Source organism: Balaenoptera physalus (assembly GCF_965194825.1).
Source record: "Balaenoptera physalus genome assembly, chromosome: 4".
NCBI classification, from domain to species: Eukaryota; Metazoa; Chordata; class Mammalia; order Artiodactyla; family Balaenopteridae; genus Balaenoptera; species Balaenoptera physalus.
In genome coordinates, this window is record NC_138891.1 from 144,764,939 (window position 1) to 144,903,632 (window position 138,694).

Here is a 138,694-nt window from a genome sequence, read left to right on the forward strand (position 1 = left end):
AGTGAGTGCTGAGCACAGCTGAGGCTGAGCACTTACACTGACCCCACGCGGACTTCTGGCTCCCATCCTTACCTCCTTCTTCTCCGCTGCCCTGCCTCACCGGCTCCAGCTGTCCTAGACCCCGACCTCTGCCTGCTCACCCAGCCTCAAAGCACAGCGCTGCCCTGTGCACGCACATTTAGCAGCTGTGTTCACACTCAAACTGTTTCACATACATTTACCTTATTTCATTTGCAAAAGTTACCCCAAACCTATTTTCCTTGCATAAGAAATGTACATGCAGTTAAAGTAAGGTTTTATTTTGTGGCATTCCCAGAAGGTGCCTACTCCGTGGAAGGCCCTGTGTGGCTGGGTATTGGGGGTGGGGACACAAGTAAAAGGCAGCCCCTAGTTCAAGAATTTTACAGTGTCACGGAGACAGGAAACTAGTGGGAATGCAGAGAAAGGTGGCTGCTTCCAACCGCGGGGCAGAGTCTGTGGGAGTCGGCCTCCCAGGGGCGCCTTGAGGAGGACCGGGGTGCTGGAGAGTCTAGGTTGTACTGAGAAGGTATATAATGTTGTTCTACTTCATGGCAGCAATATTACTTCATAAAACCAATGTAACGAGAAACACAAGACCAAGAGTGTTGCAAGGGGTAACTGCCATTCGGCTCAGTGGTGGGAATTAACCCGGTGTCCTGATTCCCCCGAGGCATCAGGCCTCTGGTAGAAATAACAATGCTCGGCTATGGGCGGCAGTCCCACACAGGTGAGAAATGGACACGCTCGTGTCCACTTGCTGATGTCGGTGACTCCCGGGGTCCATGTGTCGGTGTCAGCGACCCCCAGGTGGTCCCCGTGTCCGGGTGTCTGAGACCCCCCGGGTGATCCCCGTGTCCGCACGCGGCTGTCTGCGACCCCCAGGTGGTTCCACGGACCCCGGGTCAGCGACCCCCGGGGCCGTCCTCGACGTCGGGCACTCCTGCGGGAGATGCTTGTGGGCGCCCCGCGGCGAGTCCCGGCTGCCCTCCCCACGCCAGCCCCGTCCGCCCGAGGGCGCCGGCTTGGGGGGCGGCTCCCGGCCGTCCAGTCCCTACGGTACGGGTCCCACGCGGCACCCACAGCCGCCCACGTCCGGCCCGCGCGGACTTCGGGCCCGAGGCGTGGAGGATACCTCCGCCGACACTCGCGCAGCCCGGACCGCCTTTCAGTCGGAGGACCGCGTCCGCGCGGCGGAAAGGCCTCCCCTTTAAGGCGCGCGCCCCGGAAGCGGTACCACCGCGCGCCGGCACCGGAAGCGGATGCGGCCGGCGGGCGGCGACGGCGGGCGGCCGGTTCGGGAGCTACCTCGCGCGGCCGGGCGGGCGTCGCTGTCGCGGTTGCGGCGCCGCTTAGGCTCGGGCTGGCCCGGCGCGGCCTCGGGCTGCCCATGGGGCGCAGGAGGCCGGGCCGGTGACGCCGGACGCCCATGGACGCCCCTGAGGAGCCGGTGCCGCCGGTGATCTACACCATGGAGAACAAGCCCATCGTCACCTGTAAGTGCCCGGCGGCGCGGGAGGGGGCGGCAGCCGCGGCTTGCAGCCCGGCCCCGGTCGCCGGCCCCTCGGCCCCCGCGGCCCGGCCCCCGCCCTCTCGGCCGGGCCGCTTCCTGGAATGGAGGTGTGGCCGGGGCGGCGGCTGCGGCGGGGCACTGACCCCGCGGGCGACCTCCGACCTCCCCGGGGCCGACCTCATATCTCTCACTCCTGGAGGCGACCTCTGACCTCCTCGGGGACGCTCTTCCGGTTGTCCGGCTGCAGTTGGACAGCGCTCGGGGCGCGGGGCGCCCAGGACGGAGGGCGCGCCCCGAGGGGGCCCCGCTGTGCGCCCCGTCCGGCCGCAGGCTCGGCAGCTCGCCCCGCGCGGGCCGGTCCTTCCCGGCGGGGACGGTCTCCTCCAGGCGCACTGTTCCCTCCGATCCCGCAGAGGGTCTCCCGGCTCTCGGTTGCGAGCGTGGACGAAGTTTGCGTGCGGTTGTCGTGTTTGTTAGGAGATGGGGGTTTGTACTTAAGTAACGTGTTAAGTAGTGTAAGACGCAGGGGACCCGTCGGCCGTGCCCAGCTGCACTTGCCTGGGCACAGCGGCTCTGCCGGGCCGGGACCGCGACCCAGGGCTCTTCCCCGCAGGCCGCTCAGGCACTTCCGAGACGCTGGCACAGAGCAGAAACCCATTTCTCAGATGAAGCTGCAAAGGTTCGGTGAGCTCATCCACGCTCTGGACCACTGGACTGGTGCCTCTTCATTTTGAGTGTCGGGTTGTTTTTTTTTTTGACGCCACATTTACGCATCCACAAAGGAATTGTTTTTCTGTTACAGAAAATTTTCCTCTGATTTTTACAGCCATAACTTAGTAATTAAATACTTTGAAAAACACTGAGCTTATGGAAAGTGTTGAAATGTTGGCTGACATTTTGATGACTTGCAGACAGTTGTTTCAGACTGTTAGGATTTTTGACCTTTGACAGTGTTCTTACCTTCAGTTAATTTTTTCAGATGGTCTTCCACACTTTGAAAAGAAGCACTCTTTCTACAGCAACATCCGGGCAGGCACTTAAGCCTTAGTAGATGGTTCTGTAGGTCTTGAGCCCTCTCTTGTTTCTTTCTCTCTCTTTCTTTTTCTTTTTTTTTTGATTAATGGATATTCTCTTTGTATGCTTTCTCTTGTCGGATCCCTGAGAAATTGTATGTTTAAAGTTGAAGTCTGTTGCTTTATCTTTAGCTGATAAATTTTCTCCGGGAAATGGACGGTGTCACATCTAAATTTGGACACTTGCATAGTTCGAAGCTGTTTTCTCTTTTCACCAGGACAGCTGCAAGTCTTGCTCAAGACTACACCTTTAGTCGAGAGAACAGGTGTGTGTAGAGCTGATCGGGAGGCCCTGCAGTTAATTCCCAGGTGCTTTCTGTACCCTCAGGGAAGAGGAGCAGGGCTCGGGGTGGTCCTCCTGTTAGGTGTCCGTGTCTTCCAGAGCCTGGCGACTCCTCCCCACGTGCCCTGCACACTGTGAGTGCTGGGTCACTATTGCCCGGAGAGACATTAGCAAGTCTAATTATGTCTTATACATACCCCTTAGCTCTCATCTCATAGCAGTGCTTCTGTGGGCGTTATGTAAATACATATCTGAAGAGAAAGTTCAACCTTGGGTTGGGTTCAACCTTGACTAAACAGGTAAATCGTTATCCTAGTAGTGTTTGAGATATGAGTCTAGTGTTTAGTTTCATACCCGCATGCATGACAGACAGCTAAAGGATAGTTTCCTTTCCTACAGATTTATTGTAAAAGCTATGTTGGTGGAGGTTTTTCCGGTGTTTAAAACTGTTGTCTGTACTGATGGTATCTCTGTTTTAAAAGGCACAAGCATTCATTCATTGGAGTCTCAGAAAAGAAAGTGGCTTCAGTAAACTTTCAGAGAAAGTTACCTTGAAAAATAAAGATCCCTTTAAAAGTTAAAGATTTTTTAAGTTTTAGGAAGGCTGACTTCATTTTGGTGTGTCTGGGACTGAAGCTGCGGTAAAAGCACTTGCTGTCCTGGTTTCACGTTATACTTTCTTTATCTTGTTCCATTCTTTCAGCTGTACATGTGTTGAAGGGAGCTGCTAGTGTAAGCAATGTAGACAAAGGTAGTAGGAAAATTGCTTTAAAAAAATCCATCTGGGGCTTCCCTGGTGGCGCAGTGGTTGAGAATCTGCCTGCCAATGCAGGGGACACGGGTTCGAGCCCTGGTCTGGGAGGATCCCACATGCCGCGGAGCAGCTGGGCCTGTGAGCCACAACTACTGAGCCTGCGCGCCTGGAGCCTGTGCTCCGCAACAAGAGAGGCCGCGATAGTGAGAGGTCCGCGCACCGCGATGAAGAGTGGCTCTCGCTTGCCGCAACTAGAGAAAAGCCCTCGCACAGAAACGAAGACCTAACACAGCCAAAAATAAAAAAAAAAATAAAAAAAAGGAATTCCTTAAAAAAAAAAAATCCATCTGGAGGCTTTGCTGTTGTGTACATAGCTCCCTTAGTATGCAGCATTTTAGTTTTCTGTCTGTTTAATACTTTTCCAGCCATTGCACCTGAGGAGGTCTGTGTTTGTTCATTGTAAAATGATAGCAGAGTTTGTGCTCGTTTTCAGTTTTTTTCATAGGATTTAGAACGTTTTACTTTGAGTGAAAGCTAATTGTGTATCAGCCTTTCTGAGAAGAATGTAGAATGTTACCAGTTCAGGTAAATTTAGGAACTGTTCATTTGTGGCCATGAGAAGAGTGGAAAGTCTCCAGAGATTAGGGGTAAACAGAATACATCATTCCTTGAAAACCTTGCTAAATTTTTTTAATAATATTCTGAAGCTACCTAAAAGTATTAATGGCCTTTAGTCTGTAATTAAAATTTCCCGAAGCTGCTGCCTGACTGCCTCTGGTGCAGAGTGACTGCCTCTGTGGAGGGTCTGCTTAGGCTCCCAGGCCTGGTGAAGCTTCTGAATACTGGAGGATGTGTCTGAAATGCACAGGGATGTCCGCCGAGCAGTCTGCGGTACTAGTGGTGTGATGACGTTGGGCGATAAATCACCTGGTCATAGCAATGTGAATACCTGTAGTATAACTGACTAATCATGGAAGATGCACAGTGAAACTGAAACAAATCCAGCAGATCCATTTGATCTAAATTTAAGTTAGAGCTTAGATTTTTTTTTTTTCAACCACTGGATCAGTTCTCTGCTTTGGAATAAAGACTGAGGTTTCTGATCCAAGGGTATGTTAGGAAAGAGATGTTCCTTTTCCAGCTATCTCATTTAGTAGACAAAGCTATTGTAATTCCACTGATTTGTGGCTTTTCTTTATTGGCTGTTGGCATCCTACCTAAGATAGCACATAACTATCAACGTGGAATTGTGTCGTATCTGAAAAACAACAGTGTTCATTCGAATGATCTGTTCTCACCCAGTCACATCGGATGGTGCTGCTTTAATTTTTCTCAATCTCTATATTTAGGGTTCCGGATCCGACATTATGAATTTTCAAAGGGGGAAAAAGGCAGCATAACTGAGCAGATCCGTAATGCTTTTTACCTGGTTGGGTTTTGTTTTTTTCCCCCCTGTAGGTTAAAGTTTTTAAATTTGCCCATTGCAATTTTCTATCAAGCGTGAAAGTCTGGTGCTTGTGATTTAACCACTCTCAGTTTCATTGCCGGAAAAGTAACTTAAAATGTCCTCTTTTTAAACTGATACATATAAGTGCAGGTCTTGGTCCATATTGAATCCTTAAGCCAGTAGGGAATCAGCTATTGAGAAGTGGGAGAAACATTTCTCCTTAGGAAACCTCGGTTCCATGGGGTGTATTTGGAGGGCAGGGACTGAGGCATTAGTACCTGTACTTGCCTTCATTTAGAAATCACTTCAGACTTCCCTGGTGGTCCAGTGGTTAAGAATCCGTCTGCCAGTTCAGGGGACACGGTTTCGAGCCCTGGTCTGGGAAGAGCCCACGTGGTGCAGAGCAACTAAGGCCATGCGCCACAACTACTGAGCCTGTGCTCTAGAGCCCGCAAGCCACAACTACTGAGCCCGCATGCCACAACTACTGAAGCCCGTGTGCTTAGAGCCCATGCTCCGCAACAAGAGAAGCCACCACAGTGAGAAGCCCGCGCACCGCAACAAAGAGTAGCCCCCGCTCGCCGCAACTAGAGAAAGCCTGCGTGTAGCAACAAAGACCCAACACAGCCAAAAATTAAAAAAAAAAAAAAATTAAAAAAAAAAAAGAAGAAGAAGAAATCACTTCTACCTGTGCGTGGTTAGAAACAGGCAAGGCTTACTGTGTGACTACTTCCTCATCTGTGAAATAGGGACAGGGATGGTACCAGTCTCAGAGGGTTGATATGGGGATTGAATGAATATGTGTAAAGCACTCAGAAGAGTGATGAATGTGCAAAAAGAATGTTAGCTACTCAGGAGAGACTTCTCGGTTTTCTCTGTTCATGGTGGCCTTAGTGTCTTCAGTAATTTTTTCATGGCACCTCTAGGCTAAAAAGAATATTTAGTAATTCTATTTATTAAGTAGTTAGGTTCAAATAATTTTATTAAGTATTATATCCTAACAGTTACTTGAAAAAAAATACACATAAATTGGAAGAAAATTTTTATTTCATTCTTAGATAACCACAATAACATATTAGGGATGGTTGCACCTGTTGGGCACTGCACAACTTCTCTAACCTGGGAATCAGATTGGACACTGCTGCTTTGCTTATTTGACGGGGGGTGGGGTGGGGGGGTGGGGGGTGATTCTTGGCCTTTCATTACAGCAGTTACCCTGTTTTGTGATGATAATGATGTCATTGAAAGAACTGTAGCACGATGTAGTATTGAGACTGATTAACTCAGCTGGGGCCTGGGACATCTTCAGTATTGCTCTTTCCCCTCAGAAATTTGGAACATCCTTTGGGCCCTCTCTGGGTTTGCTGCGGTACCCTGAGGCACCTGGGTACACATTTGGGAACCCATGTTACTAGTATGTCAGCCCAACTCTAGGGTGGATTCAGTTGAACCAATAATTCAGAAGTGAAAAGCTTCCTTTTCCACTTGAACGTCAGCTCATGTGCCTGATTTACAAGATGTGTTTCTGAAGAGTTTCTAGTAAAGTTTGGTTTATGCAGATGAGACTCAGGGGTCTGATTTTTTTTTTTTTATTTAAGCACTGATGAATCTCTGAAGTAATCAAGCATGGCAGACATAACCCATGAGCCGGTCTTTCCCTAGAAAGGAACTGACAGCATGGTGGTTGGTCCACACAACAAGAGGTAGGAAAGGCCACCTTGGTTACCTTTTATTGAAAAGGCCAGTGACTTACGAAAGAATTTTTTGTCTAAAAAAACTTTTTTGCCAGTTGACGGAGTGGAGTGTCTTTTCACATGGATTGCACAACTTGGTGTGTGGTCTCCCAGGGGCTCCCTGTTGATCTCCAGGCCCTCTGCTCTGGCCTGGGGGCTTCGGATCTAGATGACAGACCACGGGATGGGGACCGCGCAGCCTCAGATTCTCCCGATCACCCCTCCCTCTCCCAGCCTCCTGGGCTTTCTCTCCTCCCTTTGTATCACCTTTCCTTCTGTCTTTCCTCCCTTCTGTCTCCGCCTTCAGTCAAATCGTTCCTTTGGAACTGCTCTTAACGTGAATTTTAAATGTATTCACAGTATTTTGCACTTAGAGAATATTTGGTTTTTAAATTTAAAATTGATGACCTTGTAGTCATTCCCAACTTCTTTTTTTTCTCTCACAACCGACATTCAGTCTACCAGCAAATAGCATTCTGTCTTTGAATTGATCTAGAATTCAGCCCCTTCTCCCCACCTTCACTGCTGCTCCCCCAAACCCCGGCCCCCTTCATCTCTCCCTGGGACCCCAGCAGCCTCCCAGCTGGCCACCCCATTTCCAGCCTGGCCCTTGAAGCTCGTTCTCTCTGGGGTTGAAGGCAGTCTCTCTAAGAGAGAAGTACAGCATGTAATTCCTCTGCTCAGGCCCCTCCAGGGGCCACCCACCTTCTCAGCGTAATATTCCCAGACCTTCCCATGGGCTCTGAGACCCTCTGCGGCCTACCGCCCCCTGGCCCCAACACTGGCCTCCTGCTGTGCCTTTAACCACTCGGTCCCCGCAGCCCCTGTTCCCGTGGTGCCCGCATTGCTTTCCTGACCCCCTGGGTGCTTCCCTCCCGCTCCCGGGGCTGCTCATGTGCCACTTCCCAGGCCTGCTTAGGGTTTGGCATCGCTTTGACTTCATTCAGTCTTATTGGCTCAGCACCGCCACGGCTCGGCACCCCCACGGCTCAGCACCGCCACGGCTCAGCACCCCACGGCTCAGCACCGCCACGGCTCAGCACCGCCACGGCTCAGCACCGCCACGGCTCAGCACCCCCACGGCTCAGCACCCCCATGGCTCAGCACCCCCATGGCTGATAGAACATTTGTTTTTTCACGGTTGATTGTTTCTCTTCACCCCTAACCCGGGCTGCCCGCTCACTAGAATGTGAGGTTCAGAATTGCAGGAACTTTATCTGTTACGATCACTGCTGTGTTTCTGGCACCTGGATGGTGCAGAGCACGTACTTGGTGCTCAGGACGTATTTGTTGAAGAAATCAAATCAATAAATGAGTAAACATTACTGTAAAGGAAAAACCGTGTTGTATGTCATTGAATGCTTCCATAAGGTAGGCGCTTCTGATGGTGTAAAGTTACTTTCTTTAAATACACGTCTTCATCGAGATCGTTTTGTAGAGTTTGAATCCTGATCGCTCAGACTTGTTTTTAGGTAAACTGCCGTGCCCTTAGTTTGTTTTTTTCTTTTTGATAATGGGACATTCTCTGTTTGGAGTTTTTGAATTGAGGAAATACATGTTAATCCAGTAAAAGAAAAGCTCAGTGGTATGGTAGGGACCATAATCTTTGACATGGTCCTTCTGAGTTGTGTTCAGATATGTTTTCTTTACTACAAGTCAGTAGAAATTTAACTATGACCAAAACAAAGCTTTCTCGGGTTGATGATTCAGCTTCTGCTGTGGAACATTTAGGATTGAGGGACTGTCAACCTGGCATTTGGATGAAGCCTTGAAAGAAGATACAGCTGTAACTTTTCGAAATGAAACTTTAACCTTAAATGTGTATAAATAAAAGCAGGAATACATTTTCATTATAAAGAATGGAATCTGGAAGTGTAATTGCTGGGTCAGAAGGGGGGAGCAGTTTAAATTTTGAAACCTGCTCCTGAATCACCCTGTGAAAAAGCTGTCCTCTGCCCCACTGGATGGGAGTCATCTTTTTAATTTTTGCCAGTCTGATGGATGACTTTTTCTGAACAGCTTTATTGAGCTCTAATCTACATACTATAAAATTAATATCCATTGTACATGTACAATCCTCTGACTGCTAGTAAATATTCAGAGTTGTGCAGCCATCACCGTAATTCAGTTCTAGAACATTTCCATCACCCCAGGAACTTGTTAGTAGTCAATCTCTGCTCCTATCCCCAGACATAGGCAGCCACTAATTTGCTTTCTGTCCCTATAAATTTGCATTTTCTAGACATTCCAAAGAAGTGAATCGCGTAATATGCCGTCTTCTGTCCGGCTTCTTTCACTCTGCAGTGTCTCTGAGGTTCATCCGTGTTGCACCAACTATAATTTGCTCCTTTTTTTATTGCTGACTAGTATTCCACTGTGTGGATGGACCACATCTGGTTTATCCATTCGCCAGTTGATGGACATTAGGATCGTTTCCAACTTTTTGTCATGAGTAATGCTGCTCTGTACATTTGCACGAGTTGTAAGGTTTCGCTATATTTTCTTGATATATGTCCTTTATCAGATATATGATTTGCAAATATTTGGTCCTGATCTTTGGTTGTCTTTCAGTTAATGTGTTTTGAAGTACAAACATTTTAAATTTCGATGAAGTCCAGTTACCTTTTTTTTTTTTTTTCTATGGATTGTACCTTCGATATCATACCTGAGAACTCTTTGCCCAGCCCAAGGCCATCAGAGTTGTTTTGGTGTTATATACCTGACAATTAATGAGGTTCTTTTTATGTGTTTATTTGTGCTTGGACCTCTTCTGAATTGCTTGTTCATCTGGGTTTACTTTGACATATGAGAAGTATGGCCAAAAACATACCTAAAAGATGAATTGGTATAGCACTAGGAAAGATGTACATTCTATTTTTGTATTTTATACCATATGTATTAGTTTTCTAGGGCTGCTGTAACAAGTTACCAGAAACTGGATGGCTTAAAACAACAGAAATTTGTTCTCTCACAGTTCTGGAGACCAGAAGTTGAAAATCAGGGTATCAGCAAGGCTGTACTCCCTCCCAAGGCTTTGGCGGGGGGGGGGGGGGGGGAGGCAGGGTGGGAATCCTTTCTTGCCTCTTTCCAGCTCCCAGAAATCCTTGGCATTCCTTGGCTTGTAGCCACATCACTCCAGTCTCTGCCTTGTCTTCACACGGCTTTCTCTCTCCCTGTGTTTTCCCTTCTGTTTCTTATCTGACCTGACAAGTGACCTCTTGTCATTGGATTTAGGTCCCATCTGTATATGATCTGGAATGATCTTATTTGAGAGCCTGAGCTTAATCACATCTGTAAAGACGCTTTTTCCAAATAAGGTTCATTCTCAGGTTCTGGGGGGGTCAAGACGTGGACAGATCTTTTGGGCGCCCCGTTCAGCTCCTTCGTTACAGTGTCTGCATTGGCATTCAGGTGCACATCGGCGGCATCCATCGTGTGTCTTTGGTTTTATATCACTTCCTCTGTCCTTGGAGGCTTGTCCTCATTGTGCTCCGGACCAAGGAGCAGTTCCCTGGTATCTGGAATTTTGGGCTTGAGATGTTGATACAAGGTGGGATGATCTCTTAGGAAAAGATGAACCTTTTCTGCAATCTCTCTTTCCCCCTTTTTTCCCCTACGGAAATAAATGCTTTTGTCTTCCTGCACAAGTGTTACATGATGTTTCATTCCTCAATATTATTTTAGGCCTTTGTTTGCAAAATTTTTTAAAAAGTGAGCAGAGAAATTATGAAGAAACTGACAATAGGCTTAGACGTTGGTTTCACCAGGGAGTGGGATATGTTTGGAAGTTTTCTTATTTTTAACAGATCTGTTTAGTGTTCGGAAGTTGTTGCATTAAGTTTCAGAGCTGAAATTTTAGGTAGAACCTTGGAACTAACAATAACCCCTGTGGTAACAATTTTTACTACATCTGTAGCTCACCGTTTGTAGGCACTCTTAGTCTGGCTGGGTCAGCTCAGAAGTTTCTAGGCATTGAGGTGCACAGTGGAAAGGGCTGTCAGGTCATTTTGAGGTTGAAGACCTGAGGGCCAATTTCGCTGTGCCTGACCAGGACCCCTCAGTGCTTGGTGGCGCGGCGAGGACCAGCAGCCAGGTGGCGACTCCTCCTCCACCACGACCTTTCTTCGTGGTCGGGGTGTCAGACACTGTCTGCCCACACGGAAGGGGGGATTGTCCCTAAAGTCACCCGTGGGAGAAAGCCTTTGCCATAGAGTTAAGTAAAATAAAAATATCACTTCCTTTAGTTTAGCAGTCGAAGAACTGAGTAGGGCAGCCGTACTGGAAATTTTTAGTGTAATCTTACTCATTCTAAAATTAAATTCATACTCTGAGAACTTGACAGCCAGCACCGTCACTGCATCTGCTGTAGGATATCCTGTCCTTTGGAGGCCCTGAATTGTCTAGCGTAGAACATGAGGGAGTTGGGCTAGATTCGCCATCCGCGAAGGTGTACTCAGCATCTATTCTGTGCCAGGCGCTGTTGCAGGTGCTTGGGTTACACCTGTGAGCAAAGACCCCAGCCCTCTTAGAGCTTACGTTCCAGCAAGAGGAGATAGACAGTGTACATACATAGTAAATTATGTAATGTAATAGGTGCTACGTGCTAGGCAAAAAAGGAGAAAGAGAAAAGGGTAAGAGAAATGGCAGAATTGTTAGCATTTCAAACTTTTTATTACAGAAACTTGCAAATATGTAAAAAGAAATAGATTTGTGTGAAGAAACCCTACAAACCTATCACTCAACTTCAACAATTGAATGAATGTCAATCTTGCTTCTTTATGCCCCCCATTCCTTCCAGTCCTGTGTTATTTTGAAGCAAATCTCAGGCATCACACATTTATCGGTAAATGTATGTGTTATGGACTGAATATTTGTGTGTCCCGCCCAAATTCATATAGTGAAGCCCAAGCCCCTAATGTGGTGGTATTTGGAGATGCGACCTTCTGGGAGGTCGTCAGGTTTGGCTTGGGTCATGAGAGTGGAACCTTATGGTGGGGTCACTGGCCTCATAAAAAGAGGAGGAGAGAGTGGGAGGGCACTTGCACTCTGCAAGTCAGGAAGGAGAGCCCGCCCCAGGGGCCCAGGCAGGCGCCTTGCACTGCAGCCTCCAGAACGAGGAAGACAATTGTGTTGTTTAAGCCGCTCCATCTGGGGTGTTTTGTCACGGCAGCCTCAGCTAAGACAGTATGGATCTCTGAAAGATAAGGACTTCTAAAAAACATAACTGCAAAACTTTTGTGGCATCTAAATAAAACAATTCCTTAGTATCAAATATTCAGCGTTTACATTTCCAACGTCTGAAATGTCTTTTTTAAAAAAATTCTTTGAATTATGTTTTTAGATAAATGTCTTCAGTCTCTCTTGAAATCTTGATTTCCCCCCCATCCCTCTTTTGTTCCTTGCAGCTTCTTGAAGAGCCCAGGGGGTGTGTCTTGTGGTCCCCTCCCTGGACTGTGCCAGCTGTGTCCTGTGGTGTCCTTGAACACCATCCTCTGTCCTCTGTTTCCTGTAGGGTGTCAGAGCCTGAGTTTGGGTCAGAATGCAGTTTGGGTTTTTCTGGCAAGACTTGCACAGGTGGTGGTGTGTTCTTCCGTCAGCAGGCGCAATAATGTATGGTGGTCTCTTTGTGATGTTAGCAGATATTTATTCTCACATCATTAATTCCCTAAGGGTTGCAAAACCGTGCTATTTATTCTAATTTTACCGTTTATTATCTGAAAGATTTCTGTAAAGAGTGTGTATTTGTACACACACATTTGTTTATGTTACTCGGTTACCCAGTGGTATAGTTTGTATAGGAAAGGCAGACCAAATGCTTGATTCTTCTCCTTTACATAACTTCTCAAAATGAGTTAGTTCACTGGTATTCTTCATCGGTGATCAATTAGCTTTTACTTATTTTTACTTTATTTTATTTTTGTAGTATCATTATGAACTTAAGGATTTAAACGTGCTTGGTTTGTTTCAGTCCATCGCACTTGTTACCCTTACTGATGGGCAAGTGCCCTCTTTGCCAGCGGGCTTGTGAGTGTAGGAATCTTTGTTAGTTTCCTTGCTCTCTGGTATGACGCAATGTTCCAGACTCATTTTATGCATTTCCTGCCCTGGACCTGGAGTTGCCATTCTCCAGGGAGCCCTGATTCCTTCTAGTGGGAGATGGTATTTGGAGACCCCAGTCTGTGTGCTTGGGCTTCAAGTTGCTGCTGGGCTTTTTCAGGGGGCAGAGCTAGGAATTTAAAGGTGGAAGCACCTCCTGAGTTCACTTTGATCTTTTCATTTCAAATTCAGGACTTCAAGGTTTTATTTAACCGCTCTGTCCTCTGTATTTGCTTTCTTCCTGCTCTTTTATGTTTTCTTTCTTCCAGTTTTCAAGGATGCTTGGGGATGATAGTGTTAGAGCGAGGTTCTCAGACTGGAGCGCTCGTTGGAACCTGAGGCCAGGCCCCACCCCAGAGTTTCTGACTGAGCAGGTACGGGGTGGGGCCTGGGAGCCAGCACTCTCAACAAACACCCGGACCGTGCTGGTGCTGCGGGTCCGGGGAACTGCTTACTCCACCTTCCACAGCCTCTGAATAACACTTTAACTCTGCCATCAACAGTGTGACTAGTGAAGACAGACTTAAAACCTTTTCAGTAGTTCTTTGTGGAATTTGGATATGTTACCCCACTAGGAATGAATAGTCAAAATTCTGCCAACTGCACATACATTTAATAACCTCATTTGTTTTATTTTTTCCTGATATTTTTAGGGAAAGCTTTTTTAAAATTTGTTTTATAAGTATATAAAATACATGCTTCCAAAGGCAAGTCTACCAACACGATACATTTAAAACAATCTAGCGTATACCCCTGTCCTCTCTACCCTATCCCTGCTCTTACCTAAATAGTCTCCTTCTATAGGAGACGTTCATACATATTTGTATTTCCCTTTCTTACATAAGAGATTACAAACTACACACACATTTTCCCACTTCGCTTTTTTCCCTCAACGTTTCCTGGTGGACATAGTGTGTGGAGCTCTTTCCCATTGCTTTTTATAGTCCCCTAGAACTCTGTCGTGTCCGTGTTGCCGTGGTTTATTCCACCGGTCTCCCATGGAATTTGAATGGTTTCGTCTCTTGCTGTTTGACATAGTCTTGCATTGAATAGCCTTGCGTGTGCGTCTGTCTTCTCATTTTCCCTGTGTACCTGGCGGGGTAGAGCGCTGCAAGGATTGCTGGGACTGTGGTAAACACTTAAGTCTTGCTAGATGTTTTCAAACCCCCTTCATAATGGCGCACCTTTTGAAAACTGCAGTTAGACCACATTGAGAAAGAGAAACAGACTTTAAGGAGGTAAAGGGGAAATCCAGGGAAAGAGCGGTTTGGGAACCCTTCTATCCAAAGCCTCGGGTCAGGGGCGTGCCTGGAGTGAGCAAGAGCTCTTCCTGAACTTGCAAATGCTGTGATTCAAACTGCTACAATCTTACTGTATTTCCTTTATTTTAAAAATATGTAAACCTTCAAAGGCTGATTCTTCAGTCTTCTCATATTTAGGTGCATTTATCCGATCTTTTTTTTTCTGTTGGAACTCTTCAGTTTTAAGTCTAGTGTGGTGTCTGAGTGCTAGAGAAGGTGACTGCTGTCCCCCTGGTTAGAAGTGTGTACTCAGACCTCCTTAACGCTTGGCATGTGTGCTAACTTGTTTCATGTCAAGAAAGAAAGACATCGGGACTTTCTATCTTGTGAGTGGTCTCTGTGTATTGGTTGTGGTTCCTTTTCTGCAAACTCCCACAGTATGAAACTTGATTAACACTCACACATTGTACTTTGTCCCTTTGGTCACACCTGCGGGGTGGTGACTGTTGCGTAGACTGGGTACCAGGAGTGAGGGACACAGGGTGGGGGAGGGGAGCACGTGTGTCTGTCACAGTCAGGCTCGGGGGAAAGCTGGATGGAACAGCCTAACATGAAAGCTAGTGATGACATGGCAGGGCGTGCTGAGTTGTGATTTAAAATCACCGTCATTTTGGAAGGCCTGACGCAGGGGATCTGTGACAACTGACGACCAAGTGTAGGCGATTCCCATCATGTCGACTGGAGGAATTACTGTTCTTTAAGCTTGGCCTCTGCGGCGCAGAGCTGTGGGAGGGTTCATTTGCTTTTCTTCTCAGTATGCACCTTCCAGTAAAGGCAGCGCAGTGTTTATGCATAGAAATGGGCCATCAGTTGCCTGGTTGTTTTCGGGCACAGGCTAAACCTTACTTTCTATCAGTACTTGCAGAATCTGGATACCATCTGGGTCTTTTTTGTTCTTTCTCATTAGCCTTCACTCCCTGCCCCCACCCCCAAATGTGAAAGCCTTTCATGTACAGATACGCTGGGAAGACCCCTGGGGAGGGCTTCCATGTTCCAGGAGTACACATTTGATATTAGTTTTCCCCATGAAAGAGCTACCAATTTGAGGCATTAATTCAATTTTATTACTACATTGACACTACACATAAATTACGGCAAATACGTTTTACATATTATTGAATAGGCTGCAATGACTTCCCAGTTTGTGACTTTGGACATTTTTTTGTCCATTTGAAGGTGTGTTGTACTAGAAGCTGCTGAGGAGAAATTAAGGCACGTACGGTCTGAGGGTGAGCGCACGTGTGCTTCGGGTTAAAGACAGTGCCCTCCTTAACACTTCTTGTTTTCAACTAGGAGTCAGCTGCCTAACTGTGAAGCGTAGCTTTATTTTGTTAACAGCATATTTAAAGAATGGCTGTTTTATAAACTTTTATATAAAGCAAATGTTAGATAAATTATATATTTCCTCTGATTTTTTTTGAAGTAAAATCATAGCATCTCTTGCTTGGAAGGGCCTGAGGTAGGTTACCTAGTCCGAGTCCGGCCACTCCACAGCGGCCTAGTCTCCAGAGACCCAGCTAGGAGATCGTCAGGTGCGGATGAGCCAAAGGCAGATCCTCTGTCTACACCACACACTTCTTCACGTGGAGCCGCAATCCACCCACTAGTGCTGTGGAGCCTGTGGAGCCCTAAGGGGTAAATCTGACCCTTTGTTTTTAAGTTAAGACGTTGCCCGCTAGATAGTTGAAGACAGCCATCGTACTAACAGACTAAGTAATCTGGATGTCTTCAACAATTTAAGATAAAACGCGAGATGCATTTTATTAGAAAAGTTACTCTTTCCTTTTACTGAGATTACTTACACTAAAGAATTTGAAGAAGAATTGTACTGTATGAGAGTATCAACAAATATTTAAAATCTTTATTTAAGATCTTTTATCCAACATAAGTCTCCGAATAAAGATACTGATATTGAAAATATGTGGTAGCAGCTGTTTAGGAAAGCTGTACCTCAGCGGCAGATTGGCTGAACACTGGGTTTTATTTACCACTTTCTCATGGTTGTAATTTCCTGATCCTTTCATACTTCTGTGTTAGGACCTTCACAGTTTGCATGTTTAAGCACTGGTAACAGTGGGATGCCAGTGACAGAAAGGTGCACTCTTGTTGGTGGAAGGTCTTCTGGAACCTGTGTTTTCAGCCAAGCGGTGTCAACACAGTCACTGCAGATTCCTTAGGAAACAATAAAATGAGGAGGCAGAGAAGCAGCTCGAAGCGGCAGCCAAGAACGTTGAGTTCAGAGTGGGCTGCCCGGTGCGGCTCGGCCCAGCTCTGGTGCTCAGGAGCCGCTTGACTCAGCCGGGTGGGCAGATGCTGGGTGCCTGGGCCCCCACGTGTGGGGTGGCCCTCGGTCCCGGGGCTGCTGGGAGGGCTCGGGGCGCCTGTGCAGAGTGCTGTCCGCGAATGCACGGTAAACAGACGGGCCCTCTCTTGACTTTCGTTAGCTAGTTCTCACCTGGGGCCAAACCCTCTATAGTTAGCACATCCTCCCGGATCATCAGATCAGATTACATAGTTTTTTTTGCGGGGATGCAGGGGGGCGGCAGCGCAAATCAAATGCTTTTATTTTTCCCTTTTAAGTCTGTTATACTCTTTTCATAGTTGTGTCAGTTTTTTGCGGCTACTGTAACAAATTACGTAGACTTTGTGCCTTAAAGTAACACAGAGATATTCTCTCAGAGCTCTGGAGACCAGAAGTCTGATGTGGGTCTAGTTAGGTTAAAATCAAGATGTGGGCAGGGCTGATCCTTCCCGAGGCTCCAGGGGAGAATCCGTTTCCTGCCTTTTCTGGCTTCTAGAGGTGCCCGCGTCCTTGGCTCTCTGGGCCCCTCCGTCTTCAAAGCCAGTGACACCAGTTCAGTCTTTCTCGTGATGCCATCTCTTTGGTTGTGGCTCTTCCGCCTCCCTCTTCCCTACTTAAGGACCCTTGTGAGTCCAGTGGGCCTGTCCAGATAATCCAGGATCATCTCTTTAAGGTCAGCTGACTAGCAGCCTTAATTCACCTGCAGCCTCAATTCTCCCTCGCCATGTAATGTAATATGTTCCCAGGCCCCAGGGAGTAGACCAGTTACGTAGATTTCCGACTGCCCGTAACATGCGTCTGGGAGAGAACCATTGGAAGTAATGATTCTATAAGTATGAAAACCCTGTGTCCTTCCCAAATGAGAGGTGACTTTTTTCAGTTTCCCCCGAGGCATAATTGGTAGCTCTGGAGCATTCAAACCACGTTTGGTAACTTACGCTACTTTTTCTGCAGACTGTTTAGTGCCAAATTCAATCTTATGTCATAACCGAGTCCTAAAATCTTTAAAAAATTATTACATAAACATTATAGGAACATTAGCAACAACGAATTTATGGCTTTTTGAATATAGATGCAAACATTTTTCTTCTAGATTAAGAGAATATGTGCCTTTATTTTAGTCTGGTTTGGACATCCCGCATTCCTGAGATGCAGACTGTGAGCCCCTCTGAAATCTCCTCCCCCTGATGGAACCACTTTGCGCGGTTTGGTTTGGATGTAGACTTTCAGGAGGATGAAGCACTCACTGCTTGCTTGTCTGCGGGAGGCGTTTTCACACCGAGCAGGGCTGTGGACTCAGTCCTCTGCTCTTTACGTATCAACGTAAGACTGATTCTGTTCTGGTTGCAATTGACTGTTAAGAATTGAAAATCTGAATTTTAAAAATGCTTTGACACTAAGTAACTTTGTGGATTTGCAGTTCTAGTGGACCCTAAAATAAAAGTTTTGTGCGTAAAATGATTGAAAGTTTTCATTGCTCTTAAGGTTGGTGAAGGGTGCAACAGATGATGTGTGACTGACAGTTTGTGCCTGGCCCTGGCCACGGCCGGCCGAGCTGGGTCTGCCGCATCCTCATGCGTCTGTCTGGGCCTGTTACTTAGCTTTGCTTAGACTCTCATCTTAATGATAGCATCTCGGGTCTAAAAGACTGTCTAGCCTACACATTTCTATTTTTAGGTATAATGGACTTCTTTGAAAATTAGCGTTGTTTCAAAAATAACCAGCTTTTTACTGTCTTAGTGTTGGTCATCTAAAATCCAAATAAGGAAATTCCCTGGTGGTTCAGTGGTTAGGACTCGGCGCTTTCACTGCTGTGGCCCGGGTTCAATCCCTGGTTGGGGAACTAAGAACCCACAAGCCGCACAGCGTGGCCAGAAATAAACAAACAAATAAATAAAATCTGAATGATACATCTTTATCTGTAGTTATTTATGTTTTGTTGGACATGTGTTAGTGTCTTTTTACGTTGGTAAAAGTTAACTACTTTATAATTGTCCTTCTGTTTTAAAAATTTTAAGAAAATGTTAAGCTGAGTTTGTTGAAATATGACCCATTTATGCTTAAGTCCCTGAAATCATCTTTCTGAATTCTTCCCCCCACCCCGTGTTTAATTAGTTCTTATCTGCTTTTAACATAGAAAGTTTAAAATTACATGATTAATACATGAATGTATGCTTCTAAAAATCTCAGAGCATGCAGTCATAATTCAGGAAATAGTGAAGGTCTGCATCAGTCATCTGATTGCATGGAACAGCAAATCTAATCACAACTGGCGTAAATAAGAAAACAGGTTCAGATAATCAGAAACCCAGGGCTCTGCCCCCCTCTCTTGGGGAGCGTCTGAGCTGGGCTTTCCTTAGCCTTTGGGCTTAGGCCCAGCCTGGGGTCAGGTGCCAGCAAGCCTGGGCACCATCCAGACGGAGTGCCTGCGTCCCTTTGCAGAGCAAGGCCACTGTCCCTTGATGGTTCCCCTTACATTTGAGTGGCCCCTCTGCCTGTCGTCAGTCATTGCTCCTGCCCGGGTGCTGCCACGCGCCGATGCTGACGGTCCGCAGACGCCCCTGGAGCTGCCTGTGGGTGCCCTGACTTGCCCCAGCCTCATATCCACGTCTCCCCAAGTGAGTGACAAGACACACACACACACAGCGAGAGAGAGATTTATATTGGGTTGACCAAAAGGTTCGTTCCGTTTTTTCCGTAAGATGGCTCTGGTAGCGCCTAGTTGTCTTTAACTTCATTTGAAACAATTTGGTAGATTGTATTGTGACAGCTGTCATATCAGCGTGCGTTTAAAAAAAAAAATTACCAAAATTGGTGAATTTTTGTGTAGCCATTTTAATATTGAAGGTGGAAGAAAACCAACATTTTCGGCATATTATGCTAGATTATTTCAAGAAAGGTAAAAACGCAACTGAAAACACAAAAAAAGATTTGTGCAGTGTATGGCGAAGGTGCTGTGACTGATCGAATGTGCCAAAAGTGGTTTGCGAAGTTTCGTGCTGGAGATTTCTCACTGACCGATGCTCCACGGTTGGGTAGACCAGTTGAAGTTGATAGTGACCAAATCGAAACAATAATTGAGAAACAATCAACATTATAACATGCAGGAGATAGCCGACATACTCAAAATATCCAAATCAAGCGCTGAAAATCATTTGCACCAGCTTGGTTATGTGAATCGCTTTGGTGTTTGGGTTCCACATAGGCCAGAAAAACCTGCACCATATTTCTGCATGCGATTCTCTACCGAAACATAACGAAAACATTCCGTTTTTAAAACAAGTTGTCATGGGCTGTGAAAAGTAGATACTGTACAATAACATGGAATGGAAGAGATCGTGAGGCAAGAGAAATGAACCACCGCCAACCACACCAAAGGCCGGTCTTCATCCAAAGAAGGTGATGTGTATATGGTGGGGTGGAAGGGAGTCCTCTATTAAGAGCTCCTTCCGGAAAACCAAACGATTAAGTCCAACAAGTACTGCTCCCAGTTAGACCAGCTAAAAGCAGCACTCGACGAAAAGCGTCCGGAATTAGTCAACAGAAAACACATAATCTTCCATCAGGACAACACAAGACTGCATGTTTCTTTCATGACCAGGCAAAAACGGTTACAGCTTGGCTGGGAAGTTCTGATTCATCCGCCATATTCACCAGACATTGCACCTTCAGATTTCCATTTATTTCGGTCTTTACAAAATTCTCTTAATGGAAAAAATTTCCATTCCCTGGAAGACTGTAAAAGGCACCTGGAACAGTTCTTTGCTCAAAAAGATTAAAAGTTTTGGAAAGATGGAATTATGAAGTTGCCTGAAAAATGGCAGAAGGTAGTGGGACAAAATAGTGAATACATTGTTCAGTAAGTTCTTGGTGAAAATGAAAAATGTCTTTTATTTTTACTTAAAAACTGAAGGAACTTTTTGGCCAACCCAGTATTAATGGGATTGTGCTTTGAATTACTTTTACAAATTATTTTGATAGGTCTCCCCTCTATCACCAAAAAAAAAAAAAAAAAAGAAAGAAAGAAATCTTAGTTGTTGAAATAAATAGTCTGAGTTGACTCTTTTAATAGGCCTCTTGAGTAAGAAAAATAAACACATCAGTTTTCTGAACAGGGTTCTCTGAACACATCAATCTTAAGCCTCATTTTTGCTTCTAGTAGCTGTTTTCTAACAGCTGAATCCTTATTGGGTTTTCTCGTGCCCCTGTTGCCCATGGGATCAAAACGAAGTGGCTCTTACAATTCAGACCTCAGAACTCCAATGGCTTTTCTGCTAGGTGGTTGGGCTATTTTGGGGAGCTACAAAGTATACACTGTTAATTTAATTACCTATCACATAAGCCTAGATTTAATTCTTCTGGGGTTTTACACCTAAGCTCTTTCCTGTCCCTCTCTTTTAGAGCTCTGGCTCTCTATAGCTCATTTTCAAAGACATCTCTATTTTTCATAATACTCAATATAAAGACTTAGGAGTATTATCATTAATAATAGCTATATATTCTGAGAAAATCATGGAGGCTTTTCTTCATGTTCAGTCAATGTAGAATTTCAATGGGTGAGAAGAATTTGACCTTCAAATGTAAATCAGGGGTGGTGTATCAGTTGGCTAGGGCTGCCATAACAAAATACCACAGACTGGGTGGCTTAAACAACAGAAACTTGTTTTCTCACAGTTCTGGTGGCTGGAAGTCCAGATCAAAGTGTCGACAGGGTTGGCTTCTGAGGCCTCCCTCCTTGGCTTGGAGGTGGCCAGCCTTCTTCTTGCTGTGTCCTCATGTGGTCTTTTCCCACCCCAGAGTCTGTGTGTCCACATTTTCTTTTATAAGGATGCCAATCAGATTGGATCAGGGCCCATTCTAAAGCCCTCATTCTAACTTAATCAGCTTTTCAAGACCTTATCTGCAAATACAGGCACATTCAGAGGTACTGGGGGTTAGGATTTCAACATATGAATTTTGCAGGGACACAGTTTAGCTCCTAACAGGCGCTGAGATCAAATGGTCACTTGTTAAGTCCCCAGTTATTGTCAGATGACGTCTTTGCCCTTGACAGATGTGCTAATTGGCCTATAATCTTTTAAAATTAAATTTAGGACACAGATTAAAGATTTATTTCATGATTGAATATAGGAAAAATTGTTACTTTATAGTCTCCACTTAGACAAGTTTTATATCGTATAACAGGATTTCCTGTGGGGGACACTTGGGAGGGGGCGTGTAAGAGGCACTTAATTTGTTTACTCTGTACATAGTTTTTTCTTTTCTTTTCTTTTTTCCCTTAACATCTTTATCGGAGTATAATTGCTTTACAACGTTGTGTTAGTTTCTACTGTATAACAAAGTGAATCAACTATATGTATACATATATCCCCATATCCCCTCCCTCTTGCGTCTCCCTCCCACCCTCCCTATCCCACCCCTCTAGGTGGTCACAGAGCACCGAGCTGATCTCCCTGTGTGATGCAGCTGCTTCCCCCTAGCTATCTGTTTTACATTTGGTAGTGTATATATGTCAATGCTGCTGTCTCACTTTGTCCCAGCTTACCCTTCCCCCTCCCCGTGTCCTCAAGTCCATTCTCTACGTCTGCATCTTTATTCCTGTCCTGCCCCTAGGTTCATCAGGACCATTTTTTTTTTTTTTAGATTCCATATATATGTGTTAGCATACGGTATTTGTTTTTCTCTTTCTGACTTACTTCACTCTGTAGGACAGACTCTAGGTCCATCCACCTCACTACAAATAACTCAATTTCGTTTCTTTTTATGGCTGAGTGATATTCCATTGTATATATGTGCCACATCTTCTTTATCCATTCATCTGTCGATGGACACTTAGGTTGCTTCCATGTCCTGGCTGTTGTAAATAGAGCTGCAATGAACATTGTGGTACATGACTGTTTTTGAATTATGGTTTTCTCAGGGTATATGCCCAGTAGTGAGATTGCTGGGTGGTATGGTAGTTCTATTTTTAGTTTTTTAAGGAACCTCCATAGTGTTCTCCATAGTGGCTGTATGAATTTACATTCCCACCAACAGTGCAAGAGGGTTCCCTTTTCTCCACACCCTCTCCAGCATTTATTGTTTGTAGATTTTTTGATGATGGTCATTCTGACCGGTGTGAGCTGATACCTCATTGTAGTTTCATTTTGCATTTCTCTAATGATTAGTGATGTTGAGCATCCTTTCATGTGCTTCTTGGCCATCTGTATGTCTTCTTTGGAGAAATGTCTATTTAGGTCTTCTGCCCATTTTTGGATTGGGTTGTTTGTTTTTTGGATGTTGAGCTGCATGAGCTGCTTGTATATTTTGGAAATTAATCCTTTGTCAGTTGCTTCGTTTGCAAATATTTTTTGCCATTCTGAGGGTTGTCTTTTCGTCTCGTTTATGGTTTCCTTTGCTGTGCAAGAGCTTTTAAGTTTCATTAGGTCCCATCTGTTTATTTTTGTTTTGATTTCCATTTCTCGAGGAGGTGGGTCAAAAAGGATCTTGCTGTGATTTATGTCGTAGAGTATTCTGCCTATGTTTTCCTCTAAGAGTTTGATAGTGTCTGGGCTTACATTTAGGTCTTTAATCCATTTTGAGTTTATTTTTGTGTACGGTGTTTGGAAGTGTTCTAATTTCATTCTTTTACATGTAGCTGTCCAGTTTTCCCAGCACCACTTATTGAAGAGGCTGTCTTTTCTCCATTGTATGTTCTTGCCTTCTTTGTCATAAATTAGGTGCCCATATGTGTGTGGGTTTATCTCTGGGCTTTCAGTCCTTTTCCATTGATCTGTATTTCTGTTTTTGTGCCAGTACCATACTGTCTTGATTACTGTAGCTTTGTAGTATAGTCTGAAGTCTGGGAGCCTGATTCCTCCAGCTCCGTTTTTCTTTCTCGAGATTGCTTTGGGTCTTCGGGATCTTTTGTGTTTCCATACAAGTTGTGAAATTTTTTGTTCTAGTTTTGTGAAAAATGCCATTGGTAGTTTGATAGGGATTGCATTGAATCTGTAGATTGCTTTGGGTAGTATAGTCATTTTCACAATGTTGATTCTTCCAATCTAAGAACATGGTATACTTCTCCATCTGTTTGTATCATCTTTAATTTCTTTCATCAGTGTCTTATAGTTTTCTGCATACAGGTATTTTGTCTCCTTAGGCAGGTTTATTCCTAGGTATTTTATTCTTTTTGTTGCAGTGGTAAATGGGAGTGTTTCCTTAATTTCTCTTTCAGATTTTTCGTCATTAGTGTATAGGAATGCAAGAGATTTCTGTGCATTAATTTTGTATCCTGCTACTTTACCGAATTCATTGATTAGCTCTAGTAGTTTTCTGGTAGCATCTTTAGGATTCTCTGTGTATAGTATCACATTATCTGCAAAGAGTGACAGCTTTACTTTATCTTCTCCGATTTGGATTCCCTTTATTTCTTTTTCTTCTCTGATTGCTGTGGCTAAAACTTGCAAAACTACGTTGAATAATAGTGGTGAGAGTGGACAACCTTGTCTTGTTCCTGATATTAGAGGAAATGGTTTCAGTTTTTTACCATTGAGAACGATGTTGGCTGTGGGTGTGTCATATATGGCCTTTATTATGTTGAGGTGAGTTCCCCCTATGCCTACTTTTTGGAGGGTTTTTATCATAAATGGGTGTTGAATTTTGTCAAAAGCTTTTTCTGTATCGAGATTTTCATATGATTTTTTATCCTTCAATTTGTTAATATGGTGTATCACATGGATTGGTTTGTGTATATTGAAGAATCCTTGCATTCCTGGGATAAACCCCACTTGATCATGGTGTATGATCCTTTTACTGTGCTGTTGGATTCTGTTTGCTAGTATTTTGTTGAGGATTTTTGCATCTGTTTTCATCAGAGATATCTTTTTTTGTGACATCTTTGTCTGCTTTTGGTATCAGGGTGATGGTGGCCTCGTAGAATGAGCTTAGGAGTGTTCCTCCCTGTGCTGTATTTTGGAAGAGTTTGAGAAGGATAGGTGTTAGCTCTTTTCTAAATGTTTGATAGAATTCGCCTGTGAAGCCATCTGGTCCTGGGCTTTTGTTTCTTGGAAGATTTTTAAATCACAGATTCAATTTCAGTGCTTGTGATTGGTCTGTTTATATTTTCTATTTCTTCCTGGTTCAGCCTCGGAAGGTTGTGCTTTTCTAAGAATTTGTCCATTTCTTCCAGGTTGTCCATTTTATTGGCATATTGTTGCTTGAAGTAATCTTTCATGATCCTTTGTATTTCTGCAGTGTCAGTTGTTATTTCTTTTTCATTTCTAATTCTGTTGATGAGTCTTCTTCCTTTTTTTTCTTGATGCATCTGGCTAATGGTTTATCAATTTTGTTTATCTTCTCAAAGAACCAGATTTTAGTTTTATTGATCTTTGCTATTGTTTTCTTTATTTCTTTTTCATTTATTTCTGATCTGATCTTTATGATTTCTTTCCTTCTGCTAACTTTGGGTTTTTTTTGTTCTTCTTTCTCTAATTGCTTTAGGTGTAAGGTTAGGTTGTTTATTTGAGATTTTTCTTGTTTCTTGAGGTAGGATTGTATTGCTATAACCTTCCCTCTTAGAACTGCTTTTGCTGCATCCCATAGGTTTTGGGTCATCGTGTTTTTTTATTGTCATTTGTTTCTAGGTATTTTTTGATTTCCTCTTTGATTTCTTCAGTGATCTCTTGGTTATTTAGTAAGGTATTGTTTAGCCTCCATGTGTTTGTATTTTTTACAGTTTTTTTTCCTGTAATTGGTATCTAGTCTCATAGTGTTGTGGTCGGAAAAGATACCTGATACGATTTCAATTTTCTTAAATTTACCAAGGGTTGATGTGTGACCCAAGATATGATCTATCCTGGAGAATGTTCCATGAGCACTTGAGAAGAAAGTGTATTCTGTTGTTTTTGGATGGAATGTCCTGTAAATATCAGTTAAGTCCATCTTGTTTAATGTGTCATTTAAAGCTTGTGTTTCCTTATTTATTTTCATTTTGCATGATCTGTCCATTGGTGAAAGTGTTATGTTAAAGTCCCCTACTATTATTGTGTTACTGTCGATTTCCCCTTTTATGGCTGTTAGCATTGCCTTATGTGTTGAGGTGCTCTTGTGTTGGGTGCATAAATATTTAAAATTGTTATATCTTCTTCTTGGATTGATCCCTTGATCATTATGTAGTGTCCTTCTTTGTCTCTTGTAATAGTCTTTATTTTAAAGTTTATTTTGTCTGATATGAGAATTGCTACTCCAGCTTTCTTTTGATTTCCATTTGTGTGGAATATGTTTTTCCATTTCCTCACTTTCAGTCTGTATGTGTCCCGAGGTCTGAAGTCGGTCTCTTGTAGACAACATATATACGGGTCTTGTTTTTGTATCCATTCAGCCAGTCTATGTCTTTTTGTTGGAGCATTTAATCCATTTACATTCAAGGTAATTATCGATATGTATGTTCCTATTACGATTTTCTTAGTTGTTTTGGGTTTGTTTTTGTGGGTCTTTTCCTTCTCTTGTGTTTCCTGCCTAGAGAAGTTCCTTTAGCATTTGTTGTAAAGCTGATTTGGTGGTGGTGAATTCCCTTATCTTTTGCTTGTCTGTAAAGGTTTTAATTTCTACATCGAATCTGAATGAGATCCTTGCTGGGTAGAGTAATCTTGGCTGTAGGTTTTTCCCTTTCATCACTTTAATTAAATATGTCCTGCCACTCCCTTCTGGCTTGCAGAGTTTCTGCTGAAAGATCAGCTGTTAACCTTATAGGGATTCCCTTGTATGTTATTTGTTGCTTTTCCCTTGCTGCTTTTAATATGTTTTCTTTGTATTTAATTTTTGATAGTTTGATCAATATGTGTCTCGGTGTGTTTCTCTTTGGGTTTATCCTGTATGGTACTCTCTGCGCTTCCTGGACTTGATTGACTGTTTCCTTTCCCATGTTAGGGAAGTTTTCGACTATAATCTCTTCAAATATTTTCTCAGTCCCTTTCTTTTTCTCTTCTTCTGGGACCCCTATAATTTGAATGTTGGTGCGTTTAATGTTGTCCCAGAGGTCTCTGAGACTGTCCTCAGTTCCTTTCATTCTTTTTTCTTTATTCTGCTCTCTGGCAGTTATTTCTACTATTTTATCTTCCATCTCACTTATCCGTTCTTCCACCTCAGTTATTCTGTTTTTGATTCCTTCTAGAGTATTTTTAATTTCATTAATTGTGTTGTTCATCACTGTTTGTTTGCTCTAGTTCTTCTAGGTCCTTGTTAAATGTTTCTTGTATTTTCTCCATTCTGTTTCAAGATTTTGGATCATCTTTACTATCATTACTTTGAATTCATTTTTAGGTAGGTTGCCTGTTTTGTCTTCATTTATTTGGTCTTGAGGTTTTTACCTTGCACCTTCATCTGTAACATTTTTTTGTCGTTTCTTTTTTTTTTTTTGATGGGTGGTGCTGTATTCCTGTCTTACTGGTTGTTTGGACTGAGACGTCAAGCACTGGAGTTTGTAGGCAGTTGGATAGAGCTGGGACTTGGTGCTGAGATGAGGACCTCCAGGAGGCCTCATTCCAGTTAATATTCCTTGGGGTCTGAGGTTCTCTGTCAGTCCAGTGGTTTGGACTCAGAGCTCTCACCACAGGAGCTCAGGCCTGATCTCTGGCCTGGGAACCAAGATCTCGCAAGCTTTGTGACACAGTGAAAAAAAAGAAAGAAAGAAAGAAAGAAAAGGTGCAATACAATATCAAAGAATAAAAAAATAAAATTGGAAAGATAAAAGATATATTAGGGAAAATAAAACTATAATTGAAACAACTGCCACAAGGTAAAATAAAGCCACAACAGAAAAAAGAAAAAAAAAAAAAAAAGAAAGAAAAGGGGGGTTGAACAAGCCAAAAGGAGAGATCACTAACAAAGTATAAAGAATAAAATAAAATTAGAAAAATAAAAGATTTATTAGGAAAAATAAAATTCTAAGAGAATTAACAACAGTGAATCAACAAGGTGAAACAGAACCCCAGTCTAAAAGAGGGAAAAACAACAACAACAAAAAGAAGCCTTGGCTATGAGGGTGGAGTTCAGGTGGGGGTGGAACTTAGGCAGGGGTGGGGTTTAGGGTGGGGCGGGACCTAGGCGGGTGGGGGGGTGACGTTTGAGTGTGGGGCGGGACCTCTGCTTAGGGCGGAAGGGCAGAGGCAGCAGGTGGAAGGAGGGCCTCTGGAGTGTGGAGCTCCGGAGTCTGGAGGTAGGGCCCTGAGTGGGGGTGTGTGGGCGGGGCTTGGTCCCAGTGCCTTGGAGGGGGTTTCAGAGGGGTTCTCCGAGTGTAGGGGCGGGGCTTGGGCTCTGCGCAGCAGGAGGGAGGCTGGGAGGGCAGAGGATTAGGCCCGGGAGCCCAACAGGCTCCCTGGTGCCTAAGTGGACAGGGCAAGTACTGGCCCCGTTCCCGTCCGTTCCTTCGCACCCCTCCCCACCATCTCCCCCAGGATCTCCCCTGTCGCTGCTGGACCCCTAACCGTGGGTGGGTCCCGCTGGGTGTAGGAACTCCTCCCCTCCCCCAGCCGCCCCTCAGGGGTGCAGGTCCCGGAGGTCCGGCCTTTACTTTTGCTCCCCCTTCCCTCCCTCCCATTCCCTCAGGACCCTCACGGCTGAAGGAGGCCTCGGTGGGCACAGGATTGGGCCTGGGATCTCAGCAGGCTCCCGGGCAGGGGCAACCTGGCCACGCTCCCTTTTGATCCTCTGCCCTCCCAGTGGTCCCCCAATTTCCCCCTTCAGGCGTGGGATCCCTTCCCCTCCCCCAGCCGCCCCTCAGGGACGCCAGTCCCCTCCCGCCTCCACTTCTCCTCCCCTTCACTCCCCCCACGCCCCACGTCCTACCTGGTTGTTGGGGGTTCCTCCCGTCCCCTTAGGTGTCTGTGGTCCCCCACTGGTGCCTGGTAGCTGCCCTAGTTGTGTGGAGACGCAAATTCCGCGTCCTCCTGGTACGCCATCTTGACTCCGCCCTCTGTACCTTTATGTGAGACTTTATTGCAAGGACCATATATATATATATATATATATATATATATATATAAAACCAAGTGAAAGAGGAGAAAGCTTCTATGTGTTTGCCCTAATTTCTATTTAGCAAAGTGTAGTGATTTTTATATGTTAATCTTAGAACCTTTAAAAGAGACAGCAGGGGTTGGCACTCAAAGATAAGAAATCTGAAGCTAACTGAAGGTTTTCTTACTTTGATTTCTAAGACAACTACCAAATAAATGAACATGATGAAAAATGATGAGTTAAAACATAAAAGTTGTTTTTATGTCAACAATAAATTATTAATAGGAACCCTTATTAAGGATTTACTTTGTCAGGCCTTGTTCAAGGATTTTTGTGTTGACTCACTCAGTCTCACCACAGCCCTGTTGGAGACTGTTCTTATTATCCCATTTCACAGATGGTCCCCGAGGCACAGAAAGGCTCGGTGGTCTCCCCGTGCGTACTCAGCTGGTAGGTGGTGGAGCTCAGGTGGGAGCCAGGCCATCAGCCTTTCAGCATCTGGGTCCAGTCACCGTGCCCCACTGCCTCTCGGATAAGCAGCTCAGCTGCCCAGAAACACCGTTCCTCTCAGCAGTCACTTGACAGTGTTATGTGGTTTGGGGAAGGTTTCGTTTTGTTTTGGTTTGGTTTTTTTGGGGGGCTCATGGTAGCAAAATAAGCAAATGTGTTAATGGCCCACATCAATTCCCAATGATTTCTTTAAGATCAATACAAAAGCAAATGGAAAATGGTTTTGCTTAAAGTTAGAGGATCCTCTGAGTATAAGAATTTGAGTCATCTACTGAAAGGTTCTTTTTTTTTTTTTTTTTAATTATTTATTTATTTATTTATGGCTGTGTTGGGTCTTCGTTTCTGTGTGAGGGCTTTCTCTAGTTGCAGCAAGTGGGGGCCACTCTCCATGGCGGTGCGTGGGCCTCTCACTATCGCGGCCTCTCTTGTTGCGGAGCACAGGCTCTAGAGTGCAGGCTCAGTAGTTGTGGCTCACGGGCTTAGATGCTCCGCGGCATGTGGGATCCTCCCAGACCAGGGCTCGAACCCGTGTCCCTTGCATTGGCAGGCAGATTCTCAACCACTGCGCCACCAGGGAAGCCCTGAAAGGTTCTTTTTAAGCCTAAGTACGATATGGTTATGCTATCATTTTATGAGAGCTAAGTGGATCTTTCAGTTCCGTCAAAGCTAGGATGAAAGAGCTGAATTCACAGCTTAGCATGCGAAGTCAGGCACTCCTGGGTTCCTCACTGGTCTCCGCAGCCAGCCAGCTTCGTGCTCCCCCTCCTCGGCCGTGAGGTCGGGTCTGCCTCCAGGACTTCCCATGTAGACTGGACGAGAGCAGGCGTGTCCGGTGTCCTGGGTGGCATGGGCACAGAGAGCGTATTGTACGTCTCGGCTCCTAGTGGCATTTGGATGCGTATCGAGCTTATTTTGGTGAAGAAACTCATGTTCACTTGTCCGGGTTTCCTACTCTGCCTGGAGTTTCATGGCTGTTTTGTCCAAGTTGAAGAGAGCAGCGGCTGTGTGAGCTGACACAGAGGCGAGGCTGGCTGGAGCTGGGCCCGCTCCGCCTCTCCTTAGCTTTCAGACCCCAGGCAGGTGACTCCACTTTCCTGATACTCCTCCTCCTCCTCCTCCTCCTTGTGGGGAGAATCATACCCACCTCAGAGAGGCCAGGCGAGGGTTAGTTAGATCACATGTCAAGTGCTGGTTTTCTTGAGACCACTTATTTAAGGATATGAAAAAATCTTGTTTTGTGATGTCATTCTGCTAAATTATTAAGTTGCCTAAAAATACCAATTCATAAATTTTAGAACCATTTTTCCTATATTTACCTAAAAATGCCATTTTTATTCCTGTTGTAGGTGCTGGAGATCAGAATTTATTTACCTCTATTTATCCGACGCTCTCCCAGCAGCTTCCAAGAGAACCGATGGAATGGAGAAGGTATGGCCCCTCTGGTTTTTGCTGCGTCTCCCTCGTTTTGTAGGCATTTGTGTGAGCAAGTGAAGTAGTAAGAGTTAAAGGCTAAGTTCTCAGGAAACTGAGCGGAGCCACGTAATCGTGGGCCTTCTTCTCTAAGGAATGTGTTGATTTTCTTGACAAGTCATAGGACGGTAGAAATGGGACACTTCTTCTGAGCTGAAGGCCCACTTTTATAGGAATGGCTTCTGATCCCTCATGGCATTTTGGAAAGGAGACGCACACTCCGATTCCACATTAGAGCAGGTGCCTCTGTCTGCTGTCTTATGAGGCCTTCTCTCTGCCCTGAGCTCCTGGCTCTTCTCTTAAGGATGAGAAAGTGTACAGAAAGATGTTACTTAAAAATTAGGAAGGAGGGGCTTCCCTGGTGGCACAGTGGTTAAGAATCCGCCTGCCAATGTAGGGGACATGGGCTCGAGCCCCGGCCCGGGAAGATCCCACATGCTGCAGAGCAGCTAAGCCCGTGCGCCACAACTACTGAGCCTGCACTCTAGAGCTCGTGTGCCACAACTACTGAGCCTGCGTGCCACAACTACTGAAGTCCGCACACCTAGAGCCCTTGCTCTGCAACAAGAGAAGCCACTGCAATGAGAAGCCCGCACACTGCAACGAAGAGTAGCCCCTGCTCGCCGCAACTAGAGAAAGCCCGCGCACAGCAATGAAGACTCAACACAGCCAAAAATAAAAATTAAAAATAAATAAATTTATTAAAAAAAATTAGGAGGGAAACCAGATCAATCCTCCCGTTTGCCCTATTGTTTGTAATTGTTCCTCTAATGACTTGTTCTGAGGAAATAATTGACTTTGAATTATCTTACTGGAAGACTAATTTCTGGTAAGATTAGATATTATTTGTAGAAAATGTTTGGATTGTGACTTGTTAATACCGGTAATCTGATTTCAGCCAAGGTGTATGAAGAATTTCTTGTTGTTACTTATGTTCGTGTAATTCTGATTCTTGCTGTGTTATTCCTTTCTGATCACCAGTTTGTAATCTACTAACGTGAAGAGTTAACATTCTAGGTGACTTATCCAGGCTCTCTAATGAATCTAGTCTAATTTTTGTGCCCGATTATAGTGTTACAAGGAATGTATTTAATTACCTACATGTAATATGAAGAATGTACAGAATGTGGGAGAATTCTCTTACAGAAAAATTATTCAACATCTCAAGAGGCACAGTGCTGTGAATGAGAGAAAACAGTCCAGCAAACGGAAGAGTTTTAATACCTGAAGAAATGGAGTAATCTGTAGAGGGTTTCCAATAGTATACGTTATTTAAACATTCAGAAAGATAGAAGAAACAGGAAAGGGGGTTATGAGGAAAAAAATGAAATAGAGACACTGCATAGATTTAATACGTATTTTCATCTCTTCACCTTCTTGAAAACTAAATGAGAAAAAAGAACGAGAGATGTTCAAGGGCAGAGAAGGGCAGAAGTGGCGGCAGCAGAGACGTGGACGCCTCTTTGGGAGAAGGAGGATGGACAGAGGAATAGGAGGGAAAGCTGAGCCCATGTGTCTGCAGAGGTGGCTCCCTGAGAAGCAGGCGAGTCCCTGACAGGTGACAGGGCCCAGGGCCCAGGACCTTGGTAGGCGAGGGGTAGAAAGGGGTGATAGAAGGACTGGGCAGGGTTCCTTCTGCCGTGGGGTGTGTGTGTGTGTGTGTGTGTGTGTGTGTGTGTGTGTGTGTGTATAAAGCTCTAGTACTATTTGACATGTTAAAGTGTATATATATTACTTTGATGAAATTTTAAATTAATTGATTAGATCTTCGGGGAAAAAAATTGAAGCAGAAACTTTACTTGATGCAGTGAACTGCTGTGTAGCTGAAAAGCAAAGTAGTGAGTTGGGAGATTGCGCTCGGAAACTCTGGAGTTGAATGCTGAGAGCTGGAGTTGGAGGTGTGAAAGGAAAGCTGAGCCGTGAAGGCCAAGTCCAGAGGTTTCAGTGTCCCTGTAGAAGCTGTTTCAGAAGGAGAGTATAGAGAGGGTGGAGGACAGGCGATACTTGAAGAACTGGCATCAAGATTTTCCCAGCGGTGAGTTCGGAGATTGCAGGGGCCGCTGAATGTCAAGCAGAATGGAAACAAAACAAAGCAAACAAAAAGCCGTGCCAAGCAACAAGGAGAAAAGAAAAACCAAATTTGCAGTCTCTAACAGCATTTAAAATGTAGCATAAAATATAGCATTTAAGAAGAGTCTTGAGGGCAAGTACCTCTGAATCTAGAGTTCTGTATTATTCACACTCATACAAGCGGGAAGACTGCCTCAGCCTCCCCCGGGCCTTGGGAGAGACAGGATGCCAGCTGGGCCCAGGATGGCTGGGGGCCCTGATCCGCCACTCTGGCCGCACGGCACCACACACGTTCTCTCCAGAGTGCTGTTCACATCTTATATTTGCTGCTTGCCACTGGATGGAGAGCGTTGGGAAACATTTTCAGATGTGTATGATCAGAAACTGTACTACTCTCTGTGAAATAATTAAGGAATGTATCTCAAGAAAAAGGGAAATGAACCATGAATTCACAGGATAAAGGAAGCAGCTGCCAGCAAGCAAGTCATAAATACTGTGCTATATTATGGTGTCAATGCTTTTAAGAATTAAAAAATCTAAAATTTCAGATTGTGGAGGAAAGCAGAGAGAAGACAGTGTACTATCTTTGTCTTGTTCAAGGAGAGGTAGACATTTACTGCAGTCTTTGAGAGGGAAATTTAAGTTTATGCATATTAAAAACTAAAATGTCACCAACAGCAGAAAAGAAATAGATGGTTAAGCTTTCAAACTAACAGAAAAAGGATGGAAAAAGAAAACTTGATCAATCTCTCAAAGGACAGAAAAAAATAGAGAGCCTGAAATAGAAAATCCACAAGTTCAAGCATAATCATATTAAATTTGGTTGGTTTCAGCTTATTAATCACCGAGACTCCTTAGATTGGATAAAAAGTACAAAATCCAGCTATAGATATTTAAAAGAGATACAGCTACTAGAGGTGGAAAATAGAGGTATGGAAAAAAGACGTATGTAGCATAATTTATTTTTATAAGTGTAATAAAACAGCATCCATACCCTCTGATAGCCATAGATGAGATGAGGCAGCTTGTGGGATTTCTCTGTGTGTCCTTTGTTCTTGGGTTGAGAAGAAATGGAGGAGGGTGGTTACCGCTATTTTATTTATGCTATGTGAACGAAACCTGTCCTTTTTCACCAGACCGGTCTCTTTTTTGGATAATACGGGTTGTCACAAAAGTATTAGAGCAGTTTAAAGCTTTGATAGCTTCACACAGCACTTTTGACAATTGGGAAACTCTTTTCTTCTTTAAAAGTGACTGTAGGTTAACATCCGTTTTTCTTAGAAGTCTGTGTTGCAAGCAAAGTAAAGCCGACAGATTTATGGGGAGCCTTGACATGTCCATGTGGGCTGTGTTTAAACTAAGTTACAGCGTCTTTTCGGATAGCATATGTAATCGCTACAGTTCAGGCTTAGTGCCCTATGTGTACTTCTGAACTCATAGATATGATTAAATTGTTGTTGTCGTTTTCTCCTTTTCTTTCTGCTAAACATTCTCATTTTTCTCAGTGACTTGTTAAAAATTGCTTATAGGTCCTATGGCCGAGCTCCAAAGATGATTCACCTAGAATCTAACTTTGTTCAATTCAAAGAGGAGCTGCTGCCCAAAGAAGGAAACAAAGCTCTGCTCACGTTCCCCTTTCTTCATATTTATTGGACGGAATGCTGTGTAAGTATTCATTTAAAGGGAAAAGTTACAAGAACGTGTCTTGGAATGGGGTTAAGATTCAGAGGTCTGGGTTTTGCTAAGACAGCTATACTTTTTGAAATTTACTTTTTAATTTTAATTTTTTGGTAGTCTTCTCTTTTCTCCATCCTTCAGCCAAGCGTGTGGCTTTGCCGTGGCCTATTTTCTGCTCTGGCCCAGCGCGGGGCACTCGTGGTGATCACCAAATATAGTCTTACTTCTGTTTCCAGTTCTTGTGAGCCATCTCACTGTGGCCTAGTGGGCACTAGGTATTTTTAATATTTACTTTGAGCTTTGTTTTCATAACACCCTGTACTCACCATCATGACAGTTACTGTACTTGCGAATCCTTGTTTGTCTCTGGTTCTGGTTTGCGGGCTCTCTGCGGGCAGGGGACTGTGTCTCCTAACTCACGATCTGTGTCTGGTGCAGGAGGCGCTCTGGGATGCCCATTGAGGGAGGGGACGCTGCAGCTGCGGGCACTGTGGCCTTTACTCGTACTTGGCAGTTCTGTGTTCGTGAACCCATTCTTGACGGAATTCTTCTTTCATGAACGAATAGAAAATTCTGCGGGTCATTTCTTCCTGTCTGTTTGACTCTAATAAAACAAGCATTTAGCAGTATACAAAATATATAAATCGTTACATATTGTGACATTTTAACCTGAAACTGAGGATGCAGAAGTAGTTTTTGTAGTTTTAATGAGAAAGGACTTGAAGCTCATGCCTGTTCTCCCCTTCACACCGTGCATCTGTTGCCCTTGCTGACTTTGCTTTGTAGCCTTTCCCAGTGGAGTCACGTGGGATGTGCTTCCTCCCGAGAACAAGTGTGATAGCACATGTGAGATGCTGTCCACCAGGGGAGCTCATTGGGGACTTGGCGCCCAGGGTTTTTATTGGGCCAGGCACATAGGCAGCCTCCGCCTGGCACACAGCAAAACTCCAGGGGTGGCTAGACTCCCGGGGGAATGCAGATGTTCAGCATAAGCCATGTTGTTTGCACAGTTTACGCCCAGGGAGGCACCCCTATCGCACAGTGACGGGAACCCCTCCAAAATCCAGACTAGATTTAGCCCCCAGTGATGATTCTTCCTGCACCAGTCATTACCAAAGCTTGCACATACCACTTCCCCAAATTTATCAGTCAGCGCTCTACTCTAGGGAAGAGCCTGTGTGGGCTTCTGTTTTATTTAGTGCTTTATAGTCAATTACCCTTACTTATTTTGATGTTCAAGTTGTCCCAGATTTGGCCAGTGAGAGTCACTTCAGTCTGGCTCCTGTGTCCTTTTGAGCACTTTCTAGCTCTCCGGCACAACAAGGTATTCTGGGTTCTTGTCCCTTTGCTACCCTTGTGCTGGCATCAGCCATTTTTTCGCAGAGCCCTGGTTCCCTTGGCACTGTGGGAGTGTCCCCGCTTCTATGCCTTTTGACTACACAGGGCTAGGGAAGCATGTGTCTTAGAAATCACGAGTTGATACTGATGCCTCTGATTTTAGCCTAACCCCACAGGGCTCTTTCTTGCCTTACCCTGTTCCGTGTTTGTATCTACCCTGGCTCTGACGCGTCAACACGTTCACTCACCTGCTCAGTCCTGCAATGTGCATAGGATAGTTTCAGAATGGCTACACCTGTACTACACCCGGAAACAAACCTGCTGTGAAGAGTTCAGAGTTTGTTTGCAGTGCTTTCCCTAGACTGACAGTCCACATTCATACCTGCTCGGGCTGGTCCTCTCTCAGGGGTCATGCTCTTCAGTGTTTGCCTAGTTGCTCTGGCATGTTTATTTTTCCACATGGATTTTAGTATCAAATTACTTTTCTAAGTATTTTACTTTTTAGTTGCTATTGTCAACGGGGTTTTCTCTCCCATTATATCTTCTAGTTGGTTATTTTTTTTGTATATGAAGACATTGATTTTTTTCATGTTAACCTTGCTGAATTCTTTTATTGCTTGAGTTAGTTTTATCATTGGTTCTCTAGGCCCCAAAGTCTAGGGTTTTCCAGATATCCTATCCTGTCACCTGCAGAGAGTCTTATTTCTTCCTTTTCAGTTCTTATGCCTCAAATTGCTTTTCCTGTTGTAAGACATTGTGTAGTAGCAGTGGAGACAGTGGGTATCTTTTCCTTGTTCCTGACTTCAGTGGGAATGCCTGTGGTGTCTCCCCACAGTAGGGCGCTGGCTATGGGAATAAGGTAAATTTGAGCGAGTGTGTGAAGGAACTTCCATCCGTTCCTATTTTCTCGAGGGTTTTTATTAGGAATACACTGTTGAATCCTATTAAAGGCTTTCTCATACCTGGTGGAGATAATCATATGATTTTTCCCACTTATGTCTACTAATTTGTTGAATTACATTAATGGGTTTCTTATTATTGAACCATACTTGCATTCCTGGTATATTCCACTTGGTCAGAGTATTATTTTCTTAATGTGGTATTGGTTCACATTATTTAGGATTTTTTGCATCTATCAATATATTCACAAGTGATTGGTCTATAACTTTTTTTTCTGCTGTGTTTATCAGGTTTAGGTATCAATGTTATACTTGATTCATAAAAATAACTTGGAAGTTTTTGTTTGTTTTCTATATCTGAAACATTTATGTAGCACTAGTACTGTCTGGTCTCTAGGGTTTGATGGAGTTCTCCTGAGAAACCATCTGGGCCTGGTACTTTCTTGTGGGATAGTTCCTTGATCACTTTCTGTATCCCTTCCATGGAAATTGGTCTGTTTCAGCCATTTGTCAATTTTGATAAACTGTATTTTTCTTAGAAATTATACATTTCAGTTTTAAAATTTCTTTTCATTGAGGTGTATGAAGTGGTCTTTTTTCAACTTTTAAAATATGCTCTGTGTCAATAGATATTTCCCCGTCATTATTTCTTTGTATATTTGTGTTTTCTTCCTTTCTTCCTTGATTAAATTAGCTAGTTGTTTCTTTCCCCCCCAGAGAAACAGGAGTTTTATTTATTAATCTGATATACTAGTAGCATGTTTTCTATCTCATTAATTTCTGCTTCCATTTTTAGTATTTCCTTCCTTTTGTTTTCTTATAGTTTACTTTGTTCTTTTCCTAGTTTTTTTAAGTTGGGAGTGCATTTATTTTCATTCTTAAATTTTTAGTGATATAGGTCTTTAAAGATGTGAATTTAAATATATCCCCATGTTCTGTTATTATTTTTCAGAAGTTCTCTATTTTCTGTTTGTATCGCCCCTTACACTCAATAGTTTAACAGAAAGTTTTTTAATCTCCAGAAGGAAGTTTAAAAATAACATTTCTAATTTTATTGCATTGTGATTAGAGTGGTGTTTTTAATATTTTCTGCGATTAGGAAAATTTTTTTTCCTTGTGACCTAATAAAGTGTTTGTGGATGTTCCATGTGTACTTGAGAATGTATTTGCTTTGTTTTTAGATTGCAGTATTAAATATGTACCCATAAGAGCTATTGTACTGATTATGTTGTTGAGGTCGTTTATATTTTGTTTTGTTCACTTGATCTATCTTTAACTGACAGTGGTATGTTAAAGTCTTCTATTATTAGAATGTTTCTATTTCTCCTGCATCTTCTGTAGTTTCTGTTTCATATAGGTAGTTGATGTATTATTTAGTGCATGGATATTAGTAACTATTATAATCTTTATGGAATGAAATATGTCATTAAAAACATGGTTTCTGAGTAGTGTTTCATGTTTAGGAAGGCCTTGTCTATCTGAAGATAATAACTGATTTTCTCCTATATTTTCTTTTAATATTTTTATAATTTGTGTTTTATATTTGGATCTGTATAGCTTCAAGTTATTTTTGTATATGGTAGGAGCAATGTGGGTTCAGTGTCTAATTTGTAGTCTAAATGGGGAGCAACTTGACCCAATATCATTTCATAATCTACCTTTTCCCCACTTATTGAAAATGTCACCTTTATTTTATTTATTTATTTATTTATTTATTTTTATTTATTTATATTTTTTGGCTGCATTGGGTCTTCATTGCTGCGCGCGGGCTTTCTCTAGTCGCGGTGAGCAGGGGCTACTCTTCGTTGCGGTACACTGGCTTCTCATTGTGGTGGCTTCTCTTGTTGCGGAGCACGGGCTTTAGGCACGCTGGCTCAGTAGTTGTGGCACACGGGCTTAATTGCTCCGCTGCAATGTGAGATCTTCCCGGACCAGGGATCAAACCCATGTTCCCTGCATGGGGGATGGCAGGAGGATTCTTAACCACTGCGCCACCAGGGAAGTCCCGTCACCTTTATTTTAAAGCAGTATCCTTTATGCACAATATTCTGGACACATCAGTTCTATTAATCATTGTCTGTTCTATGCCTGGACCAGACTTTTAATTACATTTAATTACATTTTTATAATATGTATTGATATCTGTTCTTTTAAAATAAATCTCTTGGCTAGCATGCATTTTCTCTTTCATATGAATTTTAGAATCCGATTGTTAGGTGTACAGATTTTATTTTCCAAAAATGTCTGTACGAGTATCTCCCATCCCACGTGTTCTTCTCTGCACGGCAGTGACATTCCTGCCATGAGAGCCTGGCTCTGTGTTTCCTCCAGTTGAATCTGGGTGGGTCTGACTGGCAGAAGGGAAGCTGTGACTCTTGAGACTGTCCTAAAAGGGACTGTATCTTCTGCTGCATCCCCTTGGGATGCTTGCTGTCAGATACCGGCCACCATTCTCAGAGGAAGTCAGCGCCCCTGTGGGAAGGCCATCTGGAGGTGTGCACTGCCAGCCCCGGCAGATCCTGTCAACAAGCTAGCGTCCACCAGCAGACGTCATTGCCTTCGCGCTCCCAGCCTTCCAGTGCCACAGCTGACACCATGTGGGGCACGCGAGCTGTCCACCAGATCTCCAGGGTGCAGGTCTGTGAGCAAATCTTCTGGACCACTGCGTATTGTAGTGGTTCGTTACAAAGCCATAGGTAACTGGAACAGTGACTGAAAAGAAAACAACAAAAGACTGAGGTGTTTTGATTGGGATTGTCTTGAAAGAGTTACACGTTCATCTGAGAAGAATTTTAATGATCATGAATCTTCTCCTCTGGGAACCTGGTTTGTTTCTCCATTCTTTATGGCTTTTATATGTTTTCATAACATGTCATAATGTTTTTCATAAAAGTCTTGCATTTTTTTGCTAGGTGTAGTTTTTGTGGGCATTATGGATGATTTTTTTTTTTTTTTCCTTAAACTTGTTTTCTAGTAGGGAGCCTGTGGGGTTTTTTTGTTTTGTTTTAGTTTTTTTGTTTTGTTTTATTGATAGTCTTTTAAAATTTTAATTTAATTTTAATTACTTAATTAATTTTTTTGGCCGGGTTGGGTATTTGTTACTGCGCGCAAACTTTCTCTAGTTGCGGGAGTGAGGGCTACTCTTCGTTGCGGTGTGCGGGCTTCAGTAGTTGTGGCACGCGGGCTCAGTAGTTGTGGCTCGAGAGCTCTAGAGTGCAGGCTCAGTAGTTGTGGCACACGGGCTTAGTTGCTCCGTGGCACGTGGGATCTTCCCGGACCAGGGCTCGAACGTGTGTCCCCTGCATTGGCAGGTGGATTCTTAACCACTGCACCACCTGGGAAGTTCCTATTGATAGTTTTGATTACCATCTGTTAAGAAAATTTTTTGGAGCAAGTTGACAATGTTTAGGAGTTTAGATTTAAAAGTAAAACTCTTTGTTATGTTATTTCACTAGGTGCTTTAGGGTTTATAGCAGCGGTCCCCAACCTTTTTGGCACCAGGGACCGGTTTCATTGAAGACAGTTTTTCCAAGGACGGGGGGTGGGGTGGGGGGATGGTCCAGGTGGTGATGCCAGTGATGGGGAGCGATGGAGAGCAACAGACGAAGCTTCGCTCGCTCGCCCGCCGCTCACCTCCTGCTGTGTGGCCCGGTTCTTAATAGGCGCAGACCGGTACCAGTCCTTGGCCCGGGGGGTTGGGGAACTCTGGTTTACAGTATGCACTGGAAGTTACACCTCTTTCCTCCAAGTCATATTATACTACTTGAGACATAGTTCCTTCCCTTTCCATCCTTGTGACTCCCCCTTCTCCGGCTTGGAGAAGCCAGGCACTCATTATCCTCTGTAGGTTTGCTTATTGGAATCATCGCTGCCTGTGAACCTTCTCCCGTCACTGCCGTCCTGCTGCCCTGTGGCGTGGGGGCCCCCCCCCACCCCCGGCTCTGGGGCTGACGCTCTGCTGGATCACCCCCTCCCCACCTCATGTGACCCATGACCCCCCTCGGAGGCCCTGTTTGCCCTACTTGGCCTGGGACACCCCAAGCCAGCCCCCAGTCCTTCGTCATCTGCTCTGTGATGCCCTCCTCACCCGGCTTGGCTCTGGCACCGGGGCGGCTGCTCCCCACTAGGACCCCCTCGTCCCCCTTCCTTCCCTGTGATGGCGTCTTCCTCTCTTCGCTGTGGTTTCCTGAGAGACCCTTAACCTCAGTGGCTCAGCTGGGGTTCCTCTTCTGCAGAGTCAGCGAGTCTTTTTAGGAACGTTCGCTGTTTGCTCACCGTCGTGAGTGATGGACTGGGTTCTGTCCTCCCGATTCCGCCAGAGCTTTGGGGGACTCTGTCCAGCCGGCTGCTCAGCGAGGCCTCTTCCCGAGAGTCCCCGCAAGCTGCCACAGGATGTCCCCAGGAGAGGGGCTGGCGTCCCCTTGGGGTGCGGCCACCTCTCCTCTGTGGATTCCGGCGAAGGGCGCCCTGAACTGGCCCCGGGACGGCCTTGGAGCTTGTCAGGCCTCCTCACCGCCCCTTGTCGCCCTGTGATTTGTGTCTGCGCCTTGATTTTACCGCTGCCGGGGTCTGTGGCTGCAGCCCCCTGGCCTTTTGGAGTCACTTTCCAGGCGTCATGCATCTGGGTTCCGACAGAACACCAGCATTGTAAAATCTAAGCTTCCAGTCCTAAGCACTGCCATTGTATGGAAAATATGCAGTATATGTGTATGTTACTGTTGGATATTAATTCACAGAAAGTAGATTTTTGCAGGATGGTTTTCCTTTTAATTTTTAACCAAAAGATCTTTTTCAGATTGTACTTATTTCAAATTTAAACTGAGGACATAGCAGTTTTTAAAATTTTTAAGTACTGCCTTTTGGAACTTTTCACTTATTAATTAAACGAAAGGAGGGACTTGATACAGAATTTGAGATTTAACTCATTCATGGATCAATCACATGAGTGTTACTTGAGAGAGACTAAAAAATCTGGAGAAAATATAGGCAGGATAGTAAGGAATCTTTCTATTAAAAGAGGGGAAAGCATATATTTAGACAGTAGCTATTAATTATAGTTTCCAAAGGTTTTTAAGTGCCTGATATTGAAATGAGTTAAGCATCTTGGTTTTTTCACTCTGAATCTGCTAAGTGGATTGATGGAGCATAACGTCAGTTGTAAACAGTTACAAAGCAAGGAAGACTTCTGTTTCCCTGCTTCTCCCTGGAAGAGAACCGAGGCTCGCCTCGTTGGCGTTCGTGCAGGCGGGGGGCGCTCTTTAGCAGGCTGGAGTGTGGTGCTCTGAGTCAGGAGCAGCTGTGACTTTTAGGCCCAGGCCGGCTCCCCTATCGATCCTCGTGAATGAGAACAACTTTCAAAGGCCCTAGAGTGTCCTCTTTACTCGGGTTCGCCTCTGAAGCTGCCTTGCCCCTGACGTGGCCTGCACGTGGCCTTGAGGTTAGAGTGGTTCTGGGGGCTCCCAGAGTGCTGAGGGGCTGCGGAGGAACCGTGGGGAGGCCGCCCCCCCGGGATGGCAGCTGGCCTGCAGTGGGACGAGCCACTCGCCTCTCCCATCAAGGCGGGGCTGTGACTGTGTTGGGACCCTGTTGTGCTTGGGCCCAGGGCCCCTGGCCCTGCAGACCTGGGGGGCCTTTTAAAGTCCCAACTTACTTAGCAGACTGTGTTGCTGTGGGCAGCTTGCTCGGCCCTCTGCCTCTCCACCTCTTCCTCTGTAACGCTGGAAGACCTCCCCTCGGCGTCCTGGTCTGGGGGACGAAGCACACGTGGGGCGTGGTGCTGAGCCTGCCCAGAGCGCCAGCAGCCGGGACCAGCGCCGGGCTTTCCGTGCAGTCGCCCCGTCCCGGAGCAGAAAAGCACGCTGTCTTCTGTTATTAGACACATTGGCATGTAACTAAAGGATATTAATTAACCTGCTTTCACAGTGAATTATTTATTTTCAGGATACTGAAGTGTATAAAGCTACAGTAAAAGACGACCTCACCAAGTGGCAGAATGTTCTGAAAGCTCATAGCTCCGTGGACTGGTTAATAGTGGTAGTTGAAAATGATGCCAAGAAAAAAAACAAAACCAACATCCTTCCCCGAACTTCTATTGTGGACAAAATAAGAAACGATTTTTGTAATAAACAGAGTGACAGGTAAGTGTATGTTTCATTTTACCTCTTTGGGCTGATGTCTGGATGATATAGCTTACTGGCTTCCAGGTAGTAGTAAATATTTGCTCTGTGAGCACGTGTCCTATGCCTGACACTTGAGCATATGATGGGTGCTGAAGAGAAGACCAGGTCCCTCTCCTCGTGGAGTTCCTGGCTGGCTGGCGAGAAACTCTGAACAGTCATCTGCAGCGGGTTGCCTGGCAGGGGAAGCCCCGAGGCCTGGTGACCGTGGGAGAGACCACAGTGGGTCCCCTTGGAAGGCCGGTGATGGGTTTTAGCACAGGAAGGGCTCTGAGAAGTCTGCAGCCTGTGTACAGCAGGGCTCCTTGGGCGTTCCTTGGTGCTGGGACCCTGTGTTTTGTTTACCTTAACAACTAGTAAGAGTTCCTTAAGACAGAAGTTACAAAATGCTGGTTTAATCTTCTTCAGAAACTTTAAAAGGGAACCTGAGACGTTGGTGACTGCTTCAGTGCCTGGACTGACTTTCCCCTCTTGCTCAGCCGTGTCTGGGCCCTGTTCTCTCCTGCTGGTAGCTCACTTCCCGCCTCTCCAGTGAGTCCACGCCTAGCCGTGCCGGCCAGTGCCTCTCTTAACACCCGGCCAGTTTAGCGCTTGAGGTGCTGGGGCTGCAGTGGTGAGCCTCGTCCCTGCTCTGGTACTGCGTGGTCTAGTGGCAGAGGCGGGCATTACTTCACACCCAAGTCATCACACTTGTGGTCACCACAGTGGCAAATGCTCAGACAGAAGGTTCCAGAGTGCGGCAAGAGCTGGGAGTAGGGGAGCTGGCCTGCTCTGGGGGCTAAGAAATGAAGGACGTGCGAGGAGTTAAGGGAAGAGATCCTGGGTGTGTGCGGCCAGGAGTCCCAACCAGACCCTGCCACGTGGCTGCCATGTGACCGCATCCTGTGTCAGGGCCACCTGATGAGCTGACAGTTCTTCGGGGAGGGAGCCATGTGTGGGCTTCCTTTCTATGTTCCACACAATACTGGGTACACAGTAATGTTCACACTTGCTTTATTTAAAGTTTGAATTAGGGCTTCCCTGGTGGCGCAGTGGTTGAGAATCTGCCTGCCAGTGCAGGGGACGCGGGTTCGAGCCCTGGTCTGGGAAGATCCCACATGCCACGGAGCGGCTAGGCCCGTGAGCCACAATTACTGAGCCTGCGCGTCTGGAGCCTGTGCTCCGCAATGAGAGGCCGCGATAATGAGAGGCCCGCACACCGCGATGAAGAGCGGCCCCCGCTTGCCGCAACTAGAGAAAGCCCTCGCACAGAAACGAAGACCCAACACAGCCATAAATAAAATAAATAAACAAACAAAAAAAGTAAAAAAAAAAAAATAAAGTTTGAATTAGATGGTTGAGCTTACAGTTTATCTTAGGGAAATCTCACTCAATCTGGACTTCTGGGGATTTTTTTTCTGAGGTCTGTTATTCATACATTAGTTATCTCAAAGGAATCAGTTTAACATTCTGCTAGATGCTCCATTACTGAGTGTCCTTTTCCTCTCTGTGGTTAGGTGTACTAACATTTTTGTTCTGAAAGAAGAGTGGACGGCCGTAAGGCCTGGAGGGAAGAGAGCAGCTTTACCATCTGAGGGGAAGTGGGCCGCAGGGAATGCTGAGATGGGGGGAGCCCAAAGTCAAACCTGAATGGCCTCTGAGTGGTGTTTTTTGTTTTGTTTTGTTTTGTTTTTTAATTAATTAACTTATTTATTTTTTGGCTGCATTGGGTCTGCGTAGCTGCATGCAGGCTTTCTCTAGTTGTGGCGAGCAGGGGCTACTCTTTGTTGCATTGCGCGGGCTTCTCATTGCGGTGGCTTCTCTTGTTGCGGAGCACGGGCTCTAGGCACGCGGGCTTCAGTAGTTGTGGCACAGGGGCTTAGTTGCTCCGTGGCATGTGGGATCTTCCCAGACCATGGCTCGAACCCATGTCCCCTGCATTGGCAGGAGGATTCTTAACCATTGCACCACCAGGGAAGTCCTTGAGTGGTTTTTAATATAACAAAAGAAATCATATTTGTTTGGGATTTTGTTAAGTAACTAAATTGGTACTAATGGGGTGTGTTAGTCTAAACTTATGAAGAGTTCAAATTGTGTAATAATTTTTCTGAAGTGCTTATTGATTACTTTTGTCTACGTTATAATTTTATCTAATTTCCAAAAGTATGTTTCTGCTAGGCCCATTTAAAACTAACTTGCTTTTAATGACTATTCTTTATACGAAAAATTTAACTTACTAAAATTTTTAACATTTCATCTCCAGTATTTAGAGATGCCTTCTAACATTTTGATTTTCATGAATTTGCAAAGCCACCTTTGACAAATCTGTACTCTTAAAGTATAGATTTCACTTAATACAAAATGTTTTCTCTGAACAGTAACTGTGTTTCTACGCTATTATTGTTAGTTAGTATAGAGTAGTCCATAGTATTAATGCACTATAAGTTATTTATACAGTCCTCTGCTGGACTTATAAGTTATTGCTTACTTATTATTATAAAATTATAAACATCATTCTAGCTCAGATGTTATCTACATCCTTAATTGTTCCCTTAGGATAACTCCCTAAAAGGAAAATTGCTTGGTGAAAGTTTTTGTGCATTTTCAGGCTTTTGGTAAGTGATGCTGAAACAGAGGGTCGTGTGTTAATTGTCTGTCCCAGCAGCGTCCCCGTGACTGGCGGAGACCCCGGCCTGGAGCTCCTTGCCGTGCAGCCGCGTGCCCTGTGGACGCTGCTCTACTCCAGATCGGACTCCACCAGCCCTGACTTGAGGGGCTGTTTTGGGTTCTCCCTTTCTCAGTTAATGACGCTGGATGTGGATTTCTGAAGCATAGTTTGTTGTATTAATTGATAAGAGAAGAAGAAGATGTAGTAGAAACAGTAAATGTTGAAGGGCATAATAAGGGATGGAGAGTGTAATGAATATATTTTCTGATGGATAAGCTCCAGGTCACTGCAGGAAAATATCGTTTTGGTGATTGGTGTTTGCGTCAGTTTCCTTTTTCATCCACCCCTTGTAGGTGTAGAGAACTCTGTGTCTGGTCAGGAATAAACATGGATTACAATCCTCGAGAATGCCTTAAGGAGAAGCTACTGAGCTGATGACCCTCGCAGCTCATATAGTGAATAAACACACGTTAGTCCTTTGAGGGAGGGGGCTTAGGAGTGAGCTCACTGGACCCCTGTATCTTTCAGGGGAAGAAACAGAATCTAGTGGGGATGGAATGACTGGATTAAAGCCGGCCACCGACTTAACAATTTTCTTCTTGGTACTGATTACGCACCCGGTGGACCGCCTAGACTCTGGCTGTTTCACCCTTTGTCCGCTGGTTTATAATCCATAGCTTTAGTCCTCCCTCCAAGAGGTATGATGGGGCCCAGAGAAAATGAAACTTAGAATCTGTTCGTTTTGCTACTTGCTGGTAGTTCAGGTAAAATACTTACGGAGGAGGAATGTTGAGACTCATAGCATCAATATTTAAAAGTTATTTCTGTGTTCAGATGTATTCATCTTTCTGAATTATTGTTAGCAAGGATAAAGAAAGTTACCTCTTCCAGTCTCTCGGATGAATGTGTTGCCTTTTCCAAATCCATTGGAAACACTTGTAATTTTATGCCTTTGATATTTTTACACCATGCATACCAAGTCTTTTTGTAGTGAAATTGTATTATACCTACAAGTTAAGCAATGTCTTTCTAAGCCTTTATTTATCAAGTATTTATTAACGCTGCTCTCGAGGAGCTCACAGTCTGGTGGGAGAAACAGACCAGCAAAGAGAGAAGGTGTTTCCGGGGCACACTGACTGCTGTGGTCGTGGAATCGTGGAATCGCAGTGGGGCCAAGCGCAGAGCCGCGGGGGCGGGGCTGGGGGAGAGGTTCAGTGAGGGTGTGTCGGCTGAGCAGGGCTGTGCGGGGAAGGTGCTGGGTAAAAAGACGGGAGAGCATGAGAAGCTGAGTGGGCTTGAGCTGGAGATAGTAGGAACCAAAGCTGGACAGCTGGGTTAGTCCGTGTTGTCATGGGCCTCGTGTGCCATGTTAAAACATCTAAAGTTTAGTCTGTCAGTTACAAGGAACCAAAAGGTTTTTGAAGGGGGCAGGGCAAATGGGGTTTGGGAACTGAGTGAGATACTATCACCTTATTTTACAGAGAGCCCTGGAGACAGGATCTAAGACTCAAGACTCATCATAAATCCCTCTCCCCCTTTCCAGTCCATTCTACAGCAACACTCTTAGGAACAGCACCAACTGCTCATGTGGCATTAGACCAGTTCACGATGAAGCCTTTTCCTAATCTGATTTCTCACCACCTGCCTAATGTTTTTTACCCGTTAAAGAAGGAAGAAAGGAAGGGGAGGGAGGAAGTCAACCTGCACCCCAGGAAAGTGGTAGCCGTGGGGCAGCGGGTTCTGTGCTTGCGGTGGTTTCTCCACAGTCCGTTCATCTCTCCACAGGTGTGTCGTGCTCTCCGACCCCTTGAAGGACTCCTCCCGAACTCAGGAATCCTGGAATGCTTTCCTGACCAAACTCAGGACGTTGCTTCTTATGTCTTTTACCAAAAACCTAGGCAAGTTTGAGGATGACATGAGAACCTTGAGGGAGAAGAGGACTGAGCCAGGCTGGAGCTTCTGTGACTATTTCATGGTGCAGGTACTTGGCTGATTATATAGAACTAGGCTGTTTCCTTCTTCTCTCGTTCCCTCTTTCATTCTTTATGAATAAGGCAGCTCTCTTTTGGTAATTCATATTCACATAGTTTTTAAAACCAAAAGACAATACAGTAGGTAACAAATGATGCTTCATTCTCTTGGCTTCTTAAGCAGAGGATCAGAGATGGTCTGTCAGCTGCCCTGCTGCTTCACAGCTTGGCATCTAGCCTTTTATGAAGTGGCCTTGTCCTCAGAGTAATTGTGGTTTTGTTAGTGTCTCGGGCCTCCTGGGGTGTCTACCGTGGACATGGCCTAGGCAGAGGAGCCCCAGCAGCGGTGATGATCCTGATGGTAAAGACGTCCACTCCCTGCCCGGCGCTGTGATTAAATTGTGGCTTCCCAAGAACGTTTCCTCTGTAGTTCTGTTTTATAACCTTGGGTCCAATAAAAGATTGTCTTAAGCTGGTTTCTTTACTCTAGTTTACAGAAGTATGGTCTGTAATCAACTCTTTCTCTCTTTTTTAAAAAAAATTATTTATTTATTTATTATTATTATTATTTTTGGCTGCGTTGGGTGTTCATTGCTGTGTGCGGGCTTTCTCTAGTTGTGTCGAGCAGGGGCTATTCTTAGTTGCGGTGCACGGGCTTCTCATTGCGGTGGCTTCTCTTGTTGCAGAGCACGGGCCCTAGGTGCGCGGGCTTCAGTAGTTGTGGCTCGTGGGCTCAGTAGTTGTGGCGCACGGGCTCTAGAGCACGGGCTCAGTAGTTGTGGCGCACAGGCTTAGTTGCTCCACGGCATGTGGGATCTTCCTGGACCAGGGATCGAACCCGTGTCCCCTGCATTGGCAGGCGGATTCTTAACCACTGTGCCACCAGGGAAGTCCCAACTCTTTCTCTTTTAAGAAGAAAAGTCTTAAGAGAACAAAGGGATGTGTAATAGAGTAGTTTGGGGGAGGAGACCTTCTTAATACTGCAGAGTGATAAGAATGTTGCTCTTAGGGTTCCTTGTTCTTGTTCACTGTGTTTTGACTGAAAAAGTGTAATTTTCATATTTAAACATCACTTGTATATTAATCATTGAAGAAATAATGCACTTTGAATAAGTAAAAGACCAATTCTCATTAGAAATTTTGAAGTTTATCTCTTATTCTGATGCTTCTGTCTTAGTGGTATTTAGATGATTTTGGTCACATAAGGGAATTTGAATGTGTTCATAATTCCCTGTATGATTGACCAATGACAGATCTTTCAGATTTCCCTGTCTCTTTACCCTTCAAGCTTATTAAGCTTATTTTTTAAGAGTAACAAACCAGGAAAGAGGGAGTCTAAATGAACCCGGTGGTGCTGGTTTAGAATCAGTGTGAACCCATGGTTGGCTGGCTGCTGGCTAGGTAGATTCACAAACACAGAGGTATGTGTAGGTGAGGGTTAATGCATATACATATGTCTCCTTGCTCTCTCCTCTGATGGGGCCTAGAAAAAAACGACACCTCAGTAGCAATGAACACACTCAGCGCCAAGTTCTTGGTTTCTAAACTGCATTCTCCAATAAAAGGTGCCAGGGCTCCTGTGGAAGTGGTTGATTGCAGGGCTGGTGTAGGGAAAATACAGTATCGTGTAGAACCAGAAAGTTAAGAGGTGCACAAGAAAGGTGGAGGTCTGTCAAAAGAAGATATGCACCACCTCCAGGAGCCCCTCAATGGCCAAAGCGGGAACAGTTTGTGCAACAAAATAAGTACTAACAGACTTCGGTTTTAACCCGTGGGGTAAAATTCATATCCATGAGTCTATATAGATGTAAATAAATAGGTAAATGGAGGAGAAAATTCTGCTCTTCCATATGGCAGAATTCTAATGAAAAAGTGTGTGTCTGGGGGCCAGGGAAATAACGAGGACGAGAGGCTGACCAGTCAGGCCCCGTCTGCTGGTAGGTCACGCAGAGACTCGGGGGATCATGTTGGCCGTTCCCTGCTTCTTTCTGGTCTTCTCTCTGTGTGTGCATAAATGTTGACACGTGTGGTCATTAAATTGATCTTTTCTTGGTATAGCACAAGCGTTATTCATTATGCTGCATGCTTTTCTCTGTTGTAATCTTTCATAGCTGCTTGTTTCAAAACACTGATTTATATTTTTGCTTTTTTTTTTTAAACTTTTTTTGGGTAAATAGGAGGAACTTGCCTTTGTTTTTGAGATGCTGCAGCAGTTTGAAGATGCCCTGGTGCAGTACGATGAGCTGGACGCTCTGTTTTCTCAGTATGTTGTCAACTTTGGTGCTGGGGGTGAGTAATGGAATTTTAGAAACAAATTCTTTTTTTCAATATAGCTTTCCCCACTTTTGAATAGTATGGAAGCTGCTGTTTATTTACCTAATGATTAAATCATCTTTTGTTGTTGTTTTTTAAAAAACATTATATACAATATATTTGCATGGTTCCTATAGGAAATGAAATGAGAATTAAGAATTAGTCACTTACACTTGTAGAAGACTCTTGAGTAATGAAAGTGTTTAAGAAGTTGTTTTTTAGATATAAAGTGTCATTTCTACAACCTACAGCTGGCTAGTGAGGCTTCTGATTCTGTGTCTCCTTGCTAGCATAAGAGTGGGAATCTTTTTCTTCTGTTGAGAGGTTGTCTTTGTAATATTTGAGAGTTCATTACCGTGAGTCCTACATGACACCATTGTAAAGGGTGTTCATCTTTCTTTTAAACTTTTAAATGATGTCTTAAAGTCTTCTAAAAATACAGAACTAGCACAGTGACCCATATACAAAGAAAAAGTTTATAATTGTGCTCACTTTTCTTTGCTTGATGTTTATTTTGAAGGAAATGGCATCATATTATCATGACCTTTGTCTGTAGCTTGTTGTTCTTACTAACAGTCCATCACAGGCATCTCTTCAAGCTAACAGATCAGGTTCTAAGCTATTTCTGATAATAGCTGCAGAGTGCTTCACGGTGTGGATTCGTTAGACTTTATTCAGCCCACTGGTGTTGGACATTTGGGTTGTTTCCGCTCTTGCTACCACAAGCAGTGCTGTGATAGACATCTTTGTTGGGGGTTCTTTTGAGAAGCCTTGTCACAGTGTCTGAAGAAAGGCATGGTTCCAAGGAGCCACCGTAGTGTCTGCTAGGAGACCTGTAGGGAGTGAGGCGCTGGGACCGTCAGCGTGGGCTGTGGGCACTGCCCTTGTTCTGGAGTGATGAAATGTCACCCATTGAGTCCCACTCCAAAACAGTTTTTATGCAGTGCAGGTTTGGATCTCCTTACTTTGCTGAGACACAGACATAAGCATATAACCAAAGCAAAGTATTTACCAATTAAGTTTTAAAAATTTAGAAGAGGTAAAATTCCATTTCTTATATCTTACATATCCATATTAAACATATGTATCTCAAATAGCTCACATGTTTCTTACATTATATTTCACATAATTTCTTTGTCCTCTCAGTTTTAAAATAAACCTGGAGCAATTTAAAATCCAAAAGTAAGCCTGGACCAACTTTAGCAGCTAAATAATACTGTTCATTTTTGTTCATTCATACAACAGATACTTCCTGAGAACCCACTCTGTGCCAGGCCCTGTTCTAAATACAGTAGGGAACAAAACAAAATTCCTTCTTTTATGGAGTTTACGTGAAGGGGAAACAGAAACAGAAAAACAAAAGTGTGACTTAAAGTCAGGTAGTGAGACTAGTAAGTGTGGCCTGCAGAAGAGGACACAGGTGCAGAGGTAGGGTGACGGTAGGTGCTGTTCAGTGTTAGACAGATGGCCTGGGAGGCTCTCCGAGGAGAGGCCTGACTGAAATGTGGGGGGAGCCAGGAGAGTGCTGGGGATGGGGGCCCCGGCAGAGGGACCTGCTGGGGAGGGGACCCTGATGGGTGGGGGACACCTCACTTAGTGGGCACTGAATCAGCTGAGTCTAAGTTCAGATCAGTAAAGGATGCTCTGCTGTATTTGGCACTTCAGACATATAGTAACGTCAGTGTGCCAGTGTTGAGTCACTTCCTGAAGAGAACGTAGAATTAGATGGCCGTGACACCTCTCTTTTGGAGTGAGGAGGGTAGATTAAAAAAATTTTCATGAAGATCGAGTGACTTGTTATTGTAGATTCTTATATTTATTTTAAGATCACATTTGAGTCTTAGGGCTGTAAGTTAAAATCGAGGAGTCTTATTGGAAATTTTTGACAGTTAAAGAATTTTTCTCCTCTGCTTCCTGCTACTACGTCTTCCTTGTGCCTGCCGTCCCTTCCTCTAGGAGCCGTGACTCAGGTATTGACATGGTTGAGCTGAGGCAGGCACGAGGCTTAAATAAGTCAGGCAAAGTGTGGAAATGAAGGAAGATGAGCCCCACAGCACGCTCAGCCTGCTCCCGTCCGGGCCTCGCCCCGCCTCCTGGGGCCGACCGACCGCGGAGCCTGAGGTGTCCCTGACCCTCGGCCTGGCAGCCTCTGGTTGCATCCTGACCTGCTCAGGACCTTCTGGGCCTGGTACAGCGTTGTGCCCCGTGGCCGACGTCCTGTCCCCCAGTGCTCGTCGCCAGGTGCCAGGTACCCAGTGGGTGTCCTTGCGGTCACCACCCTGTCCCACATCCCTAGACGGGGTCCCCGCAGACAGAGGGGTGGGCCGGCGCTTTGGGCCTATCCAGTAGCTGAGCCGCCTGTCCGTCCACGAGGGCTCACGGTCCTGCGCAGTGAGGTGGAGGAATCTGCAGTCAGCGCCTTTCACGATGTGTGTTTGTTTAGATGGTGCCAACTGGCTGACTTTTTTCTGCCAGCCGGTGAAGAGCTGGAATGGATTGATCCTCCGAAAGCCCATAGATATGGAGAAGCGCGGATTGATACAGAGGCAAGAAGCCACCCTGTTAGATCTGCGCAGTTACCTGTTCTCTCGCCAGTGCACCCTGCTCCTCTTCCTGCAGAGGCCGTGGGAGGTGGCTCAGCGCGCCCTAGAGCTGCTGCACAGCTGTGTGCAGGAGCTGAAGCTCTTGGAAGTGAGTGGTCTCTTTTCCCCATTTACCCGCTTCCCGACTGTTGGCGTAGAAAACGCGGAACCTTCGATCCCAGGCATTGAACTGTATGTGCTTAGGAAAGAGTTTTCTTTTTGTCAATGTCCTTAATTTTTACTATATTATTTGCATACTTACTCTTTACACTGATTAACTAATTGCTCGAAAATGTAATTTCTGCTCTCAACACGGTGGAGCTCACTCACGTTGGCCCAAAGCGAGCCTCTTAGATCACTTTCTTTTTAAGGTAACTTTGGCTTATTCTGTGGAAGCTGGTCTTCACCGATAAAGCTTACTTACCTGGTGGACACACAGAATTAGGTTTTGTAGGTAGACGTTTGTTTTATTTCAGAACTGTGTTTTCAGATAAATGATTTTGCACATGAACATGCCAGTAACAATGTGAGTGATACACAGCAAGCTGTGCCATGTTAATTAGTAGCACGAAGTTTAATGGAGGTACGTTATGAGTACGTGTGTGCATGTCTGTATGAAGGAAACCAGTTAGCGAGGGCTTAAGTTGTTTATTGATAGTGAAATATTTGTCTTTATAGACTAATATCCCCCAGGGCTACTGAACTCTTTTCTTGCCCATAGCATCATAAACATTTTAGTGAGGTAAGGGAACTTTAATGACTGTCCAGTCTGAGGATTCTCACCTTTTTTGTTTCAGTGACCTCTTTACACGGAAAAATGCACACGTGCACATACAAAATGTTACACATAATTTCAGAGGATTCATAGGCACCCCCATTCCCTGGTTAAGAACTAAGTGGATGGTCTAATTCCATCTTGTAAATGAGGAAGGTGGGTCTGGAAGTGGTTAGATGACCTGTAGGTAACACAGCTAGGCACAGAATCAAACCCTCCCAGCCAGGCCGCCGTCCTTTCTGTCGTGCTCCACACCAGGGCTCGCAGGGGCTCAGTTACGGAAGACCCAGGGTAGCCGGCGGTAGGGGTAGTTTTCATGTTATAGTAATTTCTGTTTTGTGTCCCCTAGGAAACTAAATAGCTGGCTCAACACTTAGTTTGAAATGACCTTAAGAGGTCTACACATTTTTTTTAAAACCCAAATGAAGAGACACTGTTTTAGTTAATTTCTAAGGAAGAGATGCCTAGCGTAGCTGAGTCACAAACTTGAGAATTTAAGACTTTTTATCAAATTATTTTTTTTCCTTGGACATCTAATCAAGCGTATGAGGAAAAATAACATTTTCAACCTTGAGATGATATTCTTGTGGCTGCCTGTCACCGAGTGGATTTCGATAATCTGCTTTGGCTACTCCGGTGTAGCTGTACAGACTGGGGTGGGCGGGGGCTTTGCTTCATTTAATGGGGCAGGGCCGCCTGTGCTCACGGGTGCCTAGAGAGCTTACTGACGTAGAGATCTCGCCTTGTTACTGGATTGGGGAAAGCATGGGGTGTGTATTGGAGTCCAAGCAGGTCAGCCGTGGTGCTTTCAAAGTGGGGTCACCCCAGGAGGGACTCTCAGGACGAGCACGGATGTGGGCAGGTGTGGGAAGCCACGGACGGTGGTCGGAGCCAGCCTGTTCAGTGCTGGGCCCAGCCGGTCACAAACTCTCTTTTTCAAATTCTTTTTCTTGCCTGAGACAGTTGACTAGTCAGTCAACTGCCAGGCTGCAGAGAGGAGAGGGAGCGTCGGGGGGGCCTCTGGCCCTGCAGGAAGGAGCAGGGTGCCGCCCACACTTCTTTCTCCTCCCCTCCAGGCCTTCTGGAAGCTGGAAGGCAGGGCGCCCGGGGACGGGGTACACTCAGCTCCCAGGCAGGCGGCCGGAACAGCCAGTGTGGAGCGGATACTAGCACCTTTGCCCGCCGCGTGTGGGGACGGTGTCCTACTCACTTGCTGTGCGGTGACACAGGCCCTGGCTGGGCCTGTGTCCCGAGTTCTGTAGAAGTCGCTGGAACGGCTCAGTTTTTACCCTCTTGGCTGGAAAGAGAACCGAGTGAGTGGTGGCGGGCGGCGTGAGCCGGGGCGGGGGCAGCGGCCGGGACGCCTGTCCTCCAGGGCGGCTGCTGCCGGGCCAGGTGCTCCCTGCAGCTCCCGCCCCGGCTGGCGCTCTTCCCTTTCCCCAGCGAGCGGGTGGTCGCTCCCTGCGTGAAGGCGCTCCCCCCGCTCTTGGCGCTTGTCTGCTGCTGCTGCAGAGCGAGCTGGGTGCTGAAGTCGGGGAGGGAGCCGCACTGTGGTCCCCTCCTCCCCGAGGACACGGCTTCCCGTTCCCTGTCCCCCTCGTGCTGTGTGACCGTGCCCCGCTTGGTGTCCCCTGGTGTCAGGGCAGCAGACGGGGCGGCCGGGCCCGTTGAGGTGCCTCCTCAGCCACCGTCGCTGGTCCCGGCGGGCGCCTGGCATGCCCCGGGCGCGGCGCTCCTGTGGGGCCGCCTGTCCTGTCTGCTGTGCTTCAGAGGTGCCTTCCGCTCTCGCGCCAAGCGTGGCTCCTCTCCCAAGTCAGGCACCCTTCGTGAGGGGCAAGCTGCAGGGCGACAGTGCAGCTCGGAGGCCAGCAGCGTGGGCCCCGAGCAGCCCGCCTGCACGGGACGCCCCCCGCCTTCCCGCTCGGCCCTGCGGATGGGCGCCCAGCAGTGGCTGCCTGTGGGTCGGGGACCCACGGGGTGACGCGAGTTCAGGGCGGTCAGCCCGTTGTCATCCTTCAGGCAGGTGAGGACACTCCTTCCTGGCGTCTTCCTGGCTCTTCCTTTCAAAAGGTGACACTGCAGAGGGCGCGCAGGGCTTCACACACACAGTTCTTCGCTCAGCTTTCTCAACTGAGATTCTTTCTCTAGGTAGTTTGGGGGCGGGGGGTTGTTACAGCTTAAGCTTTGCAGTTGGCAGTTAACCCGGAAAGTTTATTCTTAGAGTTTCTTTAAATTTTTACGGAAACAATGAAAATTCAAGACTCAGAATTGTTTACTTTTTCTGTACATTTGATTGTACCTTCCAAACTAGACTCATTTCCTGTGTCTGGCTGGCTTTCTGGTGACTATTGTTTACAGTCACGTCCACGGCCAGAGGCCGGCATGGAGCCTTGGGTTCTGCTGCACAGGGCCCGGCGGAGCCGCGCGGGCACAGAGGCCAGGGCATCAGGCAACGCGCAGGCTGAGCCGGTACGTGGTTCTTCTAGGGTTAGGCCACGCTTGTTCATCCTCTTAAAGCCAAAAGCCTAAGTATTGCAGCCGTCTTGTGCGTTTCTCATTGTAGCATTTCTTCTGCAGAAAATGCTGTGTGTGTTTGCTCTTGTGGCTTGTAAAGCATGCCCTGGTAACTTCCTGGTTGGCTTATCAGTTGATTTAAAGTATCTTCTCTGAGTAGGAGGCACTGTGGTGGCCAGATGCCAGCTCCGGGGTGGGGCCTGGAGTCACACCCCAGGGGTGCTACCTAAGGCCTGGGGCCAGCTCCACGATTGCAAATGTATGAACATGGAAATTGTACCTACCCCGTACAGCTGCTGGGGTCAAGGAGTAACACCTGGAAAGTTATGTCAGTTCTGTGTGAGCTTCAGTGACTCCATTACAGAGTATTTCTTTTTTGTCTACAACATTTAAAAGATTTCCTCCCCTTTACCAAAAGTTGAGTATATTTTCTGTATAAATTTGGAAAATACAGACAAATATACAGAAGAAAATGTCATTGCTTATTCTAAAGCAAGAGGTTCCCTTTTTGGTCTGTGGCCTTTCTCTCTGGAGAAGAGCTGCTGTTTGTTTAATTGGTCCTGTTTCGGACGTTTGGATTGTTCAGCAGTGTCTGCAGTTGCAGGAGTGTGTATCCTTGTACGTCATCTTTATGCAGTGCATTCATACAGGTAGAATGGGCAGTTCAAGGATGCATGTCTTTAACGCTTTTAGTGTACATCGCCAAATTGCCTTCCAGAAAGATCTTCCCATTTTTAGTTACACTAGCAGAGCTATTTTCCTGCATCTATGGTAAGAAAGAAAGTAATGTGTGTGTACATTTTAATCTGTACCAGATTGGTAAACGAGAACAATATAAGGGAGATATTTTCTAGAAGGCCGTTTTATTTTTGTCACAATGACTGCCCAGAGGATTTCTGTTTTAATGCGTCCGACTCAGTACTGACTTGTCTGTTATCAGCTTCGGTTCTGCGTATGTTCACAGGCAGGGCGGGCCAAGAGGGATCAGCACTCTTTAGGGTCTAGAGACAGGCCGGTGCCGTGTGTGCGCGGCCACTGCCCCGCTGGCCGTGTGCGCGGGGCCGTGTGGGGCAGACCCTCCAGGCTGACCCGGAGGGGGAAGGCGAGCCACCCAGGCCTGCCAGCTGGCATCGCTCTTCCAAGGTTCAGGCCCCGCAGAGGACAAAAGCAGAGGTGTGGCCGAGGAGCGCACCTCGGGGTCGTCGAGTGCTTGCTGTGTACCAGCCACTCTGCTGGGCTCCTCCCCACGTGGATAGGTGGGGGTCGTTGTGTGACCTTGAGCCCTGCGGCCCTGAACTGGGAGAGCAGTAGGGGCGGACAGGAGGAGGTAGCCGTGAAAGGTGTCGACACCGGTGAAAGCCAGTGGTTCCCAGGAAAAGGGAAAAAGCATTCGAGGGGGAACTGCCCAGTACCGTTCAAGAAACAGTTGATTACCTGCTGGGTACTGTGGTAAACACGGTGGTGGGGGAGAGGGCCCGCAAAGGCGCAAGAAATGGGTCCCACCTACCCTCAAGAGACCCGCAGCGGGGCACGCGGGGCCAGCAGGTGAGCAGGCCGGCAGCGCCCGGGGCCGCCAGGCCGTGAGAGCGGGATGTCCGGGAGGTGGCGGGGTGCCAAGCAGGGAGGGGCAGCTTGCGTGGGCACGTCGCAGCGCCTGACTTGTGCCGGGGAAGGTCTGCAGAGGTGGTCTTGTGTGAGCTAGGTTTTAAAAGATTCATTCATTTGGCAGTTATTCGTTGAGCACCTGTTTTGTGCCAAGCAAGCATTTATTCTAGGCACTGTGTTTTTAGCAGAGAGCAAGACAGACCAACCCCTGCCCTGTGGAGGAGCTTTGGTTTTCACGGGCTGAGTCAGGATCCACAGGTGGACGTGGCTTGGGTGGCAGGTGCAGAGAGAGTAGAGTGCATTTCAGGCAGATAAAATTCACTGTTATTTAAAGAACTCTAAAGGAGCTTAGTCTTGCTAGAACTTAAGGGGTGAGGCAGGGCTTGGAGGTGAGGCTCCAGAGGTACTGGAAGCCAGGTTTTGAAAGTGTACGTCATCTGGAGGGTTGGATTTTATTCTGTAGCTATTGGGAAACCCTTGTTGGGTTTGAAGCTGGGGTGCCGTGCAAGGTGTTAGGACCTGGAGGTGGAGGTGGAGAGAAGCGAAGGGTTAGGAGGAGGCGTGGAGAAGAGTCCGAGGTGCAGCCGGAGTCTGAGGAGAAGCTGAGGCCTGAGCCCAGGCGCTGGGGTAGAGTCTGAGTACATGAGGTAAAACTTATTCAATTGAATACACGGTTCCGAGTCAGCTGAGTCTCACACCAGCCACGAGTGATTATTATTTTATGAAAGATAAAACAACAAAGCTTCTGCAATATAATATGGGAGAGCATCTTTACGTCCTTGAGGTTACCAGGTGGTTCTTAAACAGGACACAAAGGCACTGGCCAGAAGGGAAGTGCATGGAAATCAGAGCTGCTCTTCATCAGTCAGCACCACGGAGGGGGCGGCGGGGCCGCAAGCTGTGCGGTCAGGAAGGGCTCTTACCCAGGATATGGGAGGAGCTCCTACAGATCAGCTTAAAAGACTGACAATAGAAAATAGGCAAATGAAGCTATCCAGATGGCCAGTAGGCATATGAAAAGGTGCTCAATCTCATTAATTATAGTGAAATGCAAACTACCACCACAGTGAAGCCCCCCCAGTGGCTGAAGTAGAAAGACCTGACAAGTGTTAGTGACGGGGGAGGAGCCGGAATTCCCTCCTTGACGAGGAGAGTGGGAGTTGGCGCCACAGCTTTGGAAAACGGTTCGGCGGTGTCTGCTGGAGCCAAACCTGCGCGTGCCCTGTGAGCCGGCAGTCTCCCCCAGGTCTGCACGGAAGGGTGTTCACAGGTGTCCAGGAGACAGTGCCGGGATGCTCGTGGTGGCGTCATTCGTGACTGCTAGAACCGGAAATAACCCAAATGTCCATCACGTACGAGGGAAACGGTGACTGCCGTCTGTTCAGACAGCAGACTGGCGTCTGGCAGTGGGAACGAATGAACCTGGAGTCTCATGAACGTAAAGTTTAGCTGGAGCGGTCAGACGCCGAAGAATACCTGCCTGTTGATTTCGTGTACAGGTGCAAGAGGAAGCACAGATGTTGTGTCGGGAAGCGTGTGGTGGCCGCGGCCCTCCAGCGGGGCGGCCCCGTCAGGGTTCACGTTAGGATGCTGGGTTTTTCAGTATTTGGGTTATATTAAAAAAGGTAGTTTTAGCAAAAGAGAATGAAAAGAATGCCTTTAATCGTATGCTTGGAAAATGGTAAAGCGGCTCTTGCCGTTACCAGTAACACTGATAGCAGAAGAAGAGAGAGGCTCGGAGAAAACTAAAGGGTGCATGTTAAGGAGTCAGTTTTAAAAAGTCTGTTGTTCACGAAGGAAGTTGTCCAGAGGGACCCGGAGCCCATGGAAAGGCGCCCGCGCCCTTCCTGTTAGGGCGTGTGAGCTGTGAGACGCTGCAGGGTTCGGCCGGGGCTTGGCCCTCGCGCGGGGGCAGGGCTTGCTCTTTGCCAGGTGCAGGCAACGTGGGTGCTGGGGTGGGCGGCCTTCAGAGGGACACGGGCTGCTGCCATCTGTAGACGTGTGGCTCCTGGGTGAGAACCTTGTGGGCCGTTGGCACCCCTCGTGCGTTTGTTGGAGTGCGTGCGCGCTGCGGAGCTCGCCCAGTTCGATTGCGGGGAGGCACGTGCTCTGTCCAGGGCCCCCGAGCCGCACCCCACCGACCAGCTCTCGGGGCGCCCCTTTCAGGATGCTCCGCCCTGGGCAGGGCTCAGTCGCACCGCTTTATGGAAGTTGCTTCTGGTCGTGTAATTCTTTTTCTGTGCTGATTTTTTTCAAAGGATCTAAGCAGTTTGTCTCATTTTTCAAAGACTGGGTAACTTAGCGTTTGTAGGAACGTGAGGTAGCATCCTCTGTTCTCTCCGGTTGGTGCCGCGTCCTTTTGCTTGTGCTCAGGGTGTGTTGAAGGAGTCCTTCTTACATGAGTCAGTTTCATCAGCTTATGCGGCTCTCCCCTTGTCACCTGATGCAGCAGCACCTCTTACTTTCCCTCTTTGAATAGGACTAATTAGCGTCTCACCAAAGCTAGGACACCAGTTGTAAGATACCTCATGATATTAGTGCCACCAGGAAGACAGTCTACTCTGCCAAGTGTGAGTGTTAAGATGCCCTTGACTGTGAGGCATTCCTATGTCAAAAACACTGAAACGCAGAAAAAAAGTCCATCTGAGAATCAATCACATACGGTAGATGCTTTTGAATTTCTGATAACACTTTATTGTATCTCTAAGCAACAGGTGCTCTTTTTTACAAACATAATTACACCTAAAAAATTAATAGCAATTTCTAAATATCATCCAATATTTACTTAATGTTTAGATTTCTAGCGTTGAACGTGATCTTCTGAAATGTGATCAAGTGGTCATCTGAGGTCTTAGCTTCCTACCTTCACCTTATATACTCTTAAACTGAGAGGTGACCAGTGTTCAAACGTAGACTAAGTGATGACAGTCGGCCTTTTTGTAGGCTTCTTTTGTTAATAAGCTTTTAAAGTACATTATTGCAAGTTATATCCCTGCCAAGTCACTCAGTATCATCAGAAATATGACACCAAATAGAGTATTTGGACACAGATCACTCCTTTCCTCCCGTAGGTGGACTGCTGTACAGGTCCCGTTTCTCTTTGCTGTAGTTTTGCAGAGACTGGGTAGCTGCTTGGAGGGGCAAGGGAGGGCGAGCGGGCGCAGGTGCTTCCCCCAGCGCTCTCCTGACGCGCCCGCGCCTGTGCCCCCAGGTCTCCGTGCCACCCGGTGCCCTGGATTGCTGGGTGTTCCTGAGCTGCTTGGAGGTGCTGCAGAGGATAGAAGGGTGTTGCGACCGGGCACAGATAGACTCAAACATCGCCCACACCGTGGGTCTGTGGAGCTACGCCACAGAGAAGGTAACTGCCCCAGTTCAGATGTGAGCCTCGGCCGAGGCTCTTCCTGTGGGGCTGGGGGACGGAGTTAGCTGTTTGGAGAAGTGCTGCTCACTCAGTCCCTGCACAGGCAGCTCTGGCTACTTCAGGGTGCGTCTGGAGCAGCGTGGATGCAGTCGTTCCCTGCCGGTATCACTGTATCAGGCAGACATCAGACACTCGCTGCGCTCGTGCTAAAGGCGGGCTTCTGCTCCAGGAATGGGTGGGGGGACGAAGCAGGGTGCGCGTGCAGCCAGGTGCAGAAGTGCAGAAAATGACAGTAGTCCCGAGAGTGCATCAGGAAGGCCTGCCGCGGGAGGGGTTGAGGTGGGGCAGGCGGAGTGGGAGACCTTGCAAGCTTGGGAGAGCGTGGTGAACAGCACAGGCTGGGAATGACCAGCGCCAGAGCCACTCTGAGGATGATTACGTAGAAGGTTTGAGTTTGAAATGATCCCAGTAAGATATATTTTCATATCCAGATGAGAATCATTTGGATAGGAAAGCTAAATTTCTTCTAGTATTTAGATGGTTTTAACTTTATATTTAAATTCTCTGCTGACTCTTACGGCAAATTAATTGAAATTTGGGGTTTATCTCAACAGCTAAAGTCCTTGGGCTATCTGTGTGGACTTGTGTCAGAGCAGGGACCTAACTCAGAAGACCTCAACAGGACGGTTGATCTTTTGGCGGGCTTGGGAGCTGAACGGCCTGAAACAGGTACTTTTTGAGATGTCCCCGTACACGTGGTGGAAAGCAACGAGAATGTCGGCTGTAACTGGCACATATAATTTGGGTTCCGTGATATAATTACTCACCATTTGGGAAATTACACTCATTATTAGCTGACCAGATTAATACATAGGATATTTTACCTTTTAATAGCATAAAGAAATGTCAGAAATAGTTTAAGAAATTGTGGGACTTGCCTGGCGGTTCTGGTGGTTAGGACTCCGCGCTTCCACTGCAGGGGGCGCGGGATCCATCCGTGGTCAGGGAACTGAGATCCCACACGCTGTGCGGTGTGGCCAAAGAAAAAAAAAAGAAAAAAAGAAATTGTAACGATTCTTAAAAATGTGTCTTGAGTTTCTTGTAGGCTTAAATGAGCTGATCATGACTTTTTACAGCTCACGTGAAGTTTAAATGCACCAATCTTCCTCTGAATTACAGATGATTATTTTTCTAACGATATGGCCCGACAAATCCTTTTATTGAGTAAATTACCCCTAGGTAGTAAAGCACTTTGAAAGGAACGTTACTAATTCTTCTAGGTACGAACACAGTGATGAGTATGATTTAGCAAAACCGTTGCTGAAGTAGAGCATACCTTATGGCCTGAGAGGCCTCTTGCTGGATTGAATCAGTTTGTCAGGGAAAATGCGTTATGTGTATATTACACTGTTTCCACCTGAGACCACATCAGATCATTTCGGAAGTAATTTAATTCATTGTAGGATTTGTAACACATACTTAAAAAATTCTAGTCTCTGTTAAAGATAAAAGTATTACTTGAAGGGTTTAGACAATTTCATGAGTATATGAATTAGACAAGAATGTAAGTGATAACGTAGTTTCAGTCGGCATGGGCTGTCTGTGATTTCCATAAGCATCAGACAAAGTCCTTTAGCTGTGACATGTGAGGCGGAGTGTAAGCTCACATGACTGGACACGGTGAAGATGAATAAGGGCTCTTACTTCCTTCTGTTTAAGCCAACGCTGCTCAGAGTCCGTACAAGAAGCTCAAAGAAGCGTTATCATCAGTAGAAGCTTTTGAAAAACACTACTTAGTAAGTATTACAAATCCTCCCTGTCTACCCATGGCAGAAAGCCCGCCTCTACTAGACTTTACTACTTTGTGACCTCTTGAGTTGGGAATGAGCTGGTATTTGGAACCTCCTTCTTGTTGGCCTTTGAAGTTTCTGTGGTACCCTAGGGAGTTGTGCATGAAACCTGGAATAGTTGGTTTATTAGTATCCATGGTGCCATAATTAGGCATAAAAGCATCTTTAGGTATTTATAATTTTGTTCACAATGGTATTGCTCATTCAGTAGAACAGAAATTGTAAGAAGGGATAGTGAATGGTTTTCTGTGTACAAAGGAACAATTTGAACCTGAACAGAGCTATTGTACTTGATTTTAAAGGACTTAAATTTGGACAGCCTTAGAAAGCAGTGCAGTAGAAGCTCAGTGGACCGTCTGCCTTCCCGAGTCACGGTTAATTCAACAGCATTTGACAGTAGTCTATAATACTGTCTCTGTCATCCAAAATGTGAGAAAGATATTAAAAATGTTACCCACAGATGGAAAATACTTCGAAAAAAACTATTCTGTGCCTGCTGAGTTCACGTTTCTTTTATTATTATGCTTTATAGTTTATGTACAAGTTAATGACTTTGTATAAATCACTATTACATAAAAACTCAAATAACACAAAAAGAGATACAAAGTAAAAAATTATGTTATATTAATAAGGAAGTCTTTTGCTTCAGCCTTGCGTAAATAAATGTAGGATTTGTCTAACATTAAATTTAAAGTACAGAATTATTTGGTTCTTTGCTTTTCCGCAGGACTTGTCCCATGCCACCATTGAAATGTATACGAGTATTGGGAGAATTCGATCTGCTAAGTTCGTTGGAAAGGATCTGGCGGAGTTTTACATGTAATTGATTTTGAACTTTTCTTTGAATTTCAGACATCTCACGTGTAGTAAGAGGTTTGTTATGTAGGAGTTAATATGAAGTGTACATAACTTTGTAGAACAAAAAATGTAAACTGTTAACCAATCATCATTTCTTAAGAGAATTTCTTTGAAAACCAGAGTGAATTCAGCTTATTACCCTTAATAATTGTTACTGATCTTTGTGTTTCCTTCATTTAATTAATTTAATGAACTTACATGTAAATATTATATACATGTAGATAATATATATACTGTTATATGCAATACATAGTATGTGTTCTATAGCATTTTCTCTAGTTGCTGTTAAGTGCCTCCTCAGAGGATTGAAAGCCTCGAGGTCAGTGACGTGAAGCACGTGATGTGTCAGGTCCGTGAGAGAGGGCTGAGCCGTGAGTGCTTGTGAGCTGAGGTGTGCAAACACTGTGAGCATTTCTAGTCTGGCTCCAGCTTTGGAGTGGATTCCAGAGAAAAGACTAAAAACGTGGCATATTTCTCATGTGTTTGATAAAGAACCCCTGCTGGCAGTGTAACTGCTAGTTCAAAGCACTGGGAAGAGATACAGATTATGAGGGAAAAGATGTTTACATTTTCTCAAAAGAAATGTGTGTTTGAAATGGTATCTTGAAATCTATAGTTAGTCATTTCGTTAGATGAAACAAGAAAGAATAATTTACTTTAAGTGATTGCAGGGCTCCGAAGGGATTTGTAGATCATCTAAGTGAACTTCCTAGTGTTTCAGGTGTGATTGGAGTAGGGAGTCAGTTGCACAGCTGAGTAACGCTGGAGCTGGAGGTCGGCTCTCCTGAGTCTCCAGCTAGTGTATCTCATGACTGAATCAGTAGCCACGTCCTCAGGTGCTGTGAGCTGAGGCTTGGAGCTGCAGTGGGGTGATGCTGGCCTGCTAACTGGAGACTTGGGTCCTGGTTCTGGCCTGACCATGCACTAGCCAGGTGACCCTCGGCCTGGGTCTCCGGGGACTGGATGACAGATGGTCTCCCTTCCAGTGTAAGTGTAAGAATCTTTGGCTGGAGATAGTAACTGAAGAAGTATATAGAAGGTTCTGACCCCTTTAAAAAATGGGGGAGGACTTCCCTGGTGGCGCAATGGTTAAGAATCCGTCTGCCAATGCAGGGGACACGGGTTCGAGCCCTGGTCTGGGAAGATCCCACGTGCCGCGGAGCAGCTAAGCCCGTGCGCCACAACTACTGAGCCTGTGCTCTAGAGCCCGTGAGCCACAACTACTGAGCCTGCGCTCTAGAGCCCATGAGCCACAACTACTGAGCCCGCGAGCCACAACTGCTGAAGCCCACGCACCTAGAGCCCGTGCTCCACAACAAGAGAAGCCACCGCAATGAGAAGCCCGTGCACCGCAACGAAGAACAGCCCCCGTTCGCCACAACTAGAGAAAGCCCGCGCACAACAACGAAGACTCAATGCAGCCAAAAAATAAATAAATTTATTTTTAAAATTAAATAAATAAAATAAAATAAAAAATGGGGGAGGGGACCATAAAAGTCTAGAGAAACCGACACATGTAATTGATAGGTTTAAAATTTATTTGAGAATTTGGGAACTCTCATTGCTTCCGAGGTAAGCCCGGGGTGTTGTCCCAGGCTGCTTAGAGAGCGAGTGCTTGTTTGGTGCTGGCCTTTGTCCCGTGAAGTCAGTAACCCCAGCCCTCTGGGGAAGGCCAGGGCATCCACGTTGTCACTGAAGCTTTGGCAAGCTCTCATTAATTGGGTTTTAAACTTTGTTACATTCTGAACGTCTTGAGGGTTTACATTTGGGTGATAAGTGTTGATATTTAAATTCCTCATAGTTCTCTGTAAATCTTCGAAACCTGCTCATTGCTTTTGCCTGAGTGTCCGACTTGAGTCAAGCTCCCCTGTCGGCTGGCCTGTGTAGACCACTCTGTGCTGGCCTGTCTTCAGCAGGTAGTGTGGCCCTGAGCCCAGGTTTCGAAGCTTCCTCCATAACTAGTTGTGTGCCTGTAGACAGAGCCTTCCGCTTTCTTCACACTTGGTGTTCTTATGTCAGCTTGAAATCGTGAATGATGCCCTCACGTTCTTATCCGGAGATTCAACTCTGAAGGCTCTTTGGCTGGTGTAGGATGCTGGGCAAACAGCGTGTGTGGGATTCTCAGCCTGAGCGCATTTCTCTGGTCCTGTTAGGTGTTCCTGATTTCTTGTTCTTTCTCGTATGGGGGGTGGTCAGAGAAGGACTGTCTGCAGGTGGCACCAGTTTCATGGTGTGGGGTTGTCACGGGTGGAGAGCAGGCCGTGAAAGGTTATGTCTGAGTTTGTTGATTATCACGACCCATAATGAAAGCTTCTGTTTGTTGATGTGCAAGGAGGAAGAAGTCTCCCCAGAAGGCAGAAATCTATCTTCAAGGAGCCTTGAAGAATTACCTGGCTGAGGGCTGGGCACTGCCTATCACACACACAAGGAAGCAACTAGCTGAATGTCAGAAACACCTTGGACAAATTGAAAAGTATCCTTTAAGTTGAATACGTTCATGAAGTAGGAGGATTGCTTTCTCTTTGTACGGCAGCAGTGCCCCCCATTGAGGGTTTAATGAGTACCTGGTAACTGGGGAGAAAAGCCTGCCTTGACACGCGTACCGTGTTGGATAGAAGCTGGTGCCTAGTCAGCGTATCTGACCTGTGCTTGAGTTCCTAATACCCTAGAGAAAGGGGAACCGCCGTCGGGATGCACCCTCTGGGGACTAGAGGGGCTGTGTGTGCAGCGCCCCAGCGTGCGGTCCTCTGAGGCCCCTTGACTCTGCACTCAGCTACCTTCAGACCAGCAGCCTCTTGGCCAGCGACCGGCACCTGACTGAGAGCGAGCGGGAGTACTTCTGCAGAGAGATTCTCAGCTTCGCCAGCCGGCAGGCAGACAGCCCAGGTAAGGCTTGTTTTCAGACATTACTATGAAAAATGTCAAATGTCACAGAAAAGCAAAAATGATAATACAGCGTGTGTACTCTATACTGACCACCTAGATTCAGCAGTTGTTAACATTTTGCCATGTAGCAAACGTGTGTCTCTATCTTTCTTTTGTCTTTTTGCTGAACTTCAGAGCAGCTCCAGACCCTGGAACACTGTAGCATCTTCTGAAAACAGAGGTGATCCCCTCACCACCCTGCCCACAGCTGGACAGGGTTCTAAGTCAGGCTACCAAGTTAGCCCCTCTTCCGGTCTCCCCCATTGTCGTGAAAAGTGTTCTTACAAATTATTTTATATGCAAAATAATTGGACTCGACTAGTCCACTCAGGGGTCACACACTGCATTTGATTGTTGTATCTCAGTTCTCCTTTAACTTAGAACAGTCTTTCCATCTCGTTTTCTTCTTCTTTTCCGGACACTGACCTTTTAAAATACAACAGCTTTATTGAGATAGGATTCACAACGTGCAGTATACGACTCTGTGGCTTTTGGTGTCGTCACAGACACGTGCACCCGTCCCACAGTCAGTGTTAGAGCATTTTTATCACCCGAAAGAAACCCCACGCTTATTTCCTCCCAACCTCCTACCACCCGCCATCCCCCGCAAGTCCCCGGGAACCATTATTCCACTTTCTGTCTCTGAAGATACGTGTTCTGGATATTTCACGTAAATGGAATCATACAATATGTGTTTTGTTGTGACCGGCTTATCTCACTCAGCGCAGTGTTTTCAGGATTCAGCTATGTTGTAGCGTGTGTCAGCATTTCATTCCTTTTTGTGACTGAATAATATTCCATGGTACGGATGGACCACACTGTGTTCATCCCTTCAGCGGTTGTTTGACAACAGGGTTGTACGGCACTGACTTTTTAAAGACATCGAGCCACTTGTCTCATAGACTGTCTCACCGTCTGAAGTTTCTTGAGTATTTCCTTATGGGAATGTCCAACGGCAAGGTAGATCTCAAAGCCTTAGGTTCAGGCTAAATGTTTTGGCAAATATACTTTAAGAATTGCCGTGTAGTAAGATTAAGTTTATTGTAATATTTAGCTTCTCATGTTCAGTTTACCAAGAAGAGTATTTATTTAAAATAGTCACTGTCTTAGCTCGAGCTGCCATGACAAAATGCCACAGACTGGACGCTTCAGCAGCGGGTGTTTATTTTCTCACAGTTCTGGAGGCTGACATCTGAGGTCAGGATGCCCAGCAGGGTGGGTTTCTGATGAGGCCCCTCTTCCTGGCTTGTCCCTTCATGGCAAGGGGTGGGGGGGGGTGGTGGAAGGAAGGTGGAGAGAGAGAGACTCAGAGAGAGGGAGGGAGCGGGAAGGGAGGTACGGGGAGAGATGGGGGAGAAATGGAGAGACTCAGAGAGAGGGAGTGGGGAAGGGAGGTGGGGGAGAGACGGAGAGGGCTCTCTGGTGCGTCCTCCTGCAAGGGCATGCATCCCTCATGACCTCATCAAACCCTAACTGTCTCCCAGAGGGCCCACTGGGGGGTAGGGCTTCCACTTAAGAGTTTTGGCGGGACCGCATTCAGTCCATAGCGGTTGCTAACTGCTTGAAAGCCAGTGTCTCCAGAGGTTTTGGCTTCGGGTTGCTGTGGTCGTTGCCTGCTGGGGTGCGCGGCACGCACGTCGAGCCATCTGCATGGGTCTCTCAGGGGCCGCGTGGCACTGATTTGTGTTTTAGAGCCTTTAATTTGCCCAGACTGGTCATTGTAGAGCTGTGTGCTGAATCTGCTGTGTGTGGCACGTGCGTGAGACTGTGCAGTTACGCTTTTCCTGCCAGCTTTCCGTGGCGTCTCTGTGAAGAAAATATTCCGTGATTGTCCCTGTTTTCTTGTGATTTTATGGCATCAGTCTCGGCACCGCCTCCCTTACCGGTCAGTCCGGTGGCCCTGTGGCTGTTCTGGACACACCAGTGCTTGTGGAAAGGAAGTTGGAGGGTGCAGTGGGCCCCCCGATGGCGCCGGTGGGGCGGGGACCTGCTGCCCTCCTGGCTCCTCACTTCACTGGCTGACCTCACAGGGTGGCACACACCTGGCTTTGTTTCCAGACGTACAGGGGGGTTTGGGCGTCTTTACTGGAGAATCTTTATGTGCGTGGGAAGGTGGTGGAATTCCCTGAAACAGCTCTAGGGATTGGACTTTACAAATCTTGTTTTGAAATTGAGGAGTTAGTTGACCTGTATTTCTCTTGGGTTTGCCAAAACAGGAGTTAGAAACGTTAATTTCTTCAGGTATTATGATTTCCAGGAGTTATCTAGGCATGTGTTTCTGTTCTCTTTTTGACAGAATAACTCTTTTTGGTGTGTGAAGAAGGCACAAGGTTGGGAGGGTCTGAACCATCTCTTTTGCACGTCATTGCTTCCTGCGGGCCCGATAGTGGCCCAGTCCTGCAGTCTCTGTAGCATCTGGAAGTGTGACTTAGGAAGTAAAACATGGTACTGTGTATTTACAGGTCACAAAATAGTACTCCCTATGCGTTCTTTTGCACAACTGAGAGATCTCCATTTTACCCCTTCCAATGCCGTGGTCCATGTGGGTGGTGCCTTGTCCGTGGAGATAACCGTGTGCAGTCAGATGCCCGTGCCTGTCCACGTGGAGCAGATTGCCATCAACGTCCACTTCAGCATCGAGAAAAACAACTACCGGAAGACTGCCGAGTGGCTCACCAAGCACAAGACGGCCAATGGGATTGTCAGCTTCCCGGCAGAGACCGCGCCTTTCCCCACGTCCCAGAACAGCCTGCCCGCGCTGGAGCTGTGTGAGATGTTCGAGAGAAGTCCTTCCGACAATTCCTTGCACACAACAGGGATTATCTGCAAAAACGTCCACATGCTCCTAAGGAAGCAGGAGAGCGGCGCGTCCCTGGAAGCGCCCTCGGGTGCCGCTCTGGAGGCTGGGGCCCACGTGCTGAAGTGCACCGCTGTGACCCTGGAGCCAGGGCCCAACACGATCACGTTCAGGACGCAGGTATGTGTTGGGCTGGGGAGTTGGCTTCAAGGGTGGTCGGGAGCGGGTGGCACTTGCGAGAAGCCTCTGAAGAAGCTGAGAAGCCAGTAGACGCCTCTGTTCTGTTAACCTGACTTTGATTTTTATCCTTAAAGAAAAACAGACTGATGTTTTGAAAAAATCTTTTGTACTTATATAATTTTAAGGCAGTTGATAAATTTTGAATGAAGTTCTTGACGTAGGTAATTATTTGTGTTCTCACGGGATTTAGTTAGACTTTTTCCCTTTGTATTAGAATACACCCTCATTTGCTAAAATGAGGAAGTTTCAGAGAAGATGGCACTTTCATGTTAAACTCTCTTTTCCTTTCATGGCTGCATGGATGGATGTCAAAACAGTTGCTTCTGCCCCGCTGCGATACAGATCTTCCTCCAGTGCAGCGGGTTCTGTTAGTTCCACTGACCCAAGAGGCCAGTGGAAAGTACAGCTATTTGCCACGTGTGTTTTTAGTCTGGTCTTAGAGCAGGTCTTAAATTTCATGCTCCCTGTCTCCATTAAATACCTTTTCCAGAAGAGAAAGCCACAGATAAAGCTTATTAAATTGAGAATGCATTATTAAGCGTAAAGTCAAACGTAAGCATCAGTTACTCAGAAAATCCTCCATTGAGAGATGCTGAGGGATCTTTTGAACAGCCCGCGTGTAGACGTGTTAGCACAGAGCAGCAGGATAAAGAGGGTAAGAAAAACGGTCACTTCAGAGATTCTGGCTCAGCCTCCTCTTGAGAAGCTCGTCATTGCAGGAACGGGGACACTGGGACGGCTGTGCGAATGCTCGGTTTTGCCCCCAGGCCAAGGAGCCGGGAACCTACACGCTGCGGCAGCTGTGCGCCTCGGTGGGCCCGGTGTGGTTCGTCCTTCCTCACATCTACCCGCTGGTGCAGTACGAAGTGTACTCGCAGGAGCCGCAGCTGCACGTGGAGCCGCTGGCCGGTGAGTGGGCCGCGGGGCTCTGCGGGGGTCTGCGCCGCACTTGGCTCCTTTACTCTAAGGCAGCACGTGGAAGGAGGGCTTTCTGCAGCGTCGCGCTTGCGGCCCTCTGTAGCCGTGTCCCTCTGTAAGAGACACTTTGGGGAGCCTCCTGGAGATTTTGCCGGGGAGCTGGCTGTGGCTCTTTTGTTCATCTGAATATTTGCTTTTCTGTAATTGCTGCTTTCATGTTTACTAAACATTAGCTGAGAAAAATGAGCTAAATCTCAGCTGATGTCTGCTGCAGAGAATTTAATAAGTAAATACAATTTCCTGCTTAGAGTTCCATTTCAGAGGCTGAATGCTAGATTAGTTATGGTCTATGCTCTGATCAAAAGTCTTTTCCTTTGAAAGTGTTGATTAACCTTGACACCCCCCCCACCCCCACCCCCACCCCCCCCCCCCCCCGCATGGCATTTCAGAAATTCAGTGCTGCTGTCCTTTTTGTTAAGTCCTACAATTAGGAGGAGTTGGTGTAAACAAATTATTGAAGACCACATGGCACTTCAGTAAAACACTAATGAGTGAGTGTCTCTGTGGTTTAGGCTAGAAACAATGTATTTATTTGCTTGCTTCTTCCATTTGGGAAAAAAAAAATCAAGGAAAGCTTTTTTTTTCTATTTAATCTCTCTAAACTACCTATTTTTATGCTTTTAAACTTCTCCCCTGGCTACCTGGAAAGGCCCTCAGGTGTGGAACACAGCAGTCTCTCAGTGGTTCTTCCCTCAGAGAACCTTTTGTGAGAAAGGCTGAGCCCTGCGGCTGGGAGAGCCTGGGAGGTGCTGGCTCGCGCCGCCGCCCTGCCCCGGCCCGCACTCCCTTTCTCACCTCCCGGCTCTCCTCCCTCTCTCCCTCTTGTCTGTTATTCCTTCTCCTTGTGTCTTGTCTCTTGCCTTCTTCCTTCTGCCTTCCCTGGAACCGATTCTTAGAAACCTCAGCCCATTCCCGCCCTCCATTTCCATCCAGGAGAAAGTGTACCGTATCTTCTATCGAGCTGCTCTGAGCCAGAGATCTGGAAGGGGCCTAACCTGGAAAGGCCAGAGGAAAATCTGAATAGCAGCAGCACATGCGGTTTCATTAGTTTTTTCTTTAGTGTCGTTATCTGAGTTTCTCTCAATAACTGGCTGGCGGGTAAATTTTGAGACCCTCATAGGCACGGTTGCCACCACGACCCCTGACTGTCTAAACGGAAGCGGTGATAAGGTCCCTGAGGCTCTCAGATCCTCCTGTGCCTAGCGAGGACCCCCTCAGCGCTGCAGGCCGCGTAACTGAGATGAGCAGTGAGGGTGGGCGCTTAGCGACTTCGTGGGCGTGTGCGGTGAGCGGGTCTCCAGTGGAAGAGACAGCGCGCCTCCGGCCCACGGGAGGCCTGCCGCTGGCGCTCTTGCTTGGGAGGGGCGCTCACGGCCGTCTTCTTCCCTTTAGATAGCCTTTTGGCTGGCATTCCTCAGAGGGTCAAGTTCACTGTCACTACTGGCCATTACACAGTGAAACACGGGGACAGCCTTCAGCTCAGCCGTGTGGAAGCCATGCTTATCCTGTGTCACGAAGAGAGCAGAGCGGTGATCTATTCCAACGTGAGAGGTAAGGCGGCAGTCACCTGGCGCAGGTGGACTCTTGGCGTTGCCATGCACCGTGAGGATATGAGGAGCCTGTCGTCCCCGCCATCCTCAGGTGGCATCTGAGGACCGCTTCTCCTTGCAGCTCTTTCATGGCCACGTTCCACCTGTAGGGGGACCGTAGCCCTTCCCCTCGGTGGGGCGTTAACATTTGAGGGGAAGAGGCTTAGAGCCGTGCACGTGCCCAGTGGCCGGGTGGTGCTGACCTTGCTGTGGTCTCGTGATGCAGCGTTACTGCCTGGGCTCACGCTCCGTGGTGGTGCCCTGCTGGCCTCCAGCCTCCTTCCACCCTCCTCAGCTTTCCTCAGCAGAAAGAAAAAGCAAACCAGCCTTTTAAGACACTGGTTGGAAGCCCTAAAAAAGTCCCGTCTCCCACAGTCCCCAGCCACGAGGTACGGAGAGGGAAGGATGCAGCCCTCTTTCTGAGTGGGAGCATGTCCTGTGGGGACACGCGCAGTCTCGGGTGGGCTGTGTGAAGAGCGTCTCTGTCCTGTCTTCAGACTGAGCACGGTGGCGGTTCTCTGAGCCGAGCTCAGCTGGACAGCTTTCATACGGCGCTGCTCCGTCTTCGGGGGTTCTGCCTCTGATTCTCCTGCCTCCCCCCTCTGTCACCCTTCCCGGTTACACTCCTGCGTGTGTGTAGGGGCAGCAGGAGCTGGGCTGGAGCTTCACTCCCGGGCCCTCACCTACGACAGGAGAAGGAGCACGGAAACGGGGGCCTGTGTTACAGGCGACCTCTTCTGTCTCCCCTAGAAAAGGCTTCTGACGCTCCGCTCCGGGTTCAGTCGTCCGACAAGGTCACGAGCATCAGCCTGCCGGCTGCGCCTGCATACCACGTGATGGAATTTGAACTGGAAGTTCTCTCTGTGCCTTCAGCTCCAGCAGCTGGAGGGGAGAGCGCCGTGCTGGGGCTGACAGAGCCCCATGGGAAGCATAAGGACACACACAAAGCTGGCCACTGCATGGCTACCGTGGACCACAAAGTAAGGAGGGGCCGGGGCGGTGCAGCCCTGGGGGCAGCCTCTGCGCGTCCCGCTTGCTCTGAGAGACAGTACACACAAGATGACTTCTGTTGGGGTGGCAGGTTTCCAGTCCCTCTACCACAAGCTCGGGTTGGGCTTAGCATTTATGGCTGTGAATCACCCCTTCTTAGATAAGGGGTGCATCTTGCAAAGACAAAGACAGACCGGCTCTTAACTTTTCTGTCCCAACTCGAGGAAGGATGGTTTATTGTAAGAGGTACAGTTTTTGCTTAGAGGGCAGTGACTTTGCCTCTGTGGTCCATTTGTCCTGGTGATTAGGCTAGAGGGAGTTCTGTGTCTTGGTGTGCTTTACTCTCTGTTCCCTGAAACACCACATCATACTTAGCAAGGAAGAAGTGCTAAGATTTTATGCTTTGGTGCTGGTATGTATTGACAGTTATTTGAGAGATCCATGACTTTGATCCTAAATCCACAGTCCGTCAGCTCACAGAACCAGTCACTAGCATCATGCTTTTTCTGAGTTTGTCCATGTCTTCTAATACAGAAATCAGTTCTGAGGGCTTTTGAACAACCCAAGTGTGGAAGTGTGTGCTTGTGGTCCCATGGGACTGTATTTTTTGCATACTGTTAAAAGCTGCTCACTGAGGGTCTGGCTTCCAAACAGCCTGAAGGTAGTTGCTGAGACCCTCCCCTCTGGGACACTGACAGGTCTTGGCACACCCTCAACTCCTGGGAACCACTAGAAATATGACAGGCTGCTTGGACGAGCACAAAGGTTTGAGAGACAACCAAGAGCTGGGGCAGAGTTGAACAACAAGGTTTATCTCCTACACGAGGCCACTCCTTGAAGACTGGAAGAGGTGGTCGTTTCCTCTACTGTACGGAAAGTGACACAGACAAGCAAAATGAAGAAACAGAGGAGCATGTTCCCAAACGAAAGCACAAGATGAAACCTCAGGAAATAACCTTAATGAAACAGAGATATGTAATTTCCCTGGTGAAGAGTTCAGAGTAATGTTCATAAAGACGCTCATCGGACTGGGGGGGAAAATGGAGGAAGACCGTGAGAACTTCAACAAAGAGATAGAAACTTATAAGAAAGTACCAAATAGAAGTCTCAGAGCTGAAGAGCACAATAACCGAACTGAAAGATATGCGAGAGGGGTTCAACAGCAGACTAGATGAAGCAAAGGAAGGACCAGTCAACTCGAAGACAAGGCAGGGGGATTTGTCCAATCAGAGGAGAGAAAAGATTGGAAAAAATGGAAGAAGGTTTACGGGACAACATCAAACAGACAAACATTCACATCATAGGGGTCCCAGAAGGAGAAGAGAGAGAGCGAAAGGGGCAGAAATTTTATTTGAGGAAATAATGGCTAAAAATTTCCCTACCCTGGGGAAGGAGAGAGACATTCAGATCCAGGAAGCCCAGAGAGTTTCAAACAAGATGAACCCAAAGAGACTCACACAAAGACACATTATAGGTAAAATGTCAAAAGTTAAAGACAAGGAAAGAATCTGTTATGTGCAAGAGAACCCCATAAAGCTATCAGCAGATTTTCAGCAGAAACTTTGCAGGCCAGAAGGGAGTGGCACAATATATTAAGCTTGCTGGGGGAGGGGGTGGGGGACAAACAACTTCCAACCAAGAATACTCTGTGTGGCAAAGTTATCCTTCAGAATTGAAGGAAAGATAAAGAGTTTTCCAGACAAGTAAAAACTAAAGTTTATCACCACTAAGCCAGCCCTATAAGAAATGTTAGAGACTTCTTTAAGACGAAAAGAAACTGTGCTAATTAGTAACAGAAATACATGAAAGAATAAATCTCATTGCTTGATAAATGTAGTGGATTAATCACTTATAAAGCTGGTATGAAGGTGAAAAAAAAAACAGTGAAAATAGCTATGATTACAGTAATTAGTTAAGGGATACACAAGATAAAAAGATGTAAAATGTGACATCTCAAAAACAAAATGTTGGAGGGGGGAGTTACAATGCTGAGTTTTAGAATGGGATCAAACTTAAGTTGTTATCAACTTAAAATAGGTTGTTATAGATGTAAGTTACTACATATAAGCCTCATGGTAACCACAAAGCAAAACCTATAGTAAATACACAAAAGATAAAGGAATATAAACATACCACTAAAGAAAGTCATCAAACCACAAGGAAGAGAGCAAGAGAAGGAGATAGGAACAGAGAGGAACTTTAAAAACAGCCAGAAAACAATTAAGAAAATGACAGTAAACACACACCTATCAATAATTACTTTACATTTAAATGGCTAAATACTCCACTCAAAAGACAAAGTGACTGAATGGATAAAAAAATCAAGACCCATCTATAAGCTGCCTACAAGAGACTCACTTTAGATGTAAGCACACACAAACCGAAAGTAAAGGAATGGATAAAGATATTCCATGCAAATGGAAACGAAAAAAAGCTGGAGTAGCTACACTTGTATCAGACAAAATAGACTTTAAATCAGAGACTGTGGTAAGAGACAAAGATGGGTGTTATGTAATGATAAAGGGGTCAATCCAAAAAGAAAATGTAACGTTCATAAGTATTTATGCACCCAACATAGGAGCACCTAAAATACAAAGCAAATATTAACATATCTAAAGGGAGAATAGCAGTGTAATAATAGTATGGGTTTTAATACTCCACTTACATAAATGGATAGAACCTCCAGACAGAAAATGAATAAGGACACATCGGCCTTAAATATGTTAAACTAGATGGATTTAACAGATATTTACAGAATATAGTGTCCAAAAACAACAGAATACAGATTCTTCTCAAGTACACATGGAATATTTTTCAAGATAGATCATATGTTAGGCTGCAAAACAAGTCTTAATAAACTTAAGAGGATTGAAATCATATCAAGCATCTTTTCCAACCACAAAGGTATGAAACTAGAAATTAATTACATGAAGAAAACTGCAAACTGCACAAATATGTGGAGATTAAACAACATGCTGTTGAAGAACCAGTGGGTCAAAAAAGAAACCAAAAGAGAAATAAAAAACTACCTTGAAACAAATGAATGTGGAAATGTAACATATCAAAATTTATGGGATGCAGTGAAAGCAGTTCTAAGAGGGAAGTTCATAGCAATAAATGCCTTCCTCAAGAAACAAGAAATGTCTCAAACAAACAACCTAATTTTACACCTCAAGGAACTAGAAAAAGAACAAAGCTCAAAGTTAGTGGAAGGAAGGAAATAACATGATCAGAGGAGAAACAAATGAAATAGAGACTGAAAAGATAATAGAAAAGATTGGGCTTCCCTGGTGGCGCAGTGGTTGAGAGTCTGCCTGCCAATGCGGGGGACACGGGTTCGGGCCCTGGTCTGGGAGGATCCCACATGCCGCGGGGCAGCGGGGCCCGTGAGCCACAACTACTGAGCCTGCGCATCTGGAGCCTGTGCCCCGCAGCAGGAGAGGCCGCGATAGTGAGAGGCCCGCGCACCGCGATGAGGAGTGGCCCCCTCTTGCCGCAACTGGAGAGGGCCCTCGCGTAGAGACGAAGACCCAACACAGCCAAAAAAAAAAAAAAAAAAAAGATAATAGAAAAGATCAATGAAACTAAGAGCTGGTTCTTTGAAAAGATAAAATTGACAGACCTTTAGCTAGACTCACCAAGAAAAAAAGAGAGAGAACTCAAAATCAGAAATGAAAGAGATGTTACAAGTGACACCACAGAAATACAAAGTGTCATAAGAGACTAGTACTATGAACAATTATATGCCAATAAATTGGATTACCTAGAAGAAATGGATAAATTCCTAGAAACATACAACCTACCAAGACTGAGTCATGATGAAATAGAAAATCTGAACAGACCGATTACTAGTAAGGACATTGAATCAGTTTTCAAAAACCTCCCAACTAACAAAAGTCCAGGACCAGATGGCTTCACTGGTGATTCTACCAAACATTCAGAGAATTAATACCAGTCCTTCTCAACCTCTTCCAAAAAATAGAAGAGGAAGGAACTCTCCCAAACTTGTTTTACAGGCCTGCATTACCCAGATACCAAAACCAGACAAGGATGCCACAAGAAAAGAAAATTACAGGCCAGTATCTCTGATAAACATAGGTACAAAAATCCTCAACAAAATATTAGCAAACCAAATTCAACAAAACATGAAAAGGATTATACATGATGATCAGGTGGGATTTACTCCAGGATTGCAAGGATGGTTCAACATCCACAAATTAATGTGATACACTACATTAACAGAACGAAGGATTAGAAATCATGTGATCTTGTCAATAGATGCAGACAAAGCATTTGACAAAATTCAACATCCATTTATGATAAAAATTCTCAACAAAGCCAGAATAGAGGGAACGTACCTCAACATAATAAAGGCCATATATGGCAAGCCCACAGCCAACATCGTAATCAACAGTGAAAAGCTGAAAGCTTTTCTTCTGAGATCAGGAATAAGACAAGGATGCCCACCACTTTTATTTAACATAGTATTGGAAGTCTTAGGGCAATTAGGCAATAAAAATAAATAAAAGTCATCCAAATTGGAAAGGAAGAAGTAAAACTGTCACTATTTGAAGATGATATGATATTATATAGAGAAAAATCTAAAGACTCCAACACAAAAAACTGTTAGGACTAGTAAGGAAATTCAGTAGTTACAGGATACAAAACCAATACACAAAAATCTGTTGCATTTCTTTACACTAATAATGAACTGTCAGAAAGAGAAATTAAGAAAACAATCCCATTTTCAATTGCATCAAAAAATAAAATACCTAGGAGTAAATTTAACCCTGAAGGTAAAAGACTTGTTTATTGAAACCCAGAAGACATTAATGAAAGAAATAGAAGAAGACATAAATAAATGGAAAGATAGTCTATGCTCATGGGTTGGAAGAATTAATATTGTAAAATGTCCATACTACCCAAGGCAGTCTGCAGATTCAGTGCAGTCCCTATCAAAATTCCAATGGGATTTTTCACAGAAATAGAAGAAACAATCCTAAAGTTTGTGTGGAACCACAGAAGACCCCAAATACCCAGAGCAGTCTTTTTTTTTTTTTGACTGCGTTGGGTCTTCGTTGCTGCCCGCAGGCTTTCGCTAGTTGTGGTGAGTGGGGGCTACTCTTTGTTGCAGTGAACGGGCTTCTCATTGCAGTGGCTTCTCTTGTTGTGGAACATGGGCTCAGTAGTTGTGGCACACAGGCCCTAGAGTGCATGGGCTTCAGTAGTTGTGGCGTGCAGGCTCTAGGGCATGCAGGCTTCAGTAGTTGTGGCGTGTGGGCTCTAGAGCACAGGCTCAGTAGTTGTGGCACACAGGCTTAGTTGCTCCACAGTATGTGGGATCTTCCCAGACCACGGGTTGAACCTGTGTCCCCTGCATTGGCAGGCGGATTCTTAACCACTGCACCACCAGGGAAGTCCCCAAAGCAATCTTGACAAAGAAGTACAAAGCTGGAGGTATTATGCTCCCTGATTTCAAACTATTAATGTATTACAAACCTATAGTAATTAAAACAGTATGGCACTGGCATGAAAACAGAAACATAGATCAATGGAACAGAATAGAGAGCCCAGAAATAAATCTACACATGTATGGTCAATTAATTTATGAAGAAGGATCCAAGAATGTGTAATGAGGAAAGGACATTCAGTAAAAGGTGTTGGGAAAACTGGAGAGTCACATACAAAGGAATGAAACTGGACTTTACACTGTACACATAAATGAACTAAAAATGGATTAAAGACTTGAAAGTAAGACCTGAAACCATAAAAATCCTAGAAGAAAACACAGGTATTAAGTTCTTGACGTGGGCCTTGATGTTGATTTTTTCAATCTGACACCAAAAGCAAAAGCAATAAAAGCAAGAATAAACAGATGGGACTCCGTCAAACTAAAAAGCTTCTACACAGCAAAGAAACTATCAACAAAATGAAAAGGCAACCTACTGAATGGAAGAAATATTTCCAAATTGTATGGCTGATAAGTGGCTAATAAACAAAATGTATAAAGAACTGAACTCAGTAGCAACAACTCAGTAGCAAAAAAACCAAGCAATCCAATTTAAAAATGGGCAGAAGATCTGAACAGACATTTTTCCAAAGAAGATATACAGAAGGCCAACAGGTACATGAAAAGATGCTCAACATCACTTAATCGTCAGGGAAATGTAATCAAAACCACAATAGATAATCATCTCACACCTGTCAGAATGGCTATTATCAAAAAGACAACAAATAAGTGTCGGCAGAAAGGGAGCCCTCATGTATTATTGGTGGGGATGTAAAGTGGTGCAGCCACTGTAGAAAACAGTATGGAGGTTCCTCAAAAAATTAAAAATAGATCTGTCATACAATTTAGCAATTCCACTTCTGGGTATTTTTCTGAAGAAAACAAAAACACTAACTCAAAAAGATATGTGCACCCCCGTGTTCACTGCAGCATTATTTATAATAGCCAAGATATGGAAGCAACCTAAGCATCCACCATGGATGAATGAATAAAGATGAGTGTACACACACACACACACACACACACACACACACACACACACACAGAGACAGAGGAATATTATTCAGCCATAAAGAAGAATAAGTCTTGTCATTTGCAACAACATGGATGGATCTAGAGGGCATTATGCTAAGTGAAATAAGACAAAGACAAATACCATGTGATCTAACTTATATGTGGAATCTAAAAAGTAAAAATAAAGACCAAGCTCATAGATAAGGAGGACGTATTGGTGGCTGCCCGAGGCGTGGAGTAGGCGTTGAGAGAAATGGATGAATTGTTTTTTTGTTCTTTTGTTTTTGTGTTTTAGTTTAAATAAATTGAATAATTTAAAAAAAAGAAGTGAATGCGCAAAAGCAGTAGGATAAAAGGCTAATAAATGCAGTCATTTCAAAGGGATTATGGCATAGAATACCAGACAAGGCAGGATCTCAAAAATAATGTCTTAATTTTCAGTCCTTGAAATTTCTTCCCTCCTTATCTGATACAGAGTTCAGGAGGCAGAGATGATACTTACAGCAATAAGCGCACGTTCTGTACTCAGTGTATTCCTTTGTTCTGTGGGGGGAAATAAAATACAAGTTTGGGAACTGGTTTCTGCCCTTAAGGAAGTTAATAGTTTGGTCCACATGACAGCCCCAGATTGGTTTTCAGTTATGTATTCAGTGTCTTGTGGATTGAGAGTTTGGGTAATTCACTTGATTTGTAATAGTTAATGATTGAATAGTATCATCTGCACATGAGTGACTAAAAGCACTTTGTCATAACCTCCTGCACATTAAAAACGCATTTGGCGTTGTGGCCACACGCCCGTGAGAATAGCGGGGTAGGGTCTGCGCTGCGGGCTGCGGCGTCTGCTCGGAGCCATTGATACCGTGCTGATGGCTCATTTTTCTCTCGTTTGTTTGTGTGTATGTTTAACGGGGTTTATCTCTCTGGATAAGAAACGGTAAAGACATCAAACGTCTAGGAAATTGGCAGCCACCACAGATGTGGATGGATGGTGGTGGCGGTGCCTGTCCCAGGTGATGAGGGGTCTGAACACCTGTCCCCCCCCACCCCGGTCTCTCCTCAGGTGTCCATCGATTGCCCGTGGTCCATCTACTCCACTGTCATCGCGCTGACGTTCAGTATGCCCTTCGGGACCACGCACTCCCTGTTGTCATCCGGGACACGGTAAAGGACCCCAGGCCCCTTTCCCAGGCTCCGCTACCTGCAGGCCCTACTGTTCAGAGCTTGGCTTTGGTGACACTGAGCATGTTTTCTCATAGCCATGATGCCACTGTCCACCTGTTAAAATTCGCAGTATTTCCCTGGGTCCCATAGCGCCCAGCCCATACTCAGATTTGGTTTGTAGGATGTGGGATTCAAACACGGTCCCCTCTGTTTCTGAGATCCCTTCTTATCCCTCCTCCCCCTGTTTTCAAGCCATTGGCCCTTTGCTAGACTTGGGTCAGTTGCCATTCTGGATTCCCCTGGTCACGTCCTCGTGGGTTTGTGTAAGTAGCCCCCTGTCAGCTGCTGTCTGTCACCTCTAGAGAGGGCTTGCGGTCTCAGCGCTCCCGACGCTCGGTCAGATCCCTGTGTTGTGGCTGTTTGGCAGCACCCCTGGCCCCCCGCTTTCTGCCAGGGGCACTCCTCGCCCTCCGCACCCTTAGTGTGAGCCACAGATGTCTCCAGACATTGTCCCCAGTTGAGATCTGCTGCTTTAGAGGCTTGACTAGGTTCAGATTCAGTTTTTGGACCAGGAAGTCTACAGGTGTCATCCTGTGCTTCACCTGTCCCCACTCAGTGTGTGGTGGTTAAAAACACAACAGCTCTACAGAGAATCTGGGTTGCTGTATTTGAGCCTGGCTTTTCAAAACCCCTCTTTACGTGTAACAGAAATTCAAGTGAATTCTGTACTGACCTTGTTTCTCAGTGAGTATGTTACTTCTATAGATGAAGAGTAATTGTTACTCTTTCTTCCATGACTCATTGCAAGCTATTGTATGTTTAGGAAAATCAGTTACAGTCGTGCAATAATGTATACAAAATAGAATATTCTTTGACCCATTTTTCCTAAGAGATAGCTTGCTTAGAAAGATTTGTCTTTTTCTGACACTTTTACATGTGAAATTAAAAGTAGAAATACATGTTAACAACTGGTTCTTATTTTCCTGTGTCACTTTTTTGATTCCTTACAGAGCATCTTCTTAATACAGCCAAAATATATTTAATAAAGTTCTTAAATGGCAAAATCTTATTATTTTTCTCCTTTAGGAAATATGTTCAAGTGTGTGTCCAGAATTTGTCAGAACTTGACTTTCAGCTGTCAGATAGTCATCTTGTGGATACTGGTGATAGTACCGACCTGCGACTAATACCGCTGAACACGGAATCCGAACAGGTGACCGTTTCCTAGAACCCAGCACGAACCTCTCAGCAGAACACAGAGGAGAACGAGAGTGTAGTGATGTTGATGGAAGTGAGCGTGTGCTTCAGCTGAGCCTTTCCGTGTAGGGAACGACCTTGCTGGTGGTCAGTGGGGAGCACGCCCTGACATGCAGCTGCGTTGCTGCCATGTGCACGTTTGCGGTCCGCTGTGGGCCGCGTGGCACAGCACATGGAGTAGGAAATAGGTTGATATTTGTATTTTTAGAAAAGTTAAATCTTACATTTGTCAGACTTCACACACAGATTTATTCCAAGCTTGTCCTGATCAGTTTCACGCTGAGTGTGTGGACGCCGTCACCCCCAGAAACAGTGGCTGCTGCGTACGTGCCTGCCTTGCCCAGCGACGGGCTCTCAGGTGTCGGGGTCGCTCTGTAAAGGAGTCTCGTTCATGTTCACACTGCCTGGCTGAATCCTGGCCCTGTTTTTTCTGTTCATTGGTTGCGTGTGTTTTTAGACAGACAGTGCTGAGTGTTTAGAAGATCAAAGGTTTTCTTAATGGACGTCTGATCTTTAGCATTTTCAAAGGATTTTCCCCAACATTTGACCCATTTCGAATGCTTCCCGGGTCTGTCACTGTGCTTACAGGTACAGACTTGTTGCCTGAGGTGGTGCCAGTTCCCTTCCTCACTTAACTTAGTGGCAAATACACAGTAGTTGGCGTGGGTGTAAGGATGTCCCTTTAACTGTTTGATGACATTTCTCACTTCGGGAATGTATGGGATGCTGAATACTAGTTACTGTTCTTTATGCTTTTTAAAATTATCCCCGTGCTGTAGAGCTTATGGAATCACGAAGGCTGAAACCCTTTTCACCAGCTCGGGGCAGCCGAGGGCAGTGCTGGGGAGGCGGGCGCCGCAGTGCAGGCGGCCTGTGGGGAAGCGGGCCCTGGGGGACCGCCTCCCCGACCCTCCCGCCCCCCTGGCGGGAGGCGCCCCCTGGGACTGAGCGCCTGTGTTGCGTGCGCGCGCAGTGACGGCCGACTCTCTTGCAGCGCATCCACAGCAAGCAGGCGGTGTTCTTTGTCTGGGAGCTGAAGTGGACGCAGGAGCCTCCCCCCTCCCTGCACTGCCGGTTCTCCGTGGGATTCTCCCCAGCTTCTGAGGAGCGGCTGTCTGTCTCCTTAAAGCCCTATACTTATGAATTTCAAGTGGACAATTTCTTGGTATGTATTGCCTTATTTTCTGGTGGGGTTGTGTGGTGGCAAGATGGAAGAAGGCATCATATTCTTTACCTTCTGTAAATCAGACAAAAGCTTTCAATATAATGAAGCAACCAGTCGCAGAAAAGAGCCAGCACTTGGGGCGTGGAGGCCCTGCCTGGCTAGTTAGAGCCCGCGGTCCGGTCAGGTGGCGTGTCCGACACTCGTGCCCTCCTGCGCGGCTCGCGCTGAGCGCGATCATCTCCAGAGGCAGGACCCCCGCCTCTCCTCCCTTCTCTCTGCCTCACGCTGACTCAGTCGTGTCCTGCACCCGTTTCTTAGAGTCCTTTTATCTTGAGCATTAGCTGCTACGTCTCTAGTTTTTTAGAAGAAAAACTGGAAGTATTATGGAAACTTACTTAAAGCAGATTTTCTTTAACCTGTACATTAGGTGTGGAGCTAAAAGCAGCCTAGACCTAGGTGAGTAAAGGCAATAGTTGTGTTTTGTTTCTTTAGTGAGATGATTGGGTTTGGTGTTAGGTAAATCAAAATATGGATACACAACTTTGTGGTGTTCCCTTTTCTTCTCTTTACGACTGAGATCGTCAAACACTTTATTTGAGAAGGTGTTTGTATAGCTCTTGACGTTAGCAATTTTTTCAGCACCTCCTTCCAACCAAAAGACTATTTGTTTCGACCCTCCTGTTTCCTTGAGCTCTCCTTATTAGCTTTAGAGTTAAACATAATCACTAGCATAGTTCCTCTTTTTGTTGGTCAAACAGATGCCTTTTTGATGTGTTAATAGCAGCGGAACATTAAATTATTCACATGGTAAAGAGTCTGCATAAATTTAATCTGGTTTCCTTACTGCAGATGATGATTAACACTAGTTAGCGGTTTCCACTATTTTCTGTCTTTCTTGCTTCCTTTTCAAATAGAGCATAGGAAAAATTTTCCTTTAGAACTGAACAAGCTTAGTTAAAGGCCAGAGAAAAATACCTGGTGGATTGCTCTCTTCAAAACCAGTATTCTGAGGATGAGAAATACAGATACCACTTTTCTTTTTTGGCTGCGTTGGGTCTTCGTTGCTGCGCGTGCGCTTTCTCTAGTTGTGGTGAGCAGGGGCTACTCTTCGTTGCTGCTCACGGGCTTCTCATTGCGGTGGCTTCTCTTGCTGCGGAGCACGCGCTCTAGGCATGTGGGCTCAGTAGTTGTGGCTCACGGGCTTTAGAGCGCAGGCTCAGTAGTTGGGCGCGTGAGCTTAGTTGCTCTGCGGCATGTGGGATCTTCCCAGACCAGGGCTCGAACCCATGTCCCCTGCATTGGCAGGCAGATTCTGAACCACTGCGCCACCAGGGAAGTCCCCAGATACCACGTTTTTTAAAAAGCTTCATTGAGATTTAATTTCTATACCATGAAGTTCACCCGTTTGGAGTGTGCACGTCAGTGAAGTTAGCGTGTTGACAGAGCTGTGCTACCGGCACCATGATCGTGTTTTAGCACACTTTCATCCTCCCAAGAAGAAGCCTGTGCCCCGTTCACACTCACCCCCTCTCCTTCCTCTTCTCACCCTGGGCCACCGTGATCCAGAGGCAAGTGTGCCGGTGCTTTGCCTGTTCAGGTGCAGTCGTGTTATGTGTGATCCTCTCCAGACTGGCTGCTTTCACGTGACAGGATGTTTCCGAAGCTCATTCATTTCGCAGCATGTTCAGGACTCCATTCTTTGTTGTGGGTGAATAATATTCCATTGTGTGGATAGGCCACATTTTGTTTTCCGTTTACCTGCGGCTGGACATCTGGGTTGTTTCCACCTTGGGACTGTTATGAATAATAATGCTGTGAAAATCCTTGTGGAGGTTCTTATGTGTATGTATGTGTTCCATTCTCTTAGGTAAATTCCTCGGTGGAGTTGCTGGGTCATATGGTAGCTCTATGTTTAACTTTTTGAGAAGCTGTTAAACTTTTTTAAAGAAACATCACTGTATATTCTCTCGGGCAACCTGTGAGGGTTCCAGTTTCCACATTCACACCAACACTTGTTCTTGCTGCCCCTTGATCACTGGCATCCCAGTGAGCGTGAGCTGGTCTCTCATGATGGCCCATGATGTTCGGTATCTTTCCTGTGCTTTTTGGCCGTTTGTGTGTCTTCTTGGAGAGATGTCTATTCATATCCTTTTCCCATTTTTTAGTAGGGTTGTCTTTTTATTGAGTTGTAAGTGTTTCTTTGTATGTTCAGTCCCTTATCATACATATGATTTGCAGATATTTTCTCCCATTCTGTGGTTGTATTTTCACTTTCTTGATGGTGTCCTCTGAAGCACAAAAGTTTTTAATTTTGGTGAAGTCCAACCGTAGTCTCTTATTTCTTGTACTTTTGGTGTAGGATCTAAGAAATCATTGTTTATTCCAAGTTCAATAAGATTTCCTCCCATGTTTTCTTCTAAGAGTTTTATAGTTTTAGCTTTTACATTTCAGTCTGCGATCTACTTTGAGGTAACTTTATGTATGGTGATAGGTGGCTGTCCAGATTCATTCTTTCCATGTGGTGCCCCTATACCGTTCGTTGAAAAGACCCTTCTTTCCCCATTGGATGGTCCTGGCACCCTTGTTGAAAATCTGCCGAGTTGATTTCTGGGGAGCTTACTTCTAGGCGCTGTACCCGCAGCCTCCGCGGCTGCTGTCAGCGGGCCCCTTGCTGCTGACTGAGGCTCAGCCGCCCCTCCTTGCCGAGCGCGGCCAGAAAGCCGTGTGCGAGGACACACGCCTAGGAGCGCAGCTGCCCCGTTGCTCTGTCCCTTGGAGCTGCCTCTCCAGCTCTCAGCACAGTCGTGCTCGTCCGGCTGCCCTTGCAGCCCTTGCGGACCGTGCGGGCTCCGGCCGTGAGCTTCTCGGGCCAGGGCCTCTTCCATCGGCCCCTTTGGTGTTGCCGTTCTCTCCTTCAGAATGGGGGCAGCCGCGTGTGGGGGGCCCGGGCTGTGATCCCTCGTGCGGGCTTGGGGCCTTTGTCCCGGGTGGTGGGCAAGTGTGAACACGTGTGACTACCAGGCAGGTCACGGAGAAAGAAGCATTATGGAGAAGGTTCATTATGGGCCTTGCCAAGGAACTCCCGTTAATTTTGCTAGTTGTGATAATGGCATTGTGTTTTGTTAAGAAAACGTCCGTACTGTTTAGTAACGCATCCTGAAGTATATATGGGTGAAGTGACAGGTCTGGAATCTGCTTTAAAGTAGCCCGGCAGATAAATCAATGTGGATCGATGAGTAGCAGAGGCTCGTGAAGCAGGATCTGACCCTGACTGTGGGTGACAGGCCCACGCAGAGTCGCGGGCCGTCCTGCCTCCTCCTGAGGTGCTTGGACGCGTTCTCGTTAGGAAGAGAGTGTAAGGCTCTCGCGGCGGGGCTTCCCGAGGGCACCGTCTCTGCAGGGGGTCAGCGGCCAGGGGGCGCGGGCGCACGGCTCCCGCTCTGGTCCGTTCTCTCTCGAGTGTGCGGGCGGCGCCGTGGTGGCCCCAAGCAGCATTTCTTCAGGTGGCTTACGTGTCTCCTTGGCCCTTCTCTCTCCTTTCTTGCGCAGACCTTGTACAGCGTGAGGGCGGAGATATCGCCCCCGCCGGGCGCGGAGCTCTGTAGGACGGGCTCCCTCTGCTCCTTGGAGGTGTCGGTCACGCGGCTCTCGGGCCTCTCGGAGGCGGACAAGGACGAGGCGCTGACAGAACGCGCCGAGTACTTTTCAACGAAGCTTATGTATGAAGGTGGGTCTGGAGGCTTCTTTCCCCTGGCTCTTGTGCGCATCCCCGCCGTCCACAGGGTGTGGTGTTCCTCGTCTGGAGAGAGAGCGTTCTAGAATTGAAAGAGCACGTCTGAATGTTCCCGTGTATGACCTAGTCCTGGGCCCGCAGGATGCTGAGCCTGCTTACTGTGGAGTCGTTCTGCTAACAGGCACTCGAACAGCCGTGGGGCTCGGGGCTGAGCACACCGCGGTGCCTAGAGCTGCGTGGTCCTCTCTCCCCGGGAGTCAGGCCCGTCCCCCCGAAGCAGAGCCCAGACCCCGTCGCTTAGCAGGCCGGGCGCCCTGTGGTCATGCTCCTGCCCTTTCCCTCCAGCCTCCTTCCACTCCCTTTCCCCGCACCCCCACCCGGACCCCGACCCCAACATGCCCGGCCCTCCTCCCTCCCCAGTCTCTGCCAGACACCCCTTTGCAGCCCCCCTCCTCCTGGGCCTGGGCCTGGGCCTGGGCCTCTTCAGTAGCGGTTCTCAGGTTTGGGCGTCAGGCCATTAATGCTCTAAAAGTAATTAAGGAGGCCAATATTTATTTACTTATTTTAAAATAATAAGGAAGCCATTACCTGATAATACTCTTGAAAAAGAACTATTTTCCAGAACAGCAAATAGAGCGAGAAGACTGGCGTTTTGCAGCCTTTCAAATCTCTTTAATGTCTGGCTCATGGCAGGTACTGAATTTTCCTGTCTGCTGCATTCAGTCTGGTGATGTCCTGTACTGGTTAAGGTAGATGAGGAAACTCCAGTCTCGCACAGATTTGTACTTGGTGAAGGGAGCTCTCTTAACAGCCTTCAGATACCTGTGGACGTTCCCTGATGCTCCACCAAAACTCAGCAAGCGGTGGTTTTTGACAGGCTGGTTACAACGTGGAATCTGAAATCACATGAGTGAGCGTTTCGTGCTGTTTCATTCAGTCCTGTCATCTGCTTTGCATTTTGGAAGGATCTTTTACCCGGGCACATTTTGTAGCCCCACGCCTCCGTCATTTGTGAAACACGGTTCCTGAGTTGTGCAGCCCCTTTCTTTGTTCAGGGCCACAAACTCGTGCTGGTCTCAGGCTCACGCTGGGCCCATCACGAGAGTCTTGGAGTGCCGGGACCCTGCCAAGCTCACAGTGGCAAAGGCAGGTTTTCCAAAATGCTAACTTTTGATCAGAGTTTCGAACTGTATCATGGGCAACTTCTTTGAAGTGCCAGGCTCGTGCCATTCATTTATAAGCAGGCGTCTGCCGGATGCCTGAGGCCGACGAGCTCGCTGGTGAGGCCCCAGCGAGCTCAGGGGCCTGGCGGCCTGTGCTGTGCCCAGGCCCGCTTCCCCTGTTACGGGAAGCAGGGTGACGGGTGCACGGACCTCTCTCTACAATTCTGCAAGTTCTTGTGAGTCTCTGATCGTCTCAAAATTAAAGTTAAAAAAAGAGATGTGTACGAAAGGGTTGAATTAATAAAATTAAATTGATTTTGACTGCTTCATGAGGGCATCCTTAACTAAAACTGGCGGTCTTTTCCTGCAAGTTTGTGGTGGCGAAGAACACAGTGCCTTGACTCTGAGTACACGTGGGGCCCCGGCTCACGCTCCGGCCCTCGCGTTTCCCACCGGAGGGCGTGCCAACACTGTGAGGAAGGCAGGAATGTGCCCTCGCGGGTGCCCTGAGGACCAGCTCCGAGAGCCGCTGCCCCGTGTGCCCCTCCCCGACGCTGCTTTGGCTTCTGCCCGTCCTCGAAGGCCCCCCGGCCCCACCTGTGGGAAGTTGGCCCTCTGCCACCCCTTCTTTGCTCGTGCAGCGCCTAGTCACGTGCTCCTGGGCTCGTGCTTTGTGTCCCATGGCAGGGGTGCTCTGACCTCCGTGCGAGGTCATCCGCTGCTCGAGGACAAGCAGCGCCTGTCCTGCTTAACTTCTGCATGACTGCTGGGTTAGGTGTTTGAATCGCGCTGCATTACATCCCGGTCGTGGTTTAAGTTAGCGCTCGTAATAGCACCTGCCATATAGTAAGCCTCTCCGAGGTGCGCGTGGAGGAACTAAGTGCTTTACCTGCATCTTTTCTTCCCGTCCCATCAGAGGCTTCTTTGAGTGGCAGAGTTGGGGTCAGACCCACCCCAGAGGAGCCAGCTCCCTGCCCCGCCCCCATTCTGCAGCCGGAGCGACCGTGCTCTTGAAGCATCACACGGCGCTTTCAAGGGGATTTGAATGCAGAATTGAATCACTGCTCATTTATTAACTTGAGGAGGAAAAAGTGATTTTCCCCTGTGCACCCAACCTGTATCTTGCTTATTAAATCAGATGTGTTTTACTTTGAGGTACAGTTACAAGGCGTCAAGATACAGAGTATACGCTCCGGTTCTGGACTTCACATTGTGGAGTGTGAGACTGCTGATGTCTCTTATTTTGGTGTGAACGCTGAAGGTCCTTTTCTGGGGTAAAAACGGTGCTTCCCCTCCTTGTTTCAGTTGTCGACAACAGCAGCAATTGGGCAGTGTGCGGGAAGAGTTCCGGGGTCATCTCCATGCCTGTGGCTGCTCGGGCCACTCACAGAGTCCACATGGAGGTGATGCCCCTCTTTGCGGGTTACCTGCCCCTCCCCGACGTCAGGCTGTTTAAATACCTGCCCCATCACTCTGCGCACTCGTCACAGCTGGATGCTGGTAAGGACTCTGCGGTGAAGGCACCGTCCGTGCGGGAGGGGCGGCCCCGTGCGGAGCGGCCACAGACGAGCATGGGGACAGGCTTGCCGCTTAACAGCCCGGGTCCAGGGCCAAACACTAGTCTGGGTTACGCGTCCTGGGCCCTGGTCTGGAGAGCAATCCGCCCAGGACCCAGGCGCTAGATTCTCTTCAAAGGCGAGGCCACCGTTGACATCCTTGTGCCCTGAAGGGCGACTCGGGAGGCTGGCGGCTCCCTGGGGTGGGGAGAGGTCGGCGCGGGGCGGCCTCCGTCTCACTTCCTGTGCGCTTTGCAGATAGCTGGATAGAAAACGACAGCCTCTCTGTGGACAAGCACGTGGACGACCAGTTGGACAGCGGCAGTGTCCAGAGCAGGGGTAGCATGCGCTCGGTGGCCAGCAGCGAGCACAAGGGCCTGCCCATGCCCCGGCTCCGGGCGCTGCCCCCTGGCCAGGCCTTCAACGCCAGCGCGGGCACGCAGGTCCTGGTCATCCCCAGCCAAGACGACCATGTTCTCGAAGTCAGCGTCACGTGACCACGCCCAGGGCTCACACAGTCCCCAGACCGGGCGTGCGTGCGTGCGGGCATGTGAACGCTTGAAGGGATCCTGCCTCAATTGCAACTTTCTCGCTCTAACCAGACTTTTGGTGATTCTGCCTGGCCGTGGACGCATCAGAGAATTTCAGTGTACAGCTGGTCAGCTGAGTTGCATCGTTATTTGTGTGCTGTCTGGGGTGTAAGATGCCTTGTTGTTTTCTCATCTCCCCGTCCCTGTGCTGCTGTCCTCCCGTGTTTGCCCAGAGCCCCGCTTTTTCCCTCACCCTCTGCTCAGGAAGGAGCTTCTAGTGCTCTCACCTGAGCAGCCTGCCACCTGCTGGTTCTCTGTGGAAGCCCAGGGGTCTTCCAGGTAGACTCACAGCAGGCCTTGCAGGCTTATTAGTGACACGTGTGTGCCTTTCTGGTCACACGGCTGCCCGATTTCTGGACCAGGTGGATTTGTATGTCTCCTAAGGGGTAAAACACAGTTCTTTACCCCAGATCATCTAGTTGTGCTTTTCTAGAATAACACCCTTTCTGGGCAGGGGGATGGCGCTGGGGGGTGGGTGGGGAAAGAACAAAACCCCTTCTGTGCCTTGGGATGTCAACCTGGGCGGACCTGGAGCATTCATCAGCTGGAGCCGTTTTAAAGGTACTTTGAGACTAGACCAGGGCATGAGAAAGAACTCGGTATTGAAATAATTTGGAGATAGATGTTTCTGGAACCCTTTCTCCCTTCTCCCCTGATGTTGATTAGGTATTATATGCACATGGGATTAAATATATATTTATTTTAGTTGTAATTGTGTCTGTGGGGGTTAGTACGTTGTTTTTCTCTCACCTTTAAACTTAGTCTTTACATGTAACTGTAACTGTGTAATGAATATTTTTCTTTTGCACCTTAAGTCTCAGAAATTAAGAGGTTCCATTTAAATGACGATTAGAGCGGTCTTCTCAGTGTATTTCTAGTCTGGTTGTAGGAAGGACGAAAGTCTTGGACTGTTATTCTCTGCTCTCCACTACATTGCAGTCGTACCATGCAAATGGATTAATTTGCTCTAGGTTGTAAATTTAATTGTACATATGGTCGATTTATTATTTTTAAAAGTACAGACTAACTGATGTAATGTTTAAGTTGCACCAAAAATCAAGGACAAAATAAACGTGTGTTTGTTTTTATTGGTGTGAAAGTCACAGCTTGTAAATAAGTATTGTATGTATTAAACCTTTTCCAGCTCTCCAAAGCGATGTATTTTTGTACATAAGAAATAGAGAACTCTTAATTCACTGGGAAAGTGTGGTTGGAATTGAACTTGACCAGATTAATGCGAGTGTAGCCGGTCCAGCAGAGGGTGGGGCCTCATGAATAACCTCAAGCGTGTGAGTGGTAGGGAAGAAGGAGCCTTCTGCAGCAGCTGCCACTGTCCTGGCATGCCACTTGCTGGTGGTGTGGGGCAAGAAGGCACAGGGCAAAGTGAATGTAGAGCAGAGCAGTTGCTTCCTGTGCGTGGTCTTTAGCTCGCTTAACAAATAAAGGTGGTGATCCCCGCCCCCCCACATGGTTTTCATTTGTAGAAATTGGAGAAGTGTACAAAGAAGATAAATGCTTGTATGTTTAATTAAACTTTTCAGAAATTTACCTTCCTTATGTGCAGTTTAAAACTAATAAACTAGGCAAATTAGAAGTTCACAATCTAATGATAGTTTAGGGTTTCTAACATAAGTTTGTTTTATTGTAAAAATTGATGATTGCCCTACAGATCCACCAGGCCTTGTGAATGAAGAGATCTTTGATATCTGATTCTGTCAGAAAAGCCTCTCATCCACGTGGTGAGCCTCGGAGCCCAGGGAAGGTGCCCTTGCTTCGTGTGTAATGTAGCGTTCCCTCTCACCTTCTGGAGGGGGAATGTGAGTCAGTGCTTCCCTGATTTTTGGTTGACTTTTGTGCTGGGTTCTGATCCCAGGATGAAATTCTGTAACTACTTACATATTTAGAGGAGAAAAGAATGGAGGGGAAATCCAAAATGTTTATGGTAGTTTCTTATGTCTGGAAAGTGAATGAAGTCAAATTTATCACAGGTTTGTTTTTTACCCCCTAATTACCCAAAAGATCTTTTGCAATCTAAGTTACATGGGTGCCTCTGTTGTTGTTGTTGTTTTTAACACAAATGAAGAATGTCACCTAAAACTTCGTCTTTTTTTTTTTTTTTCCAACTAAAAGGCTGTAATTGGATTTTTGTTTTGTTTAAAATAAGGCTTATGTGTTTGAGACAAGCTAAGCTGGTTTTGTTGGTAAAGGTGTAGCAGCTGTTAAACAATTGTGAAGCCAGATACTGAATGTGCATCAAGAAGCAGAATATGCAGCCATTTTACAAATATCTGTGGAAGATGTAAATACTAGCAAATGAAAAAGAAAATAAGTTATAATTTTGGTGAATTTCATAGGGTCTCCTATGATTGGAAAAATTATAACTCTTCTGATTGTAATGTGGAAATTGTATTTAATCTGAAAATGACTTCTACCTACAGTTCCATTGTCAGCCCAGCCTGTAGTGGGTCGGGTTCCCATATTCGTCTTAGTTGATGGGGCTGGGGTATCCCATAAAGGGTTAGTGGAGAAAAGACACACAGGCTTCTAGTCAATTTTTCTTTAGTGTTTAAAATAGAGTTATAAAATGAAATTAAACACTCCAGGTGTGTACTTAAAATGAAAACTTATACAACTTTTTATAGAAGAACAAACTAGGCTGATCAAAGTGTTTTATTGTCAACTGTGATCTTTAAAAGAAATCTCCTATGTGATTTTAAAATTTGATTTTTCATGAAAATGCCTCTTTCTCTAAATGTATTCATCCTGTGCGTCAGGCTGTAAGACCCAAAAGCATTGTTGATATGGTTTGCTGGGATTCTGTGGCTGGAAAAGGTGACAAGTTGGTGACTTTGATACTGCAGGTATTAACTCCATTTTCATGGTTTACTATGAAAGTCATTTTTCACATTATTCTGTAATATATTGTTAGACTAAAGCCATTGTATTAAGACTGTTTAAAATGTAAGCATTATAATTCTGAAAATACACATTTTAAGAAGAAACTTGCTGCTGTGAACTTCATTCTTTTGCTGTGGAGTGTGAAAATTGAGTGTCTAAAGTTAAAGAACTTTCTTGTTTTCTTTCCCTAATCCTTGTTCTTGACTCTAAGCATAGATTATTTACTTTTGGGGGAGCATTAGGGATTTTTTTCACAACGTATTACCCAGTAGCTTACTAGAAGTAAGACATTTCAGTGTTCAGAGTTCTCGAGTTTTTTGTAGACCTATTTGCCAGCCTGAAGTTTGACAAGGTAAAACTGCCTCTGTCATGTTTGGTAGCATCGCTAATACAATTTCTTTTCTTCGGAAAAGGTTTTCAGTTTATTCAGTCTCGTTGTTTTGCTCCCCACTTCATAATCGAGAGCTTTCGAACGAATAAGCGTTGGGTTGGACCCTCTCACCCTCCTTGGTGCCTGAATGGCTCGTCAGCGCCCGGCCCAAGCCCGTGAAGATCCAAGACTGGACTGCGGTGGGCGGTGCGGGCGGGCGGGCAGGAACCCACGCCTCGGGGGCGGGGCCGGCGGGCTGGGGCCCAGCCTCCGGCGGCGCAGCTCTTCCGGGCCCCGGGGGGGCGCTGTGGTGCGTTGGTGCGGGACCGCTCTCCTGCCCCGGAAGTGCTTGCTGCAGGCCGGGAGGCGGGGCGCAGAGGCTGCAAGCAACACACGTGTGGCGGCCGCGATGAAGTTCGCGTACCGGGTGAGCGCGGGCCGGGGGTGGTGGTGGGGTCCTTAGCCCGGGGTCCCTGTGGGGTCGCTGCTCGAGACTGCTCCTTCGGGGCCAGGGAGCCGGGCCTGGGTGGGCTGGGTCCGGCAGCACCGGTCGGTCCCTTACCGTGCAGCCTGAGACAGGCCGGGCGAGGGGCCGCAGCGCCCTGGACTGGGACGGAGCGGCGGGCGTGGGCGGGAGGAGCAGGAGCGCTGCGGGAGGGTCCGGCTGAGCTCCGAGAGGGCAGCGAAAACCAGCCCGGACGGAAGTCCTAGTTCCCGGAGCCCGCAGCGCGCGATGTGGGGAGCACGAGGGGACAGAGGGCGGGGGGACAGGCGCCGAGCCCACTGGAGCGCTTCTGCATCTTCCCCACCTCTCGGGACCCTTGGCACAGTGGGCCACCCGCGGGTTTGGAGCTCTGGGCGTTTGCGCGACCCCGCCCGCTGCTGCCACTCCCCTGAAGGCTGTTCCTCCGCAGGGCCGCCGCCTCCGGCCTTTCCCCCTCCGTCGGGTCCCAGCTCCTTACAGGCTTGGTCTGGCCCTGGCCACAGCGCGGGCCTCCAGCAGCTCCACCCCACACCCACGCTGCCCCCACCCAACCTGGTCTTCCCGCTCAGACTGCTTCCCCACTGTGACCCAAACCTCCCGCTGACCAGCTCCTCTCGGGCCTGATTTCATCCACGCTCTCCATTCCTTGGATCATCTCCCCAGTTCCGACACCATTGTCTTCTGTGTGGAATGGCGCCAAAGGCTCACCGACTCCCTGCATCTCCTCTGGCTCCCGGGGTCACTTAGCGTGACCTTCGAAAATGGGGATCGATCATGGTTCACCTCTGCTTAAAACATTGGCTGACCGGACTCTCCTTGTGGCCTCCTTGGGGTTCTCAGGGCCCTGCCCGCCTGCAGCTCCAGATGCTCCTTGTCATCTGGGTTCCAGCTCAGGTGGCCCCTCTGAGGGTCCTTCCCTGACCACCCTCTGAAGTTCCTCTCCCGCCGACGGGGTTGGCTGTCTGTGCAGCATGGCGCCCTTGCAATCACAGCTCTGTCTCCATCGCCCGCCTGCCCGACGTGGAACCTGGCGGCGGCTGATGGTTGAATGAATGATTGAATGGATGGGCTGCAGCAGGTTACCCTGTTCAGGAAGCCTTGAACCCAGGATGCACTTGGGACGCTGTTCCGTTGTCACAGCTGTTCTCTTCCTGCAACGTGGGTCCTGTCCTGTCCTCCACCCGGCAGACACCCTGTCTGGAGGCTTCCCCGCGCTCACCGTGCCCCTTACCCACCCCAGCGGGAGCTCAGGGCCCCTGGGGACTGGGCTCACTTCCTCCTCTCTCTTGCTCAGGGCCTGGCCTTGTAGGTGCCCAGGAAGTGTCCCGGGGGGTGGGGGGTGGCTAGCGGGACCCCAGGAATGATCAGGGAGCCTGCGGGGGGTCTCTGCGCCATCTCTTTGACCGGAGACCTCGCTTAGCCCTTTCCCGGAGTTGTATTTTCTTTGTGTTAAGACAGCTTTGTTTTCTTTTCAGTTTTCAAATTTGCTGGGGACAGTCTATCGGTGTGGAAACTTAAATTTTACGTGTGATGGAAATTCAGTTATCAGTCCCGTGGGAAACAGAGTCACTGTGTTTGACCTAAAAAAGTAAGTTCACTAAAATGACGTTAACAGCTGTGATCATTGTAGTTGGCAGGTAAAAACACAGTGTTTTCCTCATCTCTCTTTTTAATAGCACACCTGTTACTATTAAACAGGCGATGGAGACAGAGCCCCCTGATAGGGGGCTACGGGATTTACATAGTGCCGATGGGTCAGCAGTGGGACTGGCTGTAGGGATCCCGGTTTCTCCCTTCTAGTCTCTCAGCTGAACCCGATGTGATGAGGTTGTTGATCTTCCCTTCAGGGTAGTAGCTGCGTGTCACTTGGCTGAAACGTTTGGGAGGGGGTGCCTGGGGCGTGGGAGCCGCCCTGGACTGCCGTCCGGCCGGCGTGCTCGCCAGGACCAGCTCTGTGTGCTCAGGTTCACTGTCTCCTGCTGAGCAAGCACGTGGCTCCGTTTCTTTCTTCTCGGGGGGAGGCTGTCACCCCTTTGCAGACATGTGTGGCCTGGGCGAGACCCTCCTGTTGCAGAGGCTGCCTGGGTCTCTGCAGGCCTCCGTTTCCGAGTCTGTAAGATGGGGCCGTAGTACTTGCCTTGCTTGCGAGTTGTTTCCTGAAGTGCAGGTTGCACCCAGGGCCCGCTGCTGGCGGGGTCATCACTGGTGTCGATGGTGACGGGGCTATCTAGAGGAATGACCACGTGGTGGCACTGTATAATAAAGAACAAAATTAGGATGTAATCCGGTGGTTGTTTACTTTTACTTAGCTTTCCATTTTTCTGTGTTTTTGCATTTCTGCAAAAAGCTTTACCGGGCATGCTGTCCCTAAGCTCACCCTTCCGTTGGACAGCTGGATTGTTTCTGGTTTCCTGACTATATGTTTTCAGGGTCCTCTCAGGATGAGGTCCTGGAAGCAAAATTGACACGTTCGAAACCCACTTTTAAGGTTTTTACATGCTTAGCGAAATTTTCTCCAGGACGTTGTCTAATTTCTTCTCCCTCTCGAGGGAGGGGCGGTTGAGGAGTCCGGGGCTCTGGCAGGCCTGGGGGGCGGGGAGACAGGTGCAGGGTGGGTGCTGCTGGTCCAGGCTGGCCCGGTCCCCCACCCCCGCCCGATGACACCAGAGCGGCAGCACAGCTCTGGTTTTTTGTCTCCCAGCAACAAGTCCGACACTCTGCCTCTGGCCACTCGGTACAACATCAAGTGTGTGGGGCTGTCCCCGGACGGCCGCCTCGCCATCATTGTCGATGAAGGTAACCGCCCTCGGCCGAGAGGTGGCGACGGCACGGGGTGGTGACTGCGGGGCGGGTGGGGCGGGTGTCCAGCTGACCCGAGGCCGACACTAAGACCCCTGGGGGTCCTGGCCCGCATGGTCGCCTCACCTCCCTCGGTTGCTTCCGTGTCTGGGGCCCCGGTGGGCCTCGGGCGGGCATGCGGGTGTCCTCCCTGGCCGTGTGCCGCCGGCACCGCGGGGCCGGGCCTCGACCTGATGCCTGCGTGCGACGTGCGGGGCCTCGCTCTGCTCTCCCTTCCCGCAGGGGGCGACGCGCTGCTCGCCAGCCTGGTCTGCAGGGCCGTGCTGCACCGCTTCCACTTCAAGGGCGCTGTGCACAGCGTCTCCTTCTCCCCCGATGGCAGGTACGCAGCTGCGGGCGGGGCGGGAGCTGTCGAGCTGCAGGCTCCCTCGCGCCTGGTGGGCTCGGACGTCACCGCGGCGGCCACAGGCAGTCCCTGAGCCCGCGCCCCTCTGGGTCCCCCTCTGGATCCGGGCTGCACAGGCCCCTCCTCTCCTCCCCGGGGCTGGTGCTCACACCTCGAGTGGGAGGTTCTGCAGGTTCTTGTCCAAAACCGTCTCCAGGGAAGCTGTGCCCCCAGACAGCGGGGTCATGAAGGAGCCCTGGTGCTGAGCGGCACCGACCCCGGCCTTGACCCCCGCTGGCAGGAGGACGTGGCGAGTCCCGGGCCTGCTCTGGGCTCCAGGGCTCTGGGAAGGGGGGCTGTCCCGGCTGCTCACGCCCACGCTGGCCGGCTGTGCCGTGGAAGGGGCGGCTCCAGCAGTCAGCCGTGAGCCCCGCCCCACGTCCACCCTCAGGGACCCCGGAGAAGGCGTCCTGGGCAGGGACCGCGCCCGGGTCCTGTCACAGGGCCTCTCTGTGTCTTGCGTTCGGTTCCACCCGGGGCTGTCTGAGCTTGGCCTGGCCTTCGTGACCGCCCCCTGGGCCGACGGGAACACCTGAGGGGGCTCTGCTCCGGGGCAGAGGTGTGGCAGGGCCCGGGGTCTGTCCACTTCTTCCCTGACTCTGTCCGCCCGGAGAAGGGGGGACTCGGGGCCCGTGAGAGGCAGGGTTAGGGCCCCAGGTTTGCCGCCTGTAGGGCTGGCCTCGGAGCAGGAGAGCGGCCCTCTCTGGAGCTCTGAGCTGGGCTCGGGGCCCTCACTGGCGTTGGATGTTGATGGCACCCATTTCTGCGGCAGGAAATTTGTTGTCACCAAGGGCAACCTTGCTCAGATGTACCACGCCCCTGGGAGGAAGCGGGAATTCAACGCGTTTGTTCTGGACAAAACCTACTTCGGGCCGTACGATGAGACCACATGCATTGACTGGACAGATGACTCCCGGTGAGGCCTGGTTGGGGTGGGGCTGGGCATAGGAGGGGCCCGAGTGGAACCTGTAAACAGCACCTTGTTGGGGAACTCGTGGTGACTTGTCGCATCCCCGTCTTGTTTTCAAATGGTCTCTCACGAGCCTCGTGTGGCACAGGGTGCAGGCCTGGCTCCTGGGTCTGAGTCAGGTCTGTCTGGCCCTTGTCACCGGAAACCAGAGCAGAGCGCGGCCCTGGATGAGGACCGCGACAAGCCAGTGTGAGGTGGCCCAGCTTCCGGGGCAGCTGCGGGCAGGAGGAGAGCTGGCGGGTGCCGCCCAGCCGTCCCTGAGAGGGGCTGGCTGCGTCCCCGCTGCCTGGGTTCTGTGCGCCGGGAGCGGGAGGGGAGGCTGGTGGCGGCTGCCACTTCATGCACCAGGCGGGCTGTTCTCACGTGGTTGGCCACAGTGCGGGGCGCGCAGTGCGTCCGCGGGAGACGCGGGTGGGCTCCTCGGGGGTGGGTCTGCGGGGAGGACCGGGCGCCCCGTAGCCAAGCCTTCCTGCCCTTCCGCGGGTCCTGGGATCGAGGGCGGGTCAGGGAGGCGTGAAGAGCAGGGTCCCCAGGCAGCCCCCCACGGGCTCAGTGGTCGGTTCTCAGGCTCCCCTGGGCTGCCCCCCAAGAGACTGCTTTGCTCGGAGGGACGGTGACACACGTGCAGTGAGGCTCCTGGTCCCGGGAGAAGCACAGGTGGAGGCAGCAGACCAGAGCTGTCCCCGCCTGGAGCCTTGGGCGTCTCCCCTGTGCCCGGGGACCCCCCGGGGAGGCTGACACCTGCACGCCCGAGGCTGAGCTGTGACTCCCCGTCCCCCAGGTGCTTTGCGGTCGGGAGCAAAGACATGTCCACGTGGGTGTTTGGGGCCGAGCGGTGGGACAACCTCATCTACTACGCGCTGGGGGGACACAAGGACGCCATCGTGGGCTGCTTCTTCGAGTCCAGCAGCCTGGACGTACGTCCCCGGTCACAGCCTCGAGTGGGCGCTGGGCCCTCCCCTGAGGCTGCTCCCGGCTCCCTGGGGAGGCTGGGGCCGCGCTAGCCAGGGCAGGCTTGGGAGGTGCCTGTGCAGCCTGGGCCGCCGTGGGCTGGGGGTCAGGGCGACCCAGGCTCTCGCGTCTCCCCCCGCAGCTGTACACGCTCAGCCAGGACGGCGCCCTGTGCGTGTGGCAGTGTGACACCCCCCCTGAGGGCCTGAGGCTGAAAGCCCCCGCGGGCTGGAAGGCGGACCTGCTGCAGAGGGAGGGCGAGGACGAGGACGAGGACGAGGACGGGGCGGAGAGGGAGACCACCATCCGCGGGAAGGCCGCCCCGGCTGCCGAGGAGCAGCGGGGGAAAGTGCAGTACTCGCGGGTGGCCAAGTAGGTCTCCCGCCTGCACGGGGTGGGCCTTGCGCCCTCTGGGGCGCGTTGTGATTCCTGCCCCGGGGCCCCAGGGGGGGGCGGGCGGGTGAGGAGTCGGGGGTACCTGGGGATGTGCGGTCCCAGGCAGACCAAGGGTCAGGAGCTGGGAGCGCAGAGCTGCGAGTGTGAGGACGTGGTGGGTCGTCCTCAGGATGAGGGCAGCGCTGTCAGGCTGCCCTCTCTCTGCGTGCCCTGGGGGTCGGGGTGGGGCTGTGGGACCAGCCGAGCTCTCTGGTCCTCTTCCCACAGTTCTTGTGTCCCTGCCTGCTTAGGTACTTCTTCAATAAAGAAGGGGATTTCAACCATCTGACAGCTGCAGCGTATCACAAGAAGGTCCACCTCTTGGTCACTGGTTTTGCTTCCGGAATCTTCCACCTTCACGAGCTCCCGGAGTTCAACCTCATCCACTCCCTGAGGTCAGCGACTCTGCTCTGTGTGGTCATGTGTGTGCATGCATGTGTGTGCATGCGTGTGTGTGTGCGCGCGTGCTCTCTCTCAGTCCGCCGGCGGGCAGTGGGGGAAGGTGGAAGCCATGCTGTGCCCGTCTGGACCGAGGGCCGTGGAGTGGCCAGGAGGCCCGTCCAGCCACACGGATGGCTTCCCAGGACACTTGCCCCTTCCTCTGTCCTGGATTAGAGAGATTGGGGACGCTGCTGCCCTGCCCCCATCTCAGACGTGCAGTCCCCTCGGCCCCATCCACCCCCCAGTCAGAGGGAGCTTTGGTTCCACGTGTAGATCACATTGTTTTTATTTCCTGTTCTCATTTTTCTTCTCTTGCATATTTGGAACGTTGAGAAAACTAAAAGTACTGGTTTCCCGAAGTCACGCAGCTTCGAGGTTTTGAACGCGGGGCAAGAAAACTCTGGGTTTTCTGATGCACTCAGTGAAGTGAATCGTCTGTGTCTAGTAAACGGGTGGGGAGGAAGTGGGTGCTGCTAGCAGGGAGACCTGGCCCTGTCCTCACTCGCACGGCCATCCCGGGGAAGGGATGGGGGCCCTTGCCGTGCTGACCGAGCCCCGCGTTTCTCCGCAGTGTCTCGGATCAGAGGGTCTCGTCCATCGCCATCAACGGCTCTGGGGACTGGATCGCCTTCGGGTGCTCAGGTTGGTACCTGGGTTTGTGAGGACAGGAGCGGGACTCTTCCTCCAGGAAGCCTGCCGGCCATCCCGCCTCCCCCCAAGGTGCCGCGCCAGGTGGCTCACTACGAAGGAGCAGCCGCTGAAACTTCCTGCACAAAGGCTCCTCTGAGTCCTGAGTCCCGTTGCCGCCTGAATCCTGGCCTCCCTCGGCAGCACCTGGCCTGTCGCCTTGGCCTCTGGCGGGTGACGCGGGAGGTTGGCGTCTCCGTGCTGGGGCCCCTCGTTCAGGTGGAGGCTGACGGCACCTGCCTCAGGCCGAGACGGGCGAGCGGTGTCACGAGCAGTCCCCGTGTGCCCCGCAGGCCTGGGCCAGCTGCTGGTGTGGGAGTGGCAGAGCGAGTCCTACGTGCTCAAGCAGCAGGGCCACTTCAACAGCATGGTGTCCCTGGCCTACTCCCCCGACGGGCAGTACATTGTGACCGGCGGGGACGACAGCAAGGTGGGCCGCGGGGGTGGCGAGGGGGAGCCGGAGGGGTCCTGTACCCGTTCTGCTGGCCTGGCTGAGGCGGGGTGCAGCACCGTGGCCAGGCCCTGACTTGGGTTCAGCCTGGAGCTCCAGAGCCCACCGGCCTCATCTGGCTTCCCGAGAAGCCGTTTGCAGACTTGCCCGGTCTGAGTGGAGAGGCTTTGGGTGTCTGTTTCCGCCTTTTTGGCTCGGTTTTCTGGGCACGTCTAAGGGGTCCATGGTGCCAGCAGCTGCTCTCTGATGTGGGAGGCTGCCCCCCCGTAGCCCCCCAGTCCTTGCTCGCAGGGGCACCCCCGTGGGGTGTCCTGAGCCGTGGCGCTACCCGCCACAGGTCAAGGTGTGGAACACCCTCAGTGGCTTCTGCTTCATCACTTTCACGGAGCACTCGAGTGGGGTCACCGGCGTGACCTTCACCACCACTGGCTACGTCATCGTGACCTCTTCCATGGACGGGACCGTGCGCGCCTTTGACCTTCACAGGTTACCTTCCTGCGGGGATGCCTGCCCCGCAGCCTCTCCCCGTGTGCTGGGCTGTGAGAGCGAGGCTGAGGGTTCTGGGCTCGTCGGTCAGACACAGGGTGAGGCCCACGAGAGCTCGTGGGCCCCGGAACCGTCCCGACTGGGCTGTCCTCCCGCAGGTACCGCAACTTCCGCACCTTCACGTCCCCGCGCCCCACCCAGTTCTCCTGTGTGGCCGTGGACTCGAGCGGGGACATCGTCTCTGCTGGGGCCCAGGACTCTTTTGAGATCCTCATCTGGTCCATGCAGACAGGCAGGCTCCTCGACGTAAGGGCCGCAAGTCCAGGAGCTGCGCTCTTGGCCAGGGGCTGGGGTGTGGGGAGGGGGCCTGGCTGACCTGAGAGGAGTGGGGGATGGAGTCACATCCCGGGCACGGGCAGCACCGTTTACACGCATTTCCTGGGGGCTCCCCTTCCTGGCCCACACCGCAGCCCAGCGGCCACGGCCTGTGCACCCCGGGGTGGCCCGCTGGGTGTCTCTCGTCCTCAGAGCTCTTTTCTGAACGGCCGTAGGTTTTGTCCGGCCACGAGGGGCCCATCAGTGGTCTGTGTTTTAACCCAATGAAGTCGGTCTTGGCCAGCGCCTCCTGGGACAGGACTGTACGTCTGTGGGACATGGCGGACAGCTGGAGGACCACAGAGACGCTGGCCCTCACCTCCGACGGTAAGCGGCACCCGGGCACTGGGGGGAAGGCCCGGTCTTGGGCGCGTGGTTGGATAAACCCAGGGCTCCAAGCGCCGTGGGCTGTTAGGGTTGGCGGCCTGGTTTTGTCACTTGGCATCGGGCTCCCCCAGGCGAGCAAGCCGGGGGCCCTGCTGTAGCAGCTTCCTGGGCGTGAGGCCCTGTCCTGGAGCCCCACTGCCCGCGCTTGGGGGCAAAGCGTCCTGGTGTGCAGCCGGCCGGGCTGCAGAGCTGATGGGTCATGGTGAAGACCGAGCTGCCCGTGTCTGGCCCTCACGGAACCCGATCTTTGGCCCCGGGGCTCGTGGTCTCTGTGGTGGTCTCTGCTTCCTGCCACCCGACCCGGCTCTGATTCAGGCTTTTAGCCACTGGCCCCCTGCGTCTTCTGGGGGCCTCTGTACCACCCCCGCCTCCAGCTAGTCTGTCTCTAGCCTTCCCGTGACCTCCATGTGACGCCTCCCGCCCAGAGCCCTCCACTGGGCCGCGCCTGCTCGCTTATGCCTTGTGCGCGTCCTGCGGCCCCCAGGCCCTCAGGGTGCCGGGATGAGGGCAGCTCAGCGTGGCCCATCGCCCGGAGCCCAGGGTCTTCCTCGGCCCTAATTCCGCGCCTCTTCTCAGCTCTGGCCGTGACCTTTCGCCCTGACGGTGCCGAGCTGGCTGTGGCCACGCTGAACTCGCAGATCACCTTTTGGGACCCCGAAAGCGCGGTGCAGACGGGCTCCATCGAGGGCAGGCACGACCTCAAGACGGGAAGGAAGGAGCTGGACAAGATCACTGCCAAGCACTCGGCCAAGGGGAAGTGCGTGCTCGGTGGGGCTGTCCCGGAGCCCAGGAGCTCCTCAGCGGGGCCCCTCCCAGAGGGAGCAGGGTGTTGGCGGGGTCCGTGTGGATTAACAGGCTTCTGCATCCTCCCACCCCGAGGACCAGAATCTGGGGGCCCGTCTTCAGTTCTCTCGGGTGCATCCCTGCCAGTGTCATTGCCGGGCCCGCTGGTGACTCCGTTTCACCTTTTGAGGACCACCCCCCCCCCAGACTGTTTTGCAAGGAGCCTGCACAGTTTACATCCCCCCAGGGCAGGGGCTTCCGCTGTCCCCACATTATTAGCAATGCTCCTTCCTGCCTGTTTTTAAAAATCCCAGCTGTCCTGGTGGGTGTGAGCTGGTGCCTCATAGTTTTGGTTTGCGTTTCCCTGAGCAATGAAGTTCTTGGCATCTTTTCACAAATGTGTGTGGGCTTTGGGGAACTTTTCTTCAGAGCATCTGCCTGTTCTAATGGGCTGTCTGTCTGTGTTGCTGAGTTGTAAGAGCTCTTTGTGTACTTGAGACATGAGACCCTCATCAGATATAACCTTTGCAAGTATCTTCATCTTCTTCCTCCTGTGGCTCGCTTCCACTTTCTCGAAGGTGTTGTTTGAAGCACGTTTTTAATTGTGACAAAGGCCCACTTGTATATTTTTTCCCTTGTCACTTGTGCTCTCGGTGTTGTATCTAAGAATCCTCTGCCCAATCCAAGGTCACCGTCTCGAGTCCTGTGAGCCAGCAGGGCAGTGAGCGCCGCTGTGAGCAGGGCGGGTGGGCCCCCGGCCCCCCCCTCCCCGCGGCCCTTCTGGGAGCCGCCCTGCCTCTCGGAAGCTGCATCGTTGCCCCTCCTCCAGGCGCCGTGCTGCCCGGAAGGAGCCTGGTGACTGGGCCACGGGTTCTGACCCCGCAGGGTTTAGGCCAGAGCCCTGGAGGACGCTGGGGAGGGTGCTGTTCGCCTTCTGGGTGGCAGCTGAGTCCACGTCCCCTCTGCGCAGGGCCTTCACCACTCTGTGCTACTCTGCGGACGGCCAGAGTATCCTGGCGGGAGGGATGTCCAAGTTTGTGTGCATCTATCATGTCAAGGAGCAGATTCTCAGGAAGAAGTTCGAGATCTCCTGCAACCTCTCTCTGGACGCCATGGAGGTGAGCGAGTGCTGCAAGGCCACAGAGCAGGGCCCGGGGGCTGCACGGGACCCCTGTGGGGTCCCTGCTGTGAACGCCCAGGGCTGCCCGGCCTCACCCATGGCCCGGCTCACACCCCGGCTCCACGGGGACCTGGGTGGGGGGGGCCTCTGGACAGGTGCGCCTGCCCAGGTTCACCTGCTCTGGCTCCCCTGCCGGGCGAGGGGCATCTGCGTGCGGCTGTAAGCCCGCCCCCCTGGGTGTTCCGGGGTGGGCTGTCCTCGTCATGTCCCCGGGGATGCGCAGCAGGACGGGCTGTGGCAGGTGGCAGCAGACGCCACCCCACGTGCGGCTCCCTCGCAGGCTCACGCGCGCTCTTCGTTCTGCTGTCGGGTTAGAGTATCCGCCCACCACGGGGCTGGCCGCGGGAGCCCGGGGGAGGCGCTGCCCTGTCCTGTCTCAGGCTCCGTGTGCCCCGTGGGGTTGCAGGCAGGGCTGGCCGCCCCCCAGCCTGTGCTGGCGGCACAGGAGGGAGGTGGGGCAGACGAGCGTACCCTCCCTGCACCTCCCGCAGTGAGATGTCCAGGTTTCGCCCTTTAGGAATTTTTGAACCGAAGGAAAATGACAGAATTTGGCAACCTGGCGCTCATTGACCAAGACGCCACGGAGGAGGGCGGGGTCACGATACCGTTGCCGGGCGTAAAGAAGGGTGAGCAGAGGGTCCTCTTGTGTCCCCCTGGCCAGGGCACGGCAGGCCGCCCTGCTCACCACCTGCTTTTCCTGGGGGATGGCGGGCGGTGTTGCTCTCATCGGGGCTGCAGCGATTGACGTCCAACAATTCTGGTGCTGGTGGCCAGGGCGCGGGGTCCCCCCTGCGAGTGGCTGGGCATCTGGCCGGTGCCCAGCCCTGTGCCTTGCGCCTGCTCCCGGGGGGGCTTCAGGGCAAGCCCAGTGTCGGGCTGGCAGCCTCCCCGGCCTGAGGGCCCTGAGGGGCTGGAACCACCTGCCTCGCAGCCTGGGCTGGGCAGGGCTTTTCTCCGGAACAGACACGCCGGCTGCTGGCCAGGCCGGAGCCCAGAGAGCGGCCGCCCTGAGGGCTCGTCCGTGGAGGCCGGCAGCGCCCACGAAGCAGCACCTGAGGCCCCGACACGGGGCTGCTGCTCCCGCTGGGTCCGCAGGGCGGGCCTCCCTTTGTGGGGCGAGTGGTGAGGGATGTGCTGCCCTGTGACGGGCGGTGCCTCTGTTCCCAGGTGACATGAGCTCCCGGCACTTCAAACCTGAGATCAGGGTGACTTCGCTCCACTTCTCTCCCACCGGTGCGCACTGGCTGTCGGGTCACTGATGTGGGAGGGGTGGGCTTGGTCCCGATGGCCTTCCGGGCCTGCGGTGTGCACAGTGGGCCTGTCAGCCCACTCCGGGGCGAGCGCAGCATGGAGCCTCTGGCCGGCTCTGGGTACCGCCGACCCCTGGGGGTAAGACGTGGCCATCTTTATCCCCACTGGCAGACGGCCATGGAAGCTGTGGCTTCAGACACGCACAGCTTCCAAGTGGGGAGGTAGGCACCTGCCCTGAGTGCCCTGCCCGTGTGCCTGTCGGCCGACCCAGGAGTGTCCGGCGGGGGAGGGAGCAGGACGGGGCTGCAGCGGGCTGACCCTCACGGGGCGCTCCTTCCCAAGGGATCGGCGTCCCCCAGGCTCCCTCCCCCCTGTTGCACTCAGGACCCCGGGGACGTATTCAGTACCTGTTCTTCAAAAAATGGGGAAAAGCGGAAATAAACGTTCAGGAAGCCTTTGTTAAGTCTGCTTGATTTCCCAGGGCGCTGCTGGGCGGCCACCACCACCGAGGGGCTCCTTATCTACTCCCTGGACGCCCGGATGCTCTTTGACCCGTTCGAGCTGGACACCAGCGTCACGCCTGCGCAGATCCGGGCGGCGCTGTGCCAGCGGGACTTCACCAGGGCCATCCTCATGGCCTTCCGGCTCAACGAGAGGAAGCTGCTGCAGGAGGCCCTGGAGTCGGTGCCCTGGGACGAGAGTGAGCCCGGGCCAGGGCTGGGGAGGCCCGCGGGGCCGAGGGGGCCCTGCGGCCACACGCGGCAGCCGGGTCTCTGCACGTGCAGAGCTGTGAGCGCGTTTCTCCTGACAGGTTCTTCGCGGGCTGAGTGGGACTTTCCTCCTTCTCTTCCAGTTGGGGTCATCAGCTCCTCCCTGCCTGACTTGTACGTGGAGAAGGTGCTGGAATTTTTAGCTTCGTCCTTCGAAGAGTCTCGCCATCTAGAATTCTACCTCATATGGACTCAGAAACTGCTTATGGTCCACGGACAGCAGCTCAAGTCCAGGTATGACCCGCCCGCCCCCTTGGCCACCTGTCACTGGGCCAGCTGTCTGTGTGGATGCACAGACCAGGGGAGGCTTTCACAAGCGCACAGCGCGGAGCAGGTCCGGGTGGCCTGGTGGTGGCTGCCACGCTGAGGGACGTCTCCTTTCCAGAGTGGGGACACTGCTGCCGGCAGTTCAGTTCCTGCAGAAGAGCATCCAGCGCCACTGGGACGACGTCTCCAAACTGTACGTGTCTCAGGAGTGGCTGATGGGCAGGGCGGGGCTTTCACTGGCACCAGCAGGTTCCAGTTGGTTCCACGCCAGGGCCGCTCCCTGTGTTGTCTGATGTGGGGACAGAAGGCCTCAGTGTCGGTCTTACTGATGCGAGTCCCGTGTGCCCTCGGCAGCTGCGACTGGAACCGCTACAATATGCAGTACGCTCTGGCCGTTTCTAAGCAGCGGGGCCTGAAGCGGCCCTCGGAACCACCGGGCAGCGAGGAGGAAGCAGATGCGTCCGAGGACGATGACAGCAGCCTGCACCTGCTCAGGAGAGGACCTGGGGATGGAGACGGGCTGCTGGCCTAGGGCCGGCCGCCTGCAGCCCTGCTGGCTTCGGTTGGGATGTTGGGCAAGGTGGGACCTCCACCGCGGGGGGGCAGCCGGGACGCAAGGGCACTGTCGCCAGGACTCGCTCTTCTGCAAGAACCACACGCGGCCACGGGGTCAGTGTGTGAGCTGATGGGTCCCTGGCAGGCACAGGCTTGGCACCCAGGGCCCAGGAGTGTCTGCCGTCGAAAGCACCCTGCAGAGAGGTGAATGGGCTCACGTGTATAGACTCAAACTTTGTATGAGTTTTTATGTTTTTAATATAAAGTTTTGATAATTTTAGAGATGAAAAAGATGTGTATTTCTGCAATGTAGGTATTAAGTCTGACCTCTGAATTTGAAATGTTTGTAATGTATCCTGGGTGTGATTGTCGTGCTGGGGGATCAGGGCCACCTGCCTGCTTGCACCTCTGTGCCAGTGAACAGGTGAGCAGGGCAGGTGGCTCGCCCTCACGGCCCCAGCCTAGGCTGCCAGCCCCGTCATCCCTGCACAGGGTCTGGCAGGGAACATCTGCTTGACTCTGACCTTGGAGACGGGCCTGGGGCTGGGCCTGGACAGGCTTTCCAGAGAGACCCATCAGATCTGCTGGCCAGCTCTGAGAGGAAGACTCCATCCTGCGATGCCCCTTGGGAAGGGTCACTGTGAGGGCAGCCTAGATCACAGCCAGGCCCCTGGTCCCTTGGTAGCTATGGCCTCCAGGGTCAGGACACAGGCCCCAGCCTGCAGGTCACCAGAGGTGCGGCCACAAGTCACTGGACCATTATTAGGATGGATGGCAGGCAGGTTCTTGCTAGTCTGGTGGGGCTGTGTGCTCTTCTATCTGCTTATGAAACGCATGTGCTATCTCGGGATGGAGTCACTTCCTTTGTAAATATGATGATGTCTATCAGAGCCTCTTCTGTTCTTGGGTATTAAGGTAGAAAATAAATACATTGATAGTCTTGTATTTTCAGATGCAAATAACTCATCTGTAAACTATCCCCGTGGTCCTGAAAGGAACTGGGATGGACCCTGTTCTTCCCCTCCTCCCATCTTCCTGCCAGGGGTTGTCACACACCGAGCTTGAGACACAAACACTGACTCACCTCTCAAAAGCCACTGCAGCAGGGGGTGAAAGGCAGTGGGGTCTGTCATCCTAACCCCCAGCTGGGGAAAGATACACTCAGCCCTGCCAGCCCTCTCCCAGGCTCCCCCACTAATGATTAAAGGAGGACTAAATAATATAACCTTGATGTTCTTCTAGAGGCTACCCTAATACCCACTCCCGAAGCAAAATTCTCGTGTAATTTGACCCCTCCCTTTGCACCCTCTACAGTTCACTTAACGATGTACTTAAATGCTTCCCTACAGAGCTCGGACCACCGTTCATCCACAAGCCAGGACACCCTAGCAAGTGGGAGCCACTGAAAACTATAACCTTCCAACTTGTAACTATTCTGTGGAGAAATCTGAAATGAGCCAGAAGAGGAACTGACCCAAACCAAAGATGGTCAAGCCTTCCAAGGATACTCCCAACTTGCCTGGAGAGCCTTAGAACACACTGCCTACCAAGAGCCCATCAAATGGCAAAAATGGGTTCAAGCACACCAAAATAAGAGTTGGTGTAATAGGCTCCCAAACAAAGAAGCCTGCAGCTCACCAGACCCTACAAGCTGGCCCCATTCTCACGTCACTCACGTGCCACTAACTCATCTTTGGCCCCAGCCCGCTGGTCTCTGCAGAGACACACATGGATGACGATGTGGACATCAGGAGGATGTGTGTTCCTCTGTGGGGCCCAGAGAGCCAAAACCTAAAGGAAATGTCCCCAGCAAAGCCCACTGGGGTCCCCGGGAAAAACAGGATGGAATCCAGGTGATACGGTCCAACCTCTTTTGTGTTTATTCTACTTTTGCCTGTAGGGGGCCTTGTGCAGAGGCTTCCCACCTAACATGTTGGATTAGTGTTCCCAGTGCAAAGCGGCTCTGCCTGACAGCCCGACTGGGTGAGCCGTGCGCAGAAGTGCTGCACCCGCCTGACCCACAATGACTCCACCCCTCCCTCTGCCAGAACCCTATAAAGCAGCACCGCCCCTGGGCCTTTCAGGGGAGACACTGTGCTGTAGGGCAAGCTCCCATCTCTCCATTCTTTGATCAAAGAGTACAGCTTTCCTTTGCTTCTCAACTGAACTTGGTCTCTGTCTACTGGTGCGAGTGACACTGGGCAGAAGGATGCTTATTGGTGCCCGACTCAAAAGAGTCGGTAACACGTCCACCCCAGGAGAGCAGACAAAAGGGAGGCGGCCTCAGACTTAATAGTCACGGGCACGGGCTTAGCACCAGGATGAGCAGCCCCACGGGGACGGGGGTGCCTGTCACGAGGCCACCCTTCAAAATCTGCCTGCCTCAGTGGAGGAACTGGCCAAAACGCCAGCCTCTAGTTAGACTGACTGAAGAGCATGGTGAGTTCCATAGCCAATGTAGTAATGGATAACCGAACAGCCTTCGGTTACCCCGTGGCAGAACAAGGCGGCGTCTGTGTGGCTGCAACACCTGCTGGTGCGTGTGGACAAATACCACATACCACCCGTGTAAAGGAAATAACACCAACAGGCCAGCTGGTGACACAGCATTGGTAATCGTGCCCCGGAGGCATGGAATTCTATAAAGGGCTTTCTCCCCAGTAAGTCGGCCATTTACTCCATCCACTGACATTTCCTTTAGTCACAGCGCTACTGATTCTTCTGTTGGGCCTATAATTTTTAACTTCCATGTCAAGTTTGTCTCTCAAAGACTGCAGGCCACCGGATTATACCTCTGTCGTGTCAACCCTGAACTGGGGCATACCAACACCTCCAGTAGTCCAGTTTGAATACCCTAGAATGTGTACAGCTAGACGCCAAACTGTTTCATTCCTCAAGCCTCTGCTGGGCCTTCGTCCTTAGCAGCAGAAAGCAGCTAGAGCGGTGGTCACCCCTCATCCCTCAAGATTGAGGAAGGATCCAAAGACAGGCATGGACTGAAATCACCACTTGTGAGTTATAAGGCCCACGAGGTAGAAACAAAATGACACAGAGAACACCAAGCTCCTTCTGCAGAGGACCAGGGAAACAAACTTGCTGACAGCCCCGCCGACTGAGCACTGCGCAGCCACACTGAAGGACTAGAATGAGGGACTACAGTAGTGACCTTTAGACGTCACGGGCCAAAACCCCACTACATGTTACACCCGGGACGGCCAATTTGCACCCGCGACCGGTCAGAGGCTTAACGAGCAGCCCCAGCGCCTGCTCAGGAGAGCTCTTGATACTGACACTGAAACTTACACTTACTTTCCACCAATCATATCCGAGCCCCCTCCCCTTCTTGCTCCCTACTTCCTGATAAATACCCCCTCAGCAGCCCCCGGGGACACAGATCTGAGCTCTGCACCGCACCTCTACGTCCGTTCTTGCTTGGCCCCCTTTGATAAACCTCTTTCTCTGCAAAGACCTGGCCTTTCGATAAACCTCTTTCTCTGCAAAGACCTGGCCTCACACCTGGCCTTTCCTCTCCACAACCAGCTAGGTTACAAAAGGACCCACGTCAATAGAAACGCGAAGAGCAGCAGGGCGAGGGGCGCCGGAACGCTGCAGCGGGAGGGCCTCACTCCGGCCCGGACTCAGCGGCCGGGAAAGGGGGGCGCAGATGAGAACTGGACACTTGGGCGCCGGCCACTCGGTGTCGCGGAGTCACGTTGAAGCCTCATGACGACACTGAAGTTAACTTTCCAGAGCCCGTATCTCAGCGCAGCGCTTCTCGGCAACCGCGACCCTGCGCGCCGCCCGGTAACGCCCCCGCGGGGCGGGACGGGGACGGTGTCCGAAGCCGCGCGGACCCGCTGCAGAACCACGCGCCCTTGCCGGGCTGAGCGCGAGCCACGGGCGACTGCGCAGGTGCGGCCCCGCCCACCGGCGCGCTCGCGGGCAGGGCGGCGGCTGTGCGCAGGCGCGGTCCCGCTCACCGTGACCCTGCGACCCCGATGTCCTCGCGGAGGATGGCGGCCATCCGGGCTCTGGTGGCGTCCAGGCTGGCGTTGACCCCCGCCTTCGCGCCGCGCCCCGGCCTGCGTCCGCTGCCGTTCGGCGGACCGGCGCCGTCTCCGCGCGCGGCCCTCCACGCCTCCGCGCCGCGCCCCGTGGCCAGGGTCGCAGTGGTGAGCGGACGGGCGGGGCGTGGGGACGAGGGGCGGGTCGCCGAGGTCGGCCTTCCCACCCTCCCGGTGCCCGCGGGCGGCCCCTCCGCCGCCCACCGCCTCCCTCGCGCTGACCTCCCTCCCCTCCAGGTCGGCCCCTCCCCCCCGCTGGAGGCGGTCGGCCCGCACGGTGGACCGCGTGACCCCCGTGACCGGCCCTCCATCCCCGCAGGTGCTGTCCGGATGCGGGGTCTACGACGGGACGGAGCTCCACGAGGCCTCATCGTAAGCCCCTGGGCGGCTCGCCCGCGGGAGGGGCGGTCCCCCTTTTCCTGAACCGTTCGGAGAAGCCTTCCTGCTGGTTAGGGAGGCAGAGGACTGCTGGACGAGACTCAGGGAGGCGCGAAGGACGTTTAAACTCAATGCGTGTAACGTACAGGGAGACACAAAATGAGCTTTTTAGTATCACCTGTGATGCTGTCACACAGTGGTAGCCACTTACATCTACTCTGCTGTTTTTCCACACCCACGTGTTGTAAACATTGGCATCACACGGTCCTGCGTGTTGGAAATCAGAGTTCTTTTTCGTCTTTACAGCATGATTTTTAAGGGCTGTGCAGTGACCCGCTGTAGACAGATGTCATTGGGGTAGCCTGTCAGCTGTTGCCGAGCGGTCTGTCCTTTGACTGATTTATTTTAAAAGTTCCTGCGAGCAGGACTGTAGGGGCTGTCAGGTTCAGAGTTAGTGGAAGGGGAGGGTTAGGTAGTGGTTGGGGAGCACGCCCCTCCCAAGCGCGGGGAGGAGCCTGAGGCTGGGGGCTGGGGGTGGCCGCTGGGCGTGGCCAGCGTGTGCTGGCGGTGGCCGGACAGAGAGGGAACTTCGGAGCGCGCTGGGCTGGTGGGTGGAGAGGGCCAGGAGTTTCCTGAGGGGGGCTGAGCGGGGTGGGGCAGGAGAGAGGAGGAGGCGAGGAATAGCCAGCAGCTTGAAACCTCCTGGGCAGAGCGAGGAGTTGTAGGTCGAGTGCCCGCGAGGTTCTGAGGAGCTGAACCCAAGTCCAGGGGTCCCAGCCCTGCCATGGGACGGCTGTGATCTGTCTTGGGGTCTCGTGTCTCCTCCCTCTCTGGAAGTGGGTAGTGACAGCACTGCCAGGGACAGATTTCGTGCCAGTGTTTGGACTCGGACCTGCCGCAGAGCAACCCTTGGTAGATGCTGGCATCGTCAGAAGCCCCCAGGGTCGCCTGCGTGTCTGCCACCCCCATGAGGGGAAGGTTGGGGAGACCAGGAACTGAACTTACTTTGGAGACCAAAAGCCCTCCTCAACCCCTCGAGGCCATTGTCAGTTGGCCCATGGGAGGAAGAACACCCCGAAGGAGCCTGGGAATGCAGACATCCGGGCTGTGACAGTTGCCGGGTCACCCGTCCCTACAGCCTGGTTTGTAAGGGGAGCTTGGGGGGGCTAGCTGGTCTCCACAGGCCAGTTCAGTGACAGCAAACTCAAATAGAGGGCATTTGGGTCGTTAGCAAGCCAATCGTGACTTTTTGCAAAGCAAGGAGGTTGTTAACCTATGTGAGAAGTGTATACCTGTCAGTCACCTAAAACCCTGTTTTTAAACACCCGGTGGCAGGTAAAGTTGGGCCAGGCACATGTCAGAGTCTGGCCTGATTCCCTCCTGTGCAGGATACTGGTTCATCTGAGCCGTGCGGGGGCTGAGGTCCAGATCTTTGCTCCTGACATCCCTCAGATGCACGTGATTGACCACACCAAGGGGCAGCCTTCTGAGGGCGAAACCAGGTACGGGCCCCTCCTCCTCGTCCTTGAACGTGGACGGGTTGAAACTCCCCGAGAACCTGCGCGCGGTTGCTTCATCTTAGCTGGGAGCCGAGTCCACGTTTAAGTGGACTTCACAGCAGTGGTCCTGAGGCTGTGCCGGACTCAGGACGTTCCTCACCGTCCAGCACTGTTGGAGCAGTGGAGGAAGGTTGCCCCCGAGTGAGCTCCTCGTACCTTCATTCTGACCCAAGGCCTGTGCGTTCATTTGGTCTGAAACCTCATTCACCCGTTTGGACCCACGTATCTGTGAGCAGCTCCCACCAGCATTTCTGTTCCTGAGGGGAGTGTGGCCCTGGCCTCGCGTCTGCTGAGACCCACCTCCCCGCTCCGGCCTGGCCCAGACTGCAGGGCTATGACCCCTGGGGGCTGTGGTTCCCAGGTGGCCTCCAGCGGGTGCAGACAGTGAGAGATGGGACGGTGGGAAGGAGCCGCGGTGCCGTTTCCTGGGACTGCGGCCCAGTCAGGACCCTGGCCCTGGGCCGCGCAGCCGGGGCTGGGAGGAGCTCCCTCTGCGGCCGGTCCTGGGGCTGCCTCACTCGTCCCTCGAAGTTGCTTCTTAACGCTCCCCCCGCGGTTCCATCACCATCCATTCCCAGCGCTAAGTGCTGCCTGGTGGCCCTGCCTGACGCAGGAGTCCGGGTGACTAGGCGTGGTGGTTCGGAAGCGCCCGTCGGAAAGGGCTCCAGAGGGCGTTTCGAGCACAGACCCGCTGTGGTCACTGTCGCTGTGTCGCCTTTTCTAGGGAGCGACCCGCACTGCCTGTGAGCCGGGAGGACAGGTCCTCTTGTCTCGTGGAGGCGCCTTCCTGCCCCGTTCTCCCATCTGTGCACACACTGAACCTTCTGGGGGGCCTCTCTCCGCCCTTCCCCAGGAACGTTCTGACTGAGTCCGCGAGGATTGCCCGCGGCAAGATCACCGACCTGGCCAAACTCAGCGCTGCTGACCACGACGCGGCCGTCTTCCCCGGGGGCTTCGGAGCCGCCAAAAACCTGTACGTGTATCGGCTTGGGGCTCTCCTGCTTTTCCCCTGGACCGTTAGATGGGGACGTGGTGGTGATGGGAGCAGCTGTTGGGGGGTCTGGCCCAGCGACGACGCAGCTGCCCCATGACAGGGAACCCCGGTGGGAGGAGGCTCCTGGGACCTGGCCATCCAGGTGCGGTGCTGGGGGTCTCGTCACGTCAGAACCCGTCCCTGTACGTGTTCCCCGCAGACACCTGCTCTCCTGTGGACCTTGCAGCGCGGAAAGGTGCCTTTCCGGTTGGGCCGTTTGGAGGACGGTCCTGACCAGAGAAAGGGAGATCTTTCTTTTTTTTGCTCTTTGGGTTGTTGCCACGGTAACCGGACCTCAAGCCTGGGAGGCCGTCACACCACAGCCGTGATGTGCTTTGGGTTTCAGGTTCTCTCTTTGTTCTCTCATTCCTTTCTTTCTTCTCCACGTTTCATGGAAATTGTCTTGCGCTGGCCTTGCTGGCCCGGCACATCCCTTCCGACATGGCGCGGGGCTGCTGCTCCCGTGACGGAGGGGGCTCGAGGGCTGCGGGAAAGCACCCAGCAGCTGCGCCCCGCGGCTTTGGGGCTTTAAACATGGTGCAGCGTGCGTCACAGCCCGGACTACATGCGTTTTGGTCAGTTGACGGCTTGATCATTGAGGTTCCCGCAGCAGCGCGAGGGCCTCCCAGCTGGCGCTCTGTCTGTCCGGGCGCCATGCACCCAGGAGCGGGGGCAGAGGCGGTTATGTTCCCTGAGGTCCACCTCTGCTCTCGGTCCTTCCACGTCCTGACATCTTGAGGCTCCTTTCTGCTTGCGGGCGTCACCACGGCACCTCTTTTCTCCACGTTCCCACCGGTTTTCCCACAGTCCTTCCTCCCACCCGGACCCCTGCCCCGCCTCGTGTCCACTCCCTCTCCCAGAGCCAGCCTGGGAGTGCTTTCCCTGCGTCGCCATCCTCCTGAGCCCCCTGCGGGAGACGGCGGGTCCCAGTCTGTGTCGGCTGGGCTTGTCGTTCTTACGGGACCGGGTTTCCTTCTCTGAAAGATGAGCTGGGTTCACAGGCCCTGTGCCTTCCCTCAGCCCTTAGACGTCGCCTGGCTGAGGGTAGCTTGAGGGCGTTGGGGTCATGTCCCCGGCGAGGCTGACAACCTGCCTCGGGTGACTTAGTGGTGGTGCGTCTCGGTGCACAAGGAAGCAGGGCCTTGGGCCAGCGTCCACGTCTGTGGCCTCCCAGACCCCTGGGGGAAGCTGTGATTTCTGGCCACTGGTCCCAGCCTTCCTGACCTTTCCAGAGGAAAGGCCAGCTCCACATCAGCGGTTTGTGCGGTGCACAGGGGCAGCAGGCAGGGTCAGTGTGACATATTCACTGTGGAAACCCAGTTCTTCCTGCTTGGGACCCCAGGATCACCTCCGGCAACGCTGCCAGCTTTTCATTTTCCGAGAGATTCTCGTATATGTCTGCGTTAAAAATCCAACCAGATGGTAGCCTCTCGTTCTGCACTTTGTGTCTTTCACTTAACGCTGAGGCTTTTTCCTTAAATGTCTGACAGCCACACACGCAGATCCCGTTGCGTAGGCGACCCAGTGCTGATGGGACTCCGGGACTGCCCGTTCTCTCTTTTGTCTTGATAGCTTTTGGAGGTACGACTGATGTACGTGTATTTGAAGTATATGATCTGACCTGTTTTGAGACGCTTGCGCACCGAGAAAGCACTCCAGGGTAGCCGGCATCCCTCACGCCCACAGGTTGTCCCCACAGGTTGTCCCGTCGTGCACGCGACGCCCCGGGTGCCCGGGGTAGAGGCATCGACCACGTGAACGAGGCCGAGGAAGCCCGGGATGGGGCTCCTGGCAGAGAGGCGTGGCCTTTGAAATTTGATGGGTCTGAGTTTGCCTTCCAAAGAGATGGTACTGGTGTGAGCCCACCGACTGGGAGGGAGACCGTTCCAGACGCCCCAGCGGTCTTGCTCTGGTGAAGAAGACGGGGTCTTGTTTGATTCGGGTTTCTTTTCCTTGTTAGTGGAGTGCAGGATCTGTCACTGGTTTTGGGCCAGTGGCACGTCCTGCTGCTCCTGGGTGGGCCGAGCTCATGGCCCGAGTGCTTGCGTGTCAGCTTCCCCTCGCCTCTGCTGGCCTCCCTGCCTTCACCCTCCCATGCCGCTTTTATGTTTCAAAAAACAGAGAAATACACACGTCTACGTGTAATTACATGAAAGGCCGTGTACATGTACCTGCACACACGTGTTACTCTCTGCAGTTGCTGAGAAGTTCGCGGAGCACACAGGATCCCGGGGGGTGGGGAGTGGGGCTGGGGGCTCCCCAGGCAGGCAGATGTTGAGCCTTGCGGTCTAAGGAAGCCTCTTCTCGTGGCAGGAGCACATTCGCCGTAGACGGGGGCGACTGCAAGGTGAATAAAGACGTGGAGCGCGTCCTGAAGGAGTTCCACCAGGCCGGGAAGCCCATCGGGTACGTGCGGCCCAGCGGGCCCGGCAGTGGTGGAGGGAGGGCGGTGGCGGAGCCCGTGGCCGAGGCCGTAGCTCACAGCCAGGAGATGGCGCCTGGAGCTGTGTGGTCTTGGAGACTCTCAGCCCTTTTCGTTGTTATAACTGAGGGGGTTTCGTGTGATCTCACAGGTGCCTTCCAGCTCTGAAAATTCTGTGGTCATATGGTTACGTTAATTTCTCTTGATGACTTAGTGAGGAGGGGAGGGGATGATCCTCTCAGGGTCTAGAAGGCTCCCCAGTCCTTCCGTGGCCCCCAGCCTTTGCCAGTCCTCTCCCGATGCCTGGCCTCCGCCTTCCCGTCCTGGCTTGGAGCAGCCCCTCGGCTAGCTGGCCCCTGTCCTTCCTTGTGCCATGGCTGCCGTGAGCACCATTCCCGACCCCTGTCGCTCTCAGCTGCCCTTCTTTGGGGACTGGATCCTGCGGTGGCCACACCCTGGGCCCACACTCACGGGCCCAGCCACTGCTCACAGCCCGGCCCGGGGTCCTCAGCCTGGCAGACGGGTGAGGCCAGTCGTAACCCACACCAGGAGGCGCTTGCGGACGAGTGACGGCGACCCCATCGTCAGACCTGCTTGTCAGGCTGCCCTTCCCACGAGCGTCCTGGGGGAGGGCTCCTCGGTGCTGCTGTGCCGTGGGCGTCGGCGCACGACGCCGGTGCTGGAGCGTGTGGGTCGCACGCTTCGGAGTCGTCCCTGGCCGGGGACGTCGTCCCAGGAGCACAGCGGTGCACAGATGCGCTAAAAACAAAATCCGCCAGGCTCTCCATCACATGGCTACTCGCCGCCTTCTGTTGGAAGCTGGAGAGGAATGAGGATGGTAGAGCACTGGGTCTGAACGGGGCACAGAGGCTGCAGCGGACAGTCCACCAGGGGCAGCGTCCTTCCCAGACCTGCGGCCACTCACTGGAGGCCCTGCCTGCTCAGCGTCCCGGGCACCCCCCACCAGCGGCCGTAGCCCAGGAGCATGCCTGCCCTCGCAGCGCCCAGCCGATCACCTCCCGGGGGCCCCGCCGGGGCAGCACCGGTGTGTGGGGGCGAGCGCCCGGGGCGGGGACCCAGCTCCCTTTCTCTAGAAAGTCAGCACGACAAACGGGATAGAAGCCCAGCAGCTTGGCCACCTCACGGCGGGCACCGTGTCCTCTTGAGTAAACAGACACTTCTCAGCTGAGCTGGAGAAGAACCCGGCCCGCCCTGGGGTGGGGGGTGCAGGATGGTGACACGGTCCTGTTCCGGCCGCCGTGTCACCGTGGGCAGCTCCATTCAGCCCCTCGTGCGGCAGGTCACTTGTCTGTCTCCAAAAGCAGCAGCGTCATCTGGCCACGTGCGAAACGCCCTTTCCGGGCCAGGGCACCTCTCACCCCCATTCCGGGCCACCCTGTCACTCCTTGACCTGCTCGTCAGAAGCACAGACAGAGCGAGGGGTCCGGCCGGCTCTGCCGCCGGGCCCGTGCTTCCCTCCCCACCGTGCGGGAGCCCCCGGCAGCCTGTGTTGGCGTCCCCGGCCAAGGACGGGCAGGCAGCCTGGCCTTCGTCTCGGGCGTCGCCTGCAGAGTCAGGTGCCTGGGGACCTGGTGACGTGACAGATTCCCGAGATGGCCGTTCCGATGACGCTCACCTGCTCGGGGCTGAGGGGGTTTGTCTCGTGCTCCCTGAACGGGTTGTGGCGGTTGTCTCGGCATTGCACGAGCGTGTAGGTGTGTTCTCGCCACATTGTGTTGCGTCAGCTCAGAGGACCAGCTGAGCAGACGGGGAGGTGGGGCACGGCCCAGAGGGGTGTGGACCCCAGGGGAGTGGGGACCGGCCCGGCTGGAGCAGCTGTGGCAGGTGTCATGCGTGTTCTCGCTGGGGGCAGGGCACTGGTGAGGCCTGGCTGCTGGAGGCCTCCGTGTTGGCTGATCCAGGGGCTCAGGAGCTGCCGGTTGGGGGGCCCCCTGGTGAAGAGCAGGACCTCGGAGGAGCCCCGAGGGCAGGCGCCCCGCGTGAACCTGCAGGGCTCGGACGCCTCTGGGGACAGCCTGCTCACAGGGGGTCGGGGAGGGTTCGGCACGCTGTTAGGACGGGGCCCTTGGCTCCGCACCGACGGGTCAGGCGAGGCTGCTGCTTGGACCGTGTGCCCCGGTCTCCTGCGCCCCCTCCAGAGAAGGGGTCTGGGTCTCAGCCGGTCAGTACAGCTGGGCTTCTCAGTGGCTGTGCGACAAGCCACCCTAAAGCTTGGGCCGAAGACAGCGCCGCCGTCTGTGGCCTTCTCTCCGGGTGGACCTTTGCACCCTGGGCGCCGTGTCAGGTGCCTGGTGCGTGTCCGGCAGCCGGGGCTCAGCTGGCTGCCCTCCGCCGCTCTCCAGCCTGGCGCCGGGTGCCTGGAGGCTCCGCCATGCTCCGCCGGTCACAGCCGCACGGGCAGCCCAGGGGCAGGGGCAGGCTCCAGCCCGCGGAGCTGGCAGAGGCTGTGGCCTGGGTCCTCCGTCCCCGCGGCACTGGTGTCTGTGCCCCTTTCTGAGGCTGACCGCGTTCTCTAAGCGTGCCTTGCTGGGCCCCCGGCCTGGCGGCCACACGCACAGCCCCGAGCTGACCCTCCTTTCCTCGCCTTTCAGCTTGTGCTGCATCGCTCCCGTCCTCGCCGCCAAAGTGCTCAGAAGTGTCGAGGTCACCGTGGGCCACGAGCAGGAGGAAGGTGGCAAGTGGCCGTATGCCGGGACCGCGCAGGTCATCAAAGCCCTGGGTGCCAAGCACTGTGTGACGGGAGTGACCATATCCTTTCAGCAGCGGGGGCGACGTGGGAAACCCCCCTCTGGCCCCTCGGGACCGCCCTGGGGTGCTGCACAGCCGGGGCGCCCAGGGCATGTGCGTGGAGGGGCGTAGCGCCTGAGGCTGTGACTCTTCCGCCGTCCAGTGGTCACGTTCCCAAGTCCCCGCAGTGACGCTGGCTGAGCTCAGCACACCCCAGGCCCGGGGCTCGGTGGGTCGGGTGAGGAGACGGCGTGGGCTCGCGGGGGGTGGGGTAGGGCGCTGCCTGTGGCGGAGGGAGAGTGAGTACCCGGTGTCGGGCCAGAGGCTGGGGTGGAAGGCGAGGGGGCTGCGCGTCTTTATCTGGTGGCAGTCCCCTGGGCGGCACAGATGGAGAGTCGCCCCCATTCCTCCCGCAAGCGGGTCCTCTGTGTCCTGAGGTCACCAGGGTGCGCTGCGGGTGTAGAGGCCTCAGGCCACAGGCTGCCCGCCCTCCAGCTCTGTGCCTGGACCCGAGGGTCTCCGTGGGGGCCGGAGTCAGGAGCAGAAGAGCGTGGGGCCCCAGGCAGCGCAGGAGACCAGCCCGTTATCCTCCGGCGTCTGTCCTGGCCGGGGCGCGCGCTCCTCGGTGTGTCTCTACTTGCAGGCAGTTTCAGGTGTGAATGTCCCTCCCCGTCCAGCACAGAGCGGCCAGCCCCGGGCCTGGGGCTTGGCGTTGGCCCAGGAAGCAGGTCTCAGGGAGGAGGTGAGGCGCCTCTGTTCTGAGGCTGGGGCCCGGGTCCAGTTGCCGCGTGCTCACAGCGGGCATTCGGACAAGCCTCTAATGCAGTCTCTCGATGCGAAGGATGGCGGTGCTGCTGCTGCCTTCAGGGTGGCCCCGGGGTCCCGGCCGGTGCTCGGGCGTCCGGCCCGCGTCTGCAGCCATGGGTCCCGTGAGGCCCGCTGCTGGGACGTGTGTTAGGAAGCGGCCCGTGGGGTCAGGTTCCAGGGTCTTCAGTTAAAGTAGCGCAGGGGGTGCAGCAAGCCCCTTCCAGGTGCCGTTGGGGTGGGGGTGGGATGCGCACCTGGGAGGGGGTGGGCGGTGCTTGATGCCACATGCGCTCTGCCCTCGGCCATGCAGTGTTCTTCCATAACCTGTGTGCACGAGGCCCACGTGGACCAGAAGAACAAGGTGGTCACCACCCCGGCCTTCATGTGTGACACCGCCTTCCACCACGTTCACGACGGGCTCGGGGCCATGGTGCGGAAGGTGCTGGAACTCGCCAGCAAGTGAGGCCCTCGGTGCCGGGGCTGCTCGCCTGTCAGCTTGGAACCGGGCAGGAACTGATTTCTTCGCTTAAACCTGTGGGCATTTTCTTTGTAAGGAGGGCGCTCGCGACACGCTCGGGGTCGGGGTAGACTCCCTCTCAAGGAGTGAGGCCAGGGCGGCAGGGCCCACCCTCTGAGAGGGGCGCTGGCACCTGGACGCGTGTGCAGCTTCAAGCTTAAGATCAAGTCTGCTTTTCTGCGCCAGCCGCAGGGAGAGAGAGGACCGCAGTCCTAGGCCGGACTCGCTTCAGAGCACCTTACTTAGTGTTTGGAAGGAAACATTCTTTAAGTTTGCAAATCTAATCGGGAAACCAGAATACCATCTCATTGAAAATTAAAGTTTCTCTAACCTGGAGTGAGCACGTATTAATTAGAACAGTCAGCGGCTTTCTAGAGCAGGCGGGCCCTTTGGCTGGGGAGAGGAAACTTCTTTACGAAACAGACATGGGCAGCTCCGTTCCAGGCCCCCTGAGCCCAGCAGGTGAGGGGCACACACGAGGCTCTGTACCTTAGACTCAGGTCTCCTCGCTTCAGGAAGGGAGGGTGCAGGTGCTCAGCCTGTGTGTGGACCTGCAGGTGGAGCAATAAAGTGTGGGCCGGCAGGCTGGCTGGCGCCTTTCCGGGCGCGTGTGGTTTCTGTCCTGGGACGCTTCGCTGGGGGCTTCGCCCGTCACAGCACAGCCCCGCCGGCCTGTCCTCCGTGACCCAGGATGGCGCCCCGGGTGCTCGGTGCCGCCGCGTCCTCGTCTGGTCCTGCGAAAGCTGCCGGGGCCGACGCCGCGGGCTGTTTAGTCGGGTCCAGCACACGCTGAGCTGTGTCCTGGTGGCCTGGGGGTGGAGTGCAGTCACAGGTCGCCCACGCCGCCCCTCACCCCGCCCCACCGCCGCATCAGGTGAAACGACGGACGCGCCTCTAGCAGCTTTCCAGGGGCTCGGGGAGCTCGGGGAGGGCCGGGCCTGTGGAAGGAGCCGTAGAGCCTGAGACCACGCCCCCCTGATCCGCTTAGCTCCCTTGGTGTCTCACGTCAGGCGGTCTTCCCTGCACGGGAACTCTGTTCTCTGGTGGCCTGTCCCCCCGCGACACTGGGTCCCGTGGGCCGCAAGCGCCCGAGGCACGCCCGCAGGCAGCAGCCACAGCGGCCAGCGTCGCCCTTGCTCAGGAGAGCCTTGCAGGGCCCGTCGGAGGTCGGGGGCCTGAGGCTGACGGCTCACCCTGAGAAACTCGTTCGCGGAGACATCCTTTACAGATGTGTGTGTGTGTGTGTGCGCGTGCACGTGCACGTAGAAGAAGGCAAAGTCACAGGTGTGCACCTCGGTGAGTTTTCATGGGCTGACCTGCCGCCTGGATCCAGAGGCCACAGCATCACCAGCCCGGGTCCGCTCGGCTCCGGGGGGTGCCCAGGCGATGGTGTATGTCCTGGCTGCGAGACTTTCCTTTACAGAAACGTTTCTGGAGGGTTCTCCGCTGGCCGTCCATGTCCCGTGAGCGTGGCCGCTGGGGGGCGTGCCGAGGGTGTGGCCCCTGGGCTCCGGGGGTGGAGCGGCGTGTTCGGCTCCCGTGTGCCCCGCCCCAGGATACGGGCCTCTGGCCCTGGGGTCTGTTGGACCTCCTTTTTTCATTCCTGCCACCCCGGTGGCTGTGGAAGGTGTTCCCGTGGTTTTCTCTGGCCTCTCCCTGATGTCTGCTGAGGCCCATCTCCTCTCTGTTTATTTCCTGGCCCTTTGGGGACCCTCTTTGGCAAAGTGTCTGTTGGAGTTTCGGGCCGTCTCGCTATCGGTTGTCTGTCCCTGTTTGGTGATTGGAGCTACTTTGTGCCCTGATTACAGGTCCTTTGTCAGTTAAATGGACCACACATGTTTTCTCCCACTTAGTCTTTTCGTTCCAAGTGGTCTCCTCCTGATTTAATGTTGGCCTGTTGATCACCCTTTACTGTTTGTGTTTTTCTGTCTTTCTGTGGAAGAAAACTCCCTCCCCCAGGGATGAAGGCATTTTCCCGTGTTATCCTCTGAAATCCGTGTTAACGGTTGTTTCACCTCCGTGTTTAGACCCGCGGTTCATCTGGAATTGGTGTTTATGAGTCCTCCTGCTCTGCATTTGATTCATCGCTTCTGGAAACGCCAGGGGATGTGCCCGCAGAGCAGAGTGGGCTGCAGTGGCCCGAGAGCTGTCACTGCGAGGCCACCTGGGGCCCCACTTGCTTGAGTTTACCTCGCAGGAGCGGGGCGGGGGCGGTCTCGGGGGCGGTGGGGCATCAGTGCCCGAGGGGTGGAGACCCCCGGGGAGCAGGCGGCCTGGATTGCGCCTCCTCTGCCGCCACCTGCCGTGACCTGCCCGAGGGCCCGCGACCAGAGAGGGCAGGGCGATCTCTCAAGGAAGCCCCCAGAGAATGTTTGTGTGGTCGCTCGGTGTCACCTCACAGTTCCCTGTTGTCCACCCTGGACTTTTCCACACGACATGCCCGGTCGCCCGGTCCAGGATGGCCACCGTGGGGGTGAAGTCCGGTGACAGCCAACACGCTATCCTGTCGACGTTGCATCTGCCCGCTTAACCCTGGCGCCAGTCCTGGGAGGGGGTCCCCGAAGCGGGGGCCCGGGTCAGGCAGAAGGACCGGCAGAGAACCTGGCTCTGGAAACGTCTGAAACGTTCCAAAGCCCGAGAGGGGCCCCAGCAGCCCGGAGCCAGAGGGAGTCCAGGCACGAATTCGCTTGACGAGGATTGAGCGCCTGCTTCGTGCCAGGCAGCGTCGCAGAGCCGGCGGCGGGGGGGAGGGGACGGGGACACGACCCTGCCCTCCCGGGGCCCGGGCTGGGGGACGGCGTGTCCGCGAGCAGGCGAGCCCGGGGCCTGAGGGTACCGGGGGACCCGCCGGGCAGGAGGGTGGTCAGGGAGGGGACAGGCACCGTCTCTGCAAGGAACAGAGGCGGAGCGAACAGGTGGCTGTGTGTGCAGAGCGGTCCCAGCGGGCGGCTGGGCAGCTCGGCAGCTCAAGGACAGCCAGGGCCGTGTGGGTGCCTGGAGGCTCCTTGGTGGGGGCCAGGCCGCCGGGGGCGCTGCAGAGCCATCCTTGGGTCTGGTGCAGACTCCCAGGGTTGAGCAGGCCTGGCTGGGTGGCCTCCCTGAGCCTCCCCCCAGCCGCCTCCTGCGGGCACGGCGGGGGCAGGGCTGGTCATCTGCCCGCAGCCATCCTGGACCCCACCGTCCCTGCCCCCTCCCCTGTCTGTTTGGGCCCCTTTGTGGGCGCCTCTTCACCACCCCTGCAGGCCCTTCCACCTGGAAAGCCTGGCCCCCCGTCTGTATCGCCAGCCCCCTCAGCCCTCAGCTCCCTGCCCCAGGGCCCCTCTGTGGAGGGCTTGCCACAGCTCACGGTCTGTGGCCTGTGTGTGCGCACGCTCACGTGTGCACGCGTGTGAGGCTCGCTGGCCAGCGTGGGGTTTACTCGGAGGCCCCGGTGCCGCCCTCAGCCCAGCTCCAGGCCGCCCCCGTGGCCCCTCCGCCGGATGGCACCTGCCCTTCCACAGCTTCCTTTTCCTGCAAGACTTCCTTGATAGCACGTTTTCTGGTTTGTTTTATATAAACTTTATTCTTTAGAGCAGTCTTAGGTTCACAGAAGAGTTGACTGGAAAGCACAGAGTTCCCGTACCCTCCCCCGCCCTGCACACAGCCTCCCCCATTGTCAGCACCCCCACCAGATGGTGCGCCCGTTACAGTCGATGCGCCCGCGCGGATGCGTCGTCCTCACCCCGGGTCCACAGGTTCCATGGGGCTCACTCTTGGTGGCGTGCGTCCCACGGGTTTGGACAGATGTGTGATGACGCTTACCCACCACTGTAGTGTCGGACGGACTAGTTTGCTCTAAAAATCTGTACTCCACCTGTTCATCCCCCACTCTTCCCACCCCTGGCAGCCACTGATCTTTATACTGTCTCCATAGTTGTGCCTTTTCCGGAATGTCATGTGGTTGGAATCATACAGTATGAAGCCTTTTCAGATTGGCTTCTTTCACTTAGTATATGCGTTCAAGTTTCTTGCACGTCTTTTCTTGACTTGATAGCTCATTTCTTTCTAATATTGAAATGATACGCCATTGTCTGAATGGACCACAGTTTATCCATGTGCCTACTGAGTAATGTCTTGGTTCCTTCCAAGTTTTGGCAATTATGAAAAAGCTGATGTAAACACGTGTGCAGGTTTTTGTGTGGACGTAAGTTTTTAGCTCCTTTGGGTGAATACCCAGGAGTACAGCTGCTGAATTGCATGGTGAGAGCGTGTTTAGTTTGGAAGAGACCACCAGTCAGTCTTCCCCAGTGGCTGCACCATTTTGCCTTCCCACCAGCAATGAATGAGGACTTCACGTCCTCCCCAGCATTGGGTGTTGTCAGGGTGTGGGATTTTGGCCATACTAATAGGTGCTGAGTGGTAGCTTATTTGATTTTCCCTCTCCTAATGACGTTATGACATGGAGCATCTTTTCATATACTTGTTTGCCATCTGTATATCTTCTTTGATGAAGTGTCTTTCCAGATCTTTTGCCTGTTTAAAAATCTGTTGTTCATTTTCTTTTTGTTACGTTTTGAGAGTTGTTCGTATGTTTTGGGTAACAGCCTTTTCTCAGATATCTCTTCTGCAATTGTTTTTCTCAGCCCGTGGCTTGTCTTCTCATTCTCTTGACTGTGTCTTTGTAGAGCAGAAGTGTTTGAGTTTTTTTTTATTTTGGCCGCACCGTGTGGCATGCGGGATCTTAGTTCGCCGACCAGGAATTGAACCTGGGCCCTCGGCAGTGGAAGCGCGGAGTCCTAACCACTGGACCGCCAGGGAATTCCCGGAAATGTTCAGTTTTAATGAAGTCCAGCTTATCAGTTCTTTCTTTCGTGGATCATGCCTTTGGTGTTATATCTAAAAAGGCATCACCATGGGCTTCCCTGGTGGTGCAGTGGTTGAGAATCTGCCTGCCAATGCAGGGGACACAGGTTCGAGCCCTGGTCTGGGAAGATCCCACATGCCACGGAGCAACTGGGCCCGTGAGCCACAACTACTGAGCCTGCGCGTCTGGAGCCTGTGCTCCGCAACAAGGGAGGCCGCGATGGTGAGAGGCCCGCGCACCGCAATGAAGAGTGGTCCCCACTTGCCGCAACTAGAGAAAGCCCTCGCACAGAAACGAAGACTCAACACAGTCATAAATAAATAAATAAATAAATAAAAGACCGTGAATTTCTTAAAAAAAAAAAAAAAAAAGGCATCACCATATCCAGGCTCACCTAGGTTTTCTCTAATGTTCTAGAAGTTTTATGGTTTTGCATTTTATGTTTATGCCTGTGATCCATTTTGAGTTAATTTCTGTGAGGAGTGTAAAGTCTCTGTCCAGATTCATTGTTTTGCATGTGGCATCCAGTTGTTCCAACACCTTTCGTTATCTTTGCTCCATTGCGTTGCCTTTGCTGTTTTGTCAAAGATCAGTTGATTTATGTGGGTCTATTTACATGGGTCTATTTCTGGCCTCTATTCTGTTGCATTGATCTAGTTCTCTGTTCTGTTACCCATCCTAGACTGTCTTGATTACTGTAGCTTTGTAGTAAGTCTTGAAGTCAAGTTGTTCTCCTTCCGTATTGTGTTGTACATTAACCTTGTGTCCTGCAACCTTGCTGTAATTGCTTCTTTGTTCCCAGGAGGCTTCTTGTTGATTCTTGTCATCTGTGAATAAAGACACTTTTATGTCTTCCTTCTCCATCTGAATAACTTTTATTTCCTTTTCTTGTGTTATTGTATTAAGCAAGGACTTCCAGTATGATGTTGAAAAGGAGTAATGAGAGGGGACATCTTTCTTTACCTTTTTTCTGATCTTAGTGGGAAAGCTTCTAGCTTCTCACCATTAAGTATGATGTTAGCTGTAGGTTTTTGTAGATGATCTTTATCAAGTTGAGGAAGTTCCCCTCTATTCCTAGTTACTGAGAGTTTTTATCATAAATTGGTCTTGGAATTTGTCACATGCTTTTTCTGCGTCAATTGATGTGATCATGTCATTTTTCTTTTTTAGTCTGTCGATGTGACAGGTTATATTAATTGATTTTCAAATGTTGAACCCATCTTGTTTACCTGGGAAAAGTCCACTTACTCGTGGTGTATCATTCTTTTTCAACATTGTTGGATTTGACTTGCTAATATTTTGTTGAGGATTTTTGCATCTGTGTTCATGAGATTTATTGATCTGCAGTTTTCTTGTAATGTCTTTGTCTGGTTTTGGTATTAGAGTGTCACTGGGCCTCATAGAATGAGTTAGCAAGTATTCCTTCTGGGTCTGTCTTCTGAAAGAGATTGTAGAGAACTGGTATAATTTTTTCTCTAAATGTTTGGTAGAATTCAGCACTGAACCTATCTGGGCTTGGTACTTTCTGTTTTGGAAGATTTTTTAGTAATTGATTCAATTCCTTTAATAGATAAAGGTCTATTCAGATTGTCTATTTCTTCTTACGTAGTTTTGGCGGATGTGTCTTTCAAGGAATTGGTCAATTATATCAAGGTTAATTTGTGAGTATAGATGGTTCATAGTATTCCTTTATTATCTTTTTAATGTTTATGGAATCTGTAGTGATGTTTCCTCTTTCATTTCTCATATTAGTAATTTGCATCTTTTTTTTTTCTTTTTAGTTAGCTTGGCTAGAGGCTTATCAATATTACTGGTTTTTCCAAAGAAGAACTAGCTTTTGGTCTCATTGGTTTTCTCTGTTAACTTAACTGTTTTCAATTTCATTGATTTCTGCTCTAATTTTTATTATTTCTTTTCTCCTGCTTGCTTTGAATTTATAATTTGCTTTTCCTTTTTTAGTTTCCTAAGGTAGAAGCTTAGATTATTAATTTTAGATCTTTCTTCTTTTCTAATATATGCATTCAATGCTATAAATTTCCGTCTAAGCACTGCTTCAGCTACATCCCACAAATTTTAAGTTGTATTCTCATTTTCACTTAGTTCAAAATATTTTTAAATTTCTCTTGAGATTTCTTCTTTGATCCATGTATTATTTAGAAGTGTGTTGTTTAATCTCCAAGTTTTTAGGGCTTTTCCAGCTGCCTTTGCAGTTTAATTTCACTGTGGTCTAAGAGTATGATTTTTATTCTTTTAAATTTGTTAAGATGTGTCTTATGGCCCAGAATGTGGTCTGTCTTTGTGAATGTTCCATGTGAGCTTGAGAAGAATGTGTGTCCTGCTGTTGTGGATTGAAGTAGTCTATAAATGACAATTATATCCTGATGATTGATGGCGGTGGTCAGCTCAACTGTGCCCTTACTGGTCCTCTGCCTGCTGGGTCTGACCATTTCTGAGACAGGGGTGTCAGGGTCTTCAGCTATCTATTTCTCCTTGCAGTTTTATCGCTTTTTGCCTTATGTTGTCTGATGCCCTGTTGTAAGGTGCGCACACGTTCAGGATCATTAAGTCCTCTTGGAGAACTGACCCTTTATCGTTGTGTGGTGCCCCTCACTGTCCCTGATCACTTTCCTTGCTGTGAAGCTGCTCTGTGTGAAATTAATACAGCTACTCCTGCTTTCTTTTGATTCGTATTCACATGGTAAATCTTTCTCCATCCATTAATTTTAATCTATATGTGTTTTTATATCTAAAGTGGGGTTTTTGTAGGCTACATGTAGTTGGGTCTGACCGTCTCTGTGTTTTAATTGCTGTATTTTGGCCATTATATCTATCATACTTGTTACTATTTTCTGCTCATGGCCTTTGGTCTTTGTTCCTATTTTAGTCTTCTACTCTTTTTCTGCCTTTTATGGTTTTAACTGAACATTTTATATGATTCAATTTCCCTCCTTCCATAGCGTATCAGTTTTACTTCTTTTTTACTTGTTTCGGTAATTGCTTTAGAGTTTGCGATAGGTTTACATCTCTTCCACGTCTACTTTCAGGTCACCCTGTGCCGAGTCATGGGTAGTGTGAGTACCTCAGAGCATTCCCCACTCCTCCCCCCACCCTGGTACCAGTGCTGTCCTTCACTTCACTTGTCCGTGAGCCACAATCATTGGTCACCTTGTTGCTATTATTATTTTGAAAAACTGCCATCTGTTAGATCTACTGAGAATAGGGAAAATAAAAGTTCACAGTTTCACAGGGTATAAGATTCTAGGTGGGTTTTTCTCTCAACACTTAAAATATTTCACTCGACTCTGTCCTTGCTTACGTGGTTTCTGAGGAGACGTCAAATGTATTTCTTATCTTTGTCCCTCTGTAGGTGAGGTGTTCTGTTCTCTGGCTTCTTCCGGGATTTTTTATTTATCTTGATTTTCTGCAGTTTGACTGTGATGTGCTTGGTTCTAGGTTCTTGGCATGATGTCACCTTTAACCTGTGCTGTGATAGGGGTGAGATTTAACCCCTGGGCCCCGCATCCGAGTCAGGCGGACGGTTCTGGAATTGGCCCTGGCCTTGGGCCAGCGTTGCTGCATGCTGGGTACCTTTGCAGGAGGCGGGGTGCAGTGTTGGAAGCTCTGTCCTGTTGTGTTTTTTTAAATATGTATTTATTTACTTATTTATTCGGTTGCACCGGGTCTTAGTTGCGGCAGGCAGGCTCCTTGGTTACGGCACGCGGGCTCCTTAGTTGTGCCATGCGAACTCTTAGTTGCAGCGTGCATGTGGGATCTGGTTCCCTGACCAGGGATCGAACCCGGGCCCCCTGCATTGGGAGCGCAGAGTCTTACCCACTGCGCCACCAGGGAAGTCCCGCTCTGTCTGTTCCCGACAGACCTGGAAACACTCCCGTGAGAAAGGAGTGGGTGGGTGCTGGGGGAGGGGCATGCTGGCTTTGGAGAGCTGCCACGGCTACCTTGGTGAGGGGCGGGTGGCAGGCGGGTACCGTGTGTGCCAAGTCCTTCAGCCCCGCCCGGGCCCAGAGCCGGGCCTTGGAGATGAGGAGCATGAACCCCTGTGGTCCTGCTCTCGGCGGGGGGCTGGGGTGTCTGCATTGCACGTCTTTGTAACTGCAGAGCCTGGCAGCTGCACAGACAGTGACTGTAGGCGTGAGCGGCCCTGGGGGAGACCAGCCCGCACTGCCCGCTTGCAGAGCCATGAGCAGTGAAAGGATGGTTGTCTTAAGCCACTAGATTTTTGGGGTGGCTTGTTACACAGCAGGAGATAACTGGTACACACATCCCACAGGCTGGGCTAGAGGCCCGTCCAGCAGGCTGCCCACGCTCAACTCCCCTGACTTGAGGTCTGTCCCCTGGCCCGTCTCCCCACGGACGGGGCTGTTGCTCACACCGAGTCCGACCCCCCGGCACAGGGCCTGGGTCAGGAATGCGCTGAGCCAGGGTCTGCGGCGTGAGCGAGTGGCTTGAATACCGCAGAGCTCCCACAGCTGCCCCACAGGCGCCTTCCCCGACCTGACGAGGTAGCAGGGGTGGGATCTGGAACGGTCTGTGCCAAATGTCAGCAGGTCCCCAGACACCTGTACATCGGGTGGGTGATCAAAGGGAAGGCTGGGGCACGGCCCGTCTGCGGCTGAGGTGCAGCAGAGGCCGCGCGCCTCCGTGGTCCGCAAAGGGACAGATCGTCTGTGACTTTGGTGAGCACCACACCTGCCCAGGTGGGGCTCGGGCCTGTCCTGCCTGCGTGGGTGGCCCTGCTCACCAGAGTCTGCCCCCGCCCCCCCCGCCCCGCCGGCTGTGCCATATGCGTGCCCCCCAAGCGGGGCTCTGAGGGTCAGGAGGAGGGGCCTCACGGGGCAGAGGGCCCTGCAGGCAGGTTGCTGGGCGAGTCCCCAGTGAAGGGAGTGGTGAGGGACTTCGGAGGGTCACAGATGTGAAAATGCAAAGCCGCTGTCCATCCAAGAGACAAGTAGAGTGGTTCCACTCTAGAAGGAAGAACTACCTGAGGTGCTGTGTGTGCTCGGGGCTCATCCACGTGTGGACAGGAGCTGCCAGGGTGGGTGCCAGGTGTTTCTAGAACAGGTGTCCCCAGCGAGGCAGACCCAGCTCCCCGGATGCCCACCCAGGTGGCCACAGGCTCTGCAGTCAGGTCCGGCGGCCCCACGCGAGTCCTCTGGGGACTGAGGTCAGGTGTTTGGATATCCGGGAGGGGGACGGGTTTCCCAGCTAGACGTTTGGCACCAGCCTGAGCAGTGGAGGAGGTCGGGCGCTCCATGATCCGCTGGTGCCGCCGGAGGAAGACCGGCGCCGTGAGCGCACGAGCCCCGTGGCCACCAGCAGCATCGCCCCAGCGCCCAGGGCGCTGCTGGGCAAGGGCTGGGTCCTCATCTCTCCTCCCGCGGGACCTCAGGCAGGTCGCGTGACTGCTGAGGCCACAGGGAGATGCAGGTGACAACGCCTGCTCACGGGGGCTTGAGAGGACTTGGGGGGTGTGTGTGTGCGCGCACATGTATGCACGTGTGTATAGGTGTGTATGTCCGTGTGGGGGGCATGTATGTGTAGTTGTGTGTGGATGTTGGCACATGCATGCATGTAGGTGTGTGCGCACACGTGTTATGCGTGGACACGAATGTGTGCACATATGTCAGCATCTAGGATAGAGTCAGGGAGATGCCAGCCTGTAGGCATTGCAGAAACAGTAGTTACTTTTTATTTCACAGCACGAGTTACCTTCTTAGGAAACCACTACAGCCACAAGAAAAACAATCACCATTCAGTCATTCGAGCCCCTGGACTTGGCGGCCAAGTGCAGCAGAACCTTGTGTGGGGAGCAGGGTTGGGGAGGGGTGTCACTTCTGACCTCAGGATCCAGCTTTCCCTGTTGCTGTGACAACAGCAGTTCAGAGCCCCACCCCCGCCTCTGCCCTGCTCAGAAGGGCTTTCGTGGCTCCTGGGGGCCCTGGCTAAGCCGGTTCCCACCTCTCTACCTGGAGGGGAGGGGGACTTGGGGGGCTGGCTGTGCTGAAACAGGAAGCCAGAAGCGTCCTGACCCCCCAAGGGGTGGAGGCTGCTTTTAAAGGTGAGAATCAGTGATCTACTCCTCTGTGATGGGGCCTGGCCCAGCCCCCGGGGGCCCTTGAAGGCGCGGGCCCAGCCTCCTGCCTCTGCCTCCAGACTATGGGCCATGGGGTCTCGAGGTACCCGGTTTGGAGCTCAGGCTCTGATCCCTGCCCATCGTTTTCCACACGGAGACAGCGGTCGGCCCTGGCCTTTCTGGTCTGCGCTCCAGCCACTGGGATCTTGTGTCTCCGCTGCCCGCCCCTCACACGATGTGCAGCCTTACTTCTTGGTGCCAGAAGGGTGTTCCCGCTGGGGGCCAAGGCCCAGGGACACAGTGGGGGACTTGGGAAGAATTTATGGAATTCAAATATCATAACCTGTGGCTTCTTTTAAAAAATGTTCTCTTTAATATTTTCTGTCTCATTTTCATGCTTCCCTGCACTTCCTGGTTTGGGCTGAGGTCAAATAGCAGAAGTACTAAAATATTTCTCACCAAGTGTCTCTCGGTGCTCGGATCCGGCCCCGAACAGGAAGTTCCGTGAGACTTGTCGCCGGAAGGCTCCGCGTCCACCGTGGGCTCTGTGCGCGTGACCTGGGGTCCTACAGGGGCACTGGGCTCTCAGCCCGAGGGGCCCATCCCTGGTTTAGGGACGACACCTGTACCTTATAGGAATCAAAGGGGAAGTTAGGAAGCCGCTCATCTCTGGCCGTCGTAACAGACATCACGGATGGGGCGGCTTACACAACAGAAGTTCATTCTCACAGTTGAGGCTGGAGGTCTGAGATCAGGTTGTCAACAGGGTCCCTCTGAGGCCTCCTTCCTGGGCATGCCCGTGGCCGTCCCCTCCCTGTGTCCCCATGCGGTCGTCCCTCTGTGTGCGTCTGTGTCCCGACCGTCCCTCTTCATAAGGACACCAGTCAGGTTGAATTGCACCCACCCCAGTGACCTCATTGTAACTTAGTTACCTCTTAAAGGCGTAACCTCCAAAAGTGGTCACATTCTGAGGTGCTGGGGGCCAGTCTCCAACAAATGGATTTAGGGTACACAAGTCAGCCCATAAGACCGTCTTTATTTATTTGTTTGTTTATTTGTTTATTTTTGGCTGCGTTGGATCTCGTTGCTGCACGCGGGCTTTCTCTAGTTGTGGTGAGCAGGGGCCACTCTTCATTGTGGTGCGCGGGCTTCTAATTGCGGTGGCTTCTCTTGTTGCGGAGAACGGGCTCTAGGCGCGCAGACTTCAGTAGTTGTGGCACGCGGGCTCAGTAGTTGTGGCTCGCGGGCTCTAGAGCACAGGCTCAGTAGTTGTGGTGCACGGGCTCAGTTGCTCCGTGGCATGTGGGATCTTCCCGGACCGGGAATCAAACCCGTGTCCCCTGCATTGGCAGGCGGATTCTTAACCACTGCACCACCAGGGAAGCCCCCAGACCGTCTTTTTTAAAAAGTCAATCCAGGGCTGAAGGTGTGGCTGTTGAGCACCTCGGGTCAGGCAGTGCCCCTCTAACAGCAGAGCTCGTTCTGGATCGGTCTCTGAATGAGGCTGACCTGGGACCCTCCTGACAGGCTCGTGGGGCCCCTGCCTGAAGACGGCCCCGGCACAGCCCAGGACGCAGGGCACAAGGGCTCCGGCTCCCCCGGCCCCCGGGCTTTCGTGGGGAGAAATCCCTTTACAGGGATTGTTGTTGTTTATAACTGTTACCACTTCAGCTGTTTTGAAGCATACGGTTCGGTGGTGACAAGGACAGTCCCAGTGCCGTGCGGCCCCCAGAGTCAGTACCGGGTCCCCAGACGCCACGCGGCAGCCGCCTGCCTGCCCGCCCGCCTGGAGGACTCGTCCACTCCGGGTGGACGTGGGTTTTGGATCGTGGACGCCCTCCTGAGCAGGGGCTCAGAGAAGAAATTAAGAAAGAGGCCGCCTGGGTGCCGGGTCCCAGCTCTGCCCGACAGCGGCGGGGCCTCGGCCTCCTGCCTCTCCCCGCGGGTCCGAGAGCACGGCAGCGGGGCCCCGGCACCGAGCGGTGCTGCCTGATGGCCGCTTTGTTCCCAGGGCCCACTCTCTCGTGGCCGCCCCCCCAGGGCTGGGACATGACCCCGCGGTGCCCACAGGGGTTTCCTCTTCTCAGCCGGGGCTCCCACTGGCTGCCCTAGGCCACCTCCAGAAGCCACCCGAGACACGGCGGCCGAGGGATTGCTGGAGGAGTGGTGCACAGGTGGGCAGACAGGTGGGGAGGCCATCGTGGCAGGTCTGAGGTGATCACTGGCCCCCCGGGCCCTGGAGGGGCCTCAGGAGCCCCAGCTGACAAAGTGGGCGGGGCTTCCTTACCCCCCGCGCCATCCATCAGGGACACGGGTTCCCAGATGACTCCGCCCAGACGGGAGCCCAGGTGGGTGGGTGTCTGGGGGCACGGAAGGACGGAGGAGCCGAGAGGGGGTCTGGGAGAGTGCCACCCCTCCAGCAGCCCGGGGCCCTTGCTGTCCTTGGGTGGGACCTACCTGGTCCTCTCACCGGCCCGGCTGCTCCTGCAGGGCGGGGCCGGCACTGAGTCTGGAGCTGTGGCGGCTGACAGCCAGCGTCAGGGCCCTCGGCTTGGTCTGGAGGAGGAAGTTGGTTTCGGGAGCCCGCTGGGGGTTTTGAAGGGGGATTTCCATCCAGGCGCCAGCCGTTATGGAGGTGCTATAGATGCTTCTGGAAGGTCAGTCCTTCCAGAGCTGCGCCTGCTCTTAGTTGCAGCACGTGGGATCTTCGCTGCCACGTGTAGGATCCTTAGTTGCGGCCTGCGGCGTCTAATTCCCTGACCAGGGCTCGAACCCAGGGCCCTTGCGTTGGGAGCGTGGAATCCTAGCCGCTAGACCGCCAGGGAAGTCCCCAGGTCAGTCCCTTATCAAGTGAGTCACCTTAGAGCTTAGCGTCGCGGCTGCAGCATCTCAGGTCCCGTGCTGTGCCTGGGCGGGGCTCAGCCAGGCTCCTGAAGGAGGACGGAAGGCAAGGCCTCCCCGGCCCAGCTCCCCAGCCCCCCCAGCAGGCTGATGCCCGTCTGTTGTGGTTCATTTTATGTGTCAACTACGCCTTGGGGCGCCCAGATTAAGCAGGGTTTCTGGGCACGTCTGAGGGGGCGTTCGGTGGGCTTTCTGCCCTCTTCCCCAGCGATCACAGCTAAGCCAGACAACAGGAAAGCAAAGCGAACACGAGGACCCCGTGGAACCTCCAGCCTGGACTCGGGTGACCCCTCGCTGGCCAAGTCCCAGGACGCCAGGGCTCGCGGCACTGTCCCGATGAGGGGCTGGCCCGACGCCCCACGGTCACAGTGGGCGGCTGCTGTCCCCCTCGGGCCTCCCGGGAGGCTGAGCCGGGTGAGGGGGGTCTTCGAGCTGTGAGGCCGGGCGGTGGGGAGCACTGCCCCTCGCCGAGGTGGGTGCCTGGCCGGAGGTGGTGGCCATGCCGCCCTTTGCCCAGATGGACACGGAGGCAGTCCTCACTGTGGAAAGGCCCTTAATTAACCTGGTCCCGATAGGGAAGAGCCCAGTCACGACGCCGGCATGGGAAGCCGAGGAGGGCCGTCTAGGGGCTCTCCGACAGCTGAGCTGCCCCGCCGTCTGCGTTCAACCGTGTTGTTACCGTCGGGGGCGCCCGAAGCAGCCTCGTCGTGTTTGGTGCGTTTTGTGCACGTAGACTTGTGTGCGTGACGCAGCCTGGGTGACAAGCCCTGCGCTCTCATGGCCTTTCTGACATCCCTGCCGGGACGTGGGGACTTCTGGACGGCCCCGTGGTGTTTTTTCAAGGGGTGTTGACATAAAGCTCCCTCCCCCGTTCCATTATTATAACTGACATTGGGGTTGTTTGCAATTTTCCTGATTAAAATGATGTTGGGAAGGATGTTTGGCCTCTAAGGCTTTTTCCTCAGGGTATTTTCTCAGAACCGGGGTTGCGGGATCATGGGTATGAATGTTTCACAGGCAAGCTGCAGGGTGGAGAGGTTCCCACGTGAGGGCTGCTCGTCGGAGGACGTTTCCAACATGATGGGCCAGGACCGGGCCTGCCGGGGTCCCGGGGTCCTCGGGGGCTGGGCATCCTCAGCCTGGGCAGGAGGGCCCCCAGGCCTTCCCTTCTCCTGGGAGCCCCGCACCAGGCCGCTGTGTCGTGGCCACGGCCGGTGGCGTGCGCTGGGAGTCCCCGTGGCACGTGTCCTCTCCAGTCCCACGGCCTGGGTGGGTGGCGCACGGGGGTCGGCTGCCGGGGCCCCTTTCTCTGTACTAGTCTAAGAGGAGCCAGGTTGTGAACACGTTCAACTCGACATTGTCTGCACGTGTGGGCGGGTGGTGGGCCAGTAAGTGAAGACGGTGCTTCCGGGCAGGAGCCGAGGGCAGGCGGGGCCGCTCAGGACAGGCCAGGGCCTGCCTCCCGGCCCTCCGACCCCGTCATCACGTTTGTCGTGGCCCACCATCACCCCCAGCTTCAGGCAGGCCAGAGCACGCTCGGGGTTCCGCGCCCTGGGGGCCCCGGGTGGCTGCCCCAGGCCCCGGCCCTCAGGGTCCCCTCCTCCTGTGAGCGTTTCTCCTGGAAGCTTCGGCCCATCGTGGTGCCTCCCCCCCGCCCACCCCCCCTCACTGTGTCTCCCAGCCCCACCTGCTCTCCTCTCCTGGGTGCCCTTGCCTCGTGCCCGCCCCCATCCAGCCTCAGCCTCAGCCTCTGTCCGGGGACATATGTGTTCCTTCCTCTTCACACTGTGACCAAGAGCCGGGAGCTGGACAAACCAGCCAGGCTTCTCTGTGCCCCCAACTGGGACCCCCCCACCTCGGGCTTCCGGGTCCATCCCTGCCCAGTCCAGTCGTAGCAGGAACCCTGCAGAGTCCGTTTGGCATCTGGGGAGAACCCCACCCTCCGTAGGTGGTGCATCTCCCCTCCCCCGCCATCCCCCAAGGTGTCCTGTCCGCTCGGGGGTCTCTGAGCAGCGAACTCCCTCTGTCTCCACGGTACTCGGGCTGAGCCGTGGTCCTGAGTGACTTCCTTCCCATGTTAACGAGCGTCGGAAGGCTTTCTCCCTCTGCAGGCTCCTTCCAGACTCAGCTGGGGGATCTGGGTCATAAATTACAACCGGCCCTCGACCCCGAGTCCTTTTCCAGGCGTCTGTCCCGAGCCCAGCAGCTGGCACTGTGAGCTGGTTTGGTTCCCGTGTCACACCCGAGGACTTCCTGGAGCCCCAGGGTTGGGGTGAGGACGAGGGAGAGCCTGGTTGGAGGGCACGCAGCGAGGGGAAGCCCCCAGGATGCTGGGCCAGCCCAGGAGGGCCCGGTCCACGGCGCCACCCACTTTGGGGGGTGGGGGGGGTGTCCAGCACGCATCCTGGCAAGTGGCCCTTCCTGTGCAGGAAAACGCAGGTTAAGCGGAGCTGAACACGCGTCTTTATTGGAGAACGTCTCAGGCCCTACGCATGCTTCCCAGGGACGCGCCTCGCAGGGTCATGGACCCCGCTGACCCCACCGACCCTCTTCTTTGCCCATATCTTGCTCCAGTCCTGTTCATGGAGACCTGCCCTGGGGAACTCTGTCCTGGGAACTGAACTAAAAGTGTTGGCTTCCTAAACGGCCGACCCCCCCCACCCCTTGGCTGTGATCTCGCTGGGGGGCGCTCTCCAACCCTCAGTCCCCCGAAGGTGCTGGGCCTGCAGAGTACAGCCCACGCTTGACCAGCGGACACGTCTGCCCCGCAGCTGGGCACAGTCCAGATGCGGCTGCTTTTCCGTGCAAGGAGTATATTCATCCCAGATCCTGTAGAGGGTTGAATTGTGTTCCCCCTCCAAAAGATACGTCCACCTGGACCCCATTTTGGAAGTAGGGTCTTTGCAAAGGTGATTAAATTAAGGACCTTGTGATGAGATGGTCCTGGTTACTGGGGTCAGCCCTGAATCCAGTGATGGGTGTCCCTGTAAGAAGTGCATGGGGAGAGGAGGCGGCTGTGTAAGGACAGGGCTGGACTGGAGTGATGTGGCCACAGCCAAGGACGCCTGGGGCCACCAGGAGGTGGAGGAGAGGCTGGAGCGGATTCTCCCTGAGTCTCCAGAGGGAATCAGCCCTGCAGACACCTTGGTTTTGGACTTCCGGCCCCCTGAATGCGAGGGGATGAATTTCTGTTGCCTTAAGCCAGCAAGTGTGTGGTAATTGGTTACAGCACCTCTAGGGAGCTGATAGGACACTGAACTGAGACCCAAGCCCCCAGGGGTGCGGGCTGCCCGCTCAGGTTAGCCGGGGCCACTTCTTCATGGTGATTCCCAAGTTCTCCCTAAGCAGCGGATCCCAATGCTGTTGAGCACAGAGTCGCTGGGACCCTCCTGAAAAGCAGACGGCCTCAGCGACTGGGCGGCCGAGACCGGGTTTCCCACTGGTTCCGGTGTCTCCGTGCTGGTGGGCTCCGGACCACGAGTGGCTGGGACGGAAACCATTTGTTACAGAACCCCTGACACAACTGGGAGCTTTCCAGAGTGCCCTGGGGGACCTGCCCTCACCGCCCTGCTTGGATTGGCCGGGGCGTGGGCTGGGCAGCAGGGTGTTCAAAGCTCTCCGGGGCCCCCTTTGTACAGCCAGGCTGGGAACCCCGTGCCCAGCAGCCCCAGTCCTGATGCTGAGGATGGCGGGTGCCCGCCTGCACCTGGAGGCCAGTGTCCCCGCAGGAGCTGCCTGCATTCACCGGGGAGGGGGGGGTGGGGGTCTCCTGACACGTTCTAGAACCAGCCAAAGGGATGTGACTCTGAGTGGAACACAGCCAGTCACAGGAAGGTCAGGGCCTGACCCTGAAGCGGGAGACGCGGGTCAGGGAGGGAGCTGGGTGCCCGCGGGCAGCTCCCTGGTCGGCTTCGTCTCCGGAGTCCACGGGGTCCACCAGGTCCTAGGACAGGCGAGGCCTGAGGCGGGGGCGGGGCCGCCGCGTGGGGACCTGTCGCCGGCAGTCGGGGTTTGCAGTGGGATCATCGCCGAGTGTGGGGACGGGCGGAGGGACTCTCGTCCGGCCGGGGCCTCAGCCTCGTGTGTGCGGTCGCCTAGGGAGGGGTCCACTCCCCTACCGGAAGGTTCCTCTCAGTGACGTCAGCACAAGACTTCCCGTCTGCCCCGGCTGTTGAACTTGGACCACAGGCCGTCTTCTGTTGCGAAACAAAGGCCTTCATTGCTGCCTGACCGGGCGCCCTCAACCCTCCAGGACCAGACCCGGCAGGGAGCCTGGCTCGTGAGAGGAGGGACCTGAGGGCCACTCCCTGCCTGACCTGACCCTGACCCTCGGTGTACCCACCAGGGGACTTCAAATGTGGATTCCGAATGTCTGCACCCGGCCGAAGTCACCACCACGGGGGGTGGGAGGGATGGGGTGCTCCGTGCCCAGAGGCTGCCCCAGACCCCGCTGTGCCCCCGCCCCAGGGCTCAGAGCCAGTGGCCTCGGGCGCCGGCGCCAGCAGAGGGTGGCCGCTGCTTCCATCTCTCCACTTGCCCGCAGTGGCCTG

At 50.9% G+C, this 138,694-nt stretch overlaps 3 protein-coding genes and 1 long non-coding RNA gene across 11 annotated transcripts; 3 read left to right on the top strand and 1 right to left on the bottom strand.

Annotated features, from left to right (window-relative positions):
- Positions 1-1,261: 1,261 nt before the first annotated feature.
- On the top strand, positions 1,262-92,798 carry TRAPPC10 (trafficking protein particle complex subunit 10). 7 transcript variants are annotated; one of them, XM_082459875.1, is made up of 24 exons: positions 1,262-1,514; positions 30,371-30,452; positions 34,094-34,229; positions 42,419-42,615; positions 45,242-45,433; positions 47,087-47,282; positions 49,449-49,560; positions 52,028-52,275; positions 60,272-60,418; positions 61,036-61,150; positions 62,141-62,217; positions 62,999-63,090; positions 65,462-65,602; positions 65,903-66,015; positions 68,517-69,031; positions 69,859-70,000; positions 71,462-71,620; positions 72,409-72,638; positions 80,232-80,332; positions 81,419-81,545; positions 82,584-82,754; positions 86,304-86,481; positions 88,956-89,150; positions 89,465-92,798. In XM_082459875.1, the coding sequence occupies exons 1-24, from the start codon at positions 1,448-1,450 to the stop codon at positions 89,701-89,703; spliced, it is 3,972 nt and encodes a 1,323-aa protein (XP_082316001.1). In that variant the 5' UTR covers positions 1,262-1,447; the 3' UTR covers positions 89,704-92,798. The 7 variants fall into 7 exon arrangements, with proteins under 7 accessions (XP_082316001.1, XP_082315996.1, XP_082315998.1 ...); XM_082459870.1 differs by lacking the exon at positions 45,242-45,433 and adding an exon at positions 6,687-6,791 and having other exon boundaries at positions 1,263-1,514; positions 34,070-34,229; XM_082459872.1 differs by lacking the exon at positions 45,242-45,433 and adding an exon at positions 6,687-6,791 and having other exon boundaries at positions 1,263-1,514.
- A 399-nt stretch (positions 92,799-93,197) lies between these two features.
- PWP2 (PWP2 small subunit processome component) lies at positions 93,198-107,061 on the top strand. Of its 2 annotated transcripts, XM_082459876.1 has the most exons (21): positions 93,198-93,491; positions 95,024-95,136; positions 96,250-96,344; positions 96,630-96,729; positions 97,565-97,708; positions 98,544-98,679; positions 98,856-99,085; positions 99,400-99,543; positions 100,161-100,231; positions 100,570-100,706; positions 101,065-101,213; positions 101,372-101,519; positions 101,765-101,915; positions 102,552-102,732; positions 103,729-103,876; positions 104,456-104,564; positions 105,106-105,171; positions 105,671-105,889; positions 106,043-106,193; positions 106,345-106,419; positions 106,581-107,061. In XM_082459876.1, the coding sequence occupies exons 1-21, from the start codon at positions 93,213-93,215 to the stop codon at positions 106,756-106,758; spliced, it is 3,024 nt and encodes a 1,007-aa protein (XP_082316002.1). In that variant the 5' UTR covers positions 93,198-93,212; the 3' UTR covers positions 106,759-107,061. The 2 variants fall into 2 exon arrangements, with proteins under 2 accessions (XP_082316002.1, XP_082316003.1); XM_082459877.1 differs by lacking the exon at positions 105,106-105,171.
- A 1,832-nt stretch (positions 107,062-108,893) lies between these two features.
- On the bottom strand, positions 108,894-110,675 carry LOC309659806. The gene is made up of 2 exons (XR_014262966.1): positions 110,268-110,675; positions 108,894-110,234 (listed from the first exon to the last, which is right to left on the bottom strand). It is a non-coding gene; the product is annotated as an uncharacterized lncRNA (long non-coding RNA).
- Positions 110,676-110,721: 46 nt separating this feature from the next.
- GATD3 (glutamine amidotransferase class 1 domain containing 3) lies at positions 110,722-120,645 on the top strand. The gene is made up of 7 exons (XM_082459901.1): positions 110,722-110,953; positions 111,165-111,217; positions 112,612-112,725; positions 113,636-113,755; positions 116,129-116,221; positions 118,850-119,005; positions 120,126-120,645. Exons 1-7 carry the CDS (start codon positions 110,780-110,782, stop codon positions 120,253-120,255), a joined length of 840 nt encoding a protein of 279 aa, XP_082316027.1. The 5' UTR covers positions 110,722-110,779; the 3' UTR covers positions 120,256-120,645.
- Positions 120,646-138,694: the final 18,049 nt, after the last annotated feature.

Excerpts from the sequence above, each read along its gene's own strand:
- TRAPPC10 (XM_082459875.1), top strand. The coding sequence starts at position 1,448 with ATGGACGCCCCTGAGGAGCCGGTGCCGCCGGTGATCTACACCATGGAG. Across the intron at positions 61,151-62,140 it reads AGCTGAACGGCCTGAAACAG|CCAACGCTGCTCAGAGTCCG; the intron begins GTACTTTTTGAG and ends CTTCTGTTTAAG. Across the intron at positions 86,482-88,955 it reads AACGAAGCTTATGTATGAAG|TTGTCGACAACAGCAGCAAT; the intron begins GTGGGTCTGGAG and ends TCCTTGTTTCAG.
- GATD3 (XM_082459901.1), top strand. The coding sequence starts at position 110,780 with ATGTCCTCGCGGAGGATGGCGGCCATCCGGGCTCTGGTGGCGTCCAGG. Across the intron at positions 111,218-112,611 it reads GAGCTCCACGAGGCCTCATC|GATACTGGTTCATCTGAGCC; the intron begins GTAAGCCCCTGG and ends CCTCCTGTGCAG. Across the intron at positions 116,222-118,849 it reads CAGGCCGGGAAGCCCATCGG|CTTGTGCTGCATCGCTCCCG; the intron begins GTACGTGCGGCC and ends CTCGCCTTTCAG.
- PWP2 (XM_082459876.1), top strand. The coding sequence starts at position 93,213 with ATGGCTCGTCAGCGCCCGGCCCAAGCCCGTGAAGATCCAAGACTGGAC. Across the intron at positions 100,232-100,569 it reads GATCGCCTTCGGGTGCTCAG|GCCTGGGCCAGCTGCTGGTG; the intron begins GTTGGTACCTGG and ends TGTGCCCCGCAG. Across the intron at positions 106,420-106,580 it reads TGGGACGACGTCTCCAAACT|CTGCGACTGGAACCGCTACA; the intron begins GTACGTGTCTCA and ends TGCCCTCGGCAG.